The sequence below is a fragment of the Halichoerus grypus genome, chromosome 14 (assembly GCF_964656455.1).
Source record: "Halichoerus grypus chromosome 14, mHalGry1.hap1.1, whole genome shotgun sequence".
Classification (NCBI taxonomy): Eukaryota; Metazoa; Chordata; class Mammalia; order Carnivora; family Phocidae; genus Halichoerus; species Halichoerus grypus.
Genome location: NC_135725.1, coordinates 8,383,011 through 8,527,189, shown reverse-complemented (window position 1 = coordinate 8,527,189; position 144,179 = coordinate 8,383,011). Strand labels below are relative to the sequence as shown.

The 144,179-nt window shown below is 42.8% G+C and overlaps 2 protein-coding genes and 1 long non-coding RNA gene across 7 annotated transcripts; 2 read left to right on the top strand and 1 right to left on the bottom strand.

Annotated features, from left to right (window-relative positions):
* The first annotated feature begins 7,109 nt into the window (after nt 1-7,109).
* KCNV2 (potassium voltage-gated channel modifier subfamily V member 2) lies at nt 7,110-19,118 on the top strand. The gene is made up of 2 exons (XM_036076084.2): nt 7,110-8,486; nt 18,837-19,118. Exons 1-2 carry the CDS (start codon nt 7,110-7,112, stop codon nt 19,116-19,118), a joined length of 1,659 nt encoding a protein of 552 aa, XP_035931977.2.
* Nucleotides 19,119-67,911: 48,793 nt separating this feature from the next.
* PUM3 (pumilio RNA binding family member 3) lies at nt 67,912-114,303 on the bottom strand. 2 transcript variants are annotated; one of them, XM_036076081.2, is made up of 18 exons: nt 114,187-114,283; nt 108,772-108,863; nt 107,167-107,385; nt 105,094-105,229; nt 104,419-104,494; nt 102,273-102,366; nt 101,950-102,016; nt 100,612-100,786; nt 99,542-99,645; nt 98,469-98,547; nt 96,297-96,395; nt 95,364-95,417; nt 91,730-91,810; nt 83,812-83,954; nt 76,066-76,288; nt 74,433-74,520; nt 72,005-72,095; nt 67,912-68,198 (listed from the first exon to the last, which is right to left on the bottom strand). In XM_036076081.2, exons 2-18 carry the CDS (start codon nt 108,854-108,856, stop codon nt 68,066-68,068), a joined length of 1,947 nt encoding a protein of 648 aa, XP_035931974.1. In that variant the 5' UTR covers nt 108,857-108,863; nt 114,187-114,283; the 3' UTR covers nt 67,912-68,065. The 2 variants fall into 2 exon arrangements, with proteins under 2 accessions (XP_035931974.1, XP_035931975.1); XM_036076082.2 differs by lacking the exon at nt 72,005-72,095 and having other exon boundaries at nt 114,187-114,303.
* Nucleotides 114,304-114,421: 118 nt separating this feature from the next.
* On the top strand, nt 114,422-135,448 carry LOC118525369 (uncharacterized). Of its 4 annotated transcripts, none has more exons than XR_013443630.1 (7): nt 114,422-114,585; nt 115,377-115,524; nt 122,533-122,770; nt 126,738-126,818; nt 127,159-127,217; nt 127,808-127,949; nt 133,621-135,448. It is a non-coding gene; the product is annotated as an uncharacterized LOC118525369 (long non-coding RNA). The 4 variants fall into 4 exon arrangements; XR_013443631.1 differs by having other exon boundaries at nt 114,422-114,640; XR_013443629.1 differs by having other exon boundaries at nt 114,422-114,808.
* Nucleotides 135,449-144,179: the final 8,731 nt, after the last annotated feature.

Genomic DNA, 144,179 nt, shown 5'->3' with positions numbered 1-144,179 from the left:
TAACAGGGTTCCAGAGTCAGGCACTGATCGATCGGACACCTCAGTTTCCTTATCTCTAAAGTGGACAGTGGGAACAGACGACCACTGGGTCCCTCCCAGCTTGGAAGTCGCAGAGGGTCTTATACACAGTATGTTTATACTTTATGTCCAGTTGGCTGGCATCCACTTCCGAAACGGAGGAAGTGGTGGCAAGATCTTTTGCATCAGTGGGAGCAAAAAGAACAAAAAAGAACCATGTTGGAAAACTGTCAATGAATGTTTACGGGAAATCATAAGTGAAGATTAGAAATCAAAGTGAAGTTTTTGTAAGTAAGGGACACCCCATCAGGGGCTGCACATTCTGCCGCGGCAGCACAGACGGGAGAAAGGTGCCCAGGTGGCCAGCAGATGAGTCCTAGATTCTTCATCTTTAAAAGAGGGAATTAAAGAAGATGGATGGGCTTGCAAAAGGGGGTGCACCTGCCCCCAGATTAAGCCTGATTACAGGACACTGACCACGCGAATGTTTCCATACAGCCTTCCCCTCTCCCCACCCCTCACCCTTTCTTTTTCCAAACCCACAGAAAACCTTCATTGGGTCAAAGAGGATTTCAATCGACTGACACACTTTGCAATCAATCGCTGTTTCCATCCATTGCACATTTTACCTGGGATGAGACAGGCAAATTCAAAGAGAAGGAGGTGAACAAATACTTCAATAATTCAATTATCAGAAGAAATTCACCAGGCTTAACAAAAGCTTTCCTCCTCAAAAAGCTCCCCTTTTTCCTTTATTGGGAGCTGGGGAGACTGTTGGGGTTTTCTTTTAATTTCTTTGGTTTGGGCTGAGGTATTCATCACCCAGATCCTCGTCTCAACTTCCCACTTTACAATTACCAAAAAGGACTTCAAAGACTTTAAAGGAAATGCAGCTTCCCAAGTGAGTACTAAACTTCTCTCTGTGCCTTTCTCAGGACTAGGTCTAGGTAAATTTGCAAAAGTGTCTGTATTCAGCAACCTTGCTCTTCTTACCACTCACCTTAGTTTTCCCCTTTTAATTCTAGGCTCTTCCTGAGCCATCCTGAATCAATCTGTTCTGAAATGCCCCACCCCAAAGCCTATCCCACACCTATTCAGACTTCTCAGTCCCATTGCTCCATTCCCTGTCCTACCCAAACTCTCCCTGTCTCACTCCCTTTTAGTCTTAAAATTAGTAGGCCAGTTCATGCTGGCAAACTCATTTGACTAAGGGGTTAATGTCTTAAAAGTTCATTGCTCCCGGGGGCAGTGCATATTTAAAAGGGACAATCCAGACACAAGTATCTTAATACTGTCCTGTTCAACATGGTAGCCACTAGTCATACATAACACTTAAATATAAATTAAGATTAAATAAAATTTTATTTTGAATTTTTTTAAAAAAAAATTGTTTTAAATCTATTTATTCTGTTCCTCAGTGGCACTAGTCATGTTTTGAGCCATACAAATATTTCTATCAATGTATGAAGTTCTATTAGTCAGCACTCTCTTAACATAAATTAATTTTCACAGTGGACTGTGAATATGACCTATTTCTCTGCTGAGAAACTCTCCATGGGCTAAAAATGAATATATTTTTGTGTTGTAGGTATATAATCAGGAATTGGAGTAAGAGGTAGCTGGATGAAGGAGGGATGGCTATCTTCTGATGAACAGTATGTGCTATCTTTTGATGAATGGTATTTGGCATAAGCAGGCCAATCAAAAATAAAGTGGAGAGGTGTTCTCTCTTTAAATTAACAGGAAATCCTCCACAACCCATTTTACAGATGAGGAAATTGAGATGAAAAAGGTTGAAGTAATTTTCCCAAAGCTTTGAGCCAGAATGCAAAATCTGATCTCAGTTTTAATGTTCTTTGTACTGTACCATCCTGCCCATCAATCTCTGTCACCAAGGAAAACCAGGCAGGACTCCAGCCACTGTTCCTCAAAGCCCACCAGTTTTCTTTCCCTTCAAAGGGGGGCTTGGGGTATGTCAGTGCAAAGTAATAAATCTTTTATGATTTTACTTTTTTTTATTTCAGAGAGATAGAAAGCGAGAGAGAACAGGAGCGGCGGGGAGGGGCAGAGGAAGAAGGAAAAGCAGGCTCCCTGCTGAGTAAGGAGCCTGATGCAGGACTTGATCCCAGGACCCCTGGGATCATGACCTGAGCTGAAGGCAGATGCTTAACTGACTGAGCCACCCAGGCGCCCCCAAAGTAAGCAATCTGTTAACATTTTTGAGATAATTCTAGATTTACATGCAGTTTTAAGGATACAGAGAGATCTTGAACATGTTTTTCTAATCTGCTACATATTAGACACTCTGCTTGGTGCTGGGGCCACAGAGACAAGATTGGTTTTGCCCTTGAAGACTTTAGAGGCTAGTGGGGAACACACAAGTGAATAATTAATACAGAGTTGATTAAAACAAAACTGTAATGCCATTTTCACTTCTCAATAAGGAAACAGCAACCAGTAATGCTGTTCTAGCAAAGCCACTGGGAAGACACTTCCATATTTCAGGGCTAAGAGCGAACAGTGAGGCAAATTGCAAAGCAAGCTGGCAAGAGGCAGCAAATATTTCAATCTTCCAGCTAGTAGTTCTGAGTGCTTGCTATATTCCAGGCAGTGGACTAGAACCTGTGGATGAGAACAAACCAGACACTGTCCAGCCCTTCTGGAACTCAGTCTTGTTTATAGGCAGATAGCATTTGTGCAAAGGGCTCTGCTAGGTGAAGTCAAGCTTTTAGGGAAGCACCTGTTGGGGGAGGGGGCTAAAATCAGCTTTTGAGGATGCAGGGAGGCTATCCTGGAGGACAGGCTAAGAGTAGTTAGCTCTCTACCTACAAAATGTGAACATGAGTTGGCCAGAGGAAGAGGAGACAGGCTGGTGTGGAGAAAGACTGTCCTAAACTGAACAAACAGCAGGAACAGCATGTAGGGAGGCTCAATATTAAAAGAGAATGGCCTAAAAAAAATCTAGCCAAACTGTCTGAAAGAGTAACTCAGAATACAAAAAACAAAAACAAAAAAAATCCCCCAAAGGGCGCCTGGGTGGCTCAGTTGGTTAAGCGACTGCCTTCGGCTCAGGTCATGATCCTGGAGTCCCGGGATCGAGTCCCACATCGGGCTCCCTGCTCAGCAGGGAGTCTGCTTCTCCCTCTGACCCTCCTCCCTCTCGTGCTCTCTCTCATTCTCTCTCTCGCAAAAAAAAAAAAAAAAAAAAAACCAAAGAATGAAAAAAAAACCTCTCAAACATATTTTTATCACATTATTACTTATAAGAGTGAATACTGAAAAATAGTTATTTCCATAAAAGAGATTTGGTTCTGTTATAGATGGTACATTCACAGCACAGAATATTTTGTATGGCAACAGGAGCACGTGAGAAATGCATTTAGGAACGTAAAGGCTAGGCCTGATTGGGCATTATCTTAAGCTTGGAGGTTTGAGGTCTATTGAAAGCCAAACAAGGTCAGCAGGTGCAGACCCTACAGCAACTGTGACCTGTCCCAGTGACCCGGAAGCACAGTTAAAACTGAACTACATGATAAAGACAGCACTACACACCAGTGGGGAAAAGACAGATTATTCAGTTAATGTGTTGGGACATGTGGCTAAAACCCTAGAAAACGGAGTCGGGTCCCTACACTTCACTCTTTACCTCCAAATGAATTCTTGTTGGATCAAATCCTTAAATGTGAGAAGTAAAATTTAACATAATGATTACAAAGTGGGATTTTTTAATCAAAAATGCATATGTGAAAATGTTCAATGAAAAAAGCAGGATATATAATTTATGTCCAATATGAGCACAACCATGATAAATATGTGTGTGTGCGTGTGTGTGTGTAACTAAATGGAAAGACACAGGTTAAAATATTAACAGTGAGGGTCTTTGGATGGTCAGATTATAGGTGGTTTTTATGTGTATGCTCTTTTATAACCTGCTGGTTAGTCTGGACCAAAACCCAGCTTCACCATTTACTTTGTGTGCAATCATGGGCAAGTCATTTAGCTTCTCTGTGTCCCAGTCTCTTCATCTGTAAAAGAGGAATAGCACCTACATGATAGGTTAAGTATTAACATAGTACAGTATCTTGGCATGCTATTATTGTTGTATTGGTTATTAGTGTTCTCTGTTTTTTAAATTCTTCTATAATGCACTTATAGAACTTCCATTATGGGAAACTTTTTAAGTCTCTCTTCATTAAAAGAAGTGCCTCATGTCCTAAGTTAGTGATATGTGTCACCTTAAATGAAAACACTGACAAGGAGCAGCTAACCCATCTTGACAAAACACAGAGAAATGTCAGAGAAGGATCGCTCAAAGAGGAGGAGGATGTCTGAGCTGACTTTTGAAGGATAAGGATCGCAGAAGGCAGGCAGGAGGGAATTCAAGACAAATGAATCATCAAGGAAAGACTTGGAATCTTAGTAATTTCAAGGCAGAAGCCGACTTGAAGATCATGCAGGTTTCCCTCTGCCCTACAAATTCTTAAACGTGTTCCCATTCGACTTTTGGACAGTTCTCTTTGCTCGAAGGGGTTTCCACGTATGGATACTCACCTACCATTGCCCTCGCAAAAGAAAAAAAATCCAAGAGCAAAATCCAAGCAACATGCCCACACCGACATATTCATTTGGGTGTAAGATACAATTAAGCGTGGTCCATCCAGGCAATGCTCCCCGATCAACTCCATGGATGTGGTGTTTGTGCTTAGCTTTGAGAGGCCTCTCAAACATTACTAACTCTCCTGTTTTTCAGAAACAGACTCTCCGCTGAGCAAGGAGCCTGATGTGGGGCTCGATCCCAGGACCCTGGGATCATGACCTGAGCTGAAGGCAGCTGCTTAACCAGCTGAGCCACCAGGCACCCCCCAAAAACTTATTATGAAGAAATTCAAACACCTATGAAAGCAGAATAGCATAATGAACCTCTATGCCCCCATCACTCAGTGTCAACAGTTACTGACTCATGACCAGTCTTATTCCCATGCTATGGCCACCCCTTTTCTCTCTCCCCCGTATTTTCTTGCAGCAAAGCTCAGCTATCGTATCATTCCATCCATAAATACTTAAGTATGTGTCTCTAAAAGATACACAGCCTTTAACATTACAAGACCATTATCACAACTAAAAGTATTCGTAAGAGTTCCTAAATACCATCGAATTTCCAACTCTCAAAAATGTTTTAGGCTTTTTGTTTGTATCAGGATTCCAAATGAGGCCCACACATTCCTATCAGACAGAACATTATTTTAAGTAACAGCAATCATTCATGCATGCGTAAGATGGTATCATTTTCATTCTCTTCCCAAGGTATCTGTCCAGTTTGTTCTGTTCTCTCTGGTCAGGTTTCTTGGTGGTCCTTCCTCCATCTTGAACATGTGTAAAGTAATGTATGCACAGGTTATTTGTTGCACCATTGTTTATAAGAGCCAAGGAATAAAACAATCTGAATGTTTATCCCTGTCAGACTACTACGGGGCTACTTTCAAAATCAGGTGGACATTTATGTTCAGATGCGAAAACACCTCTAAGACACATGGTTAAGTGGAAAAAGCAATGTGGAGAGTGTACTATGATTTGTGTTAATAATAGAGAGCTATTCAGATGACAGGTGGAGACAGGTTTTTGCTTGTATGTGTTTAGGATATTTCTGGAAGAACAACCAAAAAGTATTCTGGAACAACAACAGTGGTTGCCTCCTCAAAGGCACACCTGATAACTGCAAGTTAGATTTGGGAGAGAGAGAGAAACTGTCTTTGGGACACCTGGTGGCTCAGTCAGTTAAGTGTCTGCCTTCAGCTCAGGTCATGATCTCAGGGTCCTGGGATCGAGCCCCGCATTGGGCTCCCTGCTCAGCGGAGAGTCTGTTTCTCCCTCTGCCCCTCTCCCTGCTCATGCTCTTGCTCTCACGCTCTCAAATAAATAAATAAATAAATAAAATCTTTTTTAAAAAAAGAAAAAGAAACTGTCTTCTGTAATGCATCTTTGCACCTTTTGAATTTTTACCATCAACACTTATTAGCTATTCGAAATAAATTGAATTTAAAAACCTATTCTCTGCTCAGTACCAATCCCTTCCTCTTCTCTGCTACATTGTATTCTTTACTCACTCTTTTGCTATGTTTACCTAACTCCATCACCCACAAAACCACTAGCAACTCCGTCCCCATAGAGTTCCCATCCCCAGCATCTAGCATGTTGCTTTCCACATGGAGAGACTTAAAAAAAAAAATTAAAGTGATGTCTTGAAGAATGATGAGGGCTTTTTCCTTGGAATAAAGTCTGGCCACCTTTACCTATGGCCCTAATAAGAGCAGCTAAGCAGGGCTGTAAGAACATGTACCCACTAGTTCTGGGATTCTATCTGGAAATCCGCTCTCATCATGCCAAAGAGGGAAGGAAAAGAGAGGCAGAGAAACAGAGACAAAGGGGGATCGAGGCTGGGACTGAGAAGATCAGACTGGACTCTAAGGCAGAGCTGCTAAGTAGAATCCATTTGAGGAAAGAAATGATCATGTGAAAGAATGGGAAGGGGATCATTTGAAGTCTTAGGTGATCTAAACAAGGGCTACGCTAAGAGGAAAACAGGCTTGTGATGACGTCCGCTTCAAGCATTCTGGTGCCCTTCCTGTCCTTGTTCTTGCAGAGGCTGCAACTTCAATAGGGAGGCCAGGACACAGGCATCCGGATTTCTAGAGCTAATTCGGTGGGTTTCACCCCAGCACAAGCACACTGAGCACTTCCTAAGGGCAGGCCTAAGGGTTGGCGACATTTTTATTAGCAACAATCCCTGCCACCTTCTGATTATCTACAGATTTAAGATCACGTAATCAACCCCGCCGTCTGAGAGTGCAGGGCGAGGGGGAGGAAACTAGCTAAGAGGCTCTAAATCCCTCCTAACACTTGAGGCTTCCCTATCAGCAAGATTAGAGCCGTCGACAGCCATCTGCTGGGTTCAGACTCCGACCGTCCGTGGTCCCGGGCAGGCTGCTCCAAGGCCGCGCAGGGTGCAGGCTCCGTCCTCCCGGCGGCAGGGACCAGCCCCGAGACCCCACGACAGCCGGGAAGGCCAGACAAGGGGCTCGCCTGGCGCAGCGATGCTCAAGCAGAGCGAGAGGAGGCGGTCCTGGGGCTGCAGGCCCTGCAACGGCGCGGACAGCGAGGACGCGTCCCAGGCGGGGGCCGGCCAGCACCGCAGGAGCTTCTGCTCGGTGGGGGCCCGCTCCAGCTCCCAGGCCAGCACCCCGCTGTGGCCCGAGGGCAACTACAACTACTACATCGAGGAGGACGAGGACCCGGAGGAGGAGGACGATCTGAAGGACGACCCAGGCGAGGAGGACGGGCAGCCAGAGGCCAAGTGCGACCTTCCAGTCGTGTCGTCCACGCTGAACGTGAACGTGGGCGGCCAAAGCTACCGCCTGGCCTGCTGGCAGCTGGCCTGTTACCCCAAGACGCGCCTGGGCCGCCTGGCCATGTCCTCCAGCCGCAGCCGCCAGCTGAGCCTGTGTGACGACTACGAGGAGCGGACGGACGAGTACTTCTTCGACCGCGACCCGGCCGTCTTCCAGCTGGTCTCCAACTTCTACGCGTCCGGGGTGCTGCTGGTGCTGGACGAGCTGTGCCCGCGCCGCTTCCTGGAGGAGCTGGGCTACTGGGGCGTGCGGCTCCAGCACACGCCGCGCTGCTGCCGCATCTGCTTCGAGGAGCGGCGCGACGAGCTCGGCGACCAGCTCAAGATCCAGCGCGAGCTGCGCGCCCAGGCGCAGGCCGAGGAGGCCGAGGAGCTCTTCCGCGACATGCGCTTCTACGCGCCGCAGCGCCGCCGCCTCTGGAACCTCATGGAGAAGCCCTTCTCGTCTGTGGCCGCCAAGGCCATCGGGGTGGCCTCCAGCCTCTTCGTGCTCATCTCCGTCGTGGCGCTGGCGCTCAACACGGTGGAGGAGATGCAGCAGCAGGCGGGGCAGGGCGCGAGCGGCGGCGACCCGCCGCCCATCCTGGAGCACGTGGAGATGCTGTGCATCGCCTTCTTCACGCTCGAGTTCCTGCTGCGCCTCGCCTCCACGCCCGACCTGCGGCGCTTCGCGCGCAGCGCCCTCAACATGGTCGACCTGGTGGCCATCCTGCCGCTCTACCTGCAGCTGCTGCTCGAGTGCTTCACGGGCGAGGACCCGCCGCCCGGCAAGGGCTCGCAGCGGGAGCACGACATAGAGACCATGGGCCGCGTGGGCAAGGTGGGCCAGGTGCTGCGCATCATGCGCCTCATGCGCGTCCTGCGCATCCTCAAGCTGGCGCGCCACTCCACCGGCCTGCGCGCCTTCGGCTTCACGCTGCGCCAGTGCTACCAGCAGGTGGGCTGCCTCATGCTCTTCATCACCATGGGCATCTTCACCTTCTCGGCCGCGGTCTACTCCGTGGAGCACGACATGCCCAACACCAACTTCACCAGCATCCCCCACGCCTGGTGGTGGGCCGCGGTGAGTACCAAGGCTCTGGCTTCCCGGCCCTTTGCCCAGCCTGGAAGAAGCCAGGCCTCCCTTCCCGGGGTCATCGGCCACCTCTGCCTTGCTTTGTTCCCCGACCTTTTCCCTGCCTCGCTTAGGGGCCCACTGCTTCTCTCCAGGCCTTTGCTGCCCGCAGCGAACAAAAACAAGTTGGAAAGACAAAGTTCCATAAGTAACTGAATTCGACTTGGTCCTAGGAATTTCCAGATCTAGATTTAGTCTTAAATCCCTGGGCAGGCTGATTTTAAGAAGGATTCCTTGTTTGTGTATGTGGGGAAATCCATCATCCTCATTCTTATTCGCCACTTATCCAACACCTGTTGTCCTCAATGGTTTGTAGATGTTCTCTTATTTCAGTATCACAACCTGTGAAACGGTTAGGATCACTTTTTTTTTTTTTTTAAGAGGACAAATTGGAAGTGGCTTCAGATTTGAAGGAAACTATAAGTTTATGCAGGGAAAAGGTGAGACTCGGCTGACCAGTGTCCACCCTAACTGAAATCCCACTGCTCCTAGCCAATCCTGACTGTGGAAAGGAGCATCTACAACTGAAAGTTGCCCCAGTGTCACTGCAGCTCCTTTGGGACCTGGTGTTCTTGCCTGGAGGAACTGAGGTGCAGAGGGTTTGAGTGTAGACACCCAGCTGAGGGTAGTGGAGTGACAACCCAAACCTAAGACCATCCAAGGCAAAAATCCATGCCCTTCCTACACCCAGCACTGCCTCTTTCAGGCTTCACTTCTGGGGCGTGCCTTGCCTAATTTGCAGGCTTTTGGTCATTTTTGTTGTTTTCTTTGGCATTTGCCTCTTTGTAGTAATTTATGCCATTTACTCAAATACCCGTATTTCTGGCATGCTATGCAAAATCTCTGGGAAATCCCGGAATCACCGGACATGCTGATGGATAAGTGAACATTTATACATAGAGGGAAGAAGTGGGTGTGTGATTTCTCTATTTTTAAAACTAGATGGTTTGCAATGCCATTAAAAACATTAAGCAAATATAACCAGTTTTTCCCATGTAAGGAACTAGTTATTTTTAACATTAACACTGGGTGTGTTAGAACCTAGAATCTGGTCTAGATTTCTGAGATGAACCAACCCAGGGTTACTGACAATGTAGTTCAGCGAGATGGAAGATTTACATTTCGATTCTAGTCCCGGATCTGCTAATAATTAACTGTGACCCTAAATAATTGTAAAACCTCACTCCCTTACTCCCTGTCCTCAGTTTTCTTGTCTCTAAAAAAGGGTGGCTACAGAGCTCTATAATTCAGTTAGTCTTCTGTCACTGAAAAGCAGAGCACTCATATCAAACAGGATTTGTGAGCTTTCTTCAGTGATGGGAGGACATTAGGCTCTTCCCAATGAGCTAGCCCAGTGCCACACCTCTGATCATATTCCAGGTGACAAAAGGTCATCCCCATAGTAGATAAACCATGTGTACAGATGGAGCTGAAAGAGGATGCTTTGTCCCCAGCAAATGACATTTACTTTGGAGGTGAGTAAAGCAGGAAGGGAGAAGAGCAAATCTACACGCTGATGATATACTACCAAGTTCGAGAGTCAAGTTTCCATTTATCCAAGTATCTTAGAAGACCAGCATGTATGTAGGTAGGTGGGGCCTAGGGGACATTTTGATACTATATTTTCAACCCACAAAACTTTTTAAAATTTTGTATATTAATAAAAAATTGATAAGAATTCTGTTGCTAATGAGGTTTCTTTTTTAAAAATTTCCTGAAGGGAATGCCTATTAATTCCATTTAATTACTTGATCTGTTTAATGTACAATGACACTCAAAACTTTCAAATTACCCCCTTTTTAACTAAAATTGTTTTAGTCAAAATCAGTTTTTTCCATAAGTTTTACAATAAAAATTGAATCACCATTCAATTTTTATTGATAATAAAGTTTAACGATTATTGCTTTTGCCAATGCGAGTTTTCTTTTGTGACCATTATCTCTATCAGGCACTCTTTTCACAGGCCAAAATTGGCACATTTCAGCCTTACTGTTGACCAACCTTAACCTTGACCAATGGCTTTTGTCCATCTTATTCTCTGAGCATTTTATAGACTAGTAAAAATCAGTATGAATTAGATATTTCTAAACTAATCTATGAAAACAATAGGAGCGGTTCCCCCTTTGAACACTTAAACACTGCTCTAGGCCCCAGGACAATATAGATTAGCAGATTCTCCTCCACACTTCTGATGGCATTCCACATTGTGTACCAAGGGTCCATATTCTCAGTAGAGCAAAGAGAAAAGAACGCTGTCAAAATGATGCAGACAGAATGTCTTGTTTCCTTATGTAGATGCCAAATAAAAGATGCAAAACATGAAGATGAATTCTTCATGAGAATCTCAAAATCCATCTTACTCATTTCACTGAGGTAGAATTTTTTGATCACTTCCAGGGTGCCAGGTGGGTAATCTAAACACTAGGGATACTGGGTGATAGAACAAAAACCCCAAAGCGATGAATTTCTTTCCCTCATGCAGTTTACATTCTAATGGAGAAAAAGAATATATAATTTTGGATACTGGGGTGTCTTGTATGAGATAATAGGATAGAGAGATAGAGATAATAGGATAGAGAGACAGAGATAGCTGGGTGTGGAATCTACCTTTGATAGGATGGCCAGAGAAGCCCTCCTGGAGAAAATGACATTGAGCTGAAATTTGAAGGGTGAGAAGAAACCCATCTATATAGACATGACTGAACAGAAATGAGAATAAGAAGTAGAATCCCAAAACTAACTCTGATGCAGTTGTCTCTAAGCCTTTTATTGATTACACATTTTGTAATTTAAAATTTTCTGAGCACACACCCATGATAAATGCATGTTCAACTATTCATAAATTGTTATTTATTGCTATAATAATGATGCATCACAAACTACTACCCCAAAACTTAGTCGCTTAAAATGTCAAGCATTGATTTATTTTTTTTTTTTTTAATTTTATTTATTTATTTGACAGAGAGAGACATAGTGAGAGCAGGAACACAAGCAGGGGGAGTGGGAGAGGGAGAAGCAGGCTTCCCGCGGAGCAGGGAGCCCGATGTGGGACTCGATCCCAGGACGCTGGGATCATGACCTGAGCCGAAGGCAGACGCTTAACGACTGAGCCACCCAGGCGCCCTCAAGCGTTGATTTAGCTTATGAGTTTGCAAGTCAGCAGTTTAGGCTGGCTTCAAGCAGAAGGTTCTTCTCATTTGGGCTGGTGCCAATCACTCATAGGTCTGATGATCAGCTGGCTGACAGCTGGGATGAACGAGAGGACTAGATCACATCTCCTTCATCCTCCAGCAGGCATGTACCCATGGCCATGGCAATGGGCAAGAGATGGAATGCAATTTCAATCATGTGAGCACTGTATAAGGTTCTGTTCATGTCATTTGCTCAACCCATTGGCCAAAGCAAGTCACAAGGCCAAATTCAGAGTCCAAGAACTGACCAGATTAGCCCACCCAGTGTAGGAAAGCACTGAAAAGTTTTATGGCAAAGAGCTTGGATGCAGGATGATATAAAGAATTAGGTCCATTGAATTGACATTTTTTGAAAGGAGACGTACATATGGCCAACATATATATGAAAAAGTGCTCAACATTACTCATCAGGGAAAATGCAAATCAAAGCTGCAATGAGATATCACCTCACACCTGTCAGAATTCCTAGAGAACGACAAGAAATAGCAAGAGTTGGCAAGGATGTGGAGAAAAAGGAACCCTCATGTACTGTTGGCTGGAATGTAAATTGGTGCAGCCACTGTGGAAAACAGTATGGAGTTTCCTAAAAAAGAATTAAAAAATAGAAATACTGTACAATCTCGAAATCCACTTCTGGGTATTTACCCAAAGAACATGAAAACAGTAATTTGAAAAGATATATGCACCTCTATGTTCATTGCAGCATTACTTGCAATAGCCAAATTATGGAAGCAGCCCAAGTGTCCATCGATAGATGAATAGATAGATGCGCGCACGCGCACACACTTACATATGATATTTCTCAGCCATAATAAAAGAATGGGATCTTGCCATTTGCAGCAACATGGATGGACCTAGAAGGCATTATGCTAAGTGCAATAAATTAGAGAAAGACAAATGCCACATGATTTCACTTATATGTGACAAACTAGAGGTTGCCAGAGGGCAAGGTGGTGGGGGGGATGGGTAAAGCAATATATCATTATAAATTAGAATATGAATTCTATGGAGGTGAGTAAAGCAGGAAGGGAGAAGAGCAAATCTACATGCTGATGATATACTACCAAGTTTGAGAGTCAAGTTTCCATTTTTCCAAGTATGTAGACCAGCATGTATGTAGGTGGGGCCTAGGGGTGAAAGGGAGTGTGAGGTACAGTCTTCCAGTCATAGAGTTTTAAATGACAAGGATGAAAGGTACAGCAAAGGGAATATAGTCAGTGGTGTTGTAATTGGGTTGTATGGTGACAGACGGTAGCATAACGTATAGACTTGTCGAATCACTATGTTGTTCACCTGAAATTAACATTGTGTGTCAGCTGTATTTCCATTAAAAAAATTAGGTAATACAATCATTCTACTGTAGGAAGCTATTACTGCTCAAATATATGTACACAGCAGAAAACACTCACACACTGACTAATAGTGTCTTCCAGACTCCAGTGCTCTACGCCTTGTATATTCAACCTCACTAGAGACAGATTCTCTAAGCCATTCTTCACGTGCTGCTAGTCCTTTTTAGAAAACCCCAAAATCTGACTTGCTTTTCATCATCTTCCCTCTCTCTATGCCAAAGATCCTACAACCTTCCTCTTGTAATTCAACTCAAGGTTTTAAGAGGAATACAGTAATCTTCATTGCTGTGAATACTTCTGCAGTTGCAGAACAAATCCCTCGTGGACATTCACGTCTGCAAATGCTCATGCGTTAGGATGTAAGATAGCCCCGTCCTACTCATCTGTCAAAAGGAGATTACTTGTAAGCACTAATGTAATAGGAAACACATGTAAAATGCTAGCTTGTGGTACATCCACCGTAAATAGAAGCTCCCAGATCTGTCTAGTTGATAGTCTTTATCACGTGCAAGCCATAACCTTTGCTTCCAGATTCATTTGAGGGAAAGTAAAACAGAAGTGATTCCTTCTCTACTGGAAAGAGAGAGACCGTAAGACATATGAAGGGGTCAGCTGTTTCCTCCTGGGAGAGCCTCTGCGTGTCCAGATAAATAGGCATCCACCCGGAACAGCTCCAGCCATGCTGGGCCTCTCCAGGCTGCCTGGGTGTGGGAAATGCATGGTCCGGCCCGGCAAGAAGAGTCAGCTCTGTGACGACGCCGTCATTATTGGCCTCCGGCGTGGCTCGGTTTTAAAGCAGAAAAGGGCAACTGAACTGTTCAACGGCCCATTTCCTTCTGAGCTTCAAGAGTGAGTTCAAACTATAGAAACCAAACAGGAAACTATGTCATGAACTCATTCCTTCAAAAACTAACAAAAACTCTTCAAAAAGAAGATTTATCTCTAGCTGAGGGAACAGATAATTGTGCCACAGAGACCTTGTCCTATCTTTGTTTTCCCAAAGCATGTTATCGTGTCCTTGCAGATAGGTGGCACTTACAAGATCACGGAGATTTTTTTTTTTATTTTATTTTTATGGATTGATTGCTTGCTTTAAGAACACCCATTTGGAACGTGCATCAGCCAAGTTAGGAAAACAGGAAGAAAAAAAAAAAGAGTGGATATTTTAAACAGATGGAATTTGACGCAGGGTTATAGATACAGGAACGTTAGAAGGTTGGAAGAGCAGCACAGGGAAACGAAGAGACCCCAGAGATTGGTTACTGCGTGCAATAGCTATCAACCCTAAAACTGGGGGGACAGATAGAATGTCAAATTACTGGAACCCACAAGAACAGAGAAGGAGCCACTGAGGGGCTGTCGCAGGGCCTCTTAGGATGATACCATGAGGTTAGCGTCCTATGCGCCAAAAGATGCCTGAGCCACGGCTATCTGCTTATTGGAGGACGGTGACAGACACCAGAAACAGGAATAGAGACCCTTAGTTCCTCAGCCACCTTCAGTGTCCCAACACTCTCTCCTTTGCAGAACACAGCCAGAAGCCAGTGAGCAAGGTGGTCTGGGAAATGTAGTTGCAGACTCCCCGCTGCAGGACCGTAGGTGTCTCGCTTGGGACTGAGAGACAATGGGTCAGTGTCTGCATTAGACGGCAGTAAAAGGAGGCAGCATCCTCTTGGATCCTTCAGAAATAGCAAAGGAGCCGTAAATGGGGCAAAGGATCTTAGGCACTACTATGGATTTTGCTCCTGTGGACTCCCAGCTCTGGAGTGGTCCCCTTTTAGGTCTTTAAACTATGATCCTCCTGTGGGTCAGTAGGACTTGTGGGACATGGAGTCGTAGAGGACAGGGAAAAGTACCAAGGAGACAGTGGGTACAGAGGACATCATCATTACTGCATATACCTTTCTATGGCTGGATGAACAGATCCCACATTTGCCTTAGCTTTTGCACACCTCCCTCCTCCTTATTGCACAATTTACATACATGTCACAACTTTAACATAGGGATGAGGCTGGTTGATTCTCTTTAAGGTCCTGTCTTCACCCATTACCTCATTCTAACAGTGCTTCCACCCCTCAGAACATGCTTTGAATTCCACTGAGGAATTATCTTTGGAGACTGTGATATGTCCATTTACTTCTTTGTAATGGTGCCAAATCTTCATCTTCTGGAGGGTGGATTTGATATTTTAAAATACAGTCAAGACCCTTGAGTTTAAGATTGACATCTAGAGTTAACCCTTGAGGTGGCTAAGACTACTTGTTTCAAAGTCATACCACTGAATCCTCTGTGCAGATTATAATCCAAAGAGGAATTCCTCAAATATTTGTAGCAACAGCAGCATGGATAGGCTACATATACCCTTTGAAGCTAAATCCTTTAAAGGACAATATGCATTGAGGTGTGTAATAATTTTAGCCAGAAACCACTAGTCTTCACCACCTCAAATTTTTGGGGAACACTAGAAGGGCGGGGGTTCATTATTTTGAAAAATCTGTTGTGTTCCCTGGGATATTTCCTACATACATGGATTACTGGGTGCCAAGATTTAATCTATGCCTCGTTCATTATGAAGGAAACAAACATTCCTTGTTGAAAGAGAAATTCCAGTATAGTCATTCTGAAGTTTCAGAGAAAAACTGGATGCTTGTCCTTCTTGTAATGTTTAAGAGGCCAAGATTTGCTGATTAATGGGTGAGCTTCTGAGGGAAGGTCACATTCTGGCGTTTGGGACTCAAAGGCTAGGGAAAATATGTAAGCCTTCCACGGCATGGTACACTTCCAGTTTATGGAGTGGCTGAGCCAGCCAGTGTTTCCAGGATATTAAGATGGATTGCAGGAATTCTAGTCACATTTCTGACCCAACCCCTCCTAATGTGAGAACTTACTCTTTGAGGTCACATGTGTCAGTTTAGGGCTTTCCATTTTTAATGTTCATGAAGGGAGAAATGGGTTTGGTCTGTGGAACATGGAGAAAAGACCTCCAAAGCCAAGGAATTCTGCATTCCTCTTGGAGCCAAGGAGCAAGAACCAAGTCACTGGTTGAGTCAAACTGTCCAGAGAACAGACAATGTAAAGATTAGCTGTGCGTTTTGAACAAATTCTTCAGGACCAGTCACACAGAGTCTCCTAGCAGAAGAGATCTTTTCTCTAAAAATAAAGATCCAAGATATACAAAAATATTTAGACCATATTATGTGCATCAAATATTTAATCTGCCTTAAGCTAACAACTCTCTTCGCTTTTGACCCTTCACTCGAAGTTCAGCCAAAAAAAAAAAAAAAATGAAGCCGAGGTTGGGAGTAAAGTAAAGCCAGTGTGGGGATTGATCGGAAGTTTAAAATAGGCACTTTGTCTCAATTATCTTCCTCTGCATCCTCCTAGCCCCCTGCCTCCCATCTTGCAGGCTGGTTTACCTCAAAGCCTCTGCTTTGGCCTTTCATGGATGCTTCCTGTCCTGAACTACTCCTTCCTGTCACTCACCCCTGTTACCAGACTCCCTGTAGGCTTCCTCTATGCCAAGTAGACTGAGTGACTCAACATTCATACAGAGGTATGAGTGCTGTGCTGCATGACCTATGAAAACCATGTTTCAGTTCATGTACCCAGACAGAGACCGGACTCAAGTTCTTTTACTTCGGGTACGGCCAGTGACAAGACACACACACGAGCATACTTTGAGATTAACCCACAGTCTCACGGTAGCATTGCCTCTCATCATCCTTCGGTGCAAAAATCTGGAGTCACAGTGCTCCCCACCCCGTTTCCCTCCTGTTCAGCAGGATCCAAGCAGGAGTCCGTTTCCACAGCCCACTGGTCTTTTTTTTTTAATTTTTTTAAAGATTTTATTTATTTATTTGAGAGAGAGAGCATGCGGGGTGGGGGGAAGGATCAGAGGGAGAATCAGACTCCCCGCTGAGCAGGGAGCCCTATGTGGGACTCCGTCCTGGGACTCCAGGATCATGACCTGAGCCGAAGGCAGTCACTTAACCAACTGAGCTACCCAGGCGCCCCAGCGCATTGGTCTAATAAGCATGAGAACTAACATTATCACTCATACACTGCACCAGGCACTCCTTCATTCCCTTAACACCCTTATGGGGTAGGTACTACTATTCTCCCCATATTCCACAAGTAGAAGCAGAGCCAGAGAGAATGTAAGGGACTTGCCCAAGTCACACAGCTGGGAGGTGGGTTCAGAGCCATGTAGCCTAAAGCCATCTCTGTTTCCTTAAACTAGTCTACACCATCCTGCCTCTCTTAGGTGCTTGTTTGTATTCTTCCACACATGGGAAGGGGCAGCGCACCCTCAGCAGGTCCTTCACTGTAGACGAAGCAGTGAGAGGTGGTAAAAAAAAAAGGAGGTCAAGCTTTCACTTTTTTATGGTCTGGATGGAGCTGTGGTTCTTATCAGCAACACCAGATTAGCCCCACTGGCCTGCTTCTCTATTCCATCCTAACTAATCAATCACACTTCCCCTAAGTTCAAACTAACCCTTACATCAAAACAAAAATGTTTATATTTCTAAGCTAAACACCATCTTAGTACAGGTCAACAGGCTAACTGTCCATTTTAATACCATCTGCCAGAAAATCGTGGCAACACCACAAATTGATGAAGCAAACAGTGCCCCCTGGAGTTGTGCAACGCACAGGGGTTTTTTTCCAACTAAGCAACAGCCCTGCCTACAAGCCTTTTAGTAATTTGCCAATAGTCTGGGGATCGACGGGAGGCTCAGTACATGAGGTTTAAAAAATAGGCCCCAAGAGATTTTCCCAGGTTTTCTCTGTCTCCGCTAACTGATAACTAGTCCCATGGGTATCTGCATTTTAAAACAGAAGCTTGTTAACCTAAATAAATCTCTAATTAGTGGAATTTAAAGCGGTGTGCAAGAGTGATGGGAGAAATTTCATACAGGATGAACATATTTTTGGTCTGTGATGTCTTACAGAAAAGTCCCTTTGCAAAATAACGAGAGTGTGTTTCTCCAGACATTTGTAATTAGAGCACCTTCATACACAATATCTCATTTGAATGACATAATAACTCTGAGAAGTATTAATTATAATATAATTATGTCTCCATTTTAAAGATGAGAGAAGCACAACCGAGGAGGTTGTTTAATGCCTTTTGTGGGCCTGATACTGGGTTAAGTGCTTTATATTCATTTTCTTATTTAGTCTTCAGGAGAAGATAAAGAGTTGGGTATTATCCTCCTATTTTAGATGAAGGAAACAAGGCTCAGAGACTGAACGTTTTGCTCATGGGTATTCAGTGGGGAAGGGTCAGAGTTAGGACTTGGACCCACATATGACTGGTTCTAAGCCCGAGCTCTTCCTGGTACGCCTATCATGTGGGCAAACCCAGGGTCCCTGGTCCTAAAGCTGACCCCTCTTAGGGGAGGCAGAGACAAACATTTATTGAAGCCATGCTACCCCAGGAACTTTACACACGGCAACTTATATGCTCTTCGCAACCCCTTAAAGTAGCTATGATATCCCCTGTATTGTGTATAAGAAAACTTATAATAGTCAGGGTTTAAGCCCAAGACTTCCAGCTCCACAGCTTGTGTTCTTTCCATGATGCAGATCCTGCAGGCAAACCTTCGTACCTCCTAAAGCTGGCTCTGTGGGAGCTGTTACCTGACCCACGTGTACCTTCAGGGAGTCAGAGGACACTTTCCTACCTGGTTCTCTCCTTCTCTTCCCCTCCATCACATTGCTAACCATTCCATCCCACTTTCTTTCCTCTACAGGTGAGCATCTCCACTGTGGGATATGGAGACATGTACCCAGAGACCATCCTGGGCAGGCTTTTTGCCTTCCTCTGCATTGCTTTTGGAATTATCCTCAATGGGATGCCAATTTCCATCCTCTACAACAAATTTTCTGATTACTACAGCAAGCTCAAAGCTTATGAGTATACTGCCATGAGAAGGGAAAGGGGAAAGGTAGAGTTCCTGCAAAGAGCCAGAAAGAAGATGGCGGAGTGTTTGGCTAGAAGCCACCTACAGCCCCCACAAATGCAAGAGAGTTGATGTTTCGAAGGACACATGGGTGGTAGACCCCGTGAACCTCAAGGTTTCAGTCCTCCTTTGTGTTATCAGAACTGACAGTACAAGGACATAGGAGACAGTCATACACAAAGGACATCCAGTTCGGAGTTCTACTTCTGGAAATGTCCATTTTGGCCCCAACTGGAACTGCCTCATTTGTTCTTCAACTGTGTTGTAGGAGTTTGACCTCCCCAGTGACACTGGTACTAAAAACTCCTTGAGAGGAGCAACGTCTTAGATTTCTATTACGGCTTCTCATGGCTTCTCAATAAGTATTTTGAACTTGAGTTGACATGAGAAGAGTTTCTTGAAGAAAAAAAAAAAAATCCTTCATTTTCCAGAGAGAAAGAGAGAATGTTGTAGCATGAGCTTTAGAGTTAGACCAACCTCAGTCAGAAGCCCAGACCTAGTGGATGTAGGGTTTAGGGAAGTTGCTTTAACTGTCTGAGCCTCAGTTTCTTCAATTGTAAAAAGTAGGTAATAAGACCTACCTTATAAGATCAGCATGGGGATTGGAGATAATATATGTTCAGTAAATGGTAGCTGTTAAAATTGTGTGAGTGGCTGTTGTCTGATACACACTCCAGACAGGTGGTTCTCAGCCCAGGTGTATTTGGTACCCCTAGGCCCCCTTGATCCTGGGACATTTGCCATGTCTAGACATGTTTTTGACGGTCACCACTGTGAGGGAGGATGAGAGTGGCTATGGGCATTTCATAGGTAGAGGCTTGGGATGCTGCTCCACATGCACCAGCCAGCCACATTACAAAGAATTACCTGACCCAAAAAGTCAATAGAGCCAAAGCTGATCACAGGAGGCCCCAGACCCTCCCTGTGAAACATGCCCAAGTGTGCCAATCACCCTCCCTTGATAGGCATCCTGACACGTCCTTCCCTCTCAGGCCTCCTCTCCCTCACCTTTCCATGAAAAAACAACAAAAAAATTGTTTTTAAACCCTGCCTTTTGGACAGCTGTTCTGGGCGGAGCACTGAAGGAAGGGAATTCAATCAACGTGGCTCTCTGCCCTGGGCTTGTCTGTGGGTCAGAAAACCAATCCCCACTGGGTCCTGGTCCTTTCTCACCCTGCCCCCTCTCCTCCTAATTCCTTCCTCCCTCCATAGGACTGCTGGAAATTGCATTTCTTGAAATTAAAGCCTTGTTTGAACTGAGCAGAGATCACTCCTGTAACTAGGGTTTTTGCCATGCTGACCATCAAATTTGTCTCAGGGCACCAGTGGACCTCTATTTGTACAATAAAAGAGTAATTGTTTTGTGCTTTCTTATGGTAACAGGCACTGTGGGTTTTATTTCATAATATGTAACTTCACTTAATCCTTAATACATCCCTAAATAAGGTATTATATTTCAGTTTTGTTTAGGAAGACACAGAGGCTCAGAGAAGGTAAGTAATTCTGCCAAGTTGACACAGTCAGTAAATGGTGGGACTGGGTTTCAAGCCCAGGACCGTCTGATTGCTCAGAGTCTAAACTTGTGGTTCTCAACCTATGTCAGCATCACCTGGAGGGTTTGTTAGACAGAATGCTGAGTCCCACCCCCCAGAGTGTCTGATTCATAGGTCTGGGGTGGGACATGGCAATTTATTTGCATTTCTACCAAATACCAGGTGATGCTGACATTTCTGGTCCAGGGACCATGTTTTGAGAACCATGAGTCTAAATCACTTCACAAAGAGCTATGAATATGAAACTAGGATGCAGTCGGCAAAACTAGATGTAAGTCTCCCCCTTATCCCCAAGTGTCCTTAACATCATCATAAATGACCTAGCATCTGAAGGGTAGAGAGAAGCCCAATTATTGTAAGGTCGCTAGATAACATACAGGACGTCCAGGTAAAACTGCATTTCAGATAAATAAATATTTTTTAGTAGAAATATGTCCCAAATATTGTATCATATATACTTCTACTAAAAAATTATCTATTGCTTATCTGCAATTCAAATTTAACCAGGCATCTCATATTTTTATTATCTAGCTAACATTACTGTTTTTGAAATACAAAATTTCCTCATATGGATGGAAATTACCCCCAAGTTCTAAAACCCCACCCAAACAGCAAGACACTCAGCCAGGGGACACTTCTCTCCCCTCTTGCTAAATAAAAGAGGGAGGAGTTTCAAATCTTACTCCTTGCCAGAAACAATCATGAAAATAGAGTTACCGCATGCAGGAGGTTTGGAGCAGAGCTTATATAACCACCTGACACGCTCAGGGTGGCAGTAGCCCCTTTGGTCCCGCCTCCAGCCTTCCAGCTCCTTCTGAGGTCTCCAGTGGAGGGGTTTGTTGATGAAGTATATCTGCTGGGCTCTTAAGGTCACAGGGAATGGGACGAGCCAATGTTCATCACATTCCCTCCCTGGGCTTGGGGCAGAAGAGATGCCCTGATGGAAAGAGGTGGGGACTGGTTGGGATTATAGCTGGAGGAGCGCTTGGTGAGAAAGGGGAGCTATTCCAGGTCTCTGTGAGGGGATCCGGTAAATGGCAGTGCACCCCCCCCCCCCCCGCCCCATCTCACTAGGTACATCTGCTCAGACAGCTGTATTCTACCTTCCAAGACAGTGGTAATAACAGAAGGGAATTAAAACCAAAAAGACTAACGTTCCAAAAGCCCTACTGTGTGCCAGGCACAGAGCCAAAATTATTTCAATGAATCCTTTACGGCCCTATGAAGTAGGTCTCAAAGTTATCACTTACAGAGGCTCAGCCACACTGAACCTGACATAGTCATTGGATCTGGATTTGAACCCTGGCTCTGTCATTTACTAGGCGGTTGAATCAAAAACGGCTTGAGTATGAAGGATTCCATATGGTATAAGCTAATAGTTGTATGGTCACTTAATTTCTCTGGGCCTTAGTTTCTGCATCATTCAAGTGGAGATTTGTCAGGCTGTGTGGTCGTCACATGACAATGTATTAACAACCTTTAGCACACTGTTTTGCACACATGTTAAGAACTACATAAATGTAGGCTGCAATGATCATCAGTATTTTGCTGGCTGCACAAGAAAACCGTACAAGCCCAGATAGGGTCGCCTGTTATCAAGGAGAAGATTCTGCAGGTGAAGACAGTTTTTGAATCCTGTTGCCAGCCCCTTGCCCAGCCAAGGCCCCGAGAAGGATCTAGACCAGTCTGTCCAATAGAACTTCCTATAATGATGGGAATGTTTTGTGCTAATACAACACAGCCAGTGTGACTGTTGAGCACTTGAAATGTGGCTAGTGTGATTCAGAAACTAAATTTTTTAATGTAATTTCACTTAAAATTTATTTTTTTAAAGATTTTATTTTTAAGTCATCTCTCCACCCAGCATGGTGCTCAAACTCACAACCCCAAGCATCAAGAGTCACATGCTCTATGGACTGAGCCGCCGGATGCCCCTCATTTCATTTAAACTGTAAACGGCCACACGTGGCTACAGTCTGCCGTGTTGGGCGATGCAGTCATGGACTTTTTCTGCCCTCAGGGGGTGATCTGCTCTGAGGTCGGAAGGGGCGTTTGGCTTTTGAGAGGGGTGTGGGCCTGAGAAAAGAAGAAAATGTGACAGTCCCCTGTTCTGGCTCAGAGTTGGGATGGGTTTCCAAGACAACAAGGACAGCATTGGAAGTAGAAGCCGTCAATCTGACCAGTGGCCTGGAAGGGCCTCCTTTGTTGAAGAGCAAAGAAGAGAAATCTACCAAAGCATGCACAACAGAAAGAGCTCTCAAAGGACCATGTCTATCACTTAAGTGGGTCCCAAGCTTCACCCTGAGGGACTTTTGGGCTCCTTCACTGGGGCCAGCCCCAGACCATAGACCATCTCCTTCAACTTCTAACCCAAACTAGATCAAAAACACCTCCCTTATTTTACCTCAGCTTCAAAGATATGAGCAGACATGCTCACAAGACACCTTAAGAATAAGGGAAAATATTAAATTATCACCTAAAAACAACCATGTTCCCCAAGAGTCTATGTCCAGGAAAGTAGGTTTAAGTTTTGCTGAGCCTCAAATTCACTTCCCTCAGGCCGATGCCCTGCCCCCCACCAAATCAACACGAAGGCGGTTCCCTCTGTCTCAGTCCTCCCTCTTTCCCCCCTGCCCTGTTCAAATCCGATGGGACTTTACAACTCATGAGTATTCTACCTTATGTGTCTATTCTTGTGTGCCGGGCCTTCTCCACTTGTTCTTCTAGATTCATTATTCGCCCTTCTCTGCCTCCAAGAGGTCTGTCCCCGGTGCCTGTACCACCCAGGCCCCCTTGCCCTCTCGTAGGATATCAGCAGATGAGATGAGAGAACATTCTGGGCCTTACTCCCCACCCTGTGTGTGCGCCAGTATTGTGGGCAGCATCGGAGTTCCTACAGCCAGCCATCGGGTGAAACAGCTCTTCTGTCTGGCCACAGCACTCACGGGTTCCAGGAACACCTTCCCCTCCAGTTGTGCCTTCAGGCCTACAAGCGCTAATGGCCTCTTGCTGTTGCTTGTCACTGAGTGTCTCACCATTCCTTGTTGGTCCCCTTAATCCTCAACACACCTCTGTAAATAGAATATTATCTCTTTGAAAAACCTTTTGAGTGTGCCAGCTATTTCCCATTGGAATCCTGATTAGTGTCTCTTGAGAAAAATATATTGCTGTATTCTTCCAGTCACTACTGAAAAGATGAGGTATTTTAATCGGAGGATTCATGCCTCCCCAGCATATCACTCCAGACTGAGGAACACAGCCCTTGGTTTTATAGATGAGGAGCATATCCAGCTCAGTTGTTTGGTAGGGGAGTGATGATTGGCAGCCTTAAGTGCCAATAAATGATTCATGCTTCCTGCCAAAGGCCTCCAGCTCTGCTCTCCTTAGGAGTTTTCAATGACAATCTGTGGAGCTCCCTTCCCCAGCCCCATCCCAGACATACTAATGGATTTTCATGACTACATGATGAAACACTGTGCATAAAATAAATGGGGATATATGCACCTAGAAACTAGGATTTTGGTGCCCTCTGAAGACATCAAGAAATCATGTTGGCCAGGCTCCTATCTTTATTCCAGTAAGGTTTTATTAAGCTCGTTTTGTAAGTGATAGAACTGAAACCCAGAGAAGCTAAGAAAAATGCCCAGAGATGGCAAACATGTGTTTGCCCTGCTGCCATTCCCTTTCTATGCCCACAGCAAACATTCTTAATCAATCACATCACTCCATCCCGTTAGAGAATTTTCTCACCACGGTTGTCTAGCAGCCAACTCAGATCTGTCAGAGCTGACACTCAAGACCTATTTGCCATCCTAGCATGTGCTCAGATTTCAAAAATTAAGAAATCTGTCTCTATAGCCTCCTAGTGCACTCTTCTTTTTGAAGGATTTCCCTACAAATCCAGAAAAACTGCACACCATGCTCATGCTATCCTTAATACTATTAAGCCTTTGTAAATGAAACTCTCTGAGTCCCAGTTTCCTCATTATAATATGGAGATTATTAAGACCTTCTTGGGAGGATTAACTGCTATTTGAATGAAAAGCACCTGGCACAATACCTATCCTATAGTAGGTGCTCGGTGTATAGTAGGTTTTATTATTCATTTTGTATAAACAGAATGTCAATGATGTTCATCAGCCAGAGCATGCCCTTCTGTGGTGATTATTAGTGTCCACGGTCATTGGGCTGTCCACAAAGGTTTTATTCTCCTTGAATATGTGCATGGTAGATTGCATTCCTCCACCATTTTCGACTTACATGTGGCCAAGTGGCTTGCCCTGGCCAAACCAATGTGAGCAAAGGAGATGCATGTTACTTCTGCATAGAAGTGTTTAGTTACCAATCCTCCTTTCTTCTGTGTTGGTAATTGTGAAAACAGATGTCAAGATGAAACATCCATCTGCCAAGGTCTGTGAATGACAACAATGAGCAAAACCCCAAGTTGACCCCATTGGACATGTGGTTTAAGAGAAATATACTTTCATCGGGTAAAGCCACAGATTTTGGACTTGTTTCTTTCTGTAGCCATAACTTCATCCATTTGGTGAATACTTGCTTTTGTATCAAGGTTCCAGGGAAGCTGAGACTTCATCTAACACTAGAGAAGTGACTTGAAATATTCATGTCTCTTAAACGTTCATGTCCCCCAAAGTCATTTTCTTACTCTCCTATGAATTGCTGGATAATAAGTCCACTTAAAATGTATCAGTGTTGATGTAATGTATGGGGATTAACATAACAATAAAAAAATTAAAAAAAAAAGTATCAGTGTGCCGAGCATCGTTCTGGGCACGCTATATGAGTTAACGTGCACATTTTGCACAATGTCTGTCCCATAATAAATATCCAAATTCACGTTAATAACCGTGTCACCATGGTTATCAGTATTATGCGTCATCTCCAGTCCTTATGACCATCCAGTGAGGTAGGGACTGGTATCTCCACTTGACAGAAAGGAAACTACGGCACAAAGCAGCTGAGCCATATTTGACAAGGTTTCAAAGGTAGAAAATAAATGCAACAAGGATTTGAATTCAAGTATGCCTGAAACCAAAGTCCTTGTTCTTTCCACACTGCTCTATACACTGCCCAGTGAAGACCACCAAATTGTTTGCACTGCACTTTCCTGACACCCCTGCTTCCCACTGGTGGGATGGGTACTCCACCATCAGACCTGTCCCTTGGTTCTACCAATTGCAACTATTGTAGGTTAATTCACTGAAGATATAGAGAAACTGGCCTCCCCTTGGTCAACTCATGCATGGAAATTAAAACCTGGCGTTCAGAAAAGAATTGTTTTTCTACCAGCTTCAGAATTCACTATCAAGAGGGGTTTCTCCCTCCCTCTTCCTTCAAATTCCTTTGAAATCTTTAGGCTGTCACTTACTTCTATTTCAGATGTAGCACAGGGAAAGGGACCAGTGAGATGTTTGCCCTGTCCTGCCCATCCCCCTACAGCTGAGGCCAAAGAGGGAGGCAGAGAGAGAACCCAAACACGGACAGACCTACCAACCCACCTCCACTCACTACATCTTCCTTCAGGCCATTTATTTCATTAAAGCACAGGATGCTCAAGGGAACCTCAGGAAAGGGGACAATTTCATTTTCCCCACACCTTGGAAATTAAAATTATTTCCAAAAAATAATTTGCTTTGTTCTTCAAATAAGCTAAGGAGAGGAGAAAAGGGGTCAAGGAGTGAGAAGAAAATGAGAGGCAGGAAGAAATGGAGGGAGGGAGGGAGGGTGGGAAGGAAAATAGATATATAAAACAGGGAAAGAGAGGGAGATTAAGATGGGAAGGAAGAGAATGAAGAATGAGAACAGAGTAGAGTAGCAATAATACTGTTTCATGGTTTCATGAGATCAGCAACCCATCTAAATTTTCATCTTTTTTCAAAATTTTAATTGGTACTATATTGCCTGCCAATGACTCATACCTAGGTGTTTGATGGGGTTCCCTTCCCTGAGCTCCCACCCACACCCTCAGAAAAGGCTCAATATCTCTCACAGTCTAGTTCATAACTGTGGTTTATCTTGAAAGGACACAGAATAATGGAAAGGAGGAACTTTCTAGTCCAATAGAACTAGGTTCAAAATGCAGCCCTAGCATATCTTTTTCAGCAACAAACTTTGATTACCATGCATGTGCCAAGCACTGTTCTAGACAGTGGGCTATAGTGAACTAGATTCTCTGCCCTCATAAAGCTTCCATCCCAGAGAAATAAATAAAAAGGAAAATGGATAGTATTTTAGAGAAAAGTACATTGAGACAAATAATGCATAGAAAACAACAATATTAGGGGAGGGCCACTTTTAAATGAATGATTGTGGCAAAGGATGATGCTGGGGCAAAGCCTTGAAGGAGTAGAGGAGTGAACCCTGCAGGTATTTGGGGGGAAGAGCAAACTCCAAGTACAAACACCCTGGGTCAAGAGCATACTTAGTGGGGGCATAAGGATTAACGGATTATAGGTCCTGCTGCTGTAGAAGTTTCGTAGCTCAGACACAAAAGTGAACTAGAAAAATAGGAAGTGATGAACAAAAAGTAGGAAATTTGAAATTGACTTTAAGGTACAGCTTTAGTTCCCTTAGCGACATGTTCTAGAGTAAAATCATGTGCATGGGACCTGAAGTAGAAGATAAAGCTATTAAAGGAACCCGGAAACAAGGGCATTGGAAGTGTAGGTGTTAACGTCACCAAGAACTGGACGAGAGTGGTGCTGAAGAGAGTAAGGGGGACCTGGGTCCTACTCTTCAAGGAATTAGAGGGAGGGCCTGGAGATCTCTAGAGGATTGTGGTAAGAAGGGAGAGGGGTCTGACGATTAGCAATTCAAATCTGGTTTGGAGGAGAATGATCTGGAGGCAGCAGAAAGGAGCAACAAGGACACCTATCTTACTCCAGGGCCCCTAGGTAAGGGCTGTTGGAATGGAAACCACCACTACCACCACTGCTTGAGAGGACTGCAAGGAACAGGGTCCTCAGGGGAGAGCCAGATATCAGTGAACATCATCATTTCACTGGGAATACAACGGGTACTTAACGTGCAGGTGGACAAAGGACACTAAACAATCTACATGGCATGGAATACCCCATAGCTGATTGGCCCATCCAATGGTGCCTCCATTACAAAACATGTAATACATTTAGGAAGTGAGTGCATTCAAAATTCAAAGAAGAGGTTAAGGTATAGGGGGAATTACTGACGACTGATGCTAGTTCCAAGACCCCCAGTGGAAGGGTTGTAGAACTTGGGAAGGGTAGCAGTTGGGTCGGAATAAGGTGTGTCAGAATAAAAGTCCAGGTGCTGATCCTGGAGGCCTAGGCTTCATATGGTAACTCTCATAAACATGGATGAAGAGGCAGTGAGATGGCCTTGCTGGTCTCAGGGCAGGTGGGGGAGGTGGTGAACCTTTGGTATAGAAGGTGGGAGGGACATGAAGTCTTGGATCCACCATGCACTCATACTGATGGGAGCATGGAGTGGGGGTAAGAGAGAATCTAATCTGTAACACCCAGTGGTTAGAATTTCCTCTTGGCCTTGGAGACTGGGGGAAGGATTCCAAACTCCTCTTGACTCCTGCCACAGTCTAAGCTCTGTGTCCTTGGGCAAGTTACTTAACCTTGCTGAGCGAGTTTCATAATCCATAAAGTGGCCCAGTAATACCTGTCTCACAGGGTTGTTGCAAGGCTTAAAATTAGACAACGTCCAGAAAACATCTCGAAGATAGAGTCCAGCATGTGATGGGTGCTCCCTGTTATCAGGACCATGGCCTGTGGCTCAGGTTACACATATCTGACTTCAGATCCTGACTCAGCCTCTCACTAAGGATATGACCTGGGGCTAGTTATTTAACCTGCCTGAGTCTTAGTTTCTTGCATGTAAGATTGGGAGAATAATACCAGGTATGTTGGTCTCCTGTAAGGAATAAATGGAAGGATAATGTAAAAAGCTGTTAAGTTTTGCCTTCTCCTTGCCAGAAGAGATCCCAAAGCATAAGAAAGCAATTTCCTCCTTTTCACCCCTATTTTTCAAGTGAATCACCAGGCCTCTGTATTCTGGGCAACCTTGTCCCAGGGAGAATTAGGAACTTCTTAAGCTGCTGTCAGTGCTACTACTCAGGCCTTTGTTTGGGAGGCTGGAGCACACGAAGGGGTAAGGTGGGATCATAATGAACTGGAGGGCAACAGAGACTGGAGTTTGGGGTTGACTTTGAGCTATGAGGAGCCCAAATGCAGGAGAAGAGATGTGAATTTCCTGAGATGGGGGACAGAAGCAGCCTGGGGTCTGCAAGGAGAGGATAGAGGCCCAGATGGCTCCTAAGGCAGATGTGGGGAGGTATGGAACTGCTCCTGGGATAGAGCCCTCAGTCTTCACTTCTCCTTCCAGCCCCGCCACACTGGTGGACATTTTGGCAGCCTGGAAGTCAAGGGCACCCTGTTATGTGTAGAACAAGCATGCTGCCTATTTTATCCCATCTTGTTCTTGGCTCAGAGTATAGCAGCCCACCTGCTCCAGATGCCATTAGATAGCTATGGAGTCAAGGTCATTCTGCACACAGGTGGCACTGGAAGTTGCTTCACCCTTTCAGCATGGGGTGGGGCAGCTGCCTTGCCAAATGTCATGGGTGGCACCCTGCCTCTATGGTGTCCTACTTCAGTTTGCCCTCAACCCAGCCTCCAAATTTCAAACTCTTGCTTTCCACTCCTTCCTTGGTGCCTTAGAATCAATCATCCAGGTAAAACTCACTGAGGATTAGTTTTTCCCCCTGTAAAATGGGAAGAACTCCTATGGCATAGGATTGCTGTGACTCACATGGATAATACGAACCCTTGAAATGGATGTGGCAATTAGCAGATGCTAAATGAATGGCAGAGGTGGCTGTGGGTAGTAGAACTAGTAGAACTAGTAGTAATAGTAATTCTACTACGACAACAGGTAAAGTGTCAGCTGGCCCAGATTTAACCAGTCCCACAGTCCTTGGTATTCTGCTCCCAGCTTTGCCAGAGACTACCCTGGGTGACCTTGGGTTAACACCACAACTCTCTGCCTTTGTTTCCCTATCTGTCAAATGGGGAGAGTTCCATCTATTTCAGAAAATGCCCTTGCAGGTTTAAGGGTTCTTAGAGAACATCTGGTCCCATCTTTTCTCCTCTGACCCCCATTTTACAGAGGCAAAATTTGAGGCCAAGAATATAAGGCAGCCTGCCTAATTCATGAACTGAACACTATTTCCAAAGCCACATGAGCTTGGTTTATCTTTGCTTTGTTTTGTTTCCTAGTATGGACTTTGTTTCCTGGTATGGAGGATTGGGGTTGGGGAAAAGGCAAGCTATCTGGAAATGCAGCATTCTCTTTCCTTGAGAGGCTTTTGATTTATTGGGAAAACAAGATAAATCCACGCAAAAATAAAAATAAAAATACAAAAAACTCCAATACCAAAGTTTAAAAATGAGATAACATATGAGAAGTTCTCTGAAAAATCTAAGGTATTTGTATAGACAAATTGTGGTAGTCTAACTACAAGATGGCTCAGTGACCCCACTTCTGGCTACTCACACCCTTGCATAGACTCATCCCACATGGTACCAGGGCTCATCTTGGTGATCAATAGACTATAGCAGAAGTAACGGTAGGTTGCACCAGAACTTAGGTAACAGAAGACTGCAGCTTCCATCTTGGGATCTCTCTGAACCACTTGCTCTCGAGGAAGCGAACTGCCATGTCATGAGGACATTCAGAAAGTGATAGAGAAGCCTATATGGGTGAGGTCTCCAGTCAACAGCCAGAGAATAACTGAGTCCTACTAATAATCCCACCCTAGCAGTGAGCAGATCCACCAGCCCTCGGTGCACACCCAGGTGACAGCTTGACAGCAACCTCATGAGAGGTCCTATGCCAGAACCCTCATCTTGCCTGGGTTCCTGCGCCACAGGAACTATGAAATAATACATACATATTGTTTCAAGCTGTTAAATTTGGGATAATTTGTTATGCAGCAATAGATTGCTAATACATAAGCACAGACCATCATCATTCTCCATAGAGTAACTACTGTGTACCAGCCCAGTGCTCCCAAGTGCTACTTGAATAAGTATCAAAGACCTCAAGACAGAAGGTCCAGCTAGGAATTATGACAGCATTGCACTGAGCCTGCCCTTGGATTGGTCCCTTGGGAAAAGGTGGACTACACTGATGGAAAGAAAGCAGATTTCCCAAGAGAGCTTATCAAAGGAAAGCCATGGTTTCTTGCCCCAAGTGAGATCACAAGGTTCATACGTGTGCCTGTATGTGAAAGAAAATGATACATGAATATCATGATGGGGCAGGGCTCTAAGACAGGACTGCCTTCCACATGGCCCTTAGAAGGAGGCAGATTTTCTTTTTTTTTGAAGATTTTATTTATTTATTTGACAGAGAGGGACACAGCAAGAGAGGGAACACAAGCAGGGGGAGTAGAAGAGGGCGAAGCAGGCTTCCTGTAGAGCAGGGAGCCCGATACGGGGCTCAATCCCAGGACCCTGGGATCACGACCTGAGCCGAAGTCAGACACTTAACAACTGAGCCACGCAGGCGCCCCAGAAGGAGGCAGATTCTAAAAGGTTCCCAAACAGGTAGAAATAAAATAGCTTCTGTGGAGTAGAACCTTTAGCTGCTCCCATGGAAAAGTCTGGCTGCTTCTGTGAACTAGTTTTGAGTTCTACCTACATCACTTAGGTCACTTGCCCATCCCCAAAATGGGAATGGAATCTTTTCTACCATCTCAAAAGGATGCAGTAAAGGTGAGACAAGAAAACACCTTGCAAACTATAAAACAGTGAATATGACAATGACAACAAAGTGAGATCTTGTATATATAGACCCCAAAACAGGGCCTAGCTCACCATATCAAGTTAACAAATGGTAGTGTGTTTTCCTATTTATAGGCTCACCTCCAGAAAAAAAGAGCAAGTAAAATCATGGTGGCAGGTGTTTTCTGACTGTGTGTGCCCAGTTGTCACTTTCCTCCCAGGAAGCCATCCGTGCCCTGAAGCATCCCCACACATCCCATCCATCCTCCACCCAAGACTCACCCAGTGGAAAGCTGAGGCCTCTCTGCAGCTCCACTGCGCTGAGAACAGGCAGGATTTGGATCAGAAAAGAAGGGAGCCACAGGGCAAGGGAGGGTTTGACAACTTTCTCTCCCTAGGATCTGAGGAGGCTCAGACTGCCTAAAGGCATGGGATGGAGTGATAAGGACCAGGAAGACAGAATGGGTAGGAAAAGAAATGCAAAGTTTCCTTTTATCCCTCTGCCTAAGGCCTGGGTACAGATTTCCATTTCCAACTCCAGAATCAGTGGGTCAAAGCAATATACATCTGCACACAGGTGTGCTTGCCTTGCAAGAACAGGAGTTGAAGTCTATTACAGGTTGAATTGCATCCTCCCAAAAGGTGTTGAAGTCTTTACCCCGAGAGTCTGTGAATGTCAGAGAGAGAGGACAGTCTTCTGTTTGCATTTAAAGTTTTCCAAGGATGGAATGGTTGGGCTGATTCCAAGTGTGCATTTTAGCACATCTCTATAGTCACAGAATTTGAGTTTTGTGTATCTGCTTGTTATGGTTTCCCTAGGGGTGAGTGGAGGATACAAGTTAGTAGGTGCATTTCTCCAGGTGCCAAGACACTGTGTTCCAGACACACAGCTCTCTTTGGATATGCCTGTCTAGCTCCAAAGCTCAAGTCTAGACTATCTGTCTTCAAGAAAAATGAATGGATTTTTTTTTTTTTTTTTTTTTTTTGGTGTAAGTATGCCCACATATGTATATGGGGAGAGGAAGATTTTCTCTAATTTGATCATTGGACGGTGGGCAGTTGATAATGACTATTCTCTGCCAAGTTCTTGGTGTACAGAATTTTGCCGTGCAGATTTTAAATCCATACAATATGTCAGGAAAAATAGTGAAAAATTTTTTAAAGGGCAAAAAGATGATTAAGTGTCCTTTCGAAACAATGTTAGGTATTTAGAGGAACTCTCCAGGGTTATCTGATTCTGAAGAGGTCTGTACCTTTCATTGACTATTTTGCAATTCTGTAGAGCTAGAAGCTAACTTCTGGAGGTCTAACAGGATGCAAATGATCCTTGTTTATAGAAATGCAAACATTTGGAGATGAAAATACAATGGATTATTACCTTATGGATACTCAACACTTGTATCTTTTTGTAGCATATTTTGGTAACATTTCATGAACTCTAAAGAAAAAAAATAAGCCCCCTTCCTTTTCTTTGAAGGGCAAAATATTTATTTTCCTTCAAGGAATGGGAAGGGGGCCTTGAGATACATTGCCAGCTAACCAAGGAAATCAGAGTCACACAGGAAAGGTGGAGTTGAGTCTTATCTCAGAATAGGTGAGAACAGGGTGGTCCTTTACAGGTAGCCTTTACCAGGAACACAGGTCTCAGGTAAAATTCAACACTGTCAATATTATACAGTAGAATGAAGCAGTAAAGGGAAACCTCTATCTCTTACTTTAAAATTACAAAAAAACCCAAACTTTGGACCTAACATAGCTAGAGAACTATCATAATACAAACTAATCTTTATCAGAAGAAGTTCTTCTTTGACAGGCAAAAGATTCAAAAATACCTATATCATGAATTTAGAGTCACTTTATATTGATATTTTTCCCATAAATTTGGAAGTCCTTTGATATAAAGTGTACCCAAAGTATTAATTGGCCAGTATCTTTTATAGCACATGACTTATATAAAGCTAAAGAGAAGTACTTGGAATTTTTCAAATTTTGAATTGATTTTTGATATAGTTAGAGAGATCTTGTATTTTAGGAGCAATTCTCTGCTTAACTCCAGATCTTTTACCTTTTGTAAAATGTTTTTAGGCTTCTCCTAATTTTTAAACAAAGTTTCCATAACTGAATTTTTTTTTTAATCATTTCTCCCTGTAAAAATATTTGTAAAGTCTCCACCAAAAACTATTAGAATAAATGAATTCATTGAAGTTGCAGGATACAAAATTAATATACAGAAATTGTTGCTTTCTATACACTAATAACAAACTAGCAACAAGTGTAATTAAGAAAATAATCCCATTACAATTGCATCCAAAAGAATAAAATAACTATGAATAAATTTAACCAAGGAGGTAAAAGATCTTTATTCTGAAAACTGTAAGACACTGAAGAAAATACTTGAAGATGACACAAATAAGTTGAAAGATATTCCATGCCCATGGATTAGAAGGATTAATATTGTTAAAATGTCCACACTAATCTATAGATTCAACGCAATCCCTATTAAAACACCAATTGGGGCACGTGGGTGGTGCAGTCAGTTTAGCATCCACCTCTTGGTTTCGGTTCAGGCTGTGATCTCAGGGTCGTGAGACTGAGCCCTGCGTTGGGCCCCGTACTCAGCACGGAGTCTCCTTGAGTTTCTCTCTCCCTCTCCCTCTGCCCCACCCTGCTGTGTGCGCTCTAAAATAAATAAATCTTAGGGGGAAAAAAAAAACCACAATAGTATTTTTCACAGACCTAGAATACTAAAATATGTATGAAACCACAAAAGATCCCAAATAGCCAAATCCCCCTTGAAAAAGAAGAACAAAGCGGGAGCTGTCATGTTCCCTGATTTCAGGTTATACTATAAAGCAGCAGTAAGCCAAACAGGCACAAAACTAGATCAATGGAACAGAACAGAGAGCCCAGAAACAAACCCAAGCTATATGATCAATTCATCTACAACAGAGAAGGCAAGAATATATAGTGGGGGGTAATAGTCTCTGTAATAAATGGTGCTGGGAAAAGTGGACAGCTCCGTGCACAAGAATGGAAACTGTCCAGTTCCCATGGGAGAAACACAGCGAGGCATGGTTGGGCAGGGGCTGCAACACAGTGCATTTGGGTCAGGTTGAGAAAGCCAGGGTGGCAAGGAAACCTGCTTGACTTTACCCTCAAATGAGGTATTTTTCTTACGCTACATTATGAAAACATTTTCCTTTTGACTTAGAGAGTATTTAACAAGGCTGTCTGCTAGTCAAACACCGAAAAGCGTGTTTGAAAAGCTGTTGGTGTCTTTGCTCACAAGATGTGCAGAAATCCAAGCAACCCAAAGAACTGTCCCCCTTGTGGTCATGACACACGTCTAAATATGCCAGCATATGTACTCTCATGTACACTTACCCTATCATTATCACAAATAAGAAAATTGACAATGATTCCATAACTTCCTAATTCCAACAAGTCATTAATATCAAGCCTATATTAAAACTTCTCCAATTACCCCAATAATCTATTTTATGGATTTAAAAAAAAAAGTGCAAACCAGAAACCTTTCAAGTTTAACAACTACATTTGGTTGTTTTGTTTCTTCAGTATCTCTGTGGGGTACAGCCCCCCCCCTTTTTTTTTACTAAAAAAAAAAAGCCTCACATTCTGTATTTGTCTGATCACTTTCCTATAAGATCATTTAACCTGCTCCTCTCCCTTATATATTTCTGGTAAGTTAGAAATGGAGTCTAGAGATAGATCAGATTCAGATTAATCTATTTTGGGAAAAACACTTCATATGTGACGTTTATTTTAAATGCAGTGAGAACGCATCAGATCAGGAAGCACATGTCAGGTCGTCTTCCTACTAATGATATTAAGTGACTACTTGGATAAGATGACAACTGCACGATCTCTCCTGCAAAGCTACCATTTTCCCTTAGAAACCTGTAAGAAATCTGAGATGTAATCCTTTTGGCATCGAGAAAATCACCTATTCCCCTAACATCTACTGATGTTTAGTATCTACTGATGATTTGTCCCTGAATGAATTCTTACACTGGGGTTAGGCTTTGCTACTAATTATCAAAGCCAAGCTTTTAAAAATAAAAGAATGAAAGAATGAAAAGAAGAGATGGAAGAATCAGCAACAAGTCTCTCTTCCTATAAAAATGCCAGCCTTTTAAAATTGATTGCTGTAGAGATTTTGGGGAGAGGAGCAAGATGGCAGAGGAGTAGGAGACCTGGATTTCGTCTGGTCTCAGGAATTCAGCTGGATAGGGATCAAATCATTCTGAACACCTACGAACTCAACAGGAGATCGAAGAAAAGAAGAGCAACAACTCTCTGAACAGAAAAGCGACCACTTTCTGGAAGGTAGGACGTGCGGAGAAGTGAATCCAAGGCGATATTCGGGAGGATAGACGGCGGGGGAGGGGCCTCCGTCGGCCGCTTCTGGCAAGTGATAGAGCCGCGGAGCACAGAATCGGAACTTTTAGAAGTCGGCTCCACTGAGGGACGTCACTCTGGTGGCTAAGCGGGGGGTGGAACCCTCGCGGGACAGTGTGGTCTCAGGACCCTCGGGGTCACAGAAAGACCGGGGGTGCCTGAGTGCGGCAGAGCTCCCAGGTATCGGAGCGGGGAAGCCGGCTGCAGAGACGGAGCCCAGGCGCGGGCTCTCAGCTCGGGGTTGCCATAAACCGTGATCCGCGGCACAGTCGGGCCACTGCTCCTCCAGCAGGGACCCAACAAGCAGCAGATCTGGGGAGACTCACCTTCTTCCCCCGGGAAGGAGAAGCGCGGGAGCGCACCGCGGGGATCTGCTGGGTTTGGAGACTCCACCCGGGGTCGGGTGCCAGAGATACAAACGCGCGGTCACAGGCCGGGTGAGCACGGAGTGCGGCAGGAGACCAGGGAGACGGGAGTGACTGACGGCTTTTCTCTGGGGGCTCGCTGAGGAGCGGGGCCCCGAGTTCTCGGCTCCTCCGGGGCGGAGACTGGGAGGCCGCCATTTTCACTCTCCGCCTCCAAAGCTGTACGGAAAGCTTGCAGGGAACAAAAGCTCCGGAGAGCAAACCCGAGCAGATTACTTAGCCCGGACCGGCAAGGGCGGGGCAATTCCGCCTCCGGCAAAGACATTTGGGAACCACGGCAACAGGCCCCTCCCCCAGAAGATCAGCGAGAACAGCCAGCCAAGACCAAGTTTACCTATCAATGAGAATGGCAGAACTCCAGCGCTAGGGGAATACTGCACATAGAATTCATGGCTTTTTTACCATGATTCTTTAGTCTTTCCAAAGTTAATTTTTTAAATTTTTTTTAAATTTTTCTTCTTTCCTTTTCCAACCAACATTTTATCTTACCAATTCCTTTCTTAAAACCTTTTTTAATTTTCATTTCATTTCATTTTTTACAGTCATATTCTATCCCTTCATTATATTTAACCTTATTTTATATATATAATATATATATATTTATATGTGTGTATGTGTGTGTGTGTATATATATATATATATATATATATATATGTATATATATATAAAATTTTTTCTTTAAAATTTTGGGATACAGTTTCTTCTAACAGACCAAAATACACCCAAAATGTAGTGTGTGCCTCTGTTCTATTCACCAGCCTGATCATATATATATTTTTTTTCCTTTCTTTCCCCCCCAGTTTTGGGTCTCTTCTGATTTGTTTAGTGTATTTTTTCTGGAGTCTCTGTTAACCTTTTAGCATTTTGTTCTCTCATTCATCTATTCTCCTCTGGACAAAATGACAAGATGGAAAAACTCACCTCAAAAAGAAAAAAAAAAAAGAACAAAAGGCAGTACCGACTGCCAGGGACCTAATCAATACAGACATAGTAAGATGTTGGAACTAGAGTTCAGAATGACGATTATAAAGATACCAGCTGGGCTTGAAAAAAGATAGAAGATACTAGAGAATCCCTTTCTGGATAAATAAAAGAACTAAAATCTAACCAAGTCAAAATCAAAAACGCTATTAATGAGGTGCAATAAAAAATGGAGGCTCTAACTGCTATGATAAATGAGGCAGAAGAGAGAATTATGAATCTAGAAGACCAAATGATGGAGAATAAAGAAGCTGAGGAAAAAGAGATAAACTACTGGATCATGAGGGGAGAATTTGAGAGACAAGTAATACCATAAAGCAAAACAACATTAGAATAATTGGGATCCTAGAAGGAGAGAGAGGGGGGCAGAAGGTATACTAAAGTAAATTATAGCAGAGAACTTCCCTAATTTGGGGAAGGAAACAGGCATCAAAATCCAGGAGGTGCAGAGAACCCCTCTCAAAAAAAAAAAAAAAAAAAATCAATAAAAATGGGTCAACACCCCAACATCTAATAGTAAAACTCACAAGTCTCAGAGAAAGAGAAAATCCTGAAAGCAGCTCAGGACAAGAGGTGTGTAACCTACAACAGTAGAAACATTAGATTGACAGCAGACCTATCCACAGAGACCTGGCAGGCCAGAAAGGACTGGCATGATCTATTCAGAGCACTAAAGGAGAAAAATATGCAGCCAAGAATACTATATGCAGCTAGGCTGCCACTGAAAATAGGGGAGATAAAAAGCTTCCAGGACAAACAAAAACTAAAAGAATTTGCAAACACCAAACCAGCTTGAAAAGAAATATTGAATGGGGTCCTCTCAACAAAGAAAGAGCCTAAAAGTCACACAGACCAGAAAGGAACACAGACAATATACAGTAACAGTCACCTTACAGGCAATACAATGGCACTAAATTCATATCTTTCAATAGTTACCCTGAATGTAAATGGGCTAAATGCCCCAATCAAAAGACACAGGCTATCAGATTGGATAAAAAAACAAGACCCATCGATATGCTGTCTGCAAGAGACTCATTTTAGACCCAAAGACACCTCCAGGTTTAAAGGGAGGGGGTGGAAACCCATTTACCATGCTAATGGACATCAAAAGAGAGCTGGGATGGCAATCCTTATATCAGACAAATTAGATTTTAAACCAAAGACTGTAATAAGAGATGAGGAAGGACACTATATCCTACTTAAAGGGTCTATCCAACAAGAAGATCTAACAATTGTAAATATCTATGCCCCTAACATGGGAGCAGCCAATTATATAAGGCAATTAATAACAAAAGCAAAGAAACACATCGACAACAATACAATAATAGTGGGGGAGTTTAACACCCCCCTCACTGAAATGGATAGATCATCTAAGCAAAAGATCAACAAGGAAATAAAGACTTTAAATGACACACTGGACCAGATGGACTTCACAGATATATTCAGAACATTCCATCCCAAAGCAACAGAATACACATTCTTCTTAGGGCACATGGAACATTCTCCAGAATAGATTACATCCTGGGTCACAAATCAGGTCTCAACTGGTACCAAAATATTGGGATCATTCCCTGCATATTTTTGGACCACAATGCTTTGAAACTAGAACTCAATCACAAGAGGAAAGTTAGAAAGAACTCACCTACATGGAAGCTAAAGAGCATCCTACTAAGGAATGAATAGGACAACCAGGAAATTAAAGAAGAATTTAAAAAATTCATGGAAACAAATGAAAATGAAAACACAACTGTCCAAAATCTCTGGGATGCAGCAAAGGCAGTCCTAAGAGGAAAGTATATAGCAATACAAGCCTTTCTCAAGAAACAAGAAAGGCCTCAAATACACAACCTAACCCTACACCTAAAGGAGCTGGAGATAGAACAACAAATAAAGCCTAAACCCAGCAGGGGAAGAGAAATAATAAAGATGAGAGCAGAAATCAATGAAATAGAAACCAAAAGAACAGTAGAACAGATCAATGAAACTAGGAGCTGGTTCTTTGAAAGAATTAACAAGATAACCCCCTGGCCAGACTTATCAAAAAGAAAAGAGAAAGGACCCAAATAAATAAAATCATGAATGAAAGAGAGATCACAACCAACACCAAAGAAATATAAACAATTATAAGAACATATTATGAGCAACTATATACCAGCAAACTAGACAATGTGGAAGAAATGGATGCATTCCTAGAGATGTATCAACTACCAAAACTGAATCAGGAAGAAACAGAAAACCTGAACAGACCCATTACCAGTAAGGAAATTGAAGCAGTAATCAAAAATCTCCCAACAGGGCGCCTGGATGACTCAGTCGGTTAAGCGGCTGCCTTCGGCTCAGGTCATGATCCCAGGATCCTGGGATCGAGTCCCACATCGGGCTCCCTGCTCAGCGGGAAGCCTGCTTCTCCCTCTCCCACTCCCCCTGCTTGTATTCTCTCTCTCGCTCTGTCTCTCTCTGTCAAGTACATAAATAAAATCTTTAAAAAAAAAAAAATCTCCCAACAAACAAGAGCCCAGGGCTAGATGGCTTCCCGGGGAAATTCTACCAAACATTTAAAGAAGAATTAATACCTATTCTTCTGAAACTGTTCCAAAAAATAGAAATGGAAGGAAAACTTCCAAACTCATTTTATGGGGCCAGGATTACCTTGATCCCAAAACCAAAGACCCCATCAAAAACAAGAACTACAGACCAATATCCCTAATGAACATGGATGCAAAAATTCTCACCAAAATACTAGCCAATAGGATCCAACAGTACTTTAAAAGGATTATTCACCACGACCAAGTTGGGATTTATCCCTGGGCTGCAAGGTTGGTTGAACATCCGCAAATCAATCAATGTGATACACTACATTAATAAAAGAAAGAACAAGAACCATATGATATTCTCAATAGATGCAGAAAAAGCATTTGACAAAGTACAGCATCCTTTCTTGATCAAAATTCTTCAGAGTATAGGGATAGAGGGTACATACCTCAATATCATAAAAGCCATCTATGAAAAACCAACGAGTATCATTCTAAATGGGTAAAAACAGAACTTTTCCCCTAAGGTCAGGAACACGGCAGGGATGTCCACTCTCACCACTGCTATTCAACATAGTACTAGAAGTCCTAGCCACAGCAATCAGACAACAAAAAGAAATCAAAGGCATCCAAATCAGCAAAGAAGAAGTCAAACTCTCCCTCTTTGCAGATGATATGATACTTTATGTGGAAAACCCAAAACACTCCACCCCAAAACTGCTAGAACTCATACAGGAATTCAGTAAAGTGGCAGCATATAAAAATCAATATACGGAAATCAGTTGCATTTCTATACACCAACAACAAGACAGAAGAAAGGGAAATTAAGGAGTCAATCCCATTTACAATTGCACCCAAAACCATAAGATACCTAGGAATAAATCTAACCAAAAAGGCAAAGAATCTCTACTCAGGAAACTATAGAATACTCATGAAAGAAATGGAGGAAGACATAAAGAAATGGAAAAATGTTCCATGCTCATTCACTGGAAGAATATTGTGAACATGTCAATGCTACCTAGAGCAATCTACACATTTAATGCAATCCCTATCAAAATACCATCCACTTTTTTCAAAGACATGGAACAAATAATCCTAAAATTTGTATGGAACCAGAAAAGACCCCGAATAGCCAGAGGAATGTTGAAAAAGAAAAGCAAAGCCGGTGGCATCACAATTCCGGACTTCAAGCTCTATTACCAAGCTGTCATCATCAAGACAGTATGGTCCTGGCACAAAAACAGACACACAGATCAATGGAACAGAATGGAGAGCCCAGAAATGGACCCTCAACTCTATGGTCAACTAATCTTCGACAAAGGAGGGAAGAATGCCCAATGGAAAAAAGACAGTCTCTTCAACAAATGGTGTTGGGAAAATTGGACAGCCACATGCAGAAGAATGAAACTGGACCATTTCCTTACACCACACACAAAAATAGACTCCAAATGGATGAAAGACCTCAATGGGAGACAGGAGTCCATCAAAGTCCTAAAGGAGAACACAGGCAGCAACCTCTTCGATATCAGCCACAACAACTTCTTCCTAGAAACATCGCCAAAGGCAAGGGAAGGAAGAGCAAAAATGAACTACTGGGACTTCATCAAGATAGAAACTTGCACAGCAAAAGAAACAGTCCACAAAACCAAAAGACAACCGACAGAATGGGAGAAGATATTTGCAAATGACATACCAGATAAAGGGCTAGTATTCAAAATCTATAAAAAACCTATCAAACTCAACACCCAAAGAACAAATGATCCAGTCAAGAAATGGGCAAAAGACATGAACGGACATTTCTGCAAGGAAGACACCCAAATGGCCAAAAGACACATGAAGAAGTGCTCAACATCACTCGGCATCAGGGAAATCCAAATCAAAACCTCAATGAGATACCACCTCACGCCAGTCAGAATGGCTAAAATTAACAAGTCAGGAAACGACAGATGTTGGTGGGGATGCGGAGAGAGGGGAACCCTCCTACACTGTTGGTGGGAATGCAAGCTGGTGCAGCCACCCTGGGAAACAGTATGGAAGTTCCTCAAAAAGTTGAAAATAGAGCTACCCTATGACCCAGGAATTGTACTACTGGGTATTTACCCCAAAGATACAAATGTAGTGATCCGAAGGGGCACATGAACCCCAATGTTTATAGCAGCAATGTCCACAATAGCCAAACTATGGAAAGAGCCTAGATATCCCTCAACAGATGAATGGATAAAGAAGATGTGGTATATACATACAATGGAATATTATGCAGCCATCAAAAATTGAAATCTTGCCATTTGCAACGACGTGGATGGAACTAGAGGGTATTATGCTAAGTGAAGTAAGTCAGTGAGAGAAAGACAAGTGTCATATGATCTTACTGATATGAGGAATTTGAGAAACATGACAGAGGATCATAGGGGAAGGGAGGGAAAAATGAAGCAAGATGAAACCAGAGAAGGAGGCAAACCATAAGAGACTTAATCTCAGGAAACCAACTGAGGGTTGCCGGAGGGGAGGGGGGGTAGTTTGGTTGGGGTGTCTGAGTGATGGACATTGGGGAGGGTATGTACTATGGTGAGCGCTGTGAATTATGTAAGAGTGATGAATCACAGACCTGTACCCCTGAAACAAAAAATAATAAATAAATAAATAAATAAATAAATAAATAAATAAATAAATAAGTAAGTAAATAAAATTGATTGATTGATTGCTGTGGCTTTCAAGGTCTCATTTTGGAACACCAAGTCAAGAATTTTACTCTGTCATTAAAGGTCTCTAGCATCCATCCTCGGACACTAGTGGAAAGATGACAGAACAAAGAGGAAGAAAAGGAAAAGAAATCAAGAAGGAAAAATACATCAGGGAGTATTTCAAATTTGAACAAGCTATACTTAAAGAAAAACCCTTTCATATAGTGGAAGCAGAAAATAATCAATGGATACTAAAACTACTAAGCAAATTTTGAGGAGAAACACAGTATTTACATAGTCTCAGCATGCACCACCACCCCCAAATTATTTATTAATTTAATATGAAGAAAAGTAGCTTTGAAGTTGATAACAGACCCTCCTTAACCAAGCAATCAAAGTTAACATCACCAGTAGGACAAACCGAAGGCAGGTGCCTCCTGATGCACCTGGCATACAAACTCACTTCCCAGCTACTCCTACCCAAGATGCAAACTCTGGATTTCATCACGCAAACCCAAGTTGAAAGGCATACTGGAATAACTCTTCTGTGCTTTTTAAAAATAAAGGTCGAGAAGGACAAAGAAATGCTGTAGGACTATTCCAGATTAAGGACACTAAAGAGGTACAACAACTAAATGCAGAATGTGATTCTGGACTAGACCCTGAACCAGAAAAAAAGAAGCCATCAAGAACATTACTGTAACAATTACTGACAAAATTGGAATATGGACTGTGGATTATGAAATAGGTTTATATCCATACTAAATTTCCTGGTTTTGAGAATTGTACTTTGTGTGAAAAAATGTCCTTGTCTAAAAAAAGACACATCTAAGTATTTAGGGACAAAGGGACATCTAACTTACCCTCAGATAGTTCTAAAATATATATAATATGCAAATTTAACAATATATTTAAAGAAAGAAAGAATGGAGCAAATATAAACAATCGGTGAATCTGGGTAAGGAATAGGATGTAGGATTCTTGCAACTTTCCTGTGAGTTTTCAAATTTTACTCCCTCCACCAAAATAAAGCAACACTTGTTTCTCTCACTTTCCTTGCTCTCTGCTTTAAAATTCCAGTGGGGGAGAGAGAACTGGACCAGAGACAGGAAACCTGGTTATAATCGTCACATTCAACCAGACCTTGCAGGGAAACCTTGGTTTAGACCCTTTCTCTCTCTAGGTTTTTAATTTTGCATCTGCATGAACATGAAGTCGGCCTCTAAGGTTCAAAGATTCCAGGACAGGCTGCCAAAATGGGAAGCCCTGCATGTTTTTGTTCACTTTTTGGGATTTTGCTACACACACTTCCAGATACAGCCTTCATCTCCAGTTCCCATCTATTTTTCCAGTTGCCTCTGAAGCTCCTAGAGTAGGTCAAGTCAGTTGTTCTTGAGTTTCTCATCTCAAGATGGATCGGGTAGAGGGATGCTGATTGTCTCAAGAGATGCTGGCACCAAGAGGACAGTTTTGTGTCTTGATTGGCCAAGATAGGTCAGAATGCCCAGGACTTTTACTGTTCTTTGTGGGGTGGGGTGGGGGTGGCCAAACAGAAAGAAGACAGTGGTTATTTGCTCAAGGGAGCTACCAACTTCAAAGCATCTCTCCAATTGCTGTTCACATTTCAGAGTATCCAGGTAAATTTCACCCATACATGTTTAAATTGCCAGGCTGAGCATGTCTGATTGAATATAATTGAAAAATTATATTCAAATTAAACTCCCAAAGTTTAACATCATTGACCATGGCTATAATACTGTTGAGCTAGGGAGGAAAAAAAAAAAAAAAAAAAAGATTAAGAATAAGACCTCTAGGGGCAGCTGGGTAGATCAGTTTGTTGAGCAGCCAACTCTTGATTTTGTCTCAGGTCATGATCTCAGGGTCCTGGGAAGGAGCCTTGTGACAGGCTCTGCATGTAGTGTAGAGTCTGCTTGAGATTCTCTCTACCCCTCTCCCTTTGTACCTCCCCCTACTTGCATTCTCTCTCCCTCCCTCTCTCTAAAATAAATAAATCTTTAAAAAAAGTAAAAGAAGGCCTCTAATTGCTCTCTTGTCTTTCCCATTCTGAGTTTTTTCTGTTAAAAAAATTACACCTATGGAGTCTGAAAATTTAGCGTAGTTAGAAAACTAATGATGTATTATAAGGTGATTAACATAATAAAATTTAAGAAAAAGAAATTAAATATTAATAATAGTTAAAAAATAGTTAAAAATTAATTTGACTAGGGGTGGAAGTTTCTACACCTAAACCAAAGCACGTCATGGAGTCTTTTAGCCCTGTGCACATCACTTCCTAAGGACCTTCACACTCGATTTCAAGTCATTAAATATTCACATGGTATTTGGGGACATGATAATTTGAAGAACCACACAGTTAACTTCATAGACGAGAAAGTCAAGCTCCGTAGTCTAGACTTTGATATTAATGTATCTGAATCTAGTTTGTGAGGGCCTCTTGTTAAGAGAGCAGACCCAAATAGCATCATAAATATTCCCTCCCCAAGTAAACTTAATAAGCAAAAAAGTAGGCTAGCCCACCCAAAACAAATCAACAGCTATCAAATAAGAAAAGGGACATAACATAATGTAATAAAACAAACCAGGAGCCAACAACATAAAAAGGGGAAATCTGGAAAAAAACAGGTGAGTGGCATATTAATTTTTTTTTAAGATTTTATTTATCAGAGAGAAAGACTGCACTCACGTGTGAGTGGGGTGGGGCTGGGGAGAGAATCTTGAGCAGACTCCCAGCTGAGCAGAGCCCAACCCAGGGCTTAATCCCACCACCCTGAGATCATGACCTGAGCTGAAATCAAGAGTCAGATGTTCCCTGACTGAACCACCCAAGCACCCCATGGCATATGAATTTCTTAATACTGCTGACAAGTTACTGCAAATTTAGTGGCTTAGAACAACATAAACTTATCATTACACAGTGCTCAAGGTCAGAAGTCTGCAATAGGTTTCACGGGCTAAGAACAAGTTGTTCATAGTGTTGTGTCCCTGCTGGAGGCTCTAGAGAAGAATCTGTTTCCTCACCTTTATGCAGGTGAATAAATGTTCATATTGTTACTTATTTATTCACCTGTGTCAGAGCCCAAAGTGGGATTCTAAAAATGAGGTAAAGGACATGAAAAGCATTATTATAAGAATTAGGGTAAGATAATAAACCAACTACAGAACTAATGAACAAATTAGGAATACCAAGGAATTGAAAGGACCACACTACACTGAAAATGAGAGGAAAGTCTTGAGATAATCATGAGTACCTATTACAAAGAAAGAAATTCTATATTTCTTTGTGAGTAAGTGGAAGCTACTGATATAAAGACAGACTAAGGTGATCCAACATTAAGGTGACTGGTTCCCTGAAATGGAAAATCCAAAATACGGAACAGAAGATGGGTTAACAAATATAAGAAAGAAAGTCATTGGCAGATCCATGGGCACGCTGTAATTGAATTCTGGATCGATCTCCCTCTTAAGCCATTGAATATACAAAATAAAGAAGGCAAGCATGGAGACAGAAAAACAAACCACCTGCAAGGGTTGAAATTCAACTCGTTTCCAGACTCCTCCCCAGCTCCATTTTAATGCTGTAAGATAGCGAAGCAGTTTTTACAAAGTTTGGGGGAAAAGAAAGTATAACTCAGTGATATTATACCCAGCCCAGATAGTCTTCAAAACAAAGACAACAGACAAAATACCTTAATATATGAAAGATGTCAGCCAATACACAGCAAGTATCCAGCTAATTAAGAACTAATCCAGAACTGAGCAGTGAGGATGCAAAGACAAAAGAGGGGACTAACACTGAATCACATGAATTACACATCTAAACCCAGAGGGCATAGGAATGGCGATGACAGACAGGGTGAGCATCATGAAGCCAGGCGTCAAATGCACCCATACGTTCATATGTAAACCAACAAACGTAACATAGTCAGAAGTTTGGAGAAGGGGTGACAGAAGGAAGAATCAATGTTCAAATGTTCTGTTTCAAACAGGGAAGCAATTAACACGGTTTAAAATTGGCACATAAACTTAGAAAACACCTCCGAATTCTTAATGTTTCTCACAACTGGTTTTCAAAAAACTTGTATCTTTCAAGAAATACTATTTCTTATAATTAAAAAATAATTTTTTGCTTGTTTCTATTCTGCTATTAATTTAGGTAAACTTCTATTTAATTATTTTCATCTAAAAATAACACATATAGCAGGACGTCATTTTTAAATAAAGGTTTTTACCATGTAGCCTACCCACATTTCCCTCAAACTGTGTGTGTTCATGGGCAGTTGTTCAAGTAACATCAGTGATGGGTATTTCTGGGTGGCATATTTTAGATGGTTGTTCTTTCACTATCTATGCACTTCTCTGAATTATTGAGCATACTATTTTTAAAAAACCAATATAATGATTTTCTTTTAAAAGAAGATTGAAAATAAATGGGTCAAGTGGTTCATCTTGGTATGGATGATGATCACTTTATCTTTGAAATTTTAAAATGTTTTTATTTTTTAAAAAATGAGAATCGTGGATGGAGTTAATAAAAAAAATTTGGGACCCCAAATTAGACATTGTTGCTAACATCTTCCAGAGGAAGGTGTTTGGACCCACAGACCCACATTTGGACGGGTGTACCCTCTTGCACTATCAGAGTAGGACTATCAAGACACCACTAGTTGTTCAAGGTCCCTCACCTCACTACCTTTGCTCTGATTTCAGGCTCCCAAAGCAGCTTTCTGATCACAAATTGGCTTTGGGTGTAGCTTTCCTACAGAGAGAGTGAACAGACCAACAGATTCCAACCACACGCAAGGGCAGAGACCCTGTGTGTCGTGTTCACTGCTGTATTTACAACACTTGGTGCACAGCAGACACTTGATGAATCTTCATTAATTGACCTTACACAAGCTTTGATCTGCCTGACAGTTATATGTTCATGATACAAATCAGTAAGTTGACATTCTGGTTTATGCACTGGGCTCTGTGAGCTTGGTTAACAGTCTAAGAAATCAATCATCCACTGAATAAAGACAGAATTATGATTCAGAGTTTACAAGGCTGACCACCTGTGAACTTTCATGACATCACTGTCCCTCCCAAGGGCCCAGTCCTGGCCACAAACTGGCCTCCCTCAACAGCTTTTTTACCTTGCTGCATTTCTTAAACCATTAGGCAGGGCAACAAATGTTATGTCTACATTTTTGCATTTATTTTTATATGACAGAGTAATTTATTTTGGTAACTTTTGTTGTTGTTAAAACTGATTTTTGCTAACATAGGAGATGCTTAGATTGAACTCCTCCCTCTCCAGTTTGCTCTATTGTTTTCATACTTTAAATTTTGGTGGTCTATCTAGCAAAATTACATATGCTGGTGAAGAAGATCTGATGGCGGATCCATGGTTGATGGAGTCAGGGGGACTGAAGCACCTTTAGCTGGGCTTGGGCGTGGGGGGGGGTGGCAAGGACACAGGGTTGGGGGAGAAACACGTTCCCTATGCCCTGTGTTTCCACAATCATTTGTCTTCCTGAATATTATTCACAAAATAATGTTCCCATGCAACCAAGGACGGTTCAGTTACTTGTGAAAGCCTGACTCCTACTCTTTATTTCAAATTGGTAAGGAATTATGGCACAGGCCAGGCCCAGACCTGGCACCTCTCCCTTCCTTAAGACTTTATGAGTAGCCAGTGGATTTTAAACAAACCTTCTTGACAACCCACTAAGAGGGGCAGCAATTAATTTTATCAGTTATAAATTACCAACATCAAATTACCAACATGAACACAAGCCAGTATTTTTAGCTCTCCCTCTCCTCCCCCTCCTCTCCCTCCTCTCCCCAGAGGCCAGGAATGGAGAGAAGGTTTATTTAAAGTGACAGGAAGCAGTTTAATTGCAGTGCTTATCAGCGGGCACTGTTTCATTTAGGCTTGTCTACAATCAAAACCACCCCACCAGTCCCAAACCTGCCTTGCTCTCTGTTTAGTGGAGTGCCTCTCCTAGTGGAGATACCAACTAAAGATCAAATGAAGATTCATAAGTTCAGAAAACTGGTAAGTCTTTCCTCTCCTTCCACTGTGGTGTTCAATTAGGGAAACAGGACCTCCTGATCATGAGGGGATGAAATGATGAAATTCCACAAATCTCATTCAATTTCACATCCTGCGCTTCACAAGAAACCTTGATAATGTTACCTGTCAGCTGTGCATAATGCTCAACTCACCATCTCTTTCATGTACATCTCATTTCATTCTAAACATGACTCTGAGATCTGGGCAGAGCAGACTTTACTTTTTTCACCCATCAGATGAGAAAAGCAAAGCCCAGAGCTCGTCAAAGGTCACAGAGTCAGCAAGTAGCCAGGGTGGAGCAAGAACCCAAGAACAATGAATGATCCCTTTCTGAATGTTACAGCCATTATGCCATTACCACTTCCTGGTTTGGTGATGGAGGGACTTGGTGACATAGGCCTTACTGTCATGTTCTCCACCCCCCCCCCCCCCAAGGACAGCTGGAGTAAGTACGGAGGCTTTAGGAGGTGAAGAGCTAGCTGTATAGATGGTGTCCAGAAACAGCATTTTGGCTATGAAGGCTATAACAAAGCCCTGAGAAAACTGTGGCCCAGGCCAGGGGTGTGAGTGTATCATCATCACCAGAGGATCAACAACTATGCATATGCCAGTTCGTGATATCTAACCTGAGAAAGAGTTCCTTAAACTGAAAGATGAAAATACAAAATAAAAATGACTGGATGAGATGGCAGTAATTCTAACTCAGAAACCACAGAGCATGGGTTTAGCTATGGTGATGATGACCTCAGAGGTCTTCATAATGATGCATCAAAAAATGTAGGAATGATCGTGGAATTTCAATCCAAGATGAGAACTATAGTCTTATAGGTATCATGAAAACTTGGTGGGTTGAGAATCTCATCTAATTGTGAGAGCCAATGCAAACTTGAATCATTCAAAAGAAATACCTAGTAGAAGGGAAAGGGGAGTCACATAAAATGTTTAGAGGGTATAGTCTTATTTGGAAATCCATAGACATGAAATAGACAGTGAAAAGCATGTAGGTAAAGCCCAAAGAGAGAGAAACCAAAATCTGACCAGTGGGAGTATGCTTTTGATCAAAAAGGCTATAGCAAACATTATTAGGAGAGACACAGATCTCAAGATTGGAGAACAGATTAGAAGAGAACTCCAGTTTCTTTATATAAGGCAGGCCTCTAGACCCCTAAGAAATAGCAGATCTGTTGGAAGGAAAACAGATGTTGGCAAAACTGCAAAAATGAAAATGACAAATGTTAGAAAACATTCCAACTTTAATCATTTCTGATTTCTCCCATGGCACATACCCAAAATAATCTGTAAAAGTGAGGGAAGACTGGACACAGGCAATGTTCATGTTTTCCAAGTGGGGAGAAGGACAGATTCCAGAAACAATAGACCACTGGCAAGCAATAAAAATCCTACCAGAGGGGCGCCTGGGTGGCTCAGTTGGTTAAGCGGCTGCCTTTGGCTCAGGTCATGATCCCAGGGTCCTGGGATCGAGCCCCGTGTCGGGCTCCCTGCTCAGCAGGGAGCCTGCTTCTCCCTCTCCCTCTGCCTGCCTCTCTGCCTACTTGTGGTCTCTATCTCTCTGTCTAATAAATAAATAAAATCTAAAAAAAAAAAAAATCCTACCAGAGCATTTAGCAGGTGGTTTGCTATTCAGAATGGAAAGCAGTGATCATCAGGAGGCAGCATGGGTCATTAAGAACAAGTCATGACACCGCGAATTTATTTCTCATGGTGACTGAACTGACAGAGGACAGGGATCAAAGGATATGGAAGACCAGCCATTAGCAAAATTTCTGACATTTTCTCATGATAACGGACGAAGTAGAAAGATGGGTTGGATGTTAGTAAAAAGAGCTAAATTTGTAGCCTGTTGGACTTGCCCAGAGTGTTGATTGCTGTGTCCATGTCCAGTTGGGCAACAGAGGAAAGTTCTCTAGTTGGCTTCTGAGCTTTATCTTTGACTTAGTCTTGATCAATTTTCTATTAATAACTTGAGTGCAGACACAGAAGCAATAGTGTGCTGAAGCTACCTTGTGAGAGCTGATCGCTAAGTTTTCAGAAAACTTACATGGTTGCTGACATCATGTTGTTAGCTTCTAATTGTTCATGGGGGGTATTTCGACTACAGAAATTAGTAAGCACTATAAATCAGGGCCTTTTCTTTCTCTTCCCCGCAAGAACTGGTTGTTAAACATTTACTACTGAACTACTGAATGGAAAATAGGTGTATTAGTTAGGACTCTTGCCTAAGCTGGATTTTTTGCTCGTTTGCTTAAACCAATTTCAAGAAACTGTCAAGTCCACATTAGATCTGGCTTCAGGCAGAGTTAGAAGCTGGACTCCTAATGTCACAAGACTCAGTCTCTCTCCCTCTATTGCAATCCTGCTCTTCTGCTTTCTACCATGTTGGCTTCATCCAGTAGTAATGCAAGGCTCTTATATCAGTATGGCAACCCCAGTGGAAAGAAAAACCCTCTTTCCTAATACCTTGAGCAAAAGATCCAATCACTTTGGTAAGGGGAATAGAATGCTCTGATTGTTTAGTCTGGGTTACATTCTCATCTCTGGGTATAGAGACTAAGAATGGGGAAGTGGCTGGCTAGCCCAAGGAAAATAATGATGAAGCTGCCAGCAGAAAGGGAGGTGGGTGCTGGGCATCCCAGGGACATGTGTCTACCAAGTATATTTACTTCATCTGTGAAAAGGCAGAGAAATTGTAATTAAAGCTAAAAAAGTGTAATCGCAGGATGATTGAATTAATGGGCCTAGAATGTCATATCAGGAAATCTAAGAGCTATGCTATAAATGTTTAACCACTCAGAATATTGTATTCAGTTCTTGGCACTGTACCTTACAAGAGGCATTAACTAGCCATGGGAAGGCTGATGAGGTTGTCCTAAAACCGTCTATGTAGAAGAACATATAAAACATAGTTGAAGAAACCAGAGAATGTTTGCTTAGGAAAAAGAGACGACTTTGTAACACACAGGATATCGGTCTTCAAGTATTTGAAGTCCTCTTCTAACAGACAGTGTCCTCCATGTGACTGTAGAAGGTAGAGTCAGGGGACCAGGGGGCAGACTTGGCTCAGCGTAAGAAACTACTACCTAACCATGAAGCTGTGCAACAATTGAATGGGTTGACCCTTAAATCAGGGAGCTCTTTGTTACCAGAAAGGTTCAAACAGGATTTGGATGACCCGACTTCTGGAAAGCTATAGAATTGCCTTGGGACATTGCATAGAATAGTATTTTACATGGAAGTTAGGTTCTCAGGTCAGTGGGTAAGGCAAAAATAACATCTAACCAAAATCACTTTGAAAATTCCCTATAGCACATGTTAATATAGATTCTGGGTTGGTGCATGTGATATATATGTATAAATATATGAATTTATGATGCACAATATAATGAAGAGTACAATCATTTAAACACCAGCATCGCAAAACCTTGTGAAAGAAGTATGGTGACCAAATAAAGCAATTTTCCCATTTTGCATCCACTTTGGGACACATGCTGATGGCGTGCAATGGTGGGTGCATTGTTGACAGCACCCTACTCTTCCTTCCCTCTACTCTAAAGCACATTTGGTTGATCCAAGTCTGTTGTCTAATAAAAAGTTTGACCAGCCATTGTTCCTGGTTCTTAGGATAGAGAATGAAAAATCTTGAAATTTCCCAAGTAATGGAAGGGTCTTTGTTTTTCATGAGCCTCTTGGATCACACCTGAGCTTATGGTAAGAGATGCAATGACCCAGGATGATGCTGATCACCAGTAAGACAGGTGATTAGAGGGTTGGGGCTTTGAGCCAGCCCAACATCAAGGTAGGGAAGGCAGATAGAGATCAAGTCACATGCCCAGTAACCCAACCAATCAATCATGCCTATATAAGGAAACCCCAATAAGAGCTCTAGGCATCGGGCTGAGTAGAACTTCCTGATTGGTGAACATGGGGATGTATAAAGACAGTGTGCCCTGATTTCACTGGGAGAGGGCAAGGAAGCTCTGCATTCAGGTCCTCTCAAGCCTTTTCCTACGCATCTCTTCATTTGGCTAGTCCTAATGCCTGTCCTTTGTAGTAAAACTGTTGTCATGAGCACAGTGCTTTCCTGAGTTTTGTGCATCACTCCTGTGAACTATCAAACCTGAGGGTGCTGTGAGAACCTCTGAGTTTGTAGCCAGTTGTTAGAAACGCAGTGGTCTCCAGACTCCCCAAGTGTGGCTGGCATCTGAAGATGGGCACTCTTGTTGGGGACCATGCCCTTAAACCCATGGAGCCCAACTCTAACTCTGGGTGATTAGCATCAAAGTTGAACACCAGTTGGTGTCAGAGCAATCAAAACTTAGAGAAACACGGGATGTGACTACAGTACCTCCAGTCTTTTAACTCCAAAAATACTGTTTCAAAGTAGACATGAAACAAAATTAATACTTTGACCTTTGCCCATAGAAAAGCTATTAGGTAATGGTCTTTTACTATCTCACTTTATGAAATTTACATTTAAAGATGCAAGACAACGGTCACCTAGGAGTCTGCAGCTCCTGTAATCTCATGTTACCATAAAGCAGCTAAGGTCTAGTGATGGAACAGATGGTCTACAGTGGGGCTCGGCCAGTTAGAGCAAGAAGGCAGAGCCCCTCTTCCTAAATCAAAATAGGCCTGGGGAGACACTCACACTGTAGTCAGAAGATAGGCATCCTGAAGGCCCAAGGACTTCGGGTTTGGCAAGGTCGCTCTTTTCCCTTTTTCTTTCAGAAAAATGTGAAATCAAACCTATCCACTGCCCATTTCACAGAAATTGAAGGGGAGGGGCAATCCACTCACAGCTCTTTCAGGACCCCGAGGACAGTGCGTTCTTTTCCCAGTCCTACCAGTCAGAGGCTAACAGCAGCAGTATTCATCCCAAACACAACATCTATTCAAACCCCTTGGGACACCCAGAGATGTTGCCCTGTGCCCCTGGCACTCAGGGGCAAGGAATGAATTCCCAGAGAGTACTGGGATCTAGGGGACAAGTGACAGGGGTACCGTCTCAGCTGAGCATAAGGAAGGACTTTCTGAGTGGAGGGGGCTTCTCAGGAGGTTGAGAATGCGCTCCTTGTGAGCAGCATGCTCCAAGCCGAGGGTCACAGCCACATCACGAGGACAAGCGGACGAGGAGATGTGGGCACCTGATATGGGGCAAGGACACCAAACAACATCTGAATCCTTGCAGCTCGCCCAGCATCTGGTGCTAACTGGACTGTTTGTACAAAATAAAACCAGGCAGAATAATCCCAGGCAAGGAAACCTTTCAGCTGTGCCCTTAGCACAGCAATTTCTCAACAATAAATCCTGCTAGAGTACCTCCTGCATGATGTTATTTAGGGCAGTTAAGGGAGATTTTGGAATTACTTCAATGCCATTTAAATTCATTATCTAATGCTAATTAAAATGATTTGTTTTGCTGTCACCAAGGAAAATCTTGTTAGGGAAACTGATGAGCTGCAGTAAGCTCTGTCACTGAGCTGGGAGCAGATGTGTGCTTACAGCACCATCCGTCCTACGTCATTGACAATTAAGGGTGAGGGAGAATTAACCTGGCGGTGTACCCGGCCGTGGGCAGGTTCTGAGGGCCAGCCAAGCATCTGAAAAGCCCTTCACTGGATAGCAGGAGACCTGCCTCTGACCCTCTATGTCACTTGGGAGCAGTCACCTCATCTTTCTGAATTGGTTTAGATCAGTGATTTTCAACATTAGAACCACCAAGGGAGCTTTTCAGCGATCTAGGTACCCAGGCTCCACCACAGACCCATTAAATCAGAATCCAGGGAGACAGAGCCCAGGCAGCAGGAATTTTAAGCTCCTCGGGTGATTCCAATGTGCAGGTGAGGTTGATTACCACTGCGTCTAGCAGTTTGCTCAGGACCCCTCCAGCCCTGTGCCTGTGTCTCTCTCCCCTTTTCCAGACTAATTGAGTGACGGGACATCACTGGCTTAGCTCATCGCTCTCTTGCAGACACTGGTTAAAATGAATCTGACTCAACTGAATTCCACAGGAGTATCAGGGAGGAGGTAACTGTTCTTAAGTCATGGTCCAGGTCTTCAAGTTGTTTTGGTATATGCCTCGTGCATACTAGGTTCTCAGTACTCATTTGACAAATGAATGCTGCAGAAGCTAAAAATTCAACTTGCAATTCACCCCATCTCTCTGCTTCACTTTGAGTAGCATTTTAATCAGTTTGCTGTTCTTTATAACTTAGCAGAGCAAGGAGAGTTACTTAAGTTGAATAATATATTAGACACCTGTTTAACAGAATACTCCAAAATAGGAGTGGTTTAAACAATGAAAGGTTTATTTCCCTAACACATAAAACCCTGGCTTTCAAAACATGGTCCTGGGACTAGCAGGATCCACATCACCTGGAAATTTGTTAAAAATGAAGACTCTTAGGTGCCAAAGCATAGCTACTGAATCAGAAATTCTGGGAGTAGGGCCCAGAAATCTCTCTTAACAAGTCGTACAGGTGACTTGAGAACCCTGCTTTGATAAAACAATTTGAGAGTTGCCATTCCAAGGCTAAATTAGCGACTCCATGAAGTAGTCAGGGACCCAGGCTCCCTTCTGCTCACCATTCCTCCATCCCAAGGGTAAGAACCTTGTCCACATGATTCAACATAGCTGCTGGAGTTCCAGCCATCACATCCAAGCTCAAAAGAGTAGGATGGGGAAAAGACCAAAGAAGGGTACACGTGTTTAACAGGACTTTCTCTCACTGGCAAAAAAAAGGTGGAAATACTGTCTTTGAATTGGGCACAGACCATCTACCTAAAAACTGGGGTTCTGTTTCTGAGGGATTGAAGAAACTAGCTACTTCTGCCTTAATCACTCACCAATGGTAATAAGGAAAACCAAAACTTAGGAGGGCTTTCTATAGGTCCAGGCGCTACAGTTCCACAGGGAATCATTAGTCCTTTTTGTTGATGCGGGAGCTGGGGCTTGCAGAGGTGGGCTCATGTGTCCTGACGTCACATAACTAGGAGGTGGTGGAGAATTCCAACCGAGGCAGTCCATCTGCAGAGCGTGTGTTCTTAGCCTCAAAGCTGTGCTGCTCTGATAAGTGTTGGAGGAGATGAAAGCTGAGTCGTAACTGTCATTTCACATCCATTCCTCATTAGCAGGCATAACATAGCATTGGTTTTACCAATATTTAATGAGGTTGAGCTTGCAAAGCAACCCTCACCCCACTGCAAATGGTAGCTTTGTTCTTCTGAAGACGGCATTTTCAGTTCACTAGGACAGGTCCGCAGTGACTGGTGCACATTAAGCAGCTCAGGCCTTATGTGAAGGAGGATCCAGGGTTTGTGGGGCCTGAAGCTTGTAAAATTTAAGATCTCCCCTGAAGATTTTGAATACAAAGTTAGGTAGCAGGCTTCAGAATGCCCAACGATCAAGGGACTCTCATACTTAAGCCCCACTGGCTTCACAGGAAATCTGCTTCCAGACTGACGCTTCCCTCCCGGCACTGCTGGCTCAACGCAAGTAGGCACTTCATTTAGAAGAGCCATTGGAGAGGACATTCACCAGTGGTTTCCTAACTCGTTCTATTTTTCTTTAAGATTTATTACTTATTTTAGGGAGAGAGAGAGAGAGCGCCCGAGCGAATGCAAAGGAGAGCACATGAGTGTGGGGGTGGGGGGAGAATCTTCAAACAGACTCCCCGCTGAGTGCAGAGCCCAACTGGGGGCTCAATCCCAGCACGCCAAGATCATGACCTGAGCCCAAATCAAGAGCTGGATGCTTAACCAACTGAGACAACCAGGCGGCCCACATTGTTTTATTTGTAACAGCTAAACCCTGTTACCAAAGAAAATCTTGCTTCAAATTTGAACACATTAAACAGATATAAGTGCGGTTGCCCCACTTGGAGTCCAGGCAGTTGGCCAGGAACCTGATCTGCTCTGCCCCTACCTCCCACGCCATTCCAGCTCCCAAGGCATCTCAGCACACCCTGGGTCTTCAAGGATCCCTTCAGAAAATATCTATTTGGAGCCCCTCTTCTTCCTGAGGACAGAGTTAAGATCCAGAAAGTTTCAATGGCGCAGCCTAGGTCACACATCTGGTTGCTGGCAAGTTGGGTACTAGAATTCATACCTGTCCACAGGTCTTTTCATTCTACCATAATAATCCTTTGATTCCTAGGCCAGCCCCAAAAATTGTGTAGTGAGCTCTCTCACACCTTATCGCAAATGCAGTATTGTACTATAGAATCAAAGGGGTTGCCTGCATCTAAGGTGACTCAGAAAACCCCCCCTCCCCGTGCGGTCCTGGTGGAGGAGGGCCAGGTCCTTCCACTGAAGCTCCTAGAGACTGCTTCCCCTGAACTACTGGTCCTTCCCCACACCCAGGGAAGGCAAGAGGCAGGGGATGGCACCAGTGGGCAGTTTTACCAGTGGCAGGGGAAAAAGCAGGAACCCCTGGGGTCAAAGGAACATTAACTGTATTTATGAATTGAGCATAGATAGAAGCTATCGTAATACCACGAAAAAAGACAAGATTCAAGGACATCTTGCAAGTAGGTACCATAGAGATTTTCTTTTGTCTTTAATTTTTATTGCTGATGGACTTAAATACAGCTGCACACCTATCCTCTTCATTTGCTGGGATTTCAAGTCTTGCTGACTGTGCTTCCGGTCTGGGCAGAACTTTGAGAAACCTAAGAAACTTCTCTAGAGAGACCTTTCATTTGAAGTAGCTTGTTCCCATTGAAGCAGTGCTGTAGTTTTTTCCCACCTTGGTCTCACAGTTAACTTTCCCATCATGCGGCTGCTTTTTCTAGCACAGATTCTCTTGGTCCACATGCTTCTCAAGTGAGTTCTGTGTGGGTCGGACGCCCGACTCAGATCTTCTCATCAGAAAGGGTAAGTTCTCTTGTCAGGCCCTTCTTTTCTCAATTATCCCACCTCCCTTATAACTCTCAGGCTGGTGAGAAATCTTAATAGTCTCCTGTAACCACAATTTGAATCCCTAAAGCTTTCTTTGAAACAAATTACACTTCTCATGCCATCTGAATCTAACAGTGTTCCATAGAAGAGTCATGTTGACTGCCGCTGACAACAAAATGGTGCGCGGAAAGGCAGGTATCACCCGCTCTTCTCAAGTTCACGTTACACAACTTCATTTTGCTGAAGGACCTACATCGGTACCTGCTTTTGCTCACTGAGTGAAACACAAAAGGGATTTCCGCTTTTAGGGGGAAAAAAAAAAAAGGCGGTGAAACGCTCCAAGTGTTGCGTGTCTGTGTTGCACTGACTGAGCCTCTATGGAAGCATCGGGCACCGGAGCAGGGGCAGTGGCCCCTGCCGACCCCGGCTGCAGGACCCAGAGCCTCCCTGAGGGGCAGGCCGCCCTGGCTTTGTACTGCGTCCAGGAGCGTGTGTGCTTTATCTTCATCGAGTCTGTGCATCCATTAGCAAGATAGGGCCTAAGGTAGCAGAAAAGCCCAAGAGAGGTTATTTTTTGGGATCTGGGAACACTCAAAAAATTTTCCATATAAATTAAGGATCATGGCTTTCTCCGTGTTACCCTATTTCAGCTTCCAAAAGTTTTCGCAGGACTGCCTTACGTTCAGAGAGTGGGGGGGAATCCTGTAGTTCGCTTCTCCTATTTGGAAAGGAGCACCAACTGGCTGATACCTTTGAGAAAGGATGAATAAATCTCCTAGGGGTTTTGGTACTAAAAGGTTGCAAAATACGAGATAATTACATCTAAAGTGCCATACAGAAAAGAGAGGCTAGTTTGTAATGTCAGAAGTATTTTCTGAACAGTAAAAACCCGATTCTCCTACAAATATGTAATATGTTGAAGGTTGATAGAACTCATCAATGAGGAAAAAAAAGCCCCATATATTGATGGGGCTCAGGACATACAAAGCGAATGTGAAAGCTGAAGGAATCTGAGAAACTGCAGGTGCAGGAAGACTTTGTGACCTTCCCCTGAAGCCGATCCCAAGACCCTCAGGTGAGAGGCACCCTCCTACATCTGAAGGAAAAGGAGCACCCTTATCTCTGAAGGGGAGGGACACCAAGAGAAATCTGATGGAGCAGACCTTGCTTTTCCCCCAGTTTACTATACTCTCCCTTTTGTTCTATTTTCCCATGACTCTCCACTCCTCGTCAAGCCTAGCATAAAAATGCTCAGGTTTCCCTCCCTTCTCCTATGGTCCTCCATGCCATTCCTTACGTTCCACATGCTTTGTGTAAGCAATATCATGCTGTCAGTGACACTTTCCATTAAATAAGAGTGATACCAAATTAATAGTTTTTGGAAGATTTCAATAAAATGATGACTATGATAAAAAAAATGCTCAGGTTTAACTGCTTCTTTGGGTCTTCATTTCCTTCTGAAGGCTCCCATGTCATGTAGAACTTAAATAAACTTGTGTGCTTTTCTCCTGTTAATCTGTCTTTTGCTATAAGAGCTCCAACTTCGAAGGTAGCTTAGAAGAACTCAGAATGATAGAGGAAAAATTTTTCCTCCTCTAATACAAATATACACACATATACACACATATATATTCAATGAATGACCAGAAGAAGAAGATCGCAAAGTTAGATCAACACTAATGGCAATAAGACTAATCTCTTGGGTTGTCTTCACTTTGGACAGAAACTGTTTGCAGCACGTTGATTTCTACTTTTTATGACCCACCTTTCCAGAATCTGAGCTCTAATTAATACAAGAGTATGTCAAAGTTACATTTCCCTAAAAAAGTCAAAGACTCCTGTGGTTTTGTAGATAATGCTCTAGTAGGTCTTTAAATGTGGCAAATCTTGTTGCCCTATTTCTAGGCTTTCCGTAGTTTTACTTAACGTAGTTTTTGGCTCTAAATACTGCAACCCTGTGACTTGGTCACCGAACTCTGGCAAGGAATATCTCATCGGGGAATCCCAAACACCTACAGATTTACACGCACCTCCAACATGCATAATCTCACATGCTTCTGACCCCAGCCCTCTGAGATTTTCAGGTATCTTTATTCTTACATGTAAGCAAACAACGGTTCATAAGGATTGTGACTTACCCACGTTCTTGGTCAGAGCCAGGACACAGCCTCAAAGCCAGATCTTCTGAGACCAAACCCCAAGCATGTCTCTCGGTAGTACTGTCCTCCGCATCCCCGCACACTTGTAGAGAATCTCGTTTTAAATAGTCTTTCTATTGAGGGAACAGGAGGCAGGTGGCCAGTGTTACAGATGAGACACCGAGGACCAAGATCACCTGCTCTCAAACGGCAGAACCCATAGAGGGCCCAGGTGCTCTGCACAAGCCCCTGGAGTCAGCCAGGCTGTCTCCTGCTGCTGACCCATACTCCATCTCTGGATGCCAAGACTACTAGACAAGTTGAAGTCCCCCCACGCCTCTGCTCTACCCAGGCCTAGTGGCCCTGCTAAGTGACCTCAAATTACTCCTTCCCCAAGCAAACTCCCTTTCCAGCCCGTCTAGCTCCCAGCCTCCTCCTGGAGCAGGCTGATAAGACTCTAAGGTGTTGGTCACTGGCAGCAGCTAAAGCTGCGGTTCCTACCAGGGTTATTTGCATTTTAAAAGCTGATTTGAGCTGCTTTCTCACCCTCTGCCTAACGTGTGGGCAGAAGAGAGGACTGAGAGCCCTGCAGACCCTCTTACCCCAGGCACTAGCTGCAAATGGAACTATGGCTTACACTTTTGACTTTTTTTTTTTTTAAGATTTTTATTTATTTGAGAGAGAGGGCGTGAGCAGGGGGAGGGGCAGAGGGAGAAGCAGACTCCCTGTTGAGCAGGGAGCCTGACACAGGGCTCCATTCCAGCGCGCTGGGATCATGAGCCACGCCAAAGGCAGACACTTAACCAGCTGAGCCCCCCAGGCGCCCCACCTTTGACTACCTTCCTACTGTACATCGCTGTTTTAAATTATAAAATATGAACCTAAAAATGGTAATGAATTCTTGGGGAAGTTTCTATGTGATTTCTTAGCCAATATGTAACTCAAAAGTACAAGTGTTATGCTGCATTTTGGGTCAAGGGTTGCTGAAATGTTCGATGTTGAACATGTCAAAGATGGGAACTTTGATTTCCAAGTCATGACTTCCAGAGCCCTCACCGGGACTTTTCCAGCAATCCCCAAACACCATGAGCCTACCTGCCCCTATGGAAGCCTGGTCCTGAGCGAGCCCCAGCTATATGTCCTTTACCAAATGTAAGCACTTTACCAGTTTCAAGTTCATGTATTTAAACAGCATCTATCCTATTTCCCCATCCTCCCAGCCCGTCGTAACCACCATCTACTTTTGTTTTTACTAACGGTGGCTTTTGCTGATTTCACACGTGATAGCACACAGTATTTCTTGGCTGTCTGACATCTCATTTGGCACTAATGCCTTCAAGATCCATTCACATTGTTGCAAATAGCAGGATTTTCCTCTTTCTGGTGGCTGAAGTATATTCCAATGTATGTATGTGTACATATGTATATATATATACACCATATATTTTTTCTATATTGATGGACATTTAGTTGGTTTCTAGGCTATTGCAAATAATGCTGCAATGAACTAAAATATGGTATGTGATATGGGCAACAGTACTGTACTATAAACATCAAACTTGCTAAGAGACTAGGTATTTCTCACCACAAAAAACAGTGAGGTGTTGGCAATGCTACAGTAGCATTCACATTGCAACATATAAATCTGTCCGCTGACATGTTTACACCTTAAACTTAGACAACGCTACATGTCAATTTAAAATTTTTAAAATGTGGGCGCCTGGGTGGCTCAGTTGGTTAAGCGACTGCCTTCGGCTCAGGTCATGATCCTGGAGTCCCGGGATCGAGTCCCACATCGGGTTCCCTGCTTAGCGGCGAGCCTGCTTCTCCCTCTGACCCTCCCCCCTCTCATGTGTTCTCTCTCTCTCATTCTCTCTGTCTCAAATAAATAAATAAAATCTTTAAAAAATAAAATAAAATAAAATTTTTAAAATGTTTTAAAGCAAAAAAATAAAAGCCCACATATATAAGCTAATTAAATCCTCACAGTGACACATGACATGTGCATTATCTTTTTGTAAATGAAGAAACTGAAGCGTATTGGCTATGGATCTTTTCCAAGGATGCCCAGTGGAGAGAGCCAGGCTTCACATCGCAGCGTGGTTCTGAGCTGGTGCCCCTGCCTCTCATTTTACTGGATTTTCATTTTCAAAAGGGGTGTACTTTGCATGCAAACATAGAGCAGAAGACACCTCATCCTAACCCTGTTCACCTCTAGGAGTCCGGCAATCAACAAAAGTTTGGAAGGAAGTGAAAAGCTACCTACAGAAAAGCAAAGCAGGGAGCACCTGGGTGGCTCAGTGGGTTACGCGTCTGCCTTCGGCTCAGGTCATGATCCCAGGGTCCTGGGATCGAGCCCCGCATCGGGCTCCCTGCTCGGCTCCTCCCTCTGCCCCTCCCCACCGCTCGTGCTCGCTCTCTAATAAATAAATCTTAAAAAAAAAAGGAAAAGGAAAGCAGGCTTACGTAGAGAGAGGAAAATACCGAACACTGTATTTTACCATCTGTACTAGGCCCTGACGCTCAGACCCACCATTATTTTATGTATCACAGAGAAAGCAAGCTGCCTGTTAAAAATGACCAGACTAAGATGCCATCAACTAAGATGCATCCTTTCGGGTTTGTTCAACTGTGATCAAAATGTGCATTGTTACAACTGAAGAAACAGAGTAAGATCCAAGCGGGGCAGCACCAGGTGACAGATGAAGGAGCTTGAGGTCCCAGGGCTGGGGGCAGCAGATTCCACAGTTTCTCTGGCAAAGGCCCAGGATGCTCAAGCTGGTATTACTCCCACCCCAGAGGCTAACTAGATGCTACTTTATGAGAGTATCGGTACCCATTAACTAATCATCGTGGCCAAGGGAACGGTGGTGATTTGGGAGACCTGGGTCATATGCACCTGGTAGAGGCAGGCCCGTGAAAGGTGGGAGGGGAACCCCAGGGGTGCCAGACAAAAACGTAAGTCCACCAGGTTATTAACACAAGCAGACACAGTGGATTCCAACAGTTCAATATTTGGAACTAGACTTAGGTATTAAGCAATAAGGATGGAGCACAATTGTTGATTTGGCAAGAAAAAGAAAACCTGACTTGTCTTTTCTCCCCCACGTGGCTTTCTTGCTGTCACACACCCATCTTGAAGAAGCCTGGTCTTTCTTCCCACCACCGCACACTGTTGAACGTCACAGCGAGTCATGTCTTTACTGGTAGGTGTATCAGTAAAAATACGCATTCCAAATGCAGGAGGATTTCTATCTAAAAGTCAAGTCTGTTTTCAAGCATCTGGAAATCATTTAAAATATCTGAATTATTCATTATGCTTGATTATAATCATCAAGAGCACAGTCAGATGATTCTCATAACCTTACCAGATTCCTATCACCTTCCATTCAAGTGGTCATCACCCAGCGGGCACAACTCAGCACTAATTATTCTACCTCAAGACATAATTAATTCCCCTCAGAACAAGAGAGCATGGACCAAAATTTCTCAGTACCACGTTTTTGCAGCTTTGTCCACGTAGATTCAGCAGGGGGCATGAATCCATGTTTAAAAATTGGATAAAACATTTTGATAAAAGATTCCAAACACTATTCCTTTATAGGGATGGGAGTGGAACCAGCAGCACATCTTCCGAGGCACTGCTTGGGGTACAAACATGTACACAGCAATCAGCGTCTGTTTGCACACTTTGGAATGCAGAGCAGAGCCGCCATCTAGTTCCTGCTCAGAAAAGTGGGAGTCGTGGGATCCAAATAGCAAGCTCTATCTCTTGGGTAAGAATGGTCATTTAAAAGCTTTAAGAATTCACTGGGGAAAAGGTTAGGGAATTTGGGTCACTTTGGTGGTGGTGGTTTTCAACTGAGGTGAGAAAAGATGGATTCGTTGGTGGCCATAACAAATACCACAGACTGGGTACCTTCAACCACACAACTTCATCTCCTCCGGGTACTGGAGGCCAGAGGTCCAAGATCAAGGGGTCAGCAAGGTGGGTTCCGTCCAGAGGCTTCCTTCCTTGGCTGGTAGACACTGTCTTCTCTGTCTTCATGTGGTCTTCTCTTTATGTGGGTTGTGTCCTCATCTTCTTGTAAGGACACCAGTCATACTGGATTGGGGTTCACCCCTAGGGCTGTATTCTACCTGACTTACCCTTTTAAAGGTCTGTCTTCAAATACGGTACATTCTGAGGCACTTGGGGGAGGGGGGTTAGAATTCCAACACAAAAACTCAAAGAAGTCAGCCCTGTACCAGGTGCAGATTATTATAAACTTAGTTTCCTTGGGTTAAGCAAGGTCACAAGTGAGAAAAGAGCTCAAGCAGCAGATTTTTGCGTTTAGTTCATTAGTTTGGGTATAGAATGTTTATGGTTAGTGACTCAGTATTAACTGCTGTTTTTGAGACCTTGTGCTCTCTTATTCTAAAAATACACACACACCCTCATCTTTCCAAGACTTTTAAGATGTAATCTTTTCAAAACTTCTTTGAAAATAGTAAGACAAGTGCCATCTCATGTAAGAGCCAATCCTCTGAGAGCGAGCATGCAGGAAGCCATTTCCTGCAGGAGTCCTTATTCCATTATGCAAACGCACAGCACCCCAGGCTTAAAAGGAAAACAAGGTTCTTCCTTCCCTGTAGGCAACGTCTGATTCCAGGGAAAAGTATGGGGTTGGTGCAATCTGAGAACTGCAAAAAGCTCTATTTGGAAATTAAAGACATTCTCAAATCAAGCTCTTTCCGTGGAAAATAAACCCTTCAGCCAGCCCGGTTGCTTTCGGTTTGGTTAAAACCATTTGTAGATTTCTGCTCAAAATAAAAATGGTCCAAACTCACAAGAACAGAGTAAAGAGGAGAAAAGCTATCGGTGAGTGAGCACTAGCAACAAATAATCTGGAAGAAGCGAAAGCAGTGAAGAAAGAGGCAGGGCAGAGAAAGGTGAATGCCAAGTGCATGTGGGGAGCAAGCGAATTCTCACCATGATAGATGCAAAATGCTGGCAGTGTGAGGTTCTAGGTACTGCGGAGACGCCTGGGGAGGAAAACGGGGACTGCCCCAAACTGGTTTACTATCACTCTGTATCTTGGCAGAAGGCCGACAGTGTATTTTCTGGACTTGCACGGGTTCAATTCCTCCAGGTTTGGGGCCCAGGAACGAGAGAGCATGAGGGAGAGGCGCTCTCCTTACTCTAAGTCGCTGGGTTAACTCAAATCTGCGCCCTGAGTGCTGAGCAGCCAGAGTACTGGCTGCCAGGTGGACTTCTCTCCAGAGGCACTGAAAGGCCCCAGATGGAAGGCCAACAGATCCTGACATCTGGAGGGCTTTGGTGCAACAGCAGCTTCCACACCTGTGCAGTGAACCCTCAGCAGGAGAGAAGAGGAAAACACCTGCCCCTTTCTCATCAGTTGCCAGTGTCTGAAATGTAGAGGGAGAGCCAGAGATCTCTCTAGGAGAGCCTCAAACATAGGACAGAGACCAAGATAAACAAAGAGCAGATAACAGTCTCAAGGGAGACAAAGCAAAGTAAAACACAATGAAGTAAAATAAACATAAAAGACAACATCCTGAGACATAAGCACATCCAAGGCACAAAAAGAGGACACTTCCGTGGGAAGGGAAGGGCTGGTGGAAGAAGCAGAGGAAATATGTCACTCATTTCTGGGCAAAGGAAAAAGCCAAAGCCCAAGAAGTAAAAATTAGAGGATCAAACCAAGCACTCAAAATCGCAGTTAACAGGAGTTCCAAAGAAGAAAGAAAACAGAAAAAAAAAAAAAGTCAGAGGAATAATGTAACTCCCAGAATGGAAGAGCCTAAGTCTTCTACAACGTTGCCAAGTGCCCAGCATGAAGCATGGAAAACAGACACGTGTCATATACCAACGCACAGTTTCCTGCAAGATAAGGCAGCTGGGGATTAGAAACAGTGCTAACCTCCCCCAGAAGCCCTGCTCCCCTGCAAAAGGCCACATATTAAAAAAACTGAGAATAAGGATGGCGTTCAGCTTCCACAGCAACTCTACATCAAAGAAAATATTGACCAATGTCCTTAAAATTCTGAGGCAAAATTAATTTCAAACCAGAATTCTATATCCAGCTAAACTAGGTACCCAGGTGTGAAAGGGTGTGAATGAAGACATGCGGACTTTAAAATTTTATCTGCATTCTTTCATAGGAGGTTATTACAGATTGTGCCTCATTCAAGAGTGTTAAATAAGAAAGAGAAATGTATGGGATCCTGGAAATGGGCTTTCCATAGGAGAAATGGAGGGAAGGCCCAGGATGATGGTGGTGGTTGTACCGAAGTTCCTCAGGACATCCAGAAAGCCAGCTGGCTCCGGCAGGAGTGTTTAAGGGAAAAACAGGAATGCCAGTTGACTCAATGTGTTAGTGTGGAAATTAAGATTCAGAGATAGTCAGGTTAGCACACTTTCAGCTGACAGTTTCTCAAGATCCAATTCAAAACGGCCTGATAAATGGGCTTACTGTCTCACCTAACCACACGTCCAGCAGTAGGACAGCTCCAGGTGTTGATTTATCCGCAGCTCGACTTCCCACCTTTGGCTCAGCCGTCATCAGCACGCTCTCTTCTACCACGGCCGCAAGAAGACACCAGCTCGAAGCATCGTCAGCACATCTAAGGTTGGCTGGCAGGAAAGGGACTGTTCCTCGGGGGTCTATGGTCTAAGAAACCTTTCCCAGGAACACCACTTCCAAGGTTCACTGGCCAGGCTCCTTAAAATCCACCAATGACTTAAAGATACTATTTATTTATTGGAGAGAGACCGAGAGCAGGAGTGGGAGGGAGGGGCAGAGGGGAGAGTGAAAAGCAGACCTCCTGCTGAGCAGGGAGCCTGATGCGGGGCTCGGGAGCTCGATCCCAGGACCCTGAGATCATGACCTGAGCCGAAGGCAGACACTTCACCGACTGAGCCACCCAGGTGCCCCCCCAGGGCAGTGAAAAGTCTTAATCTATATTTTCCTATAACAGAAGTCAAAAGAAAATGCCTACAACTAATAGATCAAACAAACAAAAAAAACCAACAAAAACCCACATCTGTATTTACGAACTAAGCAGAGCTGAAAAGAACTGGAAGTCCTTACTTCTGGGTGGACAGGGCAAAGCAGGGGTGCGGAGGAAGGGCTGCTGCTTTGGTTCTGCTCCAATTTGAAAATGACGTATGGTACTTTGTTTAGTCTCCTAGACGGAACAAATAGTAGGGCTTTTTTTCCGCTTCTCAACGCGCCCTTTGTATGGAAAACACACTCACAATGTGTTCGTCAAACGAAAGCAAGCTCTGATGTGGCCTTTTCCCCATCTACCTCCTCATCCCATCCCACCTCCAGCCTGAGGCTCCAAGCCAAAGGCCAGTTACAGGTATCAGCTCTTCTGTTCCCCGGGTGGGTTCCATGTTCCCGGCAGGAGAGGGGGGAGGGAGGGATGCTGGTGTCTTATATGTGGGGGATTGTCTTGGGCCGCGCAGTCTGGTTCAACAAGGCACAGCAGTTCTCCAGCAGGTGGAGCGCAGGGGCAGACGGGCGGGGGCGTCCTGTCCCCGGGCTAGAGAAAGCCCCGAGGCTTGGAATCCAAGCAGGTGGGGGCTACAGGGGCCCTGAGGAGTCTACCAACCCTTCCACCCTGGGCTGCTGACCACCAAGCACAGTTAGAAAATTCAAACAACCTCCTCACACTTAAACTTCTGCAGCACTGTTAACAAACGTGCATCTCCTTTCTTCTAACGCAGACCCTATAAAGGCTTCAACTATTTCAGGCAAAGTCTCAAGGCAGAAAGTCTTATCACAAGGGGTTAGCTCCTTGGAAGACCTGGCTCCAGAGACAGGGAGATTCTCCCAGTGACCTTGATCTTAACACCGCTACCACGGTGATGCCCTCATTTCTGTAGCACATGTCCCCCTAGGAGCCTTTCCTTACTCCAGGGCCTTTCAAACAAAACCTAACCTGGAACCCAATCCCTAAGGAAGCGGGGAAGGCGGCTGCTCTGGCTGCAGGGTATCCCCCTCCCTGTAGCCCCCAAACCCCAAGGCTACCGGAAGTTCCCCCAAGCAAAACTATTCACTTTCACCTCTGCTCCCACCACAGACTACCCTGGGCTCCTTCTTGCTAAGCCCTGCCTTCCTTCAAGGTCCCCAAGCCCCACCTCCTCCATGAAGCCTTCTCAGACTACTGCTTCTCAAGACGTCTTCTCTCTTGAATCAACTCATGCTCCTACGTGGTATGTATTTGGTTGGTCCCAATGTCTAGGACGGTTAAACTCTTATGTTACCGCCTCACATCTAATTTGCTCACTACTCAGTATGATAGAGGACTTGGCTGGGATTAAAAAAAAAAAAAAGACCATTTTTAGAAATCGTTTTATAAATAGACCTCTTATACAAAAAAGAAACATATACAGAGCACCCAGATTCCCAGGAAGATGGACCCGAGCCTTTCTTCTCCACACTGGGAAAAGAGGACAGGAAAAATGATTCTCTCTTGTTCTTAACCGTGTCCACTATGCGGCCAGTTTTTCAAGTAGCATTTCTATTCCTTTGCTGGTGTTTTTGTTTTTTTCCAGTGTTGGAATGAGGCCTTTCAATCCAGCCTTGACTTTGTGTGCAACTTCTTGATCGGAACTCTGGAGAAGGCTGAAGAGAGAAGACAAAGATTAACAAACAAAGAAATCATGTTTCATAAAAACCCCTAATCATCTGCAATTACTATCACGACACAAGGTATAAACAATTCAGTGATTTGTGAGACAAGTCTTGTAATTATAAGTACATCGTTTGAATTCTCCAGCTGAATGATGGGGGCTGGTAGCCTACGTTCTGAAACCACATCAACAGAAAACCTTCTCTAATCTTGCTGGGAGTCACTCCCACGTAGGAGCAACTCCGCCCCGTACAGAATTGGTCCGACATTCACTGTGATTAACACCCTGTCTTAGAAGTATTTCCTGCATGTATTCTATCTTCCCTTCCCCACCGAGATGAACTCAAGAACAGAAACCTTGGGTTTTACTTCCTGATTTCGTGGCAGCACACGTGCAGAGCAGATGGCCGAGAAGTGCCATGTGACCGAAGGAGCGGGAGCGGAGGGGTGCAGAGAGGAAAGGCAGAGGGCCCGCCAGGGAAGCAGGGAAGAGTCAGCCTCCTCAACTTTGTAGCTAAAACGTGGGAAGGGGTGAGCAGCTTTACCTTGGAGCCTAATGGCCTAGATGTGAAATCTACCTCTGCCACTCAGTAATTGTACAAGCAGGAGCATGCTATTTAAATTCTCTAAGACTGTTTCCTGACCTATAAATGGGATCAGCAACACAATCCACCTTCTACCTCAGAGAGTTTTTGAGGCTCAAATGATCTCATACCTAAAGCACCCACACAGAGCCTGACCCTTAGTAAGCACTCAATACACGTGAGCCATTAAAACAAACAAACAAGTCAGCTCCACTTTCTGAAACCTTGCTAGAAAGCTCTATCCCCACAAGTGAATGGAGTCCATGGAGTCCTGGAGGCTGGCAACGGGAAGGCCCCTTTCACTTTAAACAGGGGCTGGGACACAGGGGCCTGCCTGTAGAACGCCAGGGCTGAGTCTCCTGGCTTCCCCCCTCTTCACGACCACACATTAATGCTGACCTCTGAAACGCATCCTAGAACCAATCACATGGCACTTCCCAAAGCCCCTGGTCCTGAGGCCTTCCACCACGTGCACAGAGAGGAGGGTGAGTCAGCAGCGCCAGGCAGCAGCTGCTGTTTGCGGGAGACAAGCGACAAGTACAGCCCGCCACCTGCAAAGCCGAGGAAGTTGTTACAAGTCCCTTTTAACAGGTTTGTGACTCACCGGGCGGTTTTTATCTTCTATACCGGCTAAGCACATAGTGACATAATGCACAGCAGTAATAAAGGTTAGTATTTGTTGAACACACGCACTGGACGTAACCATCTCATGCAGTCTGCACAACGACCTGTGATGATCCCGAATCTGGTTTTCTGACCAAAAAAACTAAGTTTCAGAAAAGCTGAATAATTTGCCCAAGACCACACAGTGAGCTGGGACTAGAACCCAGGCAGTGAGCCTAGAGCCCATGATGCTCTAAACGCTAGAGAATTCTGTTTCCCTGAGTCATTTTTCAGACTGCATACAAGGCTGAAACTCTTCTTTTTTTTTTTTTTTTTTTACCCAGGATGCCTTTTCACTTATTGTAAAAAAGATTTACGGGGGAAAAACACTGCATGAGTTTGAAGTAAAATATAAAGAAGCAGAGAATTTTACCAAACAAGTCAAGCACGTGACAGTATTCTAAAACCACATAACACTGATTATTGTATTAATCAAGTGTTAGGTGATCTGGAGTTCAACTTCCCTTCAGAACCTCAAATATTGTACTAGTGGTTCACCTCTAAGTAGTGTTCCACAATAAACCTGCAGTAGCCTTCTGATGTTTGAAATCCACCCAAATGGAGCTATGATCGACGAGCAAGCTCTACAAATTAACTGCATGGCACGGCTGAAATTTTTAGTTAATTGAGTGTTAATGAAAGGATATGTCAGTAGGACATGTTAACACTCTAAATGCCCGGTAAAAAAACTTCACATTAAATACGTCCATGTTTCAGCTAAAGGATTCTGACTATTCAACATCAACTGGAAAATTAGCTAATTTCAATGAGAAATGAACAAAATGATCTGCACCACCCACATATTTGGAGATCCTGATCTACCCAAAGAAATGAATGCCCGAGTGTATCTGTGAGTCTATGTGTTCCAAGTCAAATTATATACTGAATAAAGACTTGTAACATTTACAAACAATGCAGATTAAATTGCATGGCTTGTTGTACGTGAAACACTGTGGGAAATTCAAATTTAAGATTGGTATCTTTTTCCAAACCTCGGTAACACAGCAGGGGGAAAAAAAAAATCAACAGTGATTGCTTCACAAACCAATCTATTTTAAATGGATGTTGTCAATAGAAGGCTTTCACATCCAGGAATAGAACGCATGGAAGTTGAAGTTTCAATGACCTGTGAATTATAAACTCTACATAACTCTGTCTGGAGAATAATAAACAAGTGGAGCGCATGCCACAATTCACAAATCATCACTTTTCTACCATTTTAATTAGAAATAAACAATTAGCTTGCAGACTTCACTAGCAAATGCCTCCAAAATCCTTTTAAGAATACGTGGAAATCACAAAAGAAAATTGCATGTAAAGTCAGTCATGATTTAAAAAGCAACTCTGTCATAGTTTTCAGAGGGACAAGGCTAATCCATTAAAAAGAACTCAATTACAATTTTGGTCAAAACCATAAACGTGGTGAGACCATCAAATGATACAAATATTGTATGATCTCTCTTTATATGTGGAATCTTTTTAAAAAAATATTATTTATTTGAAAGAGACAGAGAACATGAGTGGGGGGAGGGGTAGAGGGAAAGGGACAGACTCCCCGCTAAGCAGGGAGCCCAACATGGGGCTCGATCCCAGGACCCCAGGATCATGATCTGAGCTGAAGGCAGGTGCTTAACCAAATGAGCCACCCAGATGCCCCTCTTGTATGTGGAATCTAATGAAAAACAAAACAAAAAAAACAAAACTCAAAAAACCAAAACCAACCAAGCTCATAAATACAGAGAAGAGACTGGTAGTTGCCAGAGGCAAGAAGTATGTGTGTTTGGGGGAGGGTCCGGGGGAAGGTGTGGATAGGGATAAAGGAGATCAAAAGGTGGTAATAATAATAAAACAACATTTTGAAGAGAAAAAAACAAAACAAAAAAAGTGATGTGGTCTCTTCTGCATCTGTCTCTCAGGATGGTGGAAATGGGTTGCAATAGGCTTACAGGAAGGAGGACCAGGTTAGGAGTTGTGATATTAGCTGAACTAAAGGCTTATTATTTCGTAATGTTTATTTTAAGTCAAACAAATGTTAAATGCATTAGGTGAACTAGTTGGTATAGATCTCTTTTTTTGAGATAAGTAATTAATAATGGCAAGAATAAAGCTCCAGAACTTGGCAAGTCCTATGAATTATATAATTTGTAATAACTGGGTGTTGGAGGGCTCCATAATCTGGGGGGAAAAGGAGGTAGTGAAAGGGATCTCTATAAATTAGTCATATGTAAAGAGCTTTCCTGAGAGTGGGAAAGAGAGAGAGAGAATACAATTATATTTTGGTTGAAACCATAAATGGGGTGAAACAACCAAATGAGACCTTGTGAATGTCACAACTTTACAATCCTTGAATCCAGAAGAGGGCGGATGAGTAAGGACTGACTGGAAGAGTTAGGCCTGGTTTCTACTATTTGGTACACTTGTCTAGACCCTGAGTGACTGTGAACGATTAGGAACAAAGATCGGAAGCGAGAAAGAAGGTGAAGGAAGCGCCTTCTGCGTGAATAGGCATTCAGGAGGAGGGCCCTGCGTAGAAAGGCGCACATCATACATACCTAGAAAGAATAATGGCACCACGGTTTACATTAGCCCAGGACTTCAGGTTCTTCATACCAACATGCTCAACAAGTGTTTTTGCAAAACAACCTGAAAAATATACTGAAACTCAGTGAACACCATACAAGATTTAAACTCCCCATCTCTGTCCCTACAGCCCTTAAGTCTGCAAACATATTTTAATAAAAAAGTGCATAAAAAGAGTTCTCACTCAACCTCCCTTAACACTAAAAGTTCCAGCTCCGATTTATTTAATGTCTTTTTAATACAGCTATTTCTTTCAACTCTGGTCCGAGTCTTAAACTATGTTTAGCAGTAATTACTCAAGACAAACAATGAATTCTTATAGAACGCTCACTTGCTCGTGTTTGCATCTCTTTGTACTCTTTAATGATTTAACCCTGACCTGAAAGGTATTCAGGGAGTCAATGTTTGACAGCAGCACTTCATGCTTGGATGGAATCAAGGTCTCCCTTGTGAAAAATGCTCACTCGGAAGGTGCCACGAATAACACTAGTGGTCAGGTGGTGTTCTGGCTAACACCTGGTAATTTCTCTCCACAAAGCTGGACATTCACCCATCAAAAATATTATTCATCTTTTGTTAATTATTTCGTATGTTGTTATCAGATTCCTCAGTTCTTGATATATCATCTTCAATTCACTGTGCCATCTAAGTGTAACTAATTTTGGACAACGGAGAAACTCTTAAAGCTAGGATCTGGTGCAGATGGAAGTGTGGGAAACCTATACTGAAGGCAAGTACCTTGGGTAGGTAGCATGTGTAATTCATCCAAAGAGACCCAAATGTGAGGACTCTTTAAAAGCCAAGAGGCCTATGGCTATTTAGCATTTCACAGCACACGTTAAGGAAGGACCGTAATCAGCTAGTGAGGCAGACAGTGTGAGCACAACAATATTTCTAGAATGCTGCCCCCCCCCCCCCCGCCCAGCCAGAGGTGGAATCAATGTCTTCTTTTGAATTCTGGTGGGCCTTTGTGACTGACTTAACCAAGAGAGTGTGGGAAGAGTTACATTCAATAACTTCTGAGGCTAAATCATGAAAGCACTGCACACCTGCTTTCTTCTCTTAAAACCCAACCCCCATGTTGTGAAGAAGCCCGAGCAGCCCCGGGAGTGGGACCGAGGCTGCCGGACTGAGCCACTGCCAGCCATCGTCCAAATGGACACGCCGACCCCAAGCGTAGCAGCCCCAGAGCACTGAGCGGAGCAAAACCAAGCTCCACCAAACTCTGATCTGATGTTGTTCGAGAACTACCAAGCTTTGAGGTGGCTGGTTACACAGCAAGAGATAACGAAGGCAGCCACACTGGTTTGGTGCTGCATGAATCTGATACACACGTGAGGGCCATACAGGCGTGTTTTAGAGCTGTCAGTGTAACTGAATTAAGGAAAACTATCACTAGAACATTCTTTGGATTTTAAAAGCAAGCCAGACAATTCTTTAAATACGAACTCAGCTCAACTGTACACCAACTTCTTAATAATGAAAAAGAGGATTCAATATGTTATTTTTTCTTCAAAATTTGTTACAAGCAGCTTTGTCTTTCACAAAAAGTTTGTGATGAAAAACAGCCCCGAGTCTCTATTCTTAAAGGCAGAGTGAGAAGCAACAGCTCCACTGTATTGATTGCCTCACTAGCCATTAGAACTGCAACTTGCCTCAACACATAAATTCACGATCTGTCCCTTTTTTCAGACACGATGACAGAAAGCACAAACTGCTCGAACTCAGTGGGGGAGATCTCCTTAGTGGCTAAAACGCTGGATGGAGCTTGAATTTAGTTACAGGAGGTCTGCTCAAAGACGGGGCCGAGAAAGGAATGGTATGCAACTTTTCAGTTCGATTAAAAGACACTGTCCTTCTCTTGAAAGCTGAGCTTCCACAGAGCAGCCAGGAAGGCTGTGAAAGACCACAAAGGCCAAGGACTGGCTTGCTCTGTGGTCACATGTATTTCAATGCCAAACAGGCCTCAGTTCAAAATTCTGATGAGGACAATTTTCTTTTGCTTATCCCTTCCTCCAAACTAGAGATAGATATCCTGCTTTTCAGCTGGGGTAGTGACACTCACAAATGTCCCCCCGCCCCAGCTATCGCCCCCCCATGGAACGGAATGGCATTTTAGGGCCCTGGTCGCTCCAGCTCAGAAGTCTGAGGCAGCAAGGGAGGAGAGGCAGTGAGGGAGGGTGGGGAAGAGAAAGGAAATTAAAGGACTCCAGGACATAAATTTCCAGTATTTACTAAAGCTTATCTGCAAGCACTAAATCATTTCTTGTCCAGAGACACCATTTCTAAACACTCAACAAATTTCATCTGAACGTGAATGGCGGGCATCAAGTTCAGGGCTGCCGGGGATTAGGAAATTCCACAGACGATACGGGAGAAGTTCAAAGTTTTATAGCCTACCTTCTCTTCCACTTTCCTTCATCTTCTCATCTTGTTCTATTAACCACTTCAGAACCAGATGTCCTGCGGGATGCTCTGCAACGTGAAGCTGGAAGGAAAACATACAAAGCTGTCTTCAGCCACGCCCTGGCCTACCATCTGTTCTCTACCTCGCACAGGTGAGGACACGGCCGCGTGGAAAGTTCCGCAATGCTGAGGAGGTCTTTAGGGAGAATGACCACGAATACCCAAAGGGCCCAGCGACCTCGTCTAATCCCCAGACTGACGCTCAGACGGATGTTCAAGGGAACCACTAAAAAGCACCGTGGCTCAGCTTCAGGAGCCCCCAGCTGAATGGCACCAGCACAGTGCCCGTCTCAAGATCACGCTAACCACCGTTCAGGTTGCAATAGCAGTTCTGAGGTACAAATAAACCTGTGGGACAAAACGTTACAGCAGAGAAACACGGGAAGCTGGGGCTGAATGATGTTTAGATATCAGCTGGTCCCACATACCTAGGATCTCTCCTTATGGAGCATGGGGGACAACGCTCAATCTCCTAGGGAGAAAACTCATACCTACATCTTCCCAACTTGATAATCTGCTCTGCTCTACGAGGGCAGGTCCCAGCCTTCTCTGAGGCGCATGGGCCACGTCGGGACACCGCGGGCTCCACGCACACGTCTGCTCGCCAAGCTTACGACCTAGTGCAGGACAAAGGCCCTGCCCGTCTGCCTTCTGCCTCCTCTCTTCCCTCTGCCAGCTGATCTCCTACCCTGAACACCTGAGCCTTCTGTTCTCACCCGTGCCGGGCCCCTTCTTCCTTCAGACGGCCGCACGTGCTCTTCCCTCCGCCTACAGTCTTCTTTCTGCCTTTCTCTACTGAGCTACAACCCTCTGGTTTCGGCGTAGCTTTCACTGCCTCAGGGAAGCCTTCCTGCAGACAGGCTGGCTCCCGTTCTCATACAGTCCCACAGAACCCGCAGTTTCCCTCAGCGCTCATCTCGATCCTAACTTACGTAATTATCTGTGTACATGTTCATTTAAATACTGTGCTCAACAAAACAGTAAGCTTGTGGGGGGGCGGGGGAGGGACGGTGCCAACCACGGCCCCGCACAAATCAGGTACGTGAATCCGTGAACTTCAGGTGTAAGGCGGAACTATCAAGGGCAGGAGCTATGAGAAGGAGCAGACTTCCTTAATGAGAGGGAACTGGGAAGACTTCCGCGAGAAGGACTCCGGGGACCTTGCGGGATGGGTGGGCCTTCTACAGAGACAGCACAGCAAAGCGGAGACACAGACAGCATCTGGGCTGAGGGAGGGGACGTGTGCAGACGCAGAGAGGTGCCGAAATCCACAGCAAACTCAGGACGGAATCAAGAGCACAGAAATACGCTGGACAAGCAGTGTGGGGCAGTCGTGGACAACAGAGAGCCGCACGGAGGAGATTCTGTCTCCCCCCCTCTGTAGGTAACACGAAGTCGCGGGGAGATTCTGAGGAAGACGGTGCTGCCACGGCACTGTATCTTGAATTCACGGTGATCAGATGTGCTGTCAGCACGGGGTGAGTTGAGACAATGAGCATTCAAATTCTCTTTACGGCAATGTTCTCAGGGACAGGCGCTTCCCCCCTGCCCGGCGGTAGCACGTTACCTCTCCGTCCCTGCCACCCGGCTGGAGTGCGGCCGCTGCCAAGCCAGCAACGGCGCTCATGGCAGGCTGAACGTCTCCGACGGCGGCTCCCAGGATGTCGGGCACCAACACACACGCAGACCTATCCAGCACCAGGGCCCGGGCGTGTCCTTGCAGGTAGCTTAACAAAGCGGGAGAGATGGCCTCCAAGAGCTCTCGCCGGCGGATCGCTGCGTCCTTCTTACTGTCGGAACACGGGGAATGAGGCGTTAAGGTAAGATGAACAGCAAAGGAAATACAACGATCTTATCACCACAAAAACCTCTAAGGGCTTAAAACAGTCCGTGTCAAACTTATCGTAATTGTCTGTCTCTATTGTGTATGCAGGTAATAAGCAATTTAAGGGTGGCATACCCCTCTTTCATCTTCGTGTCCCCAGCATCTGAACAGTGCCTGGCACAGAACAAGCACTTACGTAATACCAAGCCAGCCCAAACCCATCAAAAACCCAAACAACAGCAACAACAAATTATAAGACAGGATTAGACCACTCTATGGACTCTACTCTCTAGAATACTTCATTATGTGATACCAGTAGCTTAAAAGGGAAATCAATTTCCGGTGAGGATGGTGGAGTGGGAGGACCCTAGGCTCACCTCCTCCCACGGATACAACTAGGTAGCACCCACATCAATGTAAATAACCCAGAGAACGACCACAGGATTGGCAGAACGGACTCTCCGTAGCTCAATGTGGAGAAGAGGCCATAACAGAGAGGAAGGAAGGGTGAAGACCTCCAGGACTGTCTATAGGAGGGCGGGGTGCAGTGGGCGTGGAAAAGGGAGGGAAACAGGCCCTCATGTCAGGCATCCCATGCACAGGGTGCCTGTATGGGGAAGACAAATCCCCACAACATCTGGCTTTGAAATTCAGCATGAGTTCTTACAGTCAGTGGGGCTTAACACCTGGAACTTTAAAGAAGGAGCGTGCTTGGCTTGGGAGAAGTGGGAGGGTGAGAGGAAACGGGAGTCCCCGCCTCAAGGAGACAGCACAACAAGCCGCCTGTGGAGACACAGCATAGAAGCCAGCAGGCTGAAAAGCATCTGGGAAACACGGGAGGGAAGTCTGCTTACTAATCTCACAGCCTGGGGCGGAGGGGCGGAGGGGCGGAGGAGCCGGGACCCTTGGGAGACTTCTCCAGGAACAAAGAAGAGTGGGTCATTCCCCTTCCCTGTCCCCCAGCCAAGATCCGTGGACACCTGCGGGAACCAGTGCCTGGACAACACTCTCCACGTGATTTGCTAACAGCGCGCCCCAGCCCTGCGCACTTCTGCGGACACACCCCCTCCAGCTAGGCCTCTGCTCCAGGGCCCCTCCCACAGAAGACCACTGCAGACCTTGCTAACACCACATGCTCCACACGGCCTTCTCTTGCAGACCTCCCTCCAATACACCCCTGGCCAGAGACCATCCAAAGCAGCTCTGCAAGCTGACAGGGGCCAGCACCACTCCAAAGCAACTCCTGCCCTGGGGAGAGCGAATGTTAACCACACACACACCAGTCCAATGCAGCTCCAGCAGTGTCTAGGGGCAGATATCTGGTCTGGCTACAGGCCCCGCCCACCAACGAAAGCTTCTCAGGGGACAACACTGCAGTTCGGCGCCACTGCATCTCTGGCAAACTCCTGGTCTGACAAATCAAGTCCAAGGCACCGCCCCTCCCCCGCCGGCCCACTAACAACACAGTCCCTGCCCACAACAGGGAAAGAGAGCCACTGCACATAATTGGAATGAAGGAAAAAGTGGCTCAGCCACAACAGGAGGGTGCACACAACACACAAACTAGACACCCCTGAGTGCCAGGTTCTGGTGAACAGGGGACACGGCACTGCAGGGCACTACAGGACCTCTTCTGCATAAGGACACTACCTGCCAGAGCAGGAGACATAGCTGACTTTAACACACAGAAACAGACACAGGGAGTTAGACAAAGTGAGGAGACAGAATATGTCTCAAATGAAAGAAGAGGACCAAAATCAGCAAGAGACATAAATGAAACAAAGAAAATTAATATGCCTGATAGAGATTTTATAGTAATGGTCAGAAAGATGCTCACTGGACTTGAGAAAAGAGTGGAGGACCTCATTGAGACCCTCAACAAAAAGATAGAAAATAAAAAGACAATCAGACATGAAGAATATAGTAACTGAAATTAAAAAAAAAAATAGATGGAATAAGTAGTAGACTACAGGAAGCAGAACAGATCAGTGACCTGGAGGACAGAATGATGGAAAGCAGTAGGAGAGAAAGAGGAGAAAAAACAACAATAAAAAATGAAAATAGATTTAAGGGAACTCAGTGACATCATCAAGGGTAATAATATTCACATTATAGGGATCCCTGAAAAAGAAGAGAGAGAAAAGGGGCAGAAGACTTACTTGAAGAAATAACAGCTTAAAATTTCCCAAATCTAGGAAAGAAAGAAGATACCCAAATCCAGGAGGTACAGATAGCCCCTAACAAATTCAAACCAAGGAGGTCCACACCAAGATAAGGAATAATTCAAATGACAAAAAGTAGTGATAAAGAGAGAATTTTAAAAGCAGCAAGAGAAAAGAAAACATTTATATACAAGGGAAATCCCTAAGGCTATCAGTGGATTTTTCAGCAGAAACTTTACAGGCCAGAAGAGAGTGGCGTGATATATTCAAAGTGCTCAAAGAAAAAAAGCTGCAACCAAGAATGCTCTACTCAACAAGGTTATCATTCAGGATAGAAGGAGAGATAAAGAGTTTCCCAGACAAAGAGAAGTTAAAGAAATTCAGCACCACTAAATCAGGCCTACAAGAAATGTTAAAGTGGACTCTAAGTGGAAAGGAAAGACCATAAGCAGAATTAAGAAAAGTAGGAAGCATAAAAGCAGTAAAATTAAGTATATCTATGTCAGTCAGTCAAGGGAGTCACAAAATAAAAGGATGTGAAGTATAACACCATACACCTAAAATGAGAGGGGGGAGGGGAAAACTACCAAACTTAGCGCTTTTAGAATGGGTTCCAACTAAGTGACCATCAACTTAACACAGACTGCTATATGCATTAGATGTCATATATAAACCTAATGATAACCACAATTCAAAAACCAGTAATAGATATGAACAGAATAAAGAAAAAGGAATCCAAGTATATCACTAAACAAAGCTAACAAACTGTGAAAGAAAAGAGCAAGAGAAGGAACCGAGAACTACAAAAACCATAAAACAAGTAACAAAAGGCAATAAGTACATATCCATCAAAACGTACTTTGAATGTAAATGGACTAAACACTCCAATCAAAAGACATAGGTTGACAGATGTATAAAAAAAGACCCATCTAAACATGGCCTACAAGACTCATTTCAGACTTAAAGACATGCACAATGCAAGTGAAGGGACAGAAAAACATTTATCATGGAAATGGAAGTAAAAAGAGAGCTGGGGTAGAAATACTTATATCCGACAAAATAGACTTTAAAACAAAGACTGCAACAAGAGACAAATGAGGATACTAAATATTTATTAAGGGGACAATCCAACAAGAAGACATAACAATTGTAAATATCTATGCACCCAACGTGGGAGCACCCAAATACATAAAGCGGTTAGTAACAGACATAAAGGAAGTAATCGATAGTAATACAATAATAGTAGGGGACCTTAACACCCCACTTATATCATGGACAAATCATCTGAACAGAAAATCAACAAGGAAACAGTGGCTACGAGTGACACATTGCACCAGAGGGATTTAGCAGATATATTCAGAACATTCCATCCTAAAACAGTAGAATACACATTCTTTTCAAGTTCATATGGAATATTCTCCAGAACAGATCACATATTAGGCCACAAAACAAGTCTCAACAAATTCAAAAAGAATCATGTCATACTCTGTATCTTTTCTGACCACAATTCTATGAAACTAGAATCAACCACAAGAAAAAATCCGGAAAGAACACAAATACATGGAGATTAAATAACATGATACTAAACAATGAATGGGTCAACCAAGAGGTCAAAGAAGAAATCAAAAAATGCTAGGAGACAAATGAAAACGAAGACACAACAATCCCCAATCTTTGGGATGTAGCAAAAGTGGTGCTAAGAGGTAAATATATAGCAATACTGGCCTGCTTCAAGAAGCAAGAAACATCTCAAAAAGACAATCTAACCTTACACCTAAGAGAGCTAGAAAAAAGAACAAAGAAACCCCAAACCAGTAGAAGGAAGGAAATACTAAAATCTGAACAGAAATAAACAAAATAGAAACTAAAAAAAAAAAAAAAAACAGATCAATGAAACCAGGAACTGATTCATTGAAAAGATGAACAAATTAATAAACCGTTAGCCAGACTCATCAAAAAAAGAGAGGGCTTTGGGCGCCTGGGTGGCTCAGTTGGTTAAGCGACTGCCTTCGGCTCAGGTCATGATCCTGGAGTCCCGGGATCGAGTCCCGCATCGGGCTCCCTGCTCGGCGGGGAGTCTGCTTCTCCCTCTGACCCTCCCCCCTCTCATGCTCTCTCTCTCATTCTCTCTCTGAAATAAATAAAATAAAATCTTTAAAAAAAAAAAAAAAAAAAGAGAGGGCTCAAATAATCAAAATTGGAAATTAAAGAGGAGAAATAACAACCCACACCACAGAATACAGAGGATTACAAGAGGATCTTATGAAAAATTAAATGGCCACAAACTGGACAACCTATAAGAAATGGATAAATTCCTAGAAACATATAACCTCCCAAAACTAAATCCGGAAGAAACAGAAAATTTGAACAGGCTGACTACCAGCAATGAAACTGAAAGAGTAATCAAAAACTTTCCAACACACAAAAGTCCAGGACCAGATGGCTTCACTGGTGAATTTCTACCAAACATTTAATGAAGAGTTAATACCTATTCTTTTCAAACTATTCCAAAAAATAGAAGGAAAGCTTCTAAATTCATTCTGTAAGGCCAGCATTATTACCCTGATACCAAACCAGATAAAGTCAACTACAAAAAAGACAGAGAATCACAGGCCAGTATCTCTGATAAACACAGATGCAAAAATCCTCAACAACATATTAGCAAACCAAATCCATTAATACATTAAAAAAAAAATCATCCTCCACAATCTAGTGGGATTTATTCTTGGGATGCAAGGGTGGTTCAGTATTCACAAATCAATCAACATGATACATCACAAAAACAAGAGAAAGGATAAAAACCATATGATCATTTCAATAAATGCAGAAAAAGCATCTGAGAAAGTACAACACCCATTCATGATAGAAACCCTCAACAAAGTAGGTTTAGAGGGAACATACCTCAACATAATAAAGCCCGTATATTAAAAACCCACGGCTAACATCATCTTCAGTGATGAAAAACGGAGAGCTTTCCCCTAAGGTCAGGAATAAGACAAGGATGTCCACTCTCACTACTTTTATTCAACAGAGTACTCGAAGCGCTAGCCACTGCACTTTCACTATTTGCACATGACATGACGCTGTATCGAGTAAACCTTAAAGACTCCACCAAAAAACTACTAGACCTGATAAATGAATTCAGTAAGGTTGCAGGATACAAAATCAATATACAGAAATCTGTTGCATTTCTATACACTAATAATGAAGCAATAGGAAAATTAAGAGAACAATTCCATTTACAATTGCACCAACAAGAAGAAAACACACAGGAATAAACTTAAACAAGGAGATGAAAGACCTGTACTCTGAAAATTATAAAACACTGATGAAAGAAATTGAAGGTGACACAAACAAATGGAAAGATATTCTGTGCTCATGAACTGGAAGAACAAATATTGTTAAAATGTCCATACTACCCAAAGCAATCTACAGATGTAATGCAATCCCTATCAAAATACCAACAGCATTTTTCCCATAACTTGAACAAATAATCCTAAAATTTGTATGAAACTACAAAAGACCCTGAATAGCCAAAGCAATCTTGAAAAAGAATACAACTGGAGGTATCGCAATCCCAGATTTCAAGATACACTACAAAGCTGGAGTCATCAAAACAGTAAGATGCTGACACAAAAACAGACACATAGATCGATGGAAAAGAACAGAGAGCCCAGATATAAACCCACAGTTATAGGGTCAATTAATCTTCAACAAAGGATTGTGAGGCAAGAATATGCAATGGGAAAAGAACAGTCTCTTCAACAAAGGTGTTGGGAAAACGGGACAGCTACATGCAAAAGAACGAAGCTGGACCACTTTCTTACACCATACACAAAAATAAACTCAAAATAGATTAAGGACCTAAATGTAAGACCCGAAATCACAAAAATCCAAGAAGAGAACACAGGCAGTAATTTCTCTGACATCGGCCATAGCAACTTTTTTCTAGATATGCCTCCTGAGGCAAGAGAAAGGAAAGCTAAAATAAACTAAAACTAAAAAAGCTTCTGCACAGCAAAGGAAACAATCAACAAAACTAAAAGACAACCTACGGAGTGAGAGAAGATATTTGCAAGTGACATATCTGATAATGGGTTAGTATCCAAAATATATAAAGAACTTACACAACTCAACACCAGAAAAACAATAAAAATGGACAGAAGATATGAATAGACATTTCTCCAAAGAAGCCATCCAGATGGCCAACAGACAAATGAAAAGATGCTCAATATCACTCATCATCAGGAAAGAGCAAATCAAAATCACAACAAGATACTACCTCATATCTGTCAAGACCAATGACACAAGAAACAAGTTTTGGCGAGGATGTGGAGAAAAAGGAACTCTCGTGCACTGTTGGTTGGAATGCAAACTGGGGCAGCCACTGTGGGGAAATGGTACGGACATTCCTCAAAAAATTACAAATAGAAATACCTTATGACCCAGTAATCCCATTACTAGGTATTTACCCAAAGAATATGAAAACACTAATTTGAAAAGATACATGCACCCTTATGTTTAGTGCAGCATTATTTACGACAGCCAAATTATGAAAGCAGCACACAAGTGTCCACTGATTGATGAATGGATAAAGAAGAGGTAGTATATATATAATGGAATATCATTCAGCCATGAAAAAGAAAAAAGATTGAGAGCTTGCCATCTGCAACAACATGGATGGCTCTACAGGGTAGAATGCTTAATGAAATAAGTCCGTCAGAGAAAGATAAATACCACATGATTTCGTTCGCATGTAGAATTTAAGAAACCAAATGAAAAAAGAAAAAAAAGAGACAAACTGAAAACCAGACTCTCAACTCTAGAGAACAAACGAAGTGTTACCAAATGGGGAGGTGGGGGGGGGGGATGGGTAAAATAGGTGAAGTGGATTAAAAAGCACACTTAACATGATGAGCACGGAGTAATGCACAGAACTGTTCAATCACTACATTGTACACCTGAAGCTAATATAACACTGTATGTTAACTATACCTGAGTTAAAAAAACAAAACAACAAACCTCAAAAAAATTGCTAAAATAGCAAAACCAAGCCAAACCACATACACTGAGCATCTACTATGTGCCAGGCACTCAGAGGCATTCTTTTGGCACGATACTTTTATTTCTTTTCCAGGTAAGAACTTTAAGAATCTGTCAAAATTACAGGCTTAAAAATGGGGTTCACCTTCTGAGTTTTAAGCAGAGAAGAAGCACGATAGAGGGTATGCGTGCATGAGCAGATTTCTGGAAACATCAGCTACTCGAAACTAAGAAGCAAGCAGAGCAGGGGAACAAAGGGCTCCGGTGACTCGACTCTTCTTACCTGTGTGCGTTGCCATCTCCTTTCTGTAGAACCTCAATGATCTCTCGCACCGTATGTGCAGGATCTCTGGGGCTCAGTAAATACAACAGGACCTTCCTTCCATATTTGTCATTTATTATGTTAGGCAAAGAACTAATAATTTCCTGGAAAATTAAAGAAACAAAAAATGAACCTATGTGCTTAAAATGATGTACACTTGAAATCTGCAGGGCACAGAAGGATCCATGCCCAACTATTTTCTCCTATGCACTTAATAGAAAATGTGGAGCTAATTTTGAAATCTGGTCCTTAAAGCACAAAGACTGACACTCAGAACTGATTCTGGACTGTGACCAGCATGGCTGAACAAGCCGTTTATATAACTGACCGAGCTCAAGGACTTAAAAATCTTTACAGGAGTTCTCTTCTTTCACTATGACCAATAGTTCTCAGGCCACTATTACTAGGGACACGGCTTGCTGGGGTCACCGAGCAGATATAGTTAATTTGCAGCTGCTTTACATGTAGAATCGGCATAGATGAAGAACATTCTTATTAGAATTTCCCCACTGAGATGTATGTGAAGAGAGATAAAGGAACTCTGTTGCATCGAACCAGTGAATAAAGGCTTTTAACATTAGTTGCTTATTCATGGCAAATGAAGGCTGTTTAAGTACTGCATTGAAAACAAAACTAGGGGGCGGGGATCAATGCAGAAAGAGTCCACGGAGCAGTTACAAATAATTACGCTCTATGACATCTCCAATCAACTTCCCAAGAACAATAATCTCCTTTTCTAGTTGTCTGAATTGAACTGACAAAGGCAATGTCATCCCCAGCCCAGCTAAGCTCCTGTGTAAATGTGCTGATGTTCTCAGACAAAGTCATGGTTTAAAAATTCCTTTATTCTAAAAAAAAAAAAGAAAAGAAAAGAAAATCTCTATTATTCTTAATAGAGAATCTGCAACAGAAAAAAATCGTCTGTTTTCCCCTCTAACATTCCTAATCCTTGCAACAAGCCTAACAGATATTCACAGCCACAGGTGTTTGCGCAGCACAGATCCAGCGCAACGGGCTGGGGCCACAGAGAGAATGCCGTGCAAGTCTTCAGGTTTACAGATGAGGGACCCATGAAGGGGAGAAGTGACCTGCCAGAGGACACAGCCTGTCAGTGGCGGGGCTCTCACTCGTCTTGGTCCCCTGACTCCATGGAAGGGAATTCTCCATGAGATAATATACTCAGATGTGCTATTTTCTTAAGTAACCATTGATTATAATGAGATTAATAATTTAATGCAAGGAGCCAAGTTAAAATGAAGTTGGTCATCGAGGAGATCCCAATAGTACAAAATCTGTGGCCCCAAGGTTGGCAATGCAACTCCAGAATCCACACGCCACAGTTCTCTTTTTAAAATCCCAACCTTCCCTCATTGTCTGCACAAAAGTATACTGTGCTTGTTAGGCACTTAGAGGAACCAGACCCAACGTGAAGAGCAGTATACCCATTATCCTAAATACTCTTCGCAACACCATGACAGAGGGAGTATAGTTACTTCCGTCTTACTAACAAGAAGCCCGAGGTTTAGATAAGTGACTTGTAGTAGATGTGTAAAGGTCACTCATGCAGGACATGGCTGACCCAAGACCACGGGTTTCCATGGTTTTAAACCCCGTTGTACTCTTACTTTTGAAGATGTTTAAGGTTACATATGAAGATCTCCCCATACAACGTAAAGGTTTGTAGAGAACAGGTGCTAAAGATGTAACCATCTCGAAATGAATATGAATTTCAACCATCCAGGAAAAAAAGAACTTAAAATTTCAGTAAGAAAAGGAAGACAGAAAAAAATGTTCATACCTTATCATGAGGGAGGGAGCTCTTTTGTAATCTCAAGGTAAACATGTCCCAAAGTGGGCTCAGGGTATGTATTTTTTATAATGAGGCATTTGGTACCACAGATAGAGGTTACCTTTAGTGTGGCTTTCCGATTTAAGGTTTAACCAACTCATAAAAGACAGATGCTTTAATCTGTGGATACACAGCGTAGGTCAATTCCTACGATCATTAACCCGCCCCCGCCCACTTGCTGTCCTTCGGAAAACCACTCTGGGGTATAATATCTTTAGAGCAATTGCTTTTTTGAAAAACAAAAACCCAAAGAATCAAAAACCAAAACAAAACCAACAAAACCAAACCCCAGGGGAGTATGCAGTAAAGAGCTACAAATGGCTGCTGATTTATTTCTAATTAAAGTTTTTTCCTTTGGTGTGAAGGGGAAAAGGGGAGACATGAAGCCCGCAACGTACTCCTGGACGTACTTCCTCTGCGGAGGTGACACTTGAGGGCTAGTACAAGGCACACGGTTTGGACAGAAAGGGCTTCACCTCAACACAAGAAGCCAGGGCTTCCAAAATACACACAAAACCCAAGCACAACTACTACTTAGGACTAGTCCCCAACTTCACTGAACTTCTCCTTCCTTTCAGTGTGTCATTAGGAAATTTAGAATCTAAACTTATGTTCTAAATTTAAGGTTTTTAAGAGAGTGCAATGTTTATAAACTAACAATCATATGAAACTAAAAAAATCTTTACTTAAAAATGTGGTATCATGAGGGGCGCCTGGGTGGCTCAGCTGGTGAAGCCGAGTTTTGATTTCGGCCCGGGTCATGATCTCAGGGGCGTGGGATCCAGCCGCGAGTCGGGCTCCCCGTGGAGCTCTGCGCTGGGTGTGGAGCCTGCTCGGGATTCTCTCTCCTCCCTCCCTCTGCCCCTCCCCACCTTAAAAAAATGTGATGTCATTTAATTCTCCCCATCTCACTCTCAGCCAGCTTTCCTACCATCAAAAACATTCATCTTGGAAAAAATAAAATAGTATGAGCATGGCTACGTTACAGAGTGCTAATTCATTTCTCTTTAACGTGGATTACAGAGAAGGAGGAGAGAAATTTCTAGATGATCCCCCCCAAACACTAATGAGTACAGTAACATGTAGAAATAGGTAAGGGGTAGCTATGGCACAGATGACCGTGTGCTGGATTCGATCTTTGGGCTCAAGCTGTGTAGCCTTTGGCAAATCAGCCAACCTCTCTGCCTATCAACTCCCTCATCTGTAGAAGGAAATGATACGCCTGCCTCACTTGTGGGTCGTTAGCAGGAGCAAATGAGAAAATTCACACTGCAAACTGAAAAGTGCTTTAAAGTAATTTATGTCCATATTAAAAACACACCTCTCAATTTACAGGATCTTTAACTGTGAAATTAAGTAAAGCTGCTGGGGTCATGATTTTGGCATCCTCGAGAGAGAGAACCCCCAACAACGAAGGTTCAATTTTAAAGGTTTTCGACTCAGCTATCCCTCTTACAAGAATTAACACAGAGAAAATCCCAAGACCCATTTGTTGTAACTTCTTTGTGTGCTTCACTCTAGGGCAGGCGTGTGGACCGTAGCAGAGTGTGGTGGAAGAATAAAACCCCTCCCTCCGGGGCGCCTGGGTGGCTCAGTTGGTTAGGCGACTGCCTTCGGCTCAGGTCATGATCCTGGAGTCCCGGGATCGAGTCCCGCATCGGGCTCCTTGCTCGGCGGGGAGTCTGCTTCTCCCTCTGCCCTTCCCTCCTCTCATGCTCTCTCTCTAATAAATAAATAAATAAATCTTGAAAAAAAAAAAAAAAAAACAACTCTCCCTCCGAAGACATGTTTGCCCAGTTCTGACTGTCCAACTTGTGTTGGACCCTTAGGAGATTCACAGGCATTCTTGTTTTGCCAAGGAAAAGTAAGGGTCATGATAAAGGGTGCGCCCTGGAAGCAGGGTCAGAGCACACGTCTTGCACTTTCGGTGGAAGGAGGGCATGCAGAAAGCAGCGCACGATACCGAGAACAGAGCCTGGGGTGCTGCGTGCGGGGCCAGCAAGAGATGCACGCTGGCCATAACCTACAAAGAGCCAAAATCTACTGGAAGAGGCAAGAGAAATGTAATAAAAAGAGAATAGTACCAATGAGAGGTAAAGAATGGAGAAGTATAAAAGGAAGATCGCCAGGCAAGGACTGCAGCCCCTTAAGTGCTTCTTTTAAACCTATGGTGATTCCGTCCAGAAGTACACCTCTTTGACTGTAATCACTCAACTGGAAGATAGAGTTTAATGACTGTCATTTCAGTTTTGCAAGATGAAAAAGTTCTGGAGATTGGCTCCACAACATTGTGCATACGCTTACTACTACTGAACTTCAAAATGCTGGGAGTTCCTCTCTCTCCAACCCCTTCACCAATGTCGTCCATTCCACCCCCACAACCCCCCGCCCCAGCAACCTGTTCTCTGTATTTATGAGTGTATTTCTGATGTTTGTTTACTTGTTGTTACAAAATGAGTAAGTCACAGGGCTGTAGAGTCCAGCACAGGGAACCGAGTCGGCAATATTGTAATAGCCTTGTATGGTGACCCACGGTGACTACATTTATCGTGGTGAGCACACAGTAATGTATGTAATTGTCCAATCACTATGCTGTACACCTGAAACTGATAAAATAGTGTATGCCAACCTTACTTCAATAAAAAAAAGTGTGCAAAAAAAGGAGGGGAAGGTTAAGATGGTAAATTTTTTATTATGTGTATTTTACCACAATTAAAAGTAAACAAAAACAAAACCAGGAGAATCTATCACTGTGGAGCTCAGATTCCCAGAAGCTGGCAGCTACCACCCTGGACAGGTAGCTCTGGCCTCTCCTTTCCCCACAGCCCACCCCCCACACCTGGCCCGCCTCCTCGTTTACCTGGCCGGAGCCCGGGGCACATCACCATCAACTGCTAAATGAACGGATGGCAGAGACTAACTACAGGAGCTGCAAGGATGGGGAGACCAGATAAGAAACTGAACTGGCGCTTGTTCTTAAAAGAGAGAAGGAGGAATGTTTATTAGGCTATGATTTCAACCTGACATTTCAGGAAACCCAGCTACTCTGAGTCGAATGCTTAGCAACACTAAGCCATCTTGGCTATTTTTAAAAGCACTGCATAATGCAACAGGTTTTGTAGCGGCTGGGTGGGAAATGTGGCACATGATTCTATATAAACATGTGTGCAGCGTCTCTGGCAACCCATCGATTGTGCTAAGTAAATGCCTTAGAAAAAATAAAATTTGAATGGCAAAAAATAATGAAAATTTCAATGTTTTAAAAACTGTAAATAATCTAAGTCTCTATCAACAGAAAGAGGGAAAAATAATTTACGGTATACTCATAGAATACTATTTGGCACTGGTAGTCGGTGGTTTAGAATCGGGTGGGCAAACCACAGCCCATGGGTCAAATCCAACCTGCAGCTTGTTTTCACACATCCTATGAGGTAAGAATGGTTTTCATATTTTAAACGTCGCTAAAAATAAAGAAAACTAAACTAAAAACCCAAGAATAGGCGACAGAGATCATATAATGGCTCACAAAGCTTAAAATAATTACAATCTGGCCTTTTATAAAAAAAAAAAAGACTTGCCAAGCCCGATGAATCTCACAGACATAATGCCAAAAGAAAAAAGCAAGTCGCAGAAGAAAACATACAAGATATCGCTTACATAGAATTTGTAAACATGCAAAACAGTACCATTTCATCTACATTCAGAGAAAGGATGAGGAACTGTATGCAAACAATACATAACAAAACTCATCACAGTGGGTATGCGTGGGGGTGGACAGGCAATCAGGGACAGGCTTGAAGGCTTGAACTTAAAGCGTGTTTGTCAAGTTTTACTTCTTTGTCAGACGGTGGGAGGCTGGGTGTTTGCTGTATTATTCTTAGTACCTCCCTGTATATTTAAAAGATAATAAATTTTAAAATACGCAGCAATACTTATTCCCTTTCAAACAGCAACTGGTCAGTGCACTTCTCTCCTTTTCAGAGGAAAGCCGCTATCAAAGCAGCTGCATCACACCAACACTTCCAGGGGTAAATGGATCAAATCTTATAAGCATGTTTATTCCGGAAAGTCAAGTGGGTGGGAAAAGATGACGGCTCCGCTGACCTGGCTGATTTCGACCTGACATTTCAGGACCCTGAACAGAATGCTTATTAGCAATGCTATGCTTTCTTGGGTATTCTTAAAAAGCACTGAATACTGCAACAGGTTTTGTGGTGGTGGGAAAGACTCAACAGCAATTAGCATTTCTGGATTTTATCACCAGCTATATAGTTTAATGATACACAGAACCTGTTGAGCGTTTTGTCAGTTAGAAGCAAGAGTTCAGCACGTCAGGCCATTCTCAGGGAAAGCTGCCCTAAGTATGAGAAAGTCATTAGGAATGTAGCTCAAGTAGTTGTGGGAATCAAACCGATAAGCACAAGGAATTAAAACTGTTTCAACAGCAACTTCAAGTGGGATGAATGTTCGGAAAAAATTAATCTAGCAGACAATGGTGGTAAATTCTGAAGGAAGTCTGGTTTCTCTGGAAATCCATTTGGAACACTTATGCAAATTTTAGTTGTCGTGAAAATATTAAACAAAAGCAAACTTTCAATAGCCCAGCCTGTTTCCATTTTCATGAAACAACTTTATTCATTTTGCCAATTTATGGCCTCACATCTCTGTCACCAGAATGAAAAACAACCATTATTGATTGGAGTCAAAAGGGTAATAAAGTCACAAGGAACATGCCAAAATACTCCGTCTGTGACATGAAAGTCTTGCCAACTTGTTTCTTCCCACAATCCCATCCCAAAGAAAGTCATCGCAATCTTAAAACAGTCAGGGGGAAGTCGGAACATGACAGCAAGGGCATGAGAAATTCACACACACTGGGACCCGTGGCTGGCACCTAACCCTCGCCAGCCCGTTTTCCCACTACACCAGCTCTGCTCTTCTAGAAAGGCTGCAGAGAGAGGCCACAGCACCCCCACGTGCCAACAGGTAAAGTCTCTTTCTGAACATCCACATGGCTTCTCCCTGCTCATGGTGGGAAAGTCGCTTTTGTCACTAAGATCTCCCCAAGGGCCCCATCTGTGTGTATCCAACAAAGGTCTGCATGATGCCTAGATGAATAATCCAGGTCTGTACACATCATATGGTTTTAAGAATGTTTCTAACTTTGGTCACTGCTACCAATGTTGCAACTGCTTATCCCCACCCCTGCAACCTCTATCACAAAGCCCACGCCACTTGCACACCAGAAAGAGAGGAAAGGAAGAAAGGATCACATATTCAGAAGTCAGAAAAAGAGGCAAGCACTCTTCTGAAGAATGCAGTTTTTACCCTGAAGTGCTTTTACCCAAAGGACAACAGTTCTTCTGAGGGCCAACTTAGGGTTAAATGAACTGCATTTAATTATTACCACTCTGTGGTCACTGTACCGCACTAGAAGGAACTGCTGAAATGAGAAAAGGAAGCTGGTCTGTTAATTTTAGTAAGACTTTTTAATAGGACTCTGAAGAAGCTTTCACAGAAGCTCTAAGGAGTATCACAACTGAGTGAGTTTTATCAGTTTTTCCTCTCCAGCTCCGACCAGCACCGATGCAATGACAAACCAGGGAACTGAGCAGAGGTAGTTTCTCCAAAGGCACAAGGAGAAAAAGGACACCCTCTCCCTGTGAGTCCCCGAATAACTGCAGAATTACGATGGCGATGAATTTCTGATCACCCCTCAACACTATATTACTCATTTTTCATTTAGCACATCATGTGGTCAAAAAGCCATGTGATCCTAATGTAACCAGTCTTTTGCAAAATTAAAATAATATTAATCATTAGTATCAAGTTACAAGATTGTGGTTTATACAAGAAAAAAGCAAATGCCCCAAAACAGAACTGAGACCAAAAAAAAATAAAATAAAATAACAAAATACCAGTAGAAAGCACACTTCAACGTCTTTACACATACCGGTATAAAATCACACTGATGTAGTTGCAAACAATATATCAATTTAATGTATATGCAAGACCATCAGAATTACTCACTGATATGATTATCTGCTTCACAAGCTTAGTATCATCGATACAATCAAATGCCGCCAGTAAGACCAAATGGGAGTACTGGCCCTGTAAGAAATGGAAGCCAGGGAAGGTTAGAAAAATATACTGCTTCTCCCTTTTATTCCCCCCATGGAGGCACTTTATAAAGGTTACCAACCTGACAACTGTCTACCATAACACAAACAAGACAGATAAAAGCCATTCAAAGGAACTTCCTCTCTTATCAGGGCCTAGTTAATTATATTCTAAGTTGATTTAAAAAAAAACAGAGAAAAACAAAAGCACATTCTTCAACATCAAATAGCCGAGGCTCATTTTTTTTTAACTGACCAGGATATAACACCTCTCAAAAACAGGTATCCTGTTAATAAATAACTACTTGAAAATTACACTAAAAAATTCAAGCGTAAGTGAAAAAAAAAACCCTAAGAATATAAAACTATATATATGTATATATACAGAACTTTAATCATGAAAAAGAAAGCATATAAACTCAGATAGAATCACATATATGTACAAAATATATATAGTATGTGTACCAAGAAAATCATGGAAGGAAAAACACTGTAATGTGATAGTCACCTCTGGGTTAAAGGATTATAAATGACTTTTCATTTTCTTTTGTGTACTAATTTCTTCAAAATAATCCTATATAATGAGAATAGAAATATTGAAATAATAAACCAGAAGAATATACTTAGATACTATGAGAATAAGGTAAAAGTAACCGCTTTTAAAAAGTATAGCAGCACAAGATCAAAAAATATACATTATGGGGGCGCCTGGGTGGCTCAGTTGATTAAGCGACTGCCTTCGGCTCAGGTCATGATCCTGAAGTCCCGGGATCGAGTCCCGCACTGGGATCCCTGCTCGGTGGGGAGTCTGCTTCTCCCTCTGACCCTCCCCCATCTCATGCTCTCTCTCTCATTCTCTCTCTCTCAAATAAATAAATAAAAAAAATAAAAAATAAAAAAATATATACATTGTGACTTTCACAATGGTCATCTCTTGAAATAACAGAATTACTTCTGTGCTGATATTGTTCTAAAGTTTAAGAACTTCTACTTTTATGACAAAAGAAAAAAAAAGTGTTTTCAGAGCTTGTGGCATATTCTTTTTGTATCCTAGATAATGATAGCAATCTTTTACTTTGAGAAGGGTATCTGACTTCTGGTAACACTCATTCAGAGCCAGGCCTAAAGAACATGGCAGGTGATAATGTTTCAGTTAGAAACAAACTGGAGAAAAATAACAAAGGTCTAACATCTTTACCATATAAAGACCAACGCTCTACTAAAAATGGACACAGAACACGAAGAGTCAGTTCACAGAAAAAAAGGGACAAGTGGCTTTAAGCATATGAAATAATACTCACTAATTAAGGACAATAATTAAAGCAATGAAATACCATTTTCCACCTATCATCTAGGCAAAAGTGAAAACCCCTGCTAATATACTAATTTGGCAAAAGTCTGGGAAAAAGCAGGCACACTTCTTTGTCGTCGGTGAGAATGTACAGTGGCTCAGCTTCTTTGAAGAGCAACTGACGACATTTATAAAAATTTAAAGTGCATGTATTTTCTGATCTAACAATTCCATTTCTAGGGCTTTATCTTACAGATGTGCTTCCACAAATGCACAAGGAGTTCTTGAGTACTATTTGAAATAACAAAAAACTAGAAACTACCCAAGTGCCCAACAGTAGGGACTGGTTTAAGTGAATTATGTAACTTATATAATAAAACATTATCCAGTCATTAAAAAGAATGAGGTAGATAAAATGTATGTATATTGAAATAAAATGACCCCTGAGGTGGACTGAGTGAAGGAAACGAAGTAGAGAACAAAGTGCACAGAGTACAGAACCATTGGTCTCTGATTTTTTTAAGTTCCACACGCAGAAACATGCCCAAACACAAAATATCTCTGGATGAATACAGGAGAACTGGAACTGAATTTAAGTGAGAAAAAGACAATTCTACAATTTCAGTTGGAGCTTTTAATACACTTTTCAGCAATTGATAGAACTACCTAAGATACATCAGTAAAAACACTGATGGTATGAACACTATTAACTACCTTGATTTAATTGACATTTGCAGAGTACCACACCCACCAATTCCACAAAGTTCTTCTCAAGACACTGCGATAGACCATATGTTGTGCCACAAAATTAGTCTTTAAAAATTTAAAAGGATCGAAAAAATAGAGTATGTCAGGAATCCCCAATATTTGGAAATGTAAACACTTCTAAATAACCATAAATCATATCCATGGGTATTATTAGTTTATCTCCCCTCTTTAGAGACAACTCCTTGAGATGCAAAAGGCACTGCACTGTTAATTTCTCATTACCATCATAATGCCTTGCTGGGATTAGGTTCTCAAAGACAAAAAAAAAAAAAAAACCTGTTTATACAACTAAACTGTAAAATTAGAACAATCTAATTTTATTATTTAATGATGTCTTCTACTAGTAATACTTTTCAGAATTTTCTATTAACATTCTATTTTTATTCATTTCTAATTTAAAATACTCAAAACGTTATACCAAAGATTTACTTAATGGTGAATAATGAATAATAAAATCTTGTCATACTCTGGAAACAACTCCCTAGAGAATCTCTTTCATTTTGTTACAGACTCTGCGAGCTGCCTTCCACGTGGCCTTCCACAGCTCTCTCTAGTCTCCAGCCCTACAGAAGATGACAGGGACGTATACGGTCACAAAGCACCAGCTTATCTGTGTTTGAAGCAGCATTGACTAAATCAAGTATTCACCAGATGTTAGCAGTTCTCATTGGATTTTTCGTAGGAAACAGTTATCACCAATTTTAGTTCCCAGTAAATCAGAAGCTTAAACATATAAAGTAACTCAAGAATGAAAAAACATTCACTACTACATACACTCCTGGAAAACTATTTAGTATTTAAATACACAGAGATACTATTTTTTTGAGGCAATTAATTCCTTAGAAAAATCTTTTCGTATCCTCTATAATTTCATCTGGAGAGCTGTTACAGCATCTCCAAAGGATCCCAAAGAACTATAAAACTTACAAATTTATTCTAGGCAGTAATTTCCATGTTTAATAACATAATTGGACAAATTCATTGAAGAAGTAAATATCAGGACTTCAAAAAATATCTACTAGAAATGGAAAACTTACAGTAAGATGTTAAATGAAAAAAGGAGAAATCTTATTTAGTGTAAATTTAATATTAAAATATAGGCATATGTGTACTAAAAGACGGTAATAAAACAATGAACAATTTTCTTCTTGGCAATTTTCTGCAGTTTTCAAGTTTTCTATAATAGACATGATTTCATTTTATTATTAAAATTAACTAAAAGAGGGGCACCTGGGTGGCTCAGTCGTTAAGGGTCTGCCTTCGGCTCAGGTCATGATCCCAGGGTCCTGCGATCAAGCCCTGCATCGGGCTCCCTGCTCGGCGGGAAGCCTACTTCTCCCTCTCCCACTCCCCCTGCTTGTGTTCCTGCTCTTGCTATCTTTCTGTCAAATAAATAAATAAAAATCTTAAAAAAAAAAAAAAAAAACCTAAAAGAAAAGCCAAAATCAAACAAAAACATAACAAATTGTGGTTTTATTATACTTACATTAGCCACCTTTTCAATGTAAGTCTTCATTGTTTTCACAATCACTTTCCTGTCCTTTAAAAAGAAAAATTAACTTTTGTTATAACTTTTAGTGACAGCTTAGTAATTAGAGAGTCAAAAATTTTATATAATACTAAAATTCCCACCAGTCTGGCATACTCTTCACTAGTGAAAACAGTTATGAGCCAGAACAAAAAAAAGAAATGGTAATATGCTTTAAGTCCTTTCAGAACTATTACAACCTTAGAGCTGTTCGTGACAATGCACTGAGACATAAATACGGAACCATAAATTAGCTGAAAGGCAAATCTAGCAAAACTACCTTCTTTTAAAACAGTGAGAATGGAGGGAACTCTTTCAGTGTCTGAATTGACTTGAAATGCCTAAGAGTGCAACAGAGACAGTATTCGATACTCACTGAACGGAAATTAAATTTGTATTCATTTAAAAAGTGGGCAGAGCGCAACTCTTTTAAAGGCAACATTATACCGATCAAGGAAATGAGGAGCATCTCTGTGAAACTTCTGTATTTAACATGGATCTTTACCTTTCCCCTCAAAGTACTTAACACCCACATGAGCAAACGTGTAGCTGCTCATTAGCACCTTGCCTCCCCCGCCCCCATGAAGATCAGTAGATGAGGAATCAAAGAATCCGACAGGTACCCAAACTTCTATAAATGTAAGCCTGACATAAACACTGCATTTACTTGCTCGACCGGGTCCCTTCCCAAATAAAGACAACTCAAGCTTTTGTACTTTCATGAAAACTCCGGCAAAGAAACCCCAGGCCCTAAGAAAATCCAATTCCGGGGAGGCCCCAAGGAGGCGCAGCTCCGCCAAGGTCACGCTGTTCCTACGCACCAGGGCGAAGCCCGCGGGCAGGCGAGGGCACGTGTGAGGGGCGGCGCCTCGGCCCGAAGGGACCGCTCACCTTGGGGGTGCCGTGCCACAGGCAGTGCATGGCCACCCGAGCGCCGTCGTGTGTGTGCGCCAGGTAGATGACGGCTTCGCGGATGGCCTCGACCGCCTCCTGCGGAACAAATACCACCGGGCTTTATCTTATTCTTTCTCCTGCCTTCTTAAAACCTGTCCGCTGAGGGGCAGTGATGCACGGACGATGACAGAGAGTACAGGCAGTAAACAACTGCATTTTCCATTTTGTAGAGAAGCATGCGGAAACAACTTCGGTCTGAACAGTTTCTTCCCCATCAAGAGCAGCAAGGAGCGGTAGCAATTTCTATTAAGATACCTGAGTCTCACCAATATCTATTCAAACAAGTGTATGTATGTGTAGTATATTCCAAAAGATTTTTCAAGAAAAAGAAATCTAGGAAGTGGCTGTGGTAAGAAGGGAGTTTTTAACAGTAAAACCAGATAAAATAAATAAAATCTTCTTCCATAAGAGAATCGTGTATATAATGAGCAGAGAACCAAACACTAATTTTGGCTGAAAAAGTTTCCCTTTTTTAGTTCATCACTGGATTACTTCTAGAAATCATTTTAATAATTCACCATAGAAACACTTAAATAACATTTCCCTAAGAGAAATTAGTCTGTTAGACTAGGTCCTCATTTCTCAATGACCCCTTTAGTAAAAACCCAGTCAGTAATTTTTTACAAGGTAGTTTAGCTTATTTATAAACTTTCTTCTTCATTGTCAATGTACATAATTTCTTAATTATATCTGGGAGGTCTAGTCTATAGATGTAAATGCGTTCTGACAGCTAAAAGCTGCAGGGCCCCACTTTAGTCCATTCCTGATTCAAAATTTTATATTAAATCCATAAAATAAACACAAAGTCTCCAACCACAAAAGAGAAAGGTGGGTACCTATTTTCATCAGTAAGGAACAAGCGATTTCGTCCTTAACTATTGTTCAATCCTTTCCCAGGATGGGTCTCAAAAACACAGCTCTCAGCTTACATATCTAAACTTACAAATCTATTCAAAGCTACCCAGTTGGAGAGTGAAATGCCCCCAGGGCCAGGAAAGATTTGTCTCATTACTGTATATTCACACTAAGTTCCCAATGATTTTTGTGTTATTAATACATTCAACACTAAAAAAATATTTTCCATCACTGACTATATCCAAGTGCTCATATTCTCACTTCTCCAAATGTAGTCCTGCCTTAATATATCCAGACCAGTCAGAAACTGTGCTCTGCAGAAAAGAGACAGAAATCCCCAAAAGCAGCTGCTATGTTCACTGGACCACAAGCTTAGGTGAACAGCTACTCTTGGAAAAGTCTTTTCTCTATGTCAATTTTGAGAGGGTCAAAATTCCTATGAATGTTAATCTGTCATATTTGTTAAAAAGAAGTTAGGGTCATTATTATGAGTTATCTCTTACTATTGAAATGAGGACAAATGGGCAATGAGTTCAGTTTGATGAGGCAAGCAAGTTCAGGGGACTAAATGATGAATTCTCATTTGTATTCCCACCACTGACTTGAAGGGCAGTACAAATTACCTTCACTCTCTGCTCCTTATCCTGCTAGCCTGTGAGGTCCAGTTTTCATGGTCCATTTAGTTTTACATAAGTGTCCTCCCCTAACCTTTTAACGTTGACATGATTTTTTTTTTTTATCAGCACAGGTGAATTTCAAACTACCTGAATGCCGAACATCTATGTGTGAGTTAATTTTCAGTATGGTCAGCTGGAGGATAGTTTCTGGCTTGTAATCAAAATATAAAAATCCAGTAAGATTGATAAAACTATGGTCAATTCCACTGCCTTCTGGCAAATACCTAAATGGAATTAGTAGGCTTGTTCAAAGGACATTTAGTGCCTTCTCTTCTCTAAATAAGGAAACAGGGGCACCAGGGTGGCTCAGTCGGCCAAGTGTCTGACTCTCGATCTCGGCTCAGGTCATGATTTCGGGGTCGTGAGATCGAGCCCCACATTGGGCTCCATGCTGGGCGTGGAGCTGGCTTAAGGTTCCCTCCCTCTGCCCCTCCCTCCCTCTGTCTCTCTCAAATAAATAAATAAGGAAACAACTCTTTAAAATTTCCAAAAGACAAGGTGCATCAAAGCAGCATTTTACATTTTAACATGGCTCTTCCTCTAATGTTTGGTTTAAAAACCAAAAGCAACAACTTACTGATCTTAGCTTTGGGGGTGCATAGGTGAAAAAGTCCAAGAATACTTTGTGCACCAATGAGTGCTTAATCACAGCCTCCCTGAAAAGAGAGAAAAGGGAAAAGAGACTATGTCAGATCTAGCACTACATACAGTAAGAGAGACAGAGGCAGCCTCAGTTGTCCTAAAATAATCAGAGCAAGTGAAATGGTCTTAGCAAATGTAACCTGTCATAAGACAGAATACATCTTTCAGCAATATACTAAGAATTAAGGAAAAAAACAAACTTTCAGACTACAAAAATCTTTTAGTAGCCTCTACAATCAAAACCAGAATACGAATTTTTAGTATCTAGTCAGCCAAGATTTGTCATCATTCCAAATACACTCTACCACCTTCAGTAAGGACATCTATGCTTTTACCCAACAACGGACACGTGATTAGAACTCCGTGTGTGCACCGATTTTTTTTTATGGCTTATTTTCTTCCTGTCAAGCACCCTTCACAATGCTTAGCCTCATAAAATGATTTTAGCACAATTAAAACATGAACAGAACGAAACAGCACCAGCAACTGCAACAACCCCTAAGTGATCCAAGCTTCCCAGTGTGGTGCTTGTGGAATGCAGACGTACAGGGGAGGCTGATGATCGAGGCACCCAAGACGTCAGGCTGACACGGAGTACCTGAGTAGCCAGCAGACACAGGTTGCCTTTATGGGCAAAGCACTGTTTCTGAGTGTTTCGGAAACATTAACCCATTTCATCTTCATAAACCTCCACGGAACACGTACTACTATATCCCAATCTTACAGATGTGGAAACTGAGGCAGAGAGAGGTTCCACTGCCCAACGTCACACAGTAAGCGAGGGGGGCACCGGGACTCACACCTGGGCAGCTTGGGTCCCAAAGGCCACGTCTTAACCACTCCGCTGCGGTACAAATGCTAAGAAGGCCACACGCCTGAGCATCTAAGCTTTACGATCCAATTTAAATAACACAATCTATTTGGGAAACTATCTACCTTTCCTATGCAAGGGTTATATAACATTTTCTTCTTTCAAATGCTAAGAAAGGACAAAAACAGCTTTCTTACTTTTGGGCCATTGGAGTTAGAATCTGCTTCATTTCATCCATGATAAGCTCTAGCTTTTCCGGCTGAGCCTCTAATACTTTGTCCAGGGTTGGGCGATCTGCTGACTGCAACGAGAAAAATCAAACCCCTCTAAATTTAATCAAGTTTCTTCAACTTCAGAGCAAAGGAAATCAATTATAATTAATTCAAGTAAACTTAATATAAATTTCAAATTTCCCATATTTATATAATGAAGGCCCTGCTGTAGATACACTCATGGAGTAACCTGATTATCTGATTCTCACTCTATATACCCACCAATGTATTTGAAGAGCCAGCCCAAACAACCCCAACTCAACCAGTTGACAGGGGCTAGCACATGCCTAATCGTAAGATCAAGCAGTCAGCTCACAAATTCTTGCCACCATGCGCTTTGTAATTAGGTGGATATTCCTGTGACAGTTACAAAAGCAATAAAGCACTCAGTTCAGCCCAGGAGCTGAACCTGACCAGGGGAAGCAAGCCAGGAAATAACCCATATCCCTGAAAACAGATGTGTGCCTTTACGCCTCTTTAACTGTCCTAGTCCCCTTCCTGGCCTTTTTCTGATTAATCCCTCTACTATATCCAAGACTGGTTCTCTCTACTCCCTTTCCTCCCTGGATACAACCTAGAGAAGGATAGTCCACACCATGGAGACACACAGAAGGTAGGAATGGGGAGCCCGAGGCACTTCAGCCAGAGCTGGTTAGGGGGCGGGTACAAAGCTTTACTAACTATTAAGAGTGGTCTACCTCAGCCTATCAGAAACGGACGTCCTGAAGCATTACACAGAGCACTCAGGAGGGAGTATAACAATGTAGTTTAATTTAAAGGGGATTTAGAGATAGCGCTCTGGGAGTAAGAGAAATCAAAGTCTGATCACTTGCTCATCACACCAGAGACAAAATAATCTAAGAGAATATGGGGTAGGAGACAGTCTCTTAATGGGCCAGCCAAAGCAAAACTATTTTCTGCGAACAGGGCACTAGAAGGTCAGGAACAGCACACAGAGAAAGTAAAAATGCTCGCAGAATGTCCTGGGATGTCACCTTGTAAAGCTGAAATGTGTTCCCGTAGAGCTCCTCCGTCAGCATGTTCCTCTGCTCCAGGATGGCTTTGTCATTGTACGCGTACTCCACGATGGCGGACGCTTCTGCGTGCCGTAGCATCTTCCTCACGTGGCCTTTAAAACTTCCCATTATCTCTGCAATCTGTGGCTTACTCCTAAACCCAATGCGACGGTGGGAAAAATCAGTGGAAAAAAGAGGAGGTGGGAACCTCCTCTTCAAAAGGAGAAGAAAGCCGGGTGGCAACAAAATGTAACTTCCCCTGAAGCCCACCCATCAAAATGCGGGGCCACCGGTGGGCCAAGAAACGCTTGTGAGAAGGCCAGCCGAGATGAGTGGTCTTTCCACCTCCAGCTTGCCAGCTTCCGCGGCAGCCAGCCCGCTACTGACGTCTGAGACCTGACTCTGCCTAGCAGCTGAGAGATCCCGAGCAAGTTACTGGAATTCTCTGTGATGCAGCTTCTTCGGTCACAGAACAGAGAGAATGCGGCTGAGGAGAGGACCGAGTGACCTCAGAGGCACAGGGAGCTGTGACCCGCGTCCCTTCCCCATATTAAACTCTTCGGCAGGAGAAAGTAAAAGTCGAAGACACGGGGAAACACGAATACAACACATCTAGGATTCTCCATTCAAACAGCACGTAGTCACCAGTACTGACATTACATCCTAACATAATCAAGCAGCTGACGATTACAGCCAGAAATACTCGGAAATTTTGTCAACCGAACTTCTCTACTGCCGGTGAGCACGTTTTGGCACCTTCCGCTCAAAAAAAGAAGTCGGGGCGCCTGGGTGGCTCAGTTGGTTAAGCAACTGCCTTCGGCTCAGGTCATGATCCCGGAGTCCTGGGATCGAGTCCCACATCGGGTTCCTGGCTCAGCGGGGAGCCTGCTTCTCCCTCTGACCCTCTCCCCTCTCATGCTGTTTCTCTGTCTCTCTTTCTCTCAAATAAATAAATAAATAAAATCTTAAAAAAAAAAGTCAGGACAAGTAGCAATTCCAGCTAATTTAGGAAATTTTCCTATCTTGACATTCCTAACCCACCGACCCTGCTGACTCCCCTCACCTTCCCCCTCCCAGCCATCCACCTTCTGAATACTGGTCATCTCTTCTTCCAGGGCGTCAAAATACACTCACGAAAGTGGTGAAGGTAAGACCATCATTTACATTACCTCAATAATTGCTTTTAAGATCACGTGCCCCAGAAACATTACAAGCATCTGCCTAGGGCCATTATTATGATCCCAGACCAAGGGCACAACTGGTATCCCCACCTTTAAAAAGCTAATGACAATATATTTTATAAATAAAACAACTCACCCATACATGAGGAATTTCTTCACAATATTTCTGGAATATTTAGCTTTACTTAATTGGACCAAATCATCTGAAAAACAAAATACATTACAATGATTTGCTAACCTCATTTCAGTCCTCCAGAAGCAAAGAACTACGTAAATGCACAATCCTGGGGACACAGACCACGCTCTTAACTTGTCCCACACAAAGAACAAAAAAAACCAAAAAAGGTCCTGCAGAGAACACACAGCTTTCCCTCAACAAGAATTACCATGGGCAGTTTTGGGTATTTCAAGAAAAAAACAGTGACTTATTATAAATAATCTTCCACATATAAGAAATACCTCGCAGTTCTTCAAAAGCCTGTTTTCGCTGCTCTTCATTACCATACTGAATGTAACACTGGATCACACGAGTGGAATCATGGGCAAATGCAATCTGTAGGAAAGACCAGTTTGGGCCTTTAGACTAATTCTTTTTGATGATGTATGTTTCTATCACAGTATTAATGTTTTATTGCTACTGCTTTTAGAATTCCTTGCTAGAAAAAAGGTAGAGTCTTCATGGATAAAATCAAACCTAGGTTGCTCAGGAGAAGAAATACATGTTTTAATTGTACAAAATGGCATTCTTTGGTTTTGCGACACAGAGAAAGGGATAGATTTAACCATTTTGCACGATTCCTATCATCATAATTAAAAACAAACCATATCAAACCAAACCTGTCTAACGATTATACACACTGTATTTCTCATTTCGCTGAAAGTTACTTTCCCTAACGGAAATTTTCCAATTCAAAAATTTTATTACTCTTTTTTTTTTTTCTTACGTAAGCAATCTAGGAATGTTTGGCCTTGGCAACCAAAGGTATAGAAAGAAGACAGATCTAAAAGCCTTGCTAAATGAGTAAATGTTTCTATATACACATTGGCAATTATAAGCTAATCCCTCTGTTTCTCACATTTTCACTATAATTCCTGAATATATATCTGTTTTATTCCTAGAAAAGTTGCTGTATTTCAAAATTCCACCCCCTACCCCCAATGACTGGATAAATCAGATCCTCGTTACAGGACTTGCTGATCAATTTTCTACAGCAATAACCACAAATAGTCAAGCAAAATTATTTTTTTACATTACCAGTCTACTTTAATAGTGCTTATTATTTGCTGCTCATCCTGTTTCTAAAAATTTTAATTCCAACAAATCAGAAGATGAAGGTGGACCTCCATCAAAGTCATGCATTTCAGAAGAATTTTCTTAAGGGAGGTTTGTAGAGATATTTTAACTAAAAATAAATTTTTTAACAAGAAGTCTGTTTTGTGCATACTGATTATTTACTATATAACCAGGATTGATGCTTCAAGTACATTTTCCTCATTTAGACCTCAAAGCAACCTTAAGAGTGTGCTATTGCTACGCCCATTTTGCAGATGAGAAAAGCAAGTTTATGAGAAGTTAAGGAACATGCTATCCCTGTGACCCTGGGGACAAAACTTAATTTTTCTGAGTCCCAGATGTCTCAAATGTCCATCAGGGATGAAGACAATAGGTTAAAGGAGACAAAGTATGCAATGGTTAGCATAACCCCTAGCACACCGTTATCGATACAGACGTTGTTACTGTCCAAAGGCACACATATTTTAAGCAGCAGAGGGAGGATCTGAACACCACATTAACACCCAAGGCCATGCAGTATTAACCTAAGGGTAGTTGGGAAAGGATGCTGAGTGTAAAATACTTCTAAATCAAGGATAACAGACTACTGCTGGAGCTGAGGAGAAGTTCTAGCCTAAAAAAACCTTTCTTCCCAGATAAAGAAGAAAGCAGTTGCTGGGAACTTGCTTATTTCAAGACATTCCTTCAAACTGGAAAATAGCATCTGATTAGACCTATGTATGCTTTGGCAAAGACTACCCCTCTAGGGTCCCCAAAACTACTAAGTCTGTTGTCTTACAAGTGAATAGTCACTAAGTATTTATCCAAATACACAAGTTGTCAACAGAGGTTTATTATAAAATACAATTAAGCAGCAACAATGAAAATCAGTTTAGAACTCCCAAATCTATATTTTAAAGATCTCTGTATGATGTTTGTAAAAGCAATGAAGAAATGAAAGTAATCATCTGTTTACATACATTCAAAAAGTCAGCAATTTAGAACATATGAAAGCATATGGAGTTCAGAGCAAGACATTCTGACAAATACTAATGAACTAATAAATTCCTCAAGGCAACTTTAAAGAACACTGATTTACTTTAATTTTGGAAAAAATGACACAGCCAAATACTTGATATTTTAATAATTTCCCAGCAGTAAGGTCCCCACTATTAAATTTTTTTATTTAGTCAGTATTCTAAAAGGTACTTGAAATTTGTGGCCAAATACATTTAAAACAGTTTCACAGATCACAAATGGTCCCCTAGCCTTTCCTAAGAGTGAGCTGATTTCAATTGTTAATACATGCAACTATGAGCCTGCCCTACTTACAGTTTTAATTTTTCCTTGAATCAACTTCTGCAAATCACTCATCAATTTCACTCTCTTTTCTTTGTCACAGTCTTTTCTATAAATGAGAATAAAGGGGGAAACACAGCTTAAGTAAAGACATTATTTTAAACAGGAGAAACTAAAAACCCTACCAGTGTACGTTCACCCAGTTAGGTGTGATTTTTCTCTTCGGAGGCAGCAAACCTCTGACATTAAAATTACTATTCCAGAGCAGCCGGAGAAAAGTAATTTTCTCAAAGACAAGAACTCATCTCACAAGGTGTAATTTTATGCATCAATTTAAATCTTCACAGCCAGAACCTCGGAAGTAAAGGAAATAATAAAACATGTCCAAGATACCAAATACTTAAGTATCTCAAAAGCGAGCCGATAAGAAATTGTCTTTCATTTTCTCAGAACTCTGTCAGGAAGGATTTCCAATCCATTTTAATTCTCATACATTTCCATAAACACATCTGACACCATCCTCATGATTCCGCACACCTCTGCCACGGGCAGACGTCCAATACTGACGCGTCTAGCGGCGTGCTGAGTGTTCCCCGAACACCCCCAGGGCAGTGCAGGTTAGCAGAGGACAGCTCACTGTTTACGAGGTACACGGGTGCTCCTCCATCCTCTCAAAGGACTAATAGTGACGCCACGAGGTAGCATTACCTTCGTAAGATCTCCCAAATCTGCTTCGCCCGAACAACAACGTCATAGTTGGCTTTGTCACTTAGTTGCCTATTTTGCTTTAGTTCTTTTTTCTTCTTTTTGAAGTCATCCCATTTAGGTTTCTTGGCTGCTGATTCTAGTCATTAGAGAAATTATTCTAGTCATTGTAGAAATAAAGTACATTTAACATTCTGAATGTCACAAACCAGTACAAATTAGGGACACAGGGCAACACTGATCAGGATCAATATTCACTGTAAAAATATCATTCCCTATAAATTGAGACTTAATTTCATTTTCTGAGCAGTTTATACATTTTAAATTTCGTTGAAAACAACCACTCATTCATTCATTCAACAGCTACATATTGACCCTTAACAGGACACCTGTTAAGAAAAAAAAATCGAAAGGATTGTAAAAGCAACTGAAAAATGTTCAGCTTCCTTTTCAATTGTGAAATAAAAATTCTACTCTAAGACATTATAGTCCTTGGACTTTAGGTATAATCAGTTCTTACTGTAAACAAAATCAGTTCTTAGTGTAAACAAAAATTAGTCCAAACTAAAACAGGGAAAAATGTATTAAAATTTTCAGTATGCTGAGTGTTGTTATCTATCATTTAATTCTCACAACAACCCTATTAATATGCTCCTTCTCACATCGGGGAGACACAGGCACTAAGGAGTTCCTTCTGTTCCTTGTGCAAGGTCACACAAGTCCTCAGTGGTGAAGCCAGGGCTGAAACCCAGAGACAACTCTGAAACTTCATGCTCTGCTGCCTCTTACTCATGACAGCGCCCAGTCAAAATTTCTCAGAGTAATGTTCTGTAAGTCCAGTATCTTTCTATTAGCATTTTTTTTTTGTCTTCAAAAGCTAAGTATCCCACCAAATAAATCCAAAAACCCATTGAGGCCAACAAAGAACAACTTAATAAAATGGATATTATTTGAGTGTCCTGCAAGGAACCCTTTGGAGAATTACTGCCTTCTAAACGTCTCCCCCTCTCAGATTAGAAAATACACGCATTATAAAAGTCTTGGAAAATGCAAAAAAACAAAATTCCCCTATCATCTCAAAACCCACATATAACTAGTAACATTTTATTTTCTTCCTGCCATTTCCCTATGTATGTTTTATATTAATCTTTAAAAATTCAGAATCTCACTGCTTCACTTAAACATTATTCTACTATAAGTATTCTTCCACAAAACTAAATTATTTCTCAAGAACATAATTCTTAACGGCTATACACTTTACTGCAATGTACTTAACTATTCCCGTTACTTATCTGTTCCCCGGTGGTCATCAGAGACTGCGGGAAGCAGAGGGCATATTTCCTGTTTGTATCAGGGCTTCATGAACTGCGCAGCAGAAGAGAAAGGCTGACCCAGAGCTCATTTAATCCCACCAACTTCCGGGCACCCTGACATCTGCCGTGCTAGGGCTGCCGTGTATCTAACAACTTTGGGGATCTCTAGTATCCAATTCCCCTCAGCTGCTGATATAAAAATTTGAGACAATAAAATCAGAGCTCCGTTCTGACATGTCAGGAACCTAGCTCCCACAGAAGAGGAACCAAAGCTACACCACGACGGGTCTTAATGTAGGAACCATGTGTGTTTAAAATGCAGTGCCAAGAACTCTAGCTGAGTTGGGGCACGTGCCCCTACTGGCTGTTATAATTTTTCTTTCCCATCTCCTGGCAAGGTGCACAGAAAACTCAAATATTTGTTTGTTGAATCAATCAATAAAATTCGGCCTACAGAAAGGGATGTTTCATTGGGCTTCTACTATATGAAGCCCCTCCAGCTTAGCTGAACTCCACAGCTCGGATAATTCAGCAAGGGCCTAGGTAGTAAGGTACTCTAAGCGCCAGAAGACAATTTTGAGCAGGCAAGGTGCTTCCCGGTGCTTACTTGATCCGGGCTACCCTCCTCCCACCCCAAATGCTGCCTGTCAAGGAGCAAGAACGGGAGGTCTCCACCAGACTTCTAGAGCCCCCCTCTCCCTCCTGCAGAGCTCGGGCGGAGCAAGGCTTCTGCAAAGACCATGCTGAAGGAATCAGTGCTTACCACCACTTTTACCGTCCGCCTGGAATTTTCTCTTCCTGTTGAATTTATTTGCCTGCTGGAATTTGTTCTTTGGTATTTTATCCCCTTGCTGCTTATTTTTGAACTGCTTTACACCTTTTTTCCCAGGTTTTGTGGCACATTTCTCAAAGTTCTTAGATGTGATTTTAGGTCCACCTTCCTTGCCAACTTTCCTTGGAAACGTCTTTGACGAACCAGAATCTAGGGACAATAGTAAATAATTATCAGAGTTCAGTGATCCTGAGCCTAGATCTCTGTTATCTATTGGGCTGTATTTGTTACACAAAATTACACACTCTTCAGTGAAACGTACTTTGTCCTACTCTCAATATATGGAGAACGGGATTTTAAAAAATCAAAACAAAATTTTAAAACTTTCTGATTTAGGGGCACCTCGGTGGCTCAGTCGGTTGAGCGTCTGACTCGTGATTATGGCTCGGGTCACGATCCTGGGGTCATGAGATCGAGCCCCGGGTCCAGCTCCACGCTGGGCGTGGAGGCTGCTTAAGATTCTCTCCCTCTTCCTCTGTTCCCCCCTCCTCCTTCCCCCATCGCCTGCACGTGGGCGTTCTCTTTCTCTCTCTCAAATAAATTTCTGATTTATAAAATTATAATACAGATTCACTATAGAAAATCGACAAACTAGAGAAGTGCATAATAAAAACTATCCATAATGCTACGGATAACCATTGTTGTCAGTCAGGTATGTTTCTGTTTTAAGCATGTTAACATTACTTAATAAGATAAAATATTATTTGTATTATCTTGTATTCTACTTTAATGACTTCTTGTCATTCAAGTCTTCATACGTAATTTTCAATGATTCAATAACAATGAATCTAAAAATAAAATGAATGCCTAAAACTTAGAAATGCCATATTAAATCACATATCAAATTAAAATTAAAGATGTTAATTTATTTTAAAAAATTTTAAGGATGTCATTATTATTTTATTAAATATCATATCAAATTAAAGACATTAACTTTGCAGAATTGCTAGTTTTGGGAAAATTTCCTCAAAGCCTATAGTACAGTTATTTGATAAAAATTGTTAGCTAACTAAGCTTGCAAATGAAGTAGCTAACAAATGAGATGAAAACTGCAACAGCTAAGCCCTAAGATTGTTGCAAGAAAAAAAACAAAGACGCCTTAGGAATCAGTTAGGCATTTACAGAGTCCCTGACTTTCCTCCTCCGCAACAGTGACACCTGATGGAATAATAAAGACTCCACAACTAGAAACACTGAGGATGAAAGTACTTGGTTCCCCAGTAGCAGGCATTCATCAGGCACACTTTACTGAACATGAACATAAAATGTTGCAGCAAATTAATAAATAAAGAAAAGGCATTCCCAGCTAAGATTGGGGGTCTCCCGTGAGAATAGCATTCTCTGATTATCCTGGCAATTTCTTAAATGTCTCAGTTTCGTGGGGAACACGCAAACTCGGACACAGTAACTCCTGCTTTTTCCTAATCCTAACCCATGAAAACAGACTCTGCTCTAGGCTCCTCATCCCACCAACCCCCCTCTCCAACTATAGGGGCCACCACCTATGGGAAGCATGGTTTGGTATGGTTCTCTTACCATTGCTTTTATGAAATCTGTTCTTTTCTTGTGACGTCTTTGCACCTTTTCCCGTGAATTTTTTTTTCCCTTTAACTTCCATCATAGCAGTTCTGGAAGACAAAAACAAAACCCCAAAAGGATCACTGGGTTGTTCTCAACCAGTAGGTGGCACCCACCAGTGCCACACTTAATCCCGGGGCTTCACAGATGCAAGACAAAACCACCTGGGTCCACCGTGGGCCCAAGCGTCCAGGAACTACGCAATCAGTGCTTCTAAGATTTTAAAAATGAAAATAAACAAGATACCAACACAAAAACTAGGAATACACACACCTTGGCTAGTGTGTGATGTATTTGGGGACAACAATTCAACAATAGTTCTGGGTAAAAATAGACCATTATTTACGTTAACTATGATACAAGTGTCAGTGTTTGTGTTTCTTACAACCTAGGACGACTTTGTGATGAGAGACTGACCATATCATTTGATTTCCTGGTTTCCATCCTAAAAAGTCCAGAACAAACAATAGGCTGCACTTATATATATTCGAATTAATGAAAGAAAATCAAAGATTGCCTACAAATTCTCTATGTAATCCAGAGTAGCTAAAACAAAAACTTCTAATGTTTATTTTGTTATTTTTTTTTAGAGGTGACCAGTAATTTTCAGTGCCCTCCAAAGTAAGATTATGTTGGAATATTTAATATTTCATTTAGAGGAAATCTAACAGGTCACTTCTGGGTACAGAGACCTCACCATGCCCAGGGCATACAACAGATAACCCCTTAGTGACCCAAGGCTCCTGAAAGCAGAGAGTGTATCAAGAAAAATGCCACCTGGCGATTTCTCTACGTTCCAAAGCTGTACAGTCAATTCATTTCTAAAGTTCTAAAGCTGATCCCCTAGAGCAGACCTGAGAAGTTCCTGGACAATACTGGATATTTCTAAAACAAGAATTTTCCAAGATTTTCCAAGAATTGGAAATTTTCCAAGAACAACTAATTTTGTAAGATTATTAGTGGGCATAGGGAAAAAAGAAGGGTTCAAAGATGGCATGGATTTGAGAAATAGTGAATTGAATGAAAATAACTAGGCTTTTTTAAGAAAGGTTTTCAGGTTCTTCTCATTTGCTAATTGACCACTAAGCACGGGCTAAAGTATGTAAGATTTGCATACTTACTCACTTTTTCTTGAAACATCTCAAGGGACCAGTAAGGTTCCAAAGAACTCTCTGGAAAGTGCAGCTTGGCTTAGGCTTTACCATTATAATTCTTAACCATGGATGGCGCCTGAATTACTCCCTTTCCTTAAGTCATTGGTTGCTAACTATAGGGTCATTTTATCACTTGGCAGCTTTATTATAACCACACCAGCATTTTAGTTCTTCTGTGCTTGTATTTGTCTAAAAATGCAGTCATTTACAGATTTTATCTGTACATTAGTTTTAACTATTTTGAAATAATTTTAGTTTTACAGAAGAGTTTGGAAAGATAAACAGAAAGCTCCAGTACACTTCTCAGTCAGCTTCCTCTAAAGTTAACACCCCACCCCAAGAGACCACATTAGTACGATACTATGATACTAGTAACTTCGGATTTGCCAGTACTTTTTCTGTGCCAGGACACACTGCGTTTAGCCATCAGGTGGCCGTGTCTTGGTCTTCTTTCTCACGACCAAGGCACTTTTCAATAGTACTGGTCAGGCACTTGGCAGAAAACTCATCTGGGGTCTGCCTGAGATTGTTCTCATGACTGGACTGGTGTGATGGATGTTTCTGCAGAGTATCACAGAGGTGAAGTGCTCATACTGGTATTAACCTTGATCACTTGGTTAAGGTAACGTCTGCCAGATTCTTCCACTGTGAAGTTACCATTTGTCCCTTTCCATATTATTAGAAGTCACCAAGGTCAGCCCACACCAGGGGAGGGGAATTAAGTTCCACTTCCTAGGGGGAGGAGTCCTAAAGAATTCTGTTAAAAATGTGTATGTTAAAATCACCACAGCAACTAATAAATATTTGGGGTGATATATTTTGAGATTATGCAAATATCCTAATTGTCTCCCTCTGATTTTAGTGTTCTCCAGTGGATCCCACCTGCAGCAATTACTGTGGTGTTTTCATGGTGGTTTTCTATTTCTCTCATCATGTCTACCTCTACTATTTTTAATTCTTCTGTAGGGTAAGTTTGTCTCTTCTTCTCTATTTATTTATTCAATCACTTATTTACATCAGTATGGTCTCACACGTATTTTGCTACTCGGGGTAGAACCTAATCCTATAGTGACTTTGTTGCTCAAACTGTTCCAGCTTTGGCCAGTGGTGAAGTCTTCCAGGTCGCTTCCGTGTCTGGTGACATGACCCCATCCTGTTTTCCATGTCTTTACTTCCTAGCACTTGTTCCAAGTTCATCTTCTATTTTCCCTGACCAGCCCTGAAATCAGCCATTTCTCCAGGGAACCCTGGTTCCCTTTACTGAAAATGCTAAGGTCCGAGTGCTAGGTGTGCTTGCCGTCACTGCTTCTAGGTCTTTCCACCAGAAAGGGCTGGTGATACACATGTTTACACTAACCTATGTGGACACGGGAGCCTGTATTTATCTATCTGTGAAGTAAGCTCATCCTAATGTCTCCAACTCTAATTCACTCTCGTCTTCCCCTCTTACTTTACTTGTAACTTTTTTCTCTTGACAGTGAGAAACTTGCCTCCCAGGATCCACCACTGATTTGTTAGTACACACGAGCTCTAAGTTAACACCCCACCCCAAGAGACCACATTAGTATGATACTATGATACTAGTAACTTCGGATTTGCCAGTACTTTTTCTGTGCCAGGACACACTGCGTTTAGCCATCAGGTGGCATCCAATGCTAAGCTGGATGGCTATGGGAAACAAACTGACCAACTCTAGTACAGAGTTTATTTACAGCTTTTTTTCTTTTCCCTCACAGTATTAATTCAAAATACTGTTTTCCAAAATTACTCAGGTCAATTCCCCCACCACCACCCTGTTGAGTGAAGTTATTTTATACTTTTGTACAAGTTAGATTTTTCGCAGTCCGCATTCCATTTCCAGACACGTTGGCTGACTTTTCTTTTTTCATCTGCAGTCAAGTTCACTCTTTGGTGTACAGTGTTGATTCTGACAAATGCAGTCACGTCTCCTCCACCACAGTACCTTAGAGAATGGTTTCCTAACACCAAAAAGTCCCCCAGTGGAGCCTTTTGCAATTACCCCCTCCTGGCTCTCTTGGCAATCACTGATCTATTTTCCATCCCTCTAGTTTTGCCTCTTTTCAAATATGTCATATAAATGAAATCAAACTATATATGGCCTGTTGGGTCTTGCTTCTTTCACTTAACAAAATGTATCTGCTGGGAACCCTGTACCATCATATCTGACCATCACATTCCTGTGGCTCTCAAAACTGTCTCCTCTTTTTCCCTTCTCCCTCTTCCCGATTCAGGCTGTATCTCTTACTCAGATTGTTTTTTGCTGAGGATCTAATCTGCTGGGACCACATGCTGCTGCCTGATTAATCTTCCACAAAGTCACCAATTTCGTGCCATCTCCCTGCTCCAACACCTTCAAAAGTTTCCCACTGACTCCACGAAACATTTCAAACTCACACTGTCATTCAAAGCCATTCAAAGTTTAGTCCTAACATACCCTAATCACGAACAACACACAGAAGCCAAACTTCCTCATTGTTCTTTTTCAGGATCCAAACTTAAAAGCCATTCTATTAATATTAATCCTACCCATTCTTCAAATCCAGCTTAAATGACAATTTCTTATTATTTCTCCTCTACATGCCTCCTTTCTTTCCCAAATGATTCTCCTTCTTAATCTTTTTTGGAACACTCTGATGGCCTTCTAATAACTTCACACCATGGACCTGAAATATATTGCATACAAACACACTATGTGCTAGAAAGCTATTACGTTGAAAAAAATATATGAAAAAGAAATTCAAAGTGGTGGAAAAGAAGCAAGGAAAATTAAAACACAATATACTTCAGTGTTATAACTGAATTATATATAAAGTGTTCAAAACTGTAGCTGAGAGCCCAATTTTGCCTTGTGAAATGAAACAGCAAAGATTTCCCAGACATAGGACAGGTGACTGATCCCACCCTCTCAGCAGGCTTAGCACTGCACTTTGAAAGAGGTAAACATCCAATACCTAACCTCTAAATAGTGGCATTTCTCAAGTCTTCCCCTCTCTGTCCACATTTCTCGCTAAGTGATCTCATCCAATCCGACAGCATTCTATGCTGAGGACTCGCAAACTGTTTCCCATCAGGAACTTCCCCCGGGTTCCAGATCTGTGTATCTAACTGCCTACCTGACACCTCCGTTTACAAGTCTCACAGGCACTTTACCCTTAGTGAGTCCAAAATGAAATCCTTTAAATAACATCCTCATCTATTATTCCCCATCCTATTCTTCCCCTCTCGGCCAGTGGCAGGCACGTCATCCACTCCACTGCTCAGGGAGAAACCCAAGATTTACCTCTGACATGTTCCTCTCCCTCGTCTGCTATGCCCAATCCTTCCATTAGTTCCTTTGAATTCCCTTTAAAAATACCTCTAACTCTCCAACTTGCATCTCCACTACCACCACCCTAATCCAAACCATCAATACTTTCCAATTATATACTCAGTAATAATCGAAATTATATACAATTCCTAAAGAGTACCTGTGTCTATCATGTCCCTTCCTCACTTATAAGCCTCCAATGTTTCCTACAAATGAGAACAGAAACGGAAATGTTTTCCCATTGTACAGAAATAAAATCTCAACCGCTCATCACGGCCTGAAAGTCCTACAGAACTGCCCTACCCCTCTAACTTCATCTTGTATCGCTGTACTCCTAGCTCACATTGGTCCCCTTTCTACAACTCCCACCGCAGGGACTCAGCCAAAAGTACTGCCTCTGCTGAAAGTAGTTTTCCCTGGGCTTCCGGATTGCAGAGCTGCCTCTCATCCTGCTGCAGGTCTCAGCTTAAACACCACTTCAGATTCCCCTACGCTCATCTCAGCCCCCAATGCGCTTCCTTCCCAGCGCCGATAACCTGCAACTGTCCATTCAGGTTGTGAACTCGGCGCCCAGCACGCACAGGGCGGAACGGATGTTTGCCAAACACACCACAGAAGAGCCAACCGCAAGCAGCACGGGCCGGGATTTTAGAAAGTGAAGGCAGTTCAGGTGAACCCAGCACTGTCACGGCAGAGCAGGAGGGAGAGGAGTCTCCAAGCTCCCGTCAACCCCCAAACCCCCAGAGCAGAAAGGCCACAGAAGACCGTCCAGCACGTGACAGGCGTGAGCACCTGTCCCCGCTCGGACCGCTCGGAGAGACCCCTCCCTGCAGCGCCGCGGACAAGGCGAGCTAACCCCTTCAGGGCGGCCGCCTAGCCAGCCGCACTCACCGCACACGTGGGGGTCCAGGCAGGCGTGGGGCCGAGGCCGGCGCCTGTCCACGCTCCGCGGGGCCGCTTCCGCTTCCTCGACTTGCTCCGCCCCCAGGCCCGCCTTTTCCTTCTTCCGCGGCGGAGCTGGGGTTAAAGGATAGGCATTAGCCCGGAAAACGGAAATTAGGCATTTCTATTGGTCCGCTTCTATGACCTCATCTATAGGCGCCACGCGCGGGTTTTGGCCCTTGAAAGGATCCGTCGGGCGACCGCGTATCACCGGCCCCTGGGAGTGACGTCATTAACCCTGTCGCTGCCGCGCTAGGGGAAAGAAGGCAGCTCCTCACCCAGTGGTCGGTTGTTGAAGTGATGTCGGGTGGCGCCTGAGCTAATACCAAAATAATTGACTTTGTTAGAGTGCGTACATTTGTATCCTCTCTGGCAGTCTAGCGTGAAGGATAAAATCTCGGAAGTCGGTTTGAATTTTAATCCTGTTTTTTTTTTTTTTTTTTTTTTACCGCTTGCTAGCTGTGTGGCTTTGGGCAAAATGCTGTATTTCGCTGAGCGTTGATTACCAGATCAATAAAATAGAGATCGCTAAGTCATTCATAGCAAGCGCTTAGCACAGTGAATGATCATGGTGGGCGCTCAGTGAATGTCATTTTCAATATCTGCTCGTTTCTCCGGACTGCAGTTATCCCATTTTCCACCCCAGGAAATGAGACGGTAGTTAGGATATTATCCCCGCTTTACAGATGGAGAAACTAACACGACAAACTTGGTTACGATCCTTGTCATTGGATTTAAGGCCCATTGGGATAATACAGGATGATCTCATCTGAAGGCCCTTACTTAAGGACATCTGCAAAGATCTTTTCCCAAATAAAGTCATTTTCACAGGTTCTGGGGTTGGGACACTAACATGTCTTTTGACCACATGGAAAGAGGAATTGGGACATGATCTCAAGTGTGTCAAGCACAGATTTTACTGTCTTGCAGACCACGCCACTTCTTGTCCCTTAAGGCATTAGACTGGTAATTCACTAAAGAGGGGCCATCATTACTTCCCAGGCACCCATCCCTTTATTCAGCACATAGATGTTTACTAAGTACTTATTTTTTGCCCTAATTATTATAAGTATGTTTGCATTTCAGCTCACTTAAGTCTCACAGGAACAGCTGAAGTAGGTCTTCTCCTTTCGGTTTAGGGAAACAAGGGAAACACAGTAGAGTTGCCCAGGTGAGCCTGACTGCAAATTCAGCGAGGCTGCCTCTGGACTGCTTTCCCTAATCCATTAGTTCTCCAGTAAATGCTCGAGAGCAGAGATACGCCGTACCACACAATAGCTGGAAGGGGTATGTTTTTCTTTCTTTTTTCTTTTCTTTCCTTTCTTTCTTTCTTTCTTCTTTCTTCTTTCTTTCTTTCTTTCCTTTCTTCCTTCCTTTCTTTTTTTTTTTTTTAAGATTTTCTTTACTTGACAGAGCTAGCACAAGCAGGGGGAGGGGCAGAAGGAGAGGGAGATACGTTTTTCTTTTTAAGGCCACAGATAGCAGCACCCCATATCCTCTCAGACATATCCATGTGAATATCTTAAACATATACATCAAAACCCTACTGTTCATTTGTTTTTTCACGAGGGAGAGAAAAGTATCACATACCTAAGTCCTAGATTATTATTAATAATGCTATTTATCAAGTCCTTTGTGCTGCCAAAAAAATGAATTGACTTGAATGTTTTTGTTTGGAATGAGTTGAAAGTGTCTCCTGGTTTTGCAGAATAGCAATAAAAAAATGCTTATCTTGTAATTTTGCAGTTAACCAGGTTAAGCCCATTAATTCTTCAAATATCTAATGGTCTAAATGTCGAGCATTAGGAACATGTGTATTCCTAGAAGCATAAAATGCTCTTCCTAAATGATAGAGCACACAACTTAATCAGAGCACCTGGACTTCTACATGTGTAAGAGGTTTTTTAGCACTGTAATTAAGAGGATTGGCATTGGAATCAAATCTGGCTTAGAGTCCAAGGTCTGTAGGACTATGGTTTCTGCATATATAAAATGGGAATAGTAGCACCTATCTTTTGGAGTTGCTGCATGACTCAAAAATAATAACTGTAAAGATATTAACCGGTAGTAAATGTTGAGTATGCATAGCTTTAGAGAGGAAAAAGACACAGAGAGAGAACCAAGCTATATCCATTGGGAATGTTTTTGGCTGCAAGTAATGGAAATTTCAGCTATTAGTGGCTTAAGCAGTAATTCTTCACACAACAAAAATTCTAAAGTTAGTTTCCTAGTTCAATGACACAATGATATCATCAAAGACCCAAGCTCTTTCACAGTTTCTGGGCTCTACCATCCTCAGTGTGTTGACTTTTAATATTCACACTTTTTGCTTTTATTTATTTTCTTTTCCTCCCCCTCTGTACCTGTTGATCACCCTCACCTATCCCCTCTTGTCCCCCCATGTCCCCCTCACCCTGGCAACCATCAATCTGTTCTTTCTTGGAGTTTTGATTTTTTAGATTCCATATATAAGTGAAAGCACACAGTATTTGTTTATCTCTGACTTATTTTACTGTTGCTTTCTGAAGCCAGATGTACTCAGTTACAGGGTTTATATCAGAGTTTAGGACTAGGAGAATGGGGAAAGGGGTCAAATTCACTTTTTCCACCCAAAAGGACTCGGTCCTTTTATTCCAAAAGGAAAAGACCCAGCAGGATTTACCTTCTCGTTCAGTGCCTGGAACTGGGTTACATGGCCACCCTCAGGATCAAAAGACCATAAAACATAATGTTAATCATGGCATTTGGATTTAATTATTTTTCCAGTACTCTAGTAAAATTAAAGGTCACTTGGCAAATACGCCTCCATCCCACAGTAGGGATTTAATCTGCAATTTAAACTAATCTGGTTTAAAACTTAAAATAACTGTAGTAGTCAAGGTGGCCGATTCAATCTTGGCCACACATCAGAATCACCTGTAGAGTAAAAAAAAAAAACAGAACAAAACAGTAATGCTGATTTAATTAGTCTGAAGTGGGACCTGGGCTTTGAGGATTTGGAAAGTTCCCCACGCTACCATGTAGCTAAAATTAAGAGCCACTTGTTTAAAGAATGGATTTCTAGTTGTTGATTTGATTTTCTAGTTAACGGAGGATTAAGCCCTATAACCCTCTGGTCCCTCCTTTTGTGCCACCAGAATTAAAGAATTAAATGTATAATACACTTGTTTCTGTAGGTAGAATGTCTTGGACATAACTATCTTTCTTGCTGCTTGAGGTTTCCATTAGTTATTTAATATTACGATATATAGAAAGTGGTTTAAATTTGAAATATATACTTTCAAATGTATTCTGGAAAATGGTTGCTTTTTTTTTTCTCATGATTTTGTGCAATTTTTCTCTTTTTCATAAAAATAAAGTGTTAGGTGTTAGCTCCCACACATCTCCCCTTTCCTAAAATCAGTTCTTTAGAGTTCTAATTAATGGATTTTTAACTAATTGGTGTTGTTTCTCTGTTTCCCAAATGCATAAGCAGGGATAAAGGGCATGTTATTGATATAAACCGTAAGTGAGATTTTGGCAAAGATCGAGTTTTATTTTCAGGGCCTATTAGAATCACAAATCCATGGAAACAGAGCAGTTGCCAACACATTTTCTTTTAGTAAAAAAGAACTGCTTCTGAGTAGGGTGGATTATGTTTTTCAATACCATAAATTTGCTACAAAGTGTACTGATAGAGTCTAAACATTAATTGTGCATTCATAATGTCCTGGTTGCTATCTCATAAACACAAAATCGATCTTGGCCCTAATTTACTTTCTTTGGTTCCATGCTTAGGGGCAGCAGAAAAATAACATGACCAAAATGAAAGTGTATCTGATTGCAGTATAAAGTACCACTTTTAATGAAAGATCACGTCCGCATGTGATGGAGAAATAAAAACCAAGGTTAATTAATGTCACATAAAGCCCACAAAGTATCATTTATATAGAGAGCACTTACAATGCACTATGGTTTTATAAAACAAAACTCCTCAAGCAACGTGTACCAGTTTCGGGTTTTAGCTAGAATGAGAACAATTAACATGTTTTTAAGTTTATGTTTAAATTTTCTTTATAGGCTTGATAAGAGGTATTTCCTTTGGAAAGTAGTGACTGGTTTCAGCCTCTGATTTCCTTGATTTAGGAGCAATCAAGTCTTGATAACCAAGCATTTCGATAATTATACATTTTCTAATTGTTCCCTCCATTTAACTTTTTAAAACTATAGAAAGTTTATGTCAGGAATTACAGTGATGATCTAATTCTACCTACCCAAATTTCTTCCTCCTTTTGAGATAAAGAAAAAATTAACCAACTAGCCTAAACCCATTGTGTCAGTTTGAATTCTCCAGGAAGCAGATGCAAAGATAGAATTAGGAGACCAAGAAATTTATTGGCAGAAAAGCCTACGAGGGAGGAGAAGAGAGGGAACAGCAATGAGTGAGAAGAGCCTCAGACCACAGTGCTGATCTGACACCTGTAAAGGGAGAGACGGAAGGGCCAAGGATGTGGTGGGATGATGTCCAGACTGCAGTAGAGCTCTGAGGAAGTCTGAGCCATCAAAGGGCTCCAGAGCAAAGACTGCCCATCAAAGGAAAATGGAATGTGTAGGAATGGCCCAGCTCTAGTACCCCTCTGTGCTCAGTCATTGTTTAGGCAACCCAGGGAGAGTATGGCCTCAGTGTGATGCTGTGGTAGACCCTGAAGTTGTGGCCTTTGTAGGCTGTCAGCTAGTCACACCTCTTGAAGCAGGTTCTCTCTTGAAAGGAGATCAGAGCAGTTCACTCCCATGGCTGCCAGGGTCTACCCCTTGCACAGCACAGACATACTTCTCCATCCATGCTAGGGGAGTAGCTCCTCCATCACCCCTATGGCTCTCTTCTCCGAGGGGGGAAAGCTAGAAGAGGCAGACGAGGGATGACGTGTAATCTCCTTGGGGCTGCAACAGATACTCATCATCTCCTCTACACTGTCCATTCTGTTTTTAGCTTGCCCTCAGCTACTAACTTGGCAGGTCTTGGTAGCTTACCTGCTCATGCCTTAGCCCTTACTCAGGGAGTCAGAGACCCAGAGACCTCTTTCTAAGGTGAGGGTTGCTACACAGGTCAATTTACGGTTATAGTGGGGGCTGAGGAGTACTGAGAGGCACCTAAGTGGATCACCTGGGCTATATTGATCCCTCCAGCCCCATTGTGTAAAAGCAGCCTTACCTCCATATAATGATCAGAATTAATAGCCCCTGCCAAGATGGTGACTCCTCTTCTCACTATTGGTCCTGGACACAAGGAGTTCAGTATGTCCAGATGGCATCTACAGTTCGGTGGAATGCAAGAATGCATTCTCTCTGGGGACAAGAGCCTCTAATTCCACAGAGCCCCAAAGTCCTGGGGGGCAGAAAACACAATTTCCCCCAGAGTTTTCATTGAGAACAATGGTAAGTAGGGTCATTCTTGCTTCTCCCCTTTAGTTCCCAGACCCATGTATTCTTCTTACAGCACCATGGAGAGATCTCGGATTTGCATTTACTCTGCATTCTGAAGGACAGCTCCCCATGTTTGTAGGTTATGGCCTTTATGGTGGTCTTTCGGCTGTGCTTTCAGAAGGCCATTGCAGCACTCTATCAGGCTGACTGCCTCTGGCTGGTAGAGTGTGTAAGATGACTTGTGGATCACATGTCTTTTTTGATTTGAAGTGCATCCCTGGTTCACATGCTATGTTAACTAGGGTTCTGTCCCTATGGATCAAGCACTTCATAAGCTTTTAGAGAGTGATGTTGGCAGAAGCTCTGTGGGCAGAAAGGCCAGCCCGTACTTGGAATAGGACTCTGTTCCTATGAGGTGAATCTGCTTGCCGTTCTGGAATGAAAGGAACCCAATGTCATCAACTTACCACCAGGTGGCCTGTTGGTCTCTTTGGGAAATAGTGTCATATCAGGGGCTCAGCACTGGTTCTGTTGCTGGCAGGTTCTACATTCAGAGGGAGTAGTAGTTGGGTTGGCGTTAGTGAGTGGAAGTGATGCTGTTGGGGTCGTGTGTAGCCTCCAATTCTGACATCATGGCCACTCCATTCATGCACCCATCATGCTGGTTCTAGGGTAGCCCGTGCTGAAAACTAATGCCAACTGGCTGAGTCATTTTGTCAACGTAGTTGTTCAGTGTTCAGGGTGGATGCCTTTTGATGGGTATTAATGTGTGAAATGTACACATTCTGTGTCCATTACCATGTGTCCGTCCATCTACATGCTTTTACCCTGGACCTTTTTATTTCCCATCGTCCTTTTCCTTCCAAGCTCTGACCAGCTGGTTGGGCCACTGGCCAATGATTAGGAATCTCTATATGTTCCCATCTTTGGCCACTTTTCTTTCCCCATAAAGTGGATGACCAGGTGCACTCCCTACCCTTTAAAAAGATTTGCCCTCTCTGCTGTCTTTCAGCCTGTATGAGGCTGTTCAGTTTCAGTCTCCACCCACAAACTGAGCCAACTCATCTGTAAACTACGCTTGGGCTTTCTCCTCCTCCTTCAGCTGTTTATGTGGCACCCTACTATCAGACCATGGATGAGAGCTCAGGGAGGAGGGCTGATACAGTCATGTGGGTGATATGGAGGTCTGTGCTCCCTGTTCATGCAGCTAACTCATGCCCTCTGGTCTTACTTGGGCTCAGTTCCTGATGTATCATTTCTATCTTATGTTGCTGGGCCCATCTGGCTTTTGAATTGACAGGCAAAACAGAACTGGCTCTTAATGGGTAGATCTAGACGGAGGCTCATTGGTATGCTATAGTCAGGTCTCTTATCTCCATTAGGGCTCAGTAACATGCCAGAAGCTCTTTTTTTGAGATGTGTATAATTCTCCATTGCAGATGGCATGATCTTGAGCCAGAACCCCAAGGTCCTGTGATGTGATCTTCCTAATTGGGTTACCATGAACTCTGCACTGCATTTTTTCTCATCACCAACACCTCCCCACCACAGGGTCTGCCAGATGATCTGGTCTAAGTGGGAAACCTGCTTTCATTATTGCCTGGACATGCTGTGCCACACTTTCCTGACCCAGGCGCCACTAGAGCGGGCACCCTTCCATGTCCTCTGGGGTACGCACCAGAGCAGGATTCCTACATGTGGAATATGTGGCCTCCAGAACCAGAAGAAGCCCACCAGGCACTGTACTTTTTATTTTGTAATAGGAAATGCAAGATACAACAATGTGTCTTTACTGTGGAGGGGACTTCCTGACACATCCCTGACCTTAAAAACGTGTTCCTCATTTTCAGTCCTAGCTTTTAGGAATCCTGAAAGCTTTACTGAAGTGGCTCAACCCTGAATCCTTATAGGGTTTGTCTTCTAGTTTCTGGAGCACATGTTCCTTCCCAAGGTCTCTAGCATACTAGCCATGGATTTATTTTATTGACGTGATGGATCAATGTGTTGTTCTGCAGGTTGCCCAGATGGTCCAGATCTCTTCGGACTAAATTAAGACAGGAGGTGGGCGAGCCAACATAGCCCTGGTACAGAACTGTAAATGAATATTGTTGTTCATTCCAACGAATGTGAACTGCTTCTGATCCTATTTTCCATCTATTTTTTTTTCCATCCTATTTCACCATCTGCTATGGCAAACTCCGGCATTACACCTTTGCTCTCCAGGCTTTGGAAAGCCACACAGCAATGTGTTTGCCCCATTCCCTGGGGTCCTTGCCAGGGTGTTAAATCCCATGTCCTGAGAAAGTGACTCCAAGTCAATGTTTCCCTGCTTGTTCACTTTCACCCTCCAACCCCTTGGCCAAGCACCCTCAGAATCCACTCCCTGGCTTCTCCTCTGCTCCTGACAGTATATGCAGGCCAATTCTTGCAGGTCTTCTGGGGGCATACTCTCTTTTCTCAGTCATCAGGCCCAGCATGTCCTCAGGTCAGTTATGCTGGGATTCAACTCGTGTTACTGGTCTGCCACCCAGGAGGGGCAGCTGAGGCAGCCCCAGGGGGTAGGGTATGGGGAGGGGAGCAGGTGTCGTCTTGCAGGGAGAGGTGTCTGCAGTGTCTTCCTGCACAAGAGAAGTCTAGCTCTTAAGTGGAAGGCGTGGACCACCTTTGTGAGTTACCAAAGAGGCCTCTGGCTCTCCCACTAGCCTTTAACTACCTAACTGCTTTCAGTTTCTCGTTACCACTCTGCAGGGAATCCTCCAACTCCACTATCCTTAAATACATTGTACCCCCCCTTCACTTTCAAATGCCTGAACCACTGTATTGGCAATTCCATTCCACCAGATGTCCCCCGGTCATCAGTGGTGACATTTTTTTTTTTTTTTTTTTTTTTAGCAACTGAGCAATCATCTCATGCCAAGGACTAGCTGTGCCTCACATACCACTTGGATTGTGATCCTCCTTGCCAGCCATGGTGAATAATCCCGTCTCAAAACCCCATCTTATTGCCAGCTTTCTGGAGTCATTCCTGGTACCATTTGTGTTATTTCAAGTTTTCTGGGAAGCAAAAGCAAAGGCAGAGTTAGACATGTAAGAGATTTATGCAGGGAATATAAAGAAAAGTGGGAACAAGGTAAGTGGGAGAATCTCCAACTGCAATGTGGGAAGGAGGGATTGGTGGGAAGAGACATCAGAGAAAGGCTGAGAAAGTTTCGGCCAGGGTGGAGGGCAGCCACAAAGCAAAGTGCCATTGGAAGAATCCCAGTTGGGCAGGAGTGTGGCTCATGCACGTTGGCCATGCTCTGAGCCTGGCTGGCAGAAGCCCTGGGGGACGGTGGCCTTGGTTTGCATGCCATGGTGGACCTGAGGGTGTGAGAGCTGGAGGCTTTCAGCCAACCAAGCCTCTTACCACTCTCAGCAGGCTCGCTTTTATCGGGAGATGGGAGCAGTACACTCTCTGCCTGCCTCAGTCATATGATGAGTTCAGTGGCAAGACAAGGACAAAAACCAGAATTATCACTAGGGTTTGAGAAGACTAATCCTTTGCTCTTTTTATATTTTGGACAAGATTAATTTCTGCCATATCTTCTTCAGTGAATCATCTAGTATTTAGCAACTCAAAGCAATAAGCCCTCAGAAAACCTCCTTGGACAATGAATAATATAAACTATTGAACAAAAATACCTCCCAACATTGAAAGTAGAAGTTAGGTTTTGGGGAGCTATACAATCCAGGGTTTGTCTTGATGTGTCTTTGTTGAGATTTAGTCTATGTAAGGCAGGGTGCCCTTGGTGCCTGTCTGCAAGAAGGGAACACTAACATAACAATCTAGAATTTTAAATTTGGTGGCCAAGAGCTTTACATATATTAATATCTGTTTTTTCAAACATCATTGTATCATTTCAGAAGAATTTGCCATATGAGAGCCCAGAAATTGTCTTGTTTTCTGTAACATCCCCAGGGCCTAGAAGATTGTCTAGCATGTATTTGGTTGGCATAGTATTTGCTAAATAAGTGTTGTGGCTCAACTATAAATTCTTAAGTGTAGGGACCAGAGTCATCGTATTCCCTGGCACACAGTAAGAACTTATGTCAACAAATTCAGCAACTAGATTTATTCAGTGGCTACTCTGTCCTAGGCACTAGGGATGTATTAGTCAACAAAACTAAGAATCCTTGCCAATAAACATCAAACAGCAACAAACAAGAGCTAAGTGCACTGTAGGATATGTTACAAGTACTACCGTGGAAAGAACAGAGCCGGGTAATGGGAGAGCGAGGTTGGGGGGACAGATTGCAGTAGTAAATAGAGTGGTCAGAGTAGGTCCCATTGAGGAGGAGAGATTTGGGGGAAGACTTGGGAGTTTGCCATACATCTCTGGGAGAGGAGCCTTCCAGGCAGAGGAAAGAGCTAGAACAAAGGGCACAAGGTGGGAATTGGCATCACACATGACTGGTGTCTTTGAGGAAGAGGGAGGAGGCCAGTGTGGCTGGTGTCAGCTAGGGGAAGACTAGCAGGAGACAAGGTTAGAAGGAGAACAGCAGTGCTTGGCAGAGAGAGAAAGGGTTTTTGGACCTTTTAAGGACTTAGGGTTTTACTTTGAGTGAAAAGAGGAGCCACCTTAGGGTTATGAGCAGTGGAGAAAAATGACCCGACTTATAACAAAACAATAAATTTTGTAGAATTAATGAATATGTGAAGTAGAGAGGATCATCCGATTCCGTTGCCCAAGAACGGGTTCTAGAAAATTCAGTGTAAGGACATATATTTTTCTGATCCTTTCCTGATAGTCACATTGTCGATCTCTGGGGAGCTGCTGGTCTTAATGCCACTGTATCATTCCTGCTTTCAACAGCAGCAGAGGAATCGCTGGCCAACCACGTAATCCCGACCAACTTTTAGATACCCCTTGATAGTTTCTAGAGCATTTTTAATATTTATTATGTCACTCAAATTATCATGACAACTATATGTGATAGGTGTTAGATAACAAACATATTACAAATAGAAAAACAGGAGTTCATATATATATATATATATATATATATATATATATATATATATATCCCACAGTCACACAGTTAATAAATGGCAGAGTCTGAATTTTGCCTCCTCATCTAGGGTTTATGGGGCCACATTCTAGGTCTGAAAGATGCAAAATGGTTTATATTCCCTAGGCAGGGCTCACAGTGCAGGTGGGAGGCCAGGATAGGAATAAACAGAACTGTGGTATATATATCAGAATAAAAAAGTAGAGGCAAGGTGCCAAAGTTATGGTGTGTTTGGCAAAAAGGTCCACAAAGGGGATGATGATTGTAATGGCTGGTAGTCTTGGATACACTGAAATGGGTGCATGTGTGTGGGGGGGGGCATTCAGGTGGTGGGAATAGTGCCAGCAAATTCTTGGGGGTCAGGATGAACACTGTACCCCCTTGGAATGGGTGCATAGACACAAACAGTTGGAATCTCCATTTTGAGTGGCAGTTAGAGGAAACAGAATCACAGCAGGTAGAAAAAGGCCGTGTTATATAGGGTCCCAGGCCATAGACTAAGGACCATTTGTACTTGATCCAAGGGAAGTGGACAGTAATTTCTGAGGGGAGGTGGGATGTTTGCAAAGTTTTTGTGTTTTTTTTTTTAAATCTCTTTGAACTTTTTAAGAAAGCTCAATATAACAAGTCTGTGCCAACATGGTTTCGTGGGGGGGTAACCATGACAGGCAGTGTCTTAGAGTGAGTTCCTCCCGAAGTCAACCCCAAAACAAAGATTCAAGTGAAAATAACTGATTTTGGAGGGGATGCCAGGAGATACCCATAAGAGACTAAGAGAGAGAGAGAAAAGAAGGCTGCCAACCAAGTGTTTCTTGTCAAGCTCTTTACCACTGTAGGTAACTGGAGAGTAATCTTGTTGGGGAACTCTGGAGGGACTGATGTAGAGCATACACTTTCACTTTGTAGTTGGGGTGCTTACACATGAGCTCCCACCAGTTATTGGCTGAGGGCTGCTCCTGGGGGCAGAGGCTGTAGACCCCCAGCACTCAGCCCACCCCATAGGGGCAATAAGATGTCATGTGGCAGCCTTGGGAGAAACCCTCAAAGATGCATCTGCTGGCAAGGGGGCAGGGGATGGACAGTGTGCAGTGAACAGGTGAAGGCAGCAGGTATGGACCAGCTCCTGGCAGGATCTGCTACGGGCAGATCCCTGAGCAGAGAGTGACACGGGTATGGACCAATGTGCCAACAGCAGGGGGCGAAAAGAAGGAACAGGTTTTAAGAGCTTTTATAAAGGAAGAATTGCAAGCTTGGTCTTACAGACTCTTGCCTTATAAGGTGACAAGTAACTCAAGCCGCTTAATGACTTTGGAATTAAACTCAGAGAAGTCGGCCTGGCCCCACATGCCTCCTTTGTAATACATCTGGGAATTTAAGTATTCATAAGACTAATTTAAAAATACCTATAAATTACACATATTAGGACAGGACCTGGAGAAAGGGGTGATAACGCTCATAAACACACTCACGGGAGAGCAGGGGATCATGCGACCTAATTCCAGATTCGCTCATTTCAGCTGCTCTGCCTTTTTCATGGGAACAAAAGAAAAAATAATGTAGAAATAATGCGAATCAAGGAGCATTACCTAGGAATAACTGAGATTAAAAAAAAAAAAAGTAAGATAAGTACAACCTGGCAGTGGGCTCAAGTATTTCAAGCAGGAGCTTTTATGAAAATGCACCAAAGTCTGATAATCAGATAATAGGAGCATTGGAGAACAATTTACTGGGGAAGGGAAAGGAAAGGGAAAGGAAAGGAAGAGGAAAAGGAAAAGGAAAAGGAAAAGGAAAAGGAAGGAACAGCCGGGATTCTGGAAGAACGGAACAGAAATGAAGGGAAACTACTGCAGAGAGTGAGGGTAGAATGAGGGAGGGGATAGGAAGGGGGGTGGAGGTGGGGTCAGGGCAGGTGGGGCTCTTGGAATGTGGGAAAATATGAGGCGGAGCACAAGGACCAGCCTCTGAGGGTCATGGGGCTCGGGGAACGGGCATTTCCTTGGTGATCATGATGAACTAAACATCAAAGACCCTGCGCCTCAATTTTATAGGCAGTGAGAGCCCCAGAGGACCCCATGATCCATGAACAAGGGAGGGTGTCTAAACCCAACTGAAAGTATTCACTACCTCTGGTGAGTGGGAGCGTAGCCAAATCAATCTGATTTAAAAAAAAAAAATGCTGATTTTTGCAGCAAATTCACACCTGCAGCAGGAAGAATAACTGAGACATCACCTCTACTTTTGTTTCTTCTGTTTGCTTTGTTGGAATTATGCACCGGGAAGCCCCATTTTGAGATTCACGTGGGCGGGGGCAGTGGGTGATGGTTTGCCAAGTCTATGGTTGCAAGCACCACCTGCATGACTTTTCCCAGACCCTGTCCATCTGCACAGGCTCCTCGGGACTCACATCCCCAGTGACAGAACAGAATTGGTTTCCCCTCCTCTTCTGAATTCTTCTCTTTCCTCCATCAGGATTTGATATGTGAACAAGAAGGGGTACATATGCCCAAGGGGATGGAGCTCTTTGAAAGGTACAGACCTGAGAGGAATCAGGACCAGGGAGGGAGAGGGAGCAAAACAAGAAGAGCAAGCAGACAAAGCGAGAGAGTGAAGCAGAACAGGAGACTGGGAAGAAAGGCAAAGTAGAAAAGCAGAGGAAAAGAGGGAGAAGGAAGAGGGGACTGTTGAACCCCTGACCCTTTGGCCTTAGCAAATGCTACACACAGCTGAATATTCGGTGCTCAGTGCTCCCTCCTTGGTCAGAAGGAGAATTCCCCAAAGTGTCTTTGCACCAACTTGCTAGTTAAACGCTCATGGACACAGGTGCATTAGCCAGATGTCTCCTGGTCATACTTCATTTACTTAGTGACACGTACATATTTAAAGCCACATTTAAAAACACATGCAAACATGGAACTATTGTTTGCTCTTACTGTCCCATTTCATTGAATGAAATCTGCATATTCATTTTTGGTGGGAGTATCCTTGTCATCAAGAGAGGCACTTCTGAAGTCACCCAATACTTGTATTCAGAAAGGACTTAGAACATTAAAGTTTACAACTTTAAGAAATAATGACTGTATAAATTTTTTTTGCCTTTTTTTTAAACGAATTCTTTCAGGTGCCCTCCATTAGCATCCACGATCCACATTAATGGAGCTAGTTAATGGCTCATCTTCTCCAAGCAATACTTTGTTTTCCAACGGAAAGTAATTGAGAGAGAGCCCTATAAATGAGAATGTTTGCAAGGATTCTATTCAAAGGTGATTCCCTTTTCTTTTTCTTTGAAGTAAAATTCAGGTAAATAGGATACAGTTTTTCTAGAAGAGAGAATGTGATGGCTCAGGCCTAGGGCTGATTAGTTTTAACTTAAGATATTCCGGAGATTTCTGAGACCTCTGCAGTCAGGCCAGGCTTGGGACAAACTCCAGCCAAATTATACAGAGAGAACACACCCCTGAAGATATTTCAGCTTCTGCTGGGTTCTAGACTACTCTAGAAACCGTGCCTTGAGAGACCGCCTCATCTGCCCCCTGGGAGTCACCGGGCAATGTCTGAAGACATTTGGGGTTGTTACTACCGGGGCTCTATTAGAGGTCTCCAGAGAAACAGAATCAGGAAGATCTGTGTGTACACATATAGAGAGACTTATTTTAAAGGATCACACAATTATGGAGGCTGACAAGTTCAAAACTGGTAGCTCATGTCAAAAGGCCACCATGCTGCTGACCTGGGGGAGAGCTGATACTGCACTTCAAGTGCAAAGGCTATCTCCTGGGGAGGTCCCTCTTGCTTCAGGGAGGTCAGTCTTTTGTTCTACTTGGGCTTTTGATTGATGGGATGAGGCCCATCCACATCATCGAGAAAGCATCATCCACATGCTTTCCTCAAAGTCTACCAATTCAAAGGCAATCTCATCCCAAACCACACTCACAGAAACATCGAGAATAATCTTTGACAACAGAGCTGGGCACTGTGCCCCAGCCACGTTGACACAAAATTAGCCTCATGTTCCTGGCATCTGGCAGCTAGGGATGCCATTACAATCCCACAGTGCCCAGGACAGCCCCCACAACAGAGAATTATCGAGCTGCAAATGTCAATGGTGCCCAGGTTGAGAAACCTCAGATCATAGGCTCCAGTCACGCACCTGGGAACAGGACTATAACATCACTGACGGGAAGGTGATGGGTGTTTTTCAGTTTGTGGGGCACCGTGAGGTTCATCTGGAAAGCAACTGGTAACAACATCTTAATGAGGATCATTCTTCCCACTCTGACTTGCTGGGAAAGAGAATTATTCCACCGAGACCTACTTATGACAAGCCTAGTGCTTTGGGATTTCTGAGCAGGCATAAATTTAATTTCTTCATGCTGAGGCTTCAGTCAATCTTCCAGCTGCAGGAATGTTCTGGAGAGAAAGAAAGGAAAGAGGGGTCCTCGGACCTGGGGAAAATGTGAGCTCAGCTGTTCCTGGAGTGAAACCAGCCTGGGGTCTAACTGTGCTGTCCAGAAGCATAGCCACCGAAGCAGGACAGACACACACAAACCTGACAATGAATTTGCCGAGGAAAACAGAGCAAATGGGTCAAGGGCACAGTGGTTGCATTTGTTCATTTGCTCATTCATTCACTTGCTTACCTCATGGATGGCCTCGAATGTGCTGGGTGCTGAGCAAAAAAGGAGAAGACAATGAAACGCAATTGGAATAATGTCATCCAGGAGAAGATGTGGTGGTTTACATAGGGATACACAACCTGGAGTAGAGGTGACTTTTGCTATACTCCGGAGGGAAAGAGTCCTGGATTTGGGGCCAGAACTGAGTTCAAATCCTAGCTCTTCCCCTTCCGGGCTGGCCCAATCAGTCATCCTCTTGGGTCTCCTATAAGATGGGAACAAAAACACCCGCCATCCCACCTGTCACATGGACTTGTGGTGAGAAGCAAAAGCAGTAATGCCTGGCTTTGCTTTGTCAGTCGTAAAGCACTCAGCTGGTGTGCTCAACCGGGCTGCACAGCTTTATAAACTACCGATGCCTGAGCCTGTCCCCCACCGCTCAGACGGATGGCGTCAGAATCCCCTAGTGGAGGGGGGTCTAAGCACGGGTATTTTTAAAAAGCTCCCAAGGAGAAACAAAAGCACAGCCCTCCTATAAGAGCATTGTCAATTTGTATACCGTAACTTTCCCCAAGTATGCATAGTCAAAACTTCTCATTGAGCGACGCTTGTGTCTCAAGGTTGGTTCAACTGTGACATGAAAAGTAGATTTGGACCGTTCTACTATTTGGGGTTTTGCTTTTGGTGAGTCTGGGGTCAGGGGTGGGGGACGGATCTCACTGCAGGCAGTGAAAGAAGGTGCCTCTTCTGGGTAGAGTGTGATTCCCTGATGGCAGGAAACAGGAGTCTTTAATCCAACAGACATTGGATTTTCTGCTCCGTGACTGGCACTTCTGAGACCACAGGGGATGCTGCAATAAACTGAAGAGACAAGAGTCACTGCTGTCATGGAAATCATGTTCTAGCAGGAGGAGGAAGACAATGAAAAGTTAGTAAGTAAAAGATGTAAAATGTTAGATGGTGATAAATACTGTAGGGGAAAATGAAACAAAGAAAGGGTAAGGGTGCCTCTGGTCCTATGGAAGAAGGGAGAGAATGAGCCTTGTTGGTACCTGGAGGTACCCTGTTTTAGGCAGAGGGAAAAGCCAATGCAAATGTCCTGAGGCAGAGGCAGGCCACGTTTGTTTGAGGAACTACCAGGAGGCCAGTATTGTTGATGAGAGTGAGTGTAGCAGGAGAGAGTATCAGAGTTGTCTGCGGGCCTGATTACAGGGCCTTGTGGGGTAGCGTGAAGCCTTTTATTTTTACTCCAAGTGAGAGGGATTTTGAGCAGAGGAGTGGATGATGGGACTTCCATCTTTGCCGGATCATCTGCTCTGCCATGTGGAGAATGAACTCAGGGGCACAAAGGTAGATGAAGAGAGACCAGACGGGAGGCTGTCCTGATAATCCCAGAGGGAAGGATGGGAGCTAAGCCTGGGGAGGGAGCCGCCGAAGTCGGGAGAAGTGCTGGGGGATGTTGGGAGAAGAGCAGCATTCGGGCAAGGCGCCCGCATCACAACTGATGATTCCAGGACAAGTTGACCAAAGCACGGAAGCAAGTCCGGTGTCCGTGTGTCAGAAAGCCAGAGTCCATCCACTAAGGTCGATGCAACCTGAAGCCTCTGGACAGACTGAAATGGCCTTCCCCTGCAGCCCTCCGACCTCCTCGTGCACTTTGTATTTGAAATGCTCCAGGTGCTCTCACAAACGAAAATGCTTTCTTGATGGGGGAGAGACCTTCACCATTACTGAAGCCTTGTGAGAACGGCAATTCAAATACTGCCAATCACTGCTCCCTGCCTGAACATTTCTAAAGAGGAGACATAAGATGTGATTCTGCACAACCTTGCTCGTGTATAATCATGCATTGCACCTGTGAGAGTGGGAACTGGCAGGACGGAACAGATGAGGTGCAAGGAAACAGGGTAGAGCCACGCACTGACCACTCTGCCAAATCCGTTTGCCCTGAGCGTTCGCAACTGCGAGACACATAGAAGCGTGCGGCCGAGGCCGAACATCTGCCACCAGATGGCGCTATTTCCCCCTGAACTACCTGACTACTCAGACCCACAGGATGACTTACTCCCCAGGATTCTTAGCAAGTGGTGATCATTAATCTTTCCTAAAGTCGAGTGCCTGGAGCCCCAGAGCGAAGGGGTGAACGTAGTCCTGTCTCTTCTTGAGCAATTCTGCAAGCTCCCCTGGCATGAATGACTTGAAGATTTTGCTCTTCCCAATCAAGCTCTCAACAGAGATTAATACAGGGGTTCTTAGCCCCTTTGGCAGCTTCTCAACTCCTTCTCAGCATCGTGCTTTTAAATGCATGAAACAGAAGGCATAGGACTACAAAGGAAGCCAATTATACTGAAATGCAGTTATCAGAATATTTAAGAAAATGTGAGACGTAGTAATCTATGTGCTTCTTAGTGCAGGGAAGAATAGGATCCAGGGGCAAGCCTCCCATCAGTGTGCTTTTGAAATAGTAATGCACAAAAATGATATCTCAAGCTCTCTGCAACCAGTGTAATGTGATGTTTGTGGCCTACAATCATATTTCATGAAACTGCTTAATTTTAGTTAGGACTTAGTGAAAACAAAGATTTTTTCCTTCCTTTTTAAAAACAAAACAAAACAAAAACACAGAACAACAACAGTCCATGAACCTCTTGAAGTCCATCCAGGGACCTCTTGGAGATTGCAAGACCCTAGGTTAATAATCCTTGGTTCAATGTCTCTTTAATGGGTCTATCACACATTTGTCAACTGAAGGAAGCAAAATATCGCTCAAGCTAGGCAGGCTCAAGTTAAAGAAGAAATGGTTCAGTATGGGGATCCAACACTCCTTTTTCCTCCCCACCCTCCCCGTGTAACCCTGCCCTACAGTTCTTCCTCTCCTCATCCTTTCTTGTCACACTTCTTTTTTAAGATTTTATTTATTTATTTGAGAGAGAGAAAGAGAAAGAGAGCATGAGTAGGGGGAAGGGCGGGGAGGAGGGAGAGGGACAAGCAGACTCCCTGCTCTGCATGGAGCCCAATGTGGGACTCAATCTCAGGACCCCTGAGATCATGGCCCTGGGATCATGAGCTGAGCTGAAACCAAGAGTCAGACGCTTAACTGGCTGAGCGACCTAGGCGCCCCTCTTGTCACACTTCTGAAGCTCTAAGATTTCTTTACCATCTTTTCATCCCGGGATTTATTCTCTCTCCTTCAGTAACTGCAGCCAAAGCCACTTTTGGGGACCCCTTTGTTCCTCCCCTTATTTCTTTATCCAAAGAAAAGATTAGTCTCCCTCTGTCCCAGAAATAATGCTCAGTTATTTGTCCTTTGCTTTTCCTTCTCTTCCTTCCCTCTGTGGAGGTGGAGGAGGAAGAGGGAGGATGTGGTAATGGATGAAAGTCAGAAAAGCCCATTCATGACAGTAACAGAAAATGTGGCAGCTGGAGATTTTCTACATCAGTCTACCTCAAATACCCCTCACTAGTCTCTATCCTTTACCTGCTTTATTCTCCTCATGGCTCCGATCCTTACCTGAAATTATTTGTGTATTTACTTTGTGATTTTCCATTTCCCACACTAAAATGCGAGCTACATGGGGGAAGGAATGTCTCTGTCATGACGATCTCTTGATCTCTCCAGTGCCCAGAACAGGCCTGGGTGCAGAGTAGATGCTCACTATTTGTAGATGCATAATTTGTTAAAGGAATGAACCAGTTTGGAATGGAACGGGAATGCAAATAACTCCAGCATTTCAAATTTTCAGTCTTTTCCCCTACCATTGTGTTTTATTGATTCTAGAAGTATAAAAACACCCTGAGGGAGTTGTACAGGGCCATATTAATGGAGTGGGACGGTGGTCTGGAAAGAAGGTGACTTCTTAAGAATTAAAGGAATAAAACAGAGGATGAGCTTTGATAATTATAAGTGATAGAAACGTATGTATCTTCATTTTATGTAATGCAAATTCATTTTTTGCCTTGTTATATAGGCTAGAAAATATTTAATGAAAACAAGTGTTTTTCCTCTTTTTTTGAAGTATGAAGAAAGGAATCCTGTATTTCATATTCTGTCAAACGCTTGTGAATTTCTATTGTGTGAATTTCTTTTAAATATGAAAATGAATACATATATATCATAAAGAGTTACATATATATTGCAAAATCTTACAGGCTGGGATATAGACACTATATATATATAGATATATATAGTCTTTTAATAGTCCAAATGCAAGTTGGTACTTTTATTATTGATAATTTCTTTGCAAGTTGTCTTACTTTCTCATCATGCCAAGATAGACAAGGATATTTAATCATTTTACCTTTGTGTGTCTTGAGCCAGGCAAATATAGGTGTGGTTTCCCGAGATACTGAACTGTTCCTGGTGGTACTTTTGTAACCTAATGGATAACATGAGTAACAGAAGAGTCTACGTGAAAAATCCACACCATTTTACTTTTCTAAGAAGGGAAAAATTAAGTTCTGCAAATCACAGACTGGGAAGCCGAGTCTCTGTGCGGGGAGAGACAGCCCGCCTGGAGAAGCTGCGAGGGACTCTGGTGCCAGTAGGTGGAGCTAGCGTGCAGTCAGCCAGGACAAATGGCCGCTCAGTAACTTAGGAACTTCGCTTTGCAGAGCGTGCTACACTGGACCCGCATGCCAAGTCCCCGAGTCCTCTCACAGACGCTGGAGGACTGCACTAATGGTGATATATTTTCTGACAAGTGGAAAGACGTAGGCTAAGCACAAATGAGGGGAATTCAGAGCATTTAAAAATAAATAACTGGGCATTCTTCTATCTTCCAAATTCTAAGATCTGTTATCCTACCCTTCTTTTTTCCCCCTTTGCTCCTTTATTTTGTTTCTTAAATTCCACATATGAGTGAAATCATATGGTGTTTGTCTTTCTCTGAATTATTTCACTTAGCATAATACTCTCTAGCTTCATCCCTGTCATTACAAATGGCAAGATTTCATTCTTTTCTATGGCTGAATAATATTCCATTATGTATACATTTACATACATTATACATACATTTATGTAATGGAATATTATGGATATATATATATTTGTTTATCTCCCACATCTTCTTTATCCATTCATCAATCGATGGACACGGGCTGTTGCTGTAATTTGGCTATTGTTGATAATACTGCTATAAATATCAGGGTGCATGTGCCCCTTTGAATTAGTACTTCTGTATTCTTTGGGTAAATACCTAGTAGTGCAATTGTTGGATCATAGGATAGTTCTATTTTTAACTTTTTGAGGAGCCTCCATACTGTTTTCCCGAGTGGCTATACCAGTTTGCATTCCCACCCACAATGCAAGAGGGTTCCCCTTTCTCCACATCCTCACCAACACCTGTTGTTTCTTGTGTTGTTGATTTGATTTTTGTTGCTATATGGAATACCACTGTATAAAAATTCCACAACTTATCAATTTTACTCTGGTGGTCATTTTTTCTGGTTTTGCAATTAGGAACAATGTTGCTCTGGCTGGTCTCCAGGTCTCCTGATGCGCTTACGCAAACATTTTCTAGGATATCTATGTCTAGAAGTAAGATTGCTAGATCAAGAGGATGCATATCTAAAGTTTTACTGAATAGTGCCAAACTATTTTCCAGCGTGGAAATGCAAACTTATATTCCCATCAACAATGCAAGTGAAATCTCATTCAATGCTCCGCGCTCTTACCAATATTTGACATTGTTAGACTTTTTAAATTCAGCCAGTCTCGAGAATATGCAGTGACATCGCATTGTGCCTTTGATTTATGTGGCCTCTGTATTAATAAAGGCGAGTACATTTTTATTTGGATTCCCACATCTATTAAATGCTTAAGTCTTTTGCTCATGTTTTCTACAGAGTTGTTTTATTGCCTGTAAGAATTCTTCATTTATTCTGAATAATGTGTTGCAAATATCTTTTTCCACTCTGTGGTTCGCATTTTCATTCTTTAATGGTATCCTTTGGTGAACTAAAGTGTTAATTTTAATATAGTCCAATTTATGAATATGTTCCTTCAATAGCACCTTCTGTGTTCTGTTTAATATCTTCATACTCTGTGATTACGAAGATATTCTACTACATTGACTTGTAAAAGGTTTATTGTTTTGCCTGTCACTTTTAGAGCTTTAATACCCTAGAGCTGATTTTTTCTGTATGGTTTGAAGTAAAAATCAAGACCTTTCCTTCCGTCCTTCCTTCCCTCCCTCCTCCTTTTCTCACGTAAGGATATTCAACTGTTACAGCACCATTTATTTAAAATGGCATTCTTCCCCTATGACTTTTAGTGGCTCTTTAGTTATAAATTAAGTGATAATTTATGTATGAATCTGTGGGTTTTCTATTTTGTACCACTGTCTACTTGTCTAGCCCTGCACCAGCACCTCAGATCTTGTGTCTAGAGCACTATAATTAGTCTTGATATATGATTGAGCAAGTTCTGCCATCTTGCTCTTCTTCAGGAGTGCCCTGGCTATCCTTTGCCCTTTGCTTTTGCGCTGAATCTTCAGTAATGTAAACGTAGATGTATTTAGCTTCATTTCTTTCTTTCCTCCCTCTTCCTACTCACTGTCCCTAGGAAATATTTCCATCCAAATCCATTTCATAACAACATGCATGCTTATGCAATTCTTGTTGCTTTCTTTTAGACACAGAAGATTTGAATTAAAAGAGAATTACCGTCTCCTACTTTTCCAGTAAAAAATAATTTTTCTACATATCTATTAGAGTGGAAATGAGAGAGGAGATGAACTCTCGTAATGCCTTCACATCTTGCTTATAAATGACCTCGATGGATCATTCAGACCAACTTTACAGTTCATGTGACTTGAGAAACCAGACGATATAAAACAGCAAAGTGCCAGAGCACCACAGTACCTTCACACTTATCACTTCTATGCCAACCTCTCTGGTGGTCCCAGTCACCTCCTTTGCGCCTCCCAGCCCTCCCTCTCCTCCCTCGTGATGCTTGGCCTCATCTTTCCAGGCAACCAGGGCACTCATGTTCTTCCTTCTAACTTTCTATTGAGTCTCTGTTTCAGGAATTAAGCTCAAATTTTTATTGCCTGTAAAGCTCCTATCTCCCCCAGTGATACCTGTATCCAAACAATAACCAAAGACATCTAACAGAATTTCACAAGCTCTAACTGTACTTTTATGCTGTCTTTACATAAGAACATTGACATAACTTAGCATTAGGAAAACTGGGGTAAAATTTGCAGAAGAAAGAGTCTGTGTCTGTGCTGAGACTCAATCTGTTAGAATGCTAGAGTGCAATATACAACTTGACCATCCCCAAGGAGATCTTGGTAGATAAAAGGAATATGAGATAGAGCATCTTATTTTCTCAGACAATGTCCCAAAAGACAAGAGCAGAATCTCTGAGGCATGAGAAACCCTGCTAGGCCAACTGGTAAGGAAGCTTTAAACACAGACTATATTAATGAACTTGATTCTGTAAACACTCCTAGCAACTGGGAGTGGGAAGGACCTACCAATGGAAAAGATCTGGTTAATGGTATATTGATGATGTCACAAGGGACATGTAAGGTTAGAAGCCATGAATTTCAGAGCTGCAGCTTTCTAATTAAAAATACAGTCCTTCCCAAACTCCTCAGACATCTGGAGTAAGTTCTAATAATTAACTTATTCTCCCTGGCTATTCTTAGCAATTCGATCCTTTTCCTTCTAGTCTCTTAACAAGGTTCTAAGTAAAGTGACAAAAATTCATGGAAGGACATCTAGGCACCAGCCTGAGATATCTGAGAGGAAGCAAGAATCTTCTTGGTGTCGTGGAAACCACATCACACATGCCCCACTCCCAGGGCCACTTGCCTTACCTCTTCTGTTTAAGTAGCCCACACATTTGGCCACTGAGGTTGGTCAGGCTCATCTTTTAGCAGTTCCTTCACATAAGTTTGGAGGCCACTAAGAGTCATTAGGGGGAGGTTGATTTACATGTGGAAAACTGGAGGAAATGTATTTTACAGATGTTCTTTCCAGTTTAACCGTGAAAGCCCACATCTGTTCACTCTTGTGTATTACTTGGGTAAGACCTCTCCATGCATCATCAACCACCTGCTCCGGAGCTGCCACAGAACAACTGGATTTGAAAAATTCATCTAGAAAACAAACTACTTGATGATTAATGTAAGTTTCACAGTATTTCAGGAAATGAATGTCACCCAAATACCTGCAACCTTAGAGAAATTTATGGCAAGTGTAATAGTGAATAGAGCTAAGTTCAAAAACTTTATTAAAAGCCTCCAACTTTTAATTATATTTGATGTTGCATTTCTATACACTAATAATGAAATAGCAGAAAGAGAAATTGAGAAAACAATCCTATTTCAATTGCATCAAAAGTAATAAAATACTTAGGAATAAATTTAACCAAGGAGGTGAAAACACTGACAAAAGAAACTCTGAAAACACTGTACTATACTCTGAAAACATTGATGAAAGAAATTGAAGGTGACACAAACAAATGGAAAGATATTCCATGCTCATGGATTGGAAGAACAAATACTGTTAAAATGTCCATACTATCCAAAGCAATCTACAGATTTAATGTAATCCCTATCAAAATACCAACAGTAATTTTCACAGAACCAGAACAAATAATCCTAAAATTTGTATGGAACCACAAAAGACCCCAAATAGCCACAGCAATCTTGAAAGAGAACAAAATTGGAGGTATCGCAATACCAGATTTCAAGATGTACTACAAAGCTGTAGTAATCAAAACAGTAAGATGCTGACACAAAAACAGCCACATAGATCAACAGAACAGAAAAGAGAGCCCAGAAATAAACCCATGATTATATGGTCAATTAATCTTCAACAAGGGAGGCAAGAATTTGCAATGGGAAAAAGAAAATCTCTTCAACAAAGGTGCTGGGAAAACTGGACAGCTACATGCAAAAGAATGAAACCAGACCACTTTGTTATACCATACACAAAATTAAACTCAAAATAGATTAAGGACCTAAATGTGAGACCTGAAACCATAAAAATCCTAGAAGAGAGCATAGGCAGTGATTTCTCTGACATCAGCCATAACAACATCTTTCTGGGTATGTCTCCTGAGGCAAGGGAAACAAAAGCAGAAATAAACTATTGGGGCTACATCAAAATAAAAAGCTTCTACACAGGAAAGGAAAAAAATCAACAAAATTAAAAGACAACCTACTGAATGGGAGAAGATATTTGCAAACAACATATCTAATAAAGGGTTAGTGTCCAAAATATGTAAAGAACTGATATAACTCAACAAAGAACAACACAACAAAAAATGAAGAATCCAATTTTAAAATGGGCAAAAGACATGAACAGACATTTCTCCAAAAAAGACTTGCAGATGGCCAACAGACACATGAAAAGGTGCTGAACATCACTCATCATCAGGAAAATGCAGATCAAAAACCACGAGATATCACCTCACCTTAACATCTGTCAGAATTACTAAAATCAAAAACATAAGAAACAACAAGTGTTGGCAGGGATCTGGAGAAAAAGGAACCCTCATGCATTGTTGGTGGAAATGCAAACTGGTGTAGCCACTGTGGAAAACAGTATGGGGGTTCCTAAAAAATTACATATAGAATGACCTTATGATCCAGTAATTCCACTACTAGGTATTTACCCAAAAAACATGAAAACACTAATTTGAAAAGATATATGCATCCCTACGATTACTGCAGCATTATTTACAATAGCTAAATTATGGAAGCAGCCCAAGTGTCCACTGATAGATGAATGGATAAAGAAGATGTGGTACACACACACACACACACACACACACAGTTGAATATTACTCAGCCATATAAAAGAATGAAATCTTGCCACCTGCAATAACATGGATGGCTCTACAGAGTATAATGCTAAATGGAGTCAGTCAGAGAAAGACAAATACCATATTTGGATGATGATTTCACTCATATGTGGAATTTAAAAAACAAAACCAACACACAAAATAAAAAAGACACAAACAGAAAATCAGACTCTTAAATACGAAGAACAAACTAGTGGTTCCCAGAGGGGAAGTGGGTGGAGGGATGGGTGAAATAGGTGAAGAGGATGAAGATGAGCACTGAGTCATGTATAGAATTGCCGAATCACTATATTGTACACCTGAAACTACTATAACACTGTTAACTATACTGGAACTTAAAAAAAAAAAAAAAAAAAAAGATCCAGAGGTAGGCAGGACAAGGCAGGTATGGCAACTCACTGTCACCAGGAACACAGGCATCTTCCTTCCTTAACCTCACGACCATGGGCCATGGCTGGACCACTCAAGCTTCATCATGCACCATGGCTGCCAGAAGGCAACCCGTCATCGTGTCGTTTAGCAAAGCCTGAGCGAAGTCAACAGGTTACAAGAAGTCCCAGAATGGGAGGATGGAGAGGCTTTGCCTTTGAGGGCCGGACGAGAGAACGGGGAAGGAAATTTCCCCTAACAGAGCAGAGGTCAGAAGTCAAAAGATGTCACGAGTCTTTGCTCGCATTTCTGTCTAGATCTCAGATTTTAAGTAAGCTAAAAGGATCTTGATTCCTGTGTGAAAGTTGCTCTCCAGAGAAGCTGTGAACCAGCATCGTTAAGAGCAGAGCGTGCCTACCTCACAGCCCACCCTGCCCCCATCCCTGGCCTCATCTCTAACCCCCAGTGTGATCATGCTCTTCTCCAAGTTGCTCCCAAGCCCTGGCTTCCGGTAGGACAAGAAAGTCCGTATCACCGGTGAAGCCCATGACTCTGCCAGTGATCGTTCCATGTAAACACTCATCAAAGACATTGAAAATGGATCACTGTAATTGCTTTACACTTTTTACCATTTGGGAGTAAAACAGTATTTCACTGCTTTATCTTAGATGTATTTTATTTCTAGTAAGCTTGGGTTTTTTTCATGTTTCTTGGTCTTTTTTTTTTTTTTTCTCTATTTCTGTTGGGAATTTTTGCTCCTCTCCTCATGTTTAAAAACTGGAGTGTGGAGTGTTAAGGGGTTTTATTTTCAATTTCCACAGGTTCTTTGTACACTGAGGTTATCACCCCACTGTCTTTGTTACAGACCGATCCAATCCACTGCTTTATTCTTCAGCTGTATCTGCCCCATTATTTATTCCATCTATTATATTCTGTCTTTAAAATATCAGTTTTCACCTGGTTCTTTTTGGATTTCTTATTGTCTCATGTATCTATCATCCCTTTTGCCAGGCATTTTTCACGTTCATTTTCAATTACTGTTCCAGCACTCCTGCTTTGGATAGAATCTAAAGGGTTCATCTGTGTGAGTTCCCATGAGTTTGAGGAGAGGAGGACACTGAGCCCCCTGGTGGAGTCCTGGGCAGCCCAGAACCATGGCTGGTGTTTGCCATTTGTTGTTATCTTACAGGGCAACCCCTCTGGTCAGGAATGCATCTTTAAAAACTTGGGGGAAGCAGTATGGGGGCAGGGAGTTTCCTCCCCAGGCTGTAAGCAATAGCTCTGGGATTGAGGAGGAGAAGCAGAGATTGCTCAGTCCTGTGCCCCCTTTCGTTCCCCACCCACCCCTACAAGGCTTTGGTGTCTGTGTCCCCATCACGGGACAGAGGAAATGGGAAGGGTCAGTCAGCACTTTCTCCAATGACCTGGAGGAGAGGCGGGTGCAGGATTTTATCAGCTTACCTCCACCTTCTCTCATCCCTATTACTGCAGCCACCCACCTGCCTGACCATGACCCAAGACGACCTTCGGTCTCCTTCCTCACATTTTGTTATCACTGGTTTCTAGAATCCATGTTTCCTCTTGGTTCATGAGTTTCTCCAGGGCTGCTTGTGGAGGACAGAGCCAGCAGCCTGGGGATTGGTCATTATATTCATTTCTTAGGGCTGCTGAAACAAATCGCCACAGACTTGGTGGCTTAAAGCAACAGAAATGTATTCCCTTATAGCTCTAGAGGCTGGGAGTCCAAAATTAAGCTCTTGGCAGGATTGGCTCCCTCTGGAGGCTCTGAGGGAGACTCCGCTCGGCACCTCTTGCCAAGCTTCCGGTGCCTTCAGCAATCCTTGGGGCTCATTGGCTGCAACACAGCCCTTAATCTCTGCCTTCAACTTCACATTGCCTCTCCTTGTCTGTGTCTTTGCCTCTTCTTAGAAGGACACTTGTTTTTGGATTTAGGGCCTGCTCAGATAATCCAGGAAGGTCTCACCTAGAGATCCTTAACTTAATTACATCTGCAAAAACCCTTTTTCCAAATAAGGTCACATTCACAGTTTCTGGGACCACCACTCAACTCCCTGTAGACATCTTGGCAGAAGCTAAAAACTCTCAGGGCAGCTGGTTCACCTTTTATCTGTTTCCATTAATTCATGTAAGCAGGGCATCTGTGCTCCTGACATCACCTGGCCCTCTTACGAAACATGCGTTCTTGCACTCTGGGGCCAGATTCCTCCAGTATCCACCAAATGGTTCCTCTTTCTCAAATCTTCAGGTCACTAGAATTTTCCATTAAGGAGTTCTTCCTCGGTCAGCCTCGGAGGAAAGCCACACATGTGTCCTAGGTCCTTTAACCTTCTCTCCTCTCTGTCAACCTTAATAGAGACTTAACAGACATGCCTAGAGGGGCCAGACTATATAAAAATCTATAAGCTATTAACCATAGGTATATGAAACCAATAACAATCAATTCCCACACTTGCCTTCATAACATGAGAGGCTTCAGAAGCGACCTGAAAAGTCACAGTCTGCAGCCAGGCTTGTGATCACAAGGGACTGGCCAGGAACAGTCAGCTCCTCCAAGGTTACAGATGGTCTGACCGTCAGGAGAAGGCTCTGTGGTGTCCTCTCAGGAGGATGATTCATCAGGATTTTCGAAGGCCATTCCTTAACATGGCGAGGGAATGAAGGCCCAGGAAGGATTTAACAGGGAATTAGTAATGGCCAAGCTCCTGAAATAATTGGGCTTTGAAAATCCTGAGTTTTGCTTTTCTAAATGACTCCGGGTTGCATTATGCCTATTGATCTTCCTGAGCTTTCACAGCCTATAAATGATGAGCCTTTTACCACACTCCATGACTGAAGGGCACACAACTGTGAGAACAGCTCATTTCATTTTTTTTCGATTTATACAAAAGTGCTGTGGCCCAAGCCCTCTAGGTACCCATCTCAATACATAAATATGCCAATTAAGCTAAATGGAAATCCTGCAGGTTAAGAGTGCCTCATAAAAGAAGGAGGCTTTTTCCAAAGCCAGGAAGTTTATCCACAGAGGAAATACCAAATCAACAAAAGTGGGTTTGTGCCAAACCATTAAGGGGTGAAAAAAAATCAAGAATTCTGGGATTCAAAAAGGAAGAAAAAACATTTTCCTCCCAAAGCAAACAGAGAAAAAATACCTCTAAGTGGTGAACTCAGAATTCTAAGCAACTGAAATTCTATTTATTGCGTTTTCCTAGCAGGGATTGTTGTTGTTGGGGGGGGGGGGTTGGGAAGGGGAAGGAAGCCAGTCCCAGAAGTGAACTGACACCAAGAGTGTGTTAGGTACCCATCAAATGTCACAAAGGTGGGTGTGGGCAAACCAGTGTCAGATACACTAGCGCTTGCTCCTCAAGGTATCGTCCTTTGTGCTGGTACCCAGCAGCATTAAGAATCAGCACTACCTGGGAGCTTGTTAAAAATAGACTTTCAGCACCCCCATCTCCCTACGCCCATTAATTGAGGCAGAATCCTCATTTTGGCAAGATCCCTCGGGGATTCTCATGCACATTAAAGTGTAAGAAGCCTTGATCTGTAGTAAATGGCCCGTCAGATACTCACCACCCATCCCTGCAAAACTTAAGCTAATTCTGCCAGCCACTAGCATTCAAGGACTGGGGCTCTGGCTCTAGGTAATGAGCTGAGGGGAACAGATGAATAGGTTTTCATCCAGCCTCCCTCAATGTGAGCATAAGAATCTCAGGAGGTGCTCCTGAATGGGTTTAAATGTTCAAACTCACATTTACACATCTTCAAATCCTTGATGACCAGCTTCCAACCAAAAACTGGTATTCCTGAGTCTTCTCTGACAGACGCCTTATTTCAGCTCTCATTCAATTGGAGGGCACTCTTAGAAAAAGCTTGGCAGTTTAGAGAGCCACAGATGGTAGCAGGTGAAAGGTTTTTTACCTAATGTTCTTGGTTAAAATGGGGGTGGGGGGAGTTGGCTGAAAGTATTGCGCAATCTTCCCAATTTTTCTCCCACCATTACCAAAAAGGCATAAAGGTGACAGACCCAACAATGTCAACATTATTAAAATCATTTCATGAAACCCCAAGCATCACTCTCACGTTCCCTCACTCAGATCCTCCCTCAGCCACTGATTCTGGGGGCTCTTCTCCATCACCTACTTAACAAAACCCACTGCCTTTGGATTGCTGCCCCTCTCCTCCTTCTCCTGCCAAACCTTCCAGGAATCAATAATTGCCTTTCTTTCCTTAAGACCTTGCTTGGTTTCTCTGCCACCCGTCTCTATCTCTACTTTTCTACAGAAACAAGACCTGGAAGTCATAGGAAAGATAGGGACTCATGAATACCCACTAGGGAATAGGAACCGAGAAGAACATTCTTTCAATGGCTTCCATGAAAATGCATTTTGTATGTTCTCACCCCCAAGACTTCACTCTCCCATTTGCTGCCGCTCTTTCCCCTAATCGTTCATCCCCTCCAGGTAGAAACAATAATCACAGACTTCTCCATTTCCCACCAGGCTGAGGATGGCTACTTGAGCAACTATGGTGGGGGGCAGGCCTTCTATTGGACACTTGACTCACTTCTCAATTACACTTACACCATACCCTCAGGTACTTACTCCCTTTTTAACAGTAAGAAACACGAGGCTCAAAGGAGTTAAGTAACTCACCTCAGGTTATGGAGTGGT

Bases quoted from the DNA above. Each gene is read 5' to 3' on its own strand.
- KCNV2 (XM_036076084.2), top strand. From the start codon at position 7,110: ATGCTCAAGCAGAGCGAGAGGAGGCGGTCCTGGGGCTGCAGGCCCTGC. The intron at 8,487-18,836 runs GTGAGTACCAAG...TTTCCTCTACAG, and splicing joins ACGCCTGGTGGTGGGCCGCG to GTGAGCATCTCCACTGTGGG.
- PUM3 (XM_036076081.2), bottom strand. From the start codon at position 108,856: ATGATGGAAGTTAAAGGGAAAAAAAAATTCACGGGAAAAGGTGCAAAG. The intron at 91,811-95,363 runs GTAAGTATAATA...CATTTCTTACAG, and splicing joins ACATTGAAAAGGTGGCTAAT to GGCCAGTACTCCCATTTGGT. The intron at 74,521-76,065 runs GTAACGTGCTAC...TTTTCCTTCCAG, and splicing joins CGGGTGGCAGGGACGGAGAG to CTTCACGTTGCAGAGCATCC.